The following is a 144,179-nucleotide window of genomic DNA, read 5'->3' as shown; positions in this document are numbered from 1 at the left end:
TTTTCTTTTTCTGCTCTCTCTCTCTCTGCCTTTCAAATATCTTTATAAATATCTTGCACACAGATTGGTACTGCCAAATACTAATCCCAGTTCACATGATAGAAATTGAGCACATGTATCACCGGGAAGTCATGTACAGAATCTTTTTTAAATATTTTATTTATTTGACAGAGAGAGAGAGAGAGCACAAGCAGGTAGAGTGGCAGGCAGAGGGAGAGGGAGAAGCAGGCTCTCCACCAAACAGGAAGCTTGATCCAGGGCTTGATTCCAGGACTCTGGGATCATGACTTGAGCTGAAGGCAGACCCTTAACCAACTAAGCCACCCCTGCCTCATATATAGAATTTGGGAAAGTCTTGTTGAGATGTGTAATTTAGCTCACTATTTTTTAAGACTTTATTTATTTATTAGAGACAAAAAGAGCAAAGGAGAACACGAGCAGGGGAAAGAGGGAGAAGTAGGCTCTCCACTGAGCAGGGAGCCTAACGCGGGGCTCAATCCCAGGACCCTGGGTTCACAATGTGAGCCAAAGGAAGACTTAGCTTACTATTACATTGAGAGTTAATTCATTTCTATTGAATATTACATGGAAGCTCCTCAATTGTACAGAATTTTGGAAAATGGCAAGTTCATTCTCATTGGCCTCAAGTTCCAACAGACTATATATTCCCTGCAAATTTATTGGAGAATAAGATATCACTTCCTTCTTTAACTTTTGAGAATTGGCAAATGTGACTAGCAGCTAGATGGAAATGCCCATGTCCCTGTCTTCTCCTTAAGGTACTTTCCACATTTTAGAACCTGGTGTCTGAGAGTCAATGCACCTTTACATTATAAGAGTAGTTATAGTCAATACTAATGTGAAAGAGAATAACTGTATCTACACATAAGGCCCTGAATTTGAATTTTATCTACTTTTCTTGTGTCACGTAATATTAATCTGCTTTTCACTCTTCTCAGCCATTTAAATGAAAAATCAATTTTTAGCATAGAAGTCCCTCAAAAGCGGGCAGTGGGCCTGATGGAGTCCATAAACCATAGTTTGCCAATGCCTGATTTTGCTTTTCTAGCCAGGCTGAATTCAGTGTATCAGCTATGAGACTTCTTCTTACAATCAGATTCAGAACAAACACAATACTAAGACTGGCTTCCTATATGATATGCTGTATGTGACTCTCCAGCTAGAATTCAGATGTCCTGCTTCTAAATGTTGAGTTTCCTGTCACTGTGATAAAACCATGAAGTGCTTCGTTCTGTTTTAAAGACAGAGCTTGAAGATGAGAAGACTTCTTTCTGTCCCATTGTCCCCCTCAAATTTCATATGGAGTTGTACAAGCCTGAGGGGAGATTGGTGCTAAGCTGTAGTGAATATCCTATCACAAAAGAATGAGTCAGTGCTTTGAGGATGACATCTGTCCAATTCCAGAGGCTCACCAAGAGAAGATCTGTCCATGTACTAATGAACCATATGGATGCACATCCTACTAACAAAATTCTGTTCACCTGGCTCAGCAAACAAATATGCAAAGCTACCTTTCAGCCCTATTAATTCCCTTTAGCTGGGCACATTAATTCCCGTTAGCAGTGCACAAACTGTGCTATCCTACAGAGCACTCCTGAATTCCCAGCCTCTGATTCTTAACAAATATCTCTTGATTTCATCCCGAATGCTCAGAGCCCTCAAATAGGAGCTCTGCTCATGATCTCCATTGAAGAATAGCTTCAAAGAAAAAAAGGGAGGAAGAAATATGGAATCTCCTAATCATGAGCAAGAAGATACTCTATATTTAGATTTTCCATGCAACTCTGTAAAGAGGTGCCATGGCAACAAGGACAGAACAATGACAACTGTAATGCCCTGCTGTCATTGAGAAAAACACAGCTATTACGTGTTTGTTAACAGGAGGCTGCTACCAATGGTAGTCCCAGATGCACCTACCCTCCTGTTATTCTCCTTGACAAACAATATTGACTTTGTTCGATACAAAAGAATAAAGGAAACCTCATCTAAGCTGGGAAGTTTTCTTGCACATACCATTCCATGGTTAGAGTCTGGGTAACCAACAAGAAGAAGAAATGTAAGAATTCTCTCGACAATGGAGGACATTTTTCACGTAGGAATTCACTTCCTGCTTTTAAGAAAAAGAAGGATGATCTCACCGGGCAGGCAACAACCATTGTTTGCAGCCAAAGAGAAACCACCACAACCTCAAACCTTCCTTCTCCAGTGAGCATTTGTTCAAAACAATCCTCCCCAATCTACTCCTAATGCATGATAAATGCCAACCTTCCTTTTGCCTCTTCAGACTCAGCGGTGGTTTGCCATAATTTGCTTTGACCCAAATTGCAATTCTTCTCCTTTTCTCAAGTAAGCTTCTTTAGCTAATAAAATAACTGGCTATTTTTTGTTTAAGTTTGACAAGTGCACTAGTAGAATTATTAATTCAGAATAATTATAAAATTAAAAATTCTTTGTAGGGGACCAGGAAGAAGGGCAGAGGGAGAGGGGAGGAGAGAATCTTAAGCCATCTCCACACTCCATACAGAGCCCCATGCAGAGCTTGAAGTCAGGTCCCTGAGATTTTGACCTGAGCTGAAATCAAGAGTCTGACGCTGAACAGACTGAGCCACCCAGGCGCCACATCACTGCTGATTTTTAATGTCAACACGTCAGTAAAGCCCTGGTCAGGGATATGAATCCACCATTATATGACATCTATAAGGACCCTGGTCAGGGATATGAATCCACCATTATATGACATCTATAAGGACCCTGGTCAGGGATATGAATCCACCATTATATGACATCTATAAGGAAGGAGCCCTGATTTAGTTCTTTGGTTCCAAAAGTCCTATACAATTCCATAGGTTTTCAGTATCATAGAAACAAAGAGAAAGACAATACACTGTCTTTGATGGAGGCATAATTTGGTCATTCATTTTTTTAATTTTCTTAACCTATTAGGAACAAGTTGATTTTAAAACTTTTTTGGAAGTTTAATGGACAAATAAACGTAAAGGCAGCATTTAAGAACAAAATTGTAGAACTAAAACAGCCAAAGAAATCTAAAAAGCAAAAATCTATTACCTATTTTATTTATTTATTATTTATTTATGGCTAACATACAACATTAGTTTCAAGTATACAACGTAGTGATTGAACAATTCTATACCTTATGAAATGCTCACCACGATAACCACCATGTGTCACCATACAAAGTTATTAAATATCATTGGCTATATTCTCTATGCTGTACCTTACATTCCCGTGACTTATTTTACAACTGGAAATATTACCTACTCTTTGATCAGCTCTTTCCCCTTAAGTGCATCACAGTATGAATAAAATGTTTTGTGTGGTATACATTTGCTTCACAAATATGTTTGAATCCCATGAACTATTTCTTTTAGATTAGATAATATGGAGAATAATCTTTCATGGATGCTAAGATTCTCAACAAGATCCTAGCAAACAGGATCCAACAGCACATTAAAAAGATTATCCACCATGACCAGGTGGGATTCATCCCTGGGCTACGAGGATGGTTCAACATTCACAAATCAATCAATGTGATAGAACAAATTAATATAAGAAGAGAGAAAAACCACATGGTCCTCTCAATTGATGCAGAAAAAGCATTTGACAATATCCAGCATCCATTCCTGATTAAAACGCTTCAAAGTATAGGGATAGAGGGAACATTCCTAAACCTCATCAAATCTATCTATGAAAGACCCACAGCAAATATCACCCTCAATGGGAAAAAGCTTGCAGCCTTCCCGTTGAGATCAGGAACATGACAAGGATGCCCACTCTCACTACTCTTGTTCAACATAGTATTAGAAGTCCTAGCAACAGCAATCAGACAACAAAGAGAAATAAAATGTATCCAAGTTGGTTGGGGCGCCTGGGTGGCTCTGGGTTAAGCCACTGCCTTCGGCTCAGGTCATGATCTCGGGGTCCTGGGATCGAGTCCCGCATCGGGCTCTCTGCTCAGCAGGGAGCCTGCTTCCTCCTCTCTCTCTCCGCCTGCCTCTCTGCCTGCTTGTGATCTCTGTCTGTCAAATAAATAAATAAAATCTTTTTAAAAAAAATGTATCCAAGTTGGTAATGAAGAAGTCAAACTCTCTCTCATCATAGATGACATGATTCTTTATATGGAAAACCCAAAAGACTCCACCCCCAAACTACTAGAACTCATACAACAATTCAGCAATGTGGCAGGAAACAAAGTCAATGTACAGAAATCAGTGGCTTTGTTATACACTAATAATGAAAATACAGAAAGGGAAATTAGAGAATTAATTCCATTTACTCTAGCACCAAGAACCGTAAGATATCTGGGAATAAACCTAACCAAAGAAGTAAAGGATCTTTCAACATTTTTTATAACAAGTTAATGTTGATATGAAGATATTAAAAGATAACATGGAAAAGAATAAATAGATCAATGTCACCTATAAACATAAATGCATAAATGTAGGTAAAATTTTAATATTTTATTCCTCTTACATAATAAATATGTGGTCACAAGATATAGTAAATTTCAAGAATATTAAGAATTAGCAAGAAGGTAAAAATAACTTCAACATTAGGTAGTTTATATGAACAAAATTGTGGTTTTCTTTTTGCCTGATTTTAAATCATGTGGACATAATTAACAGAGCCTGGCATTTGTGCAGGGAATTCTTGGGAAGGTTGAACACAATACAGCCTCTGACTCATGAGTGAAATGCAGTGACAGAACACAGAGCACTGGTCCTCTCAGCCCTAGAACCGCTGAGAGGGAGGACAGATTTCCCTGACATTCTGAGGTCGGAGTGTAAGGTCCCCCAGTGCTGGTTGTGCGCTATGATGGAAATTCACCTTCAGGGCTGTCTGGACACAGGGACATTTATAACCACCCTCTGAGCAACCGTATGGGAGCAACTGTGGTTCCTGAGAGGCTGCCAGTGGCAGAGGGGACATCTGAGGTGCTGTGGAATTTGACCTAAAAAAAAATTAGACAAACAGACCCGTCTCACTCCAAATAATCCCACAGGCTTACAATGTACAGCTCCAATAAAAAATCACAAGGTATTCAGCATTGAAGGTGATTTACAATAACCCACTTCCCACCTGGACAACCCTGTAGATGTCTTCTGGGAAAAGCAGCTCTGGGGCATTCTATGTTGAACCAAGTGGGTGATGATGCTGGGAGCCCCGGTTAGACCAGATGATGTATTATTGTAATGGTAATATAAGGGGTTCCAAATAAAACCTTTCAATCACAAAAGCAGATGAAATAAATATATGTAACACACTTTTAAACACATTTCTAATTTTCAGGTAAGAATAGTTCATAGACTAAGAATAGAGTCATAGTCTAGGATCTGCCAGATACATTTTACCAAAACTTAGGGTCATTTATGAGAATAAAAAAAGGAATGGGACTAAGGATAACTCTGGATCTGTATGGTGTTGGGGGGTTTGCTTCCCCAAGTATCAACTCTTCCCCTCTTCTCCCCTGGATCTCACAGCATCGATCTGAGGTAAGGAGGTATGGAGTCTCCCTGGACTTTCTAGAGCATGAAGTCCTGGGTAACCCAGAGTCAAAAATGTGTACTCATAGGAAAGTTTAGGTCGTGGAGAGTCATCTACTTTTCTCTCCTCATTCTTAAAAGGAAGACCCCCTGTTCTAATCACAAACTCTTGGACTCTGAGGACAAACAAGGATCACAAAATACAGAGACCGTCTTTTTCTGACAAACAGCCCAGAGAAGTTCCTCGAGGTCAGGACATGAAACCTGCATCTGTGTGATCCCCCAAGAGGCACTGGTTCTGCACGTGCCTAGGACCTGCCCAACTCCTCAGTGATTTGCATGTTTCCCCCAGGGCCCATTTCTGCTCCTCGGCATCCTCACGAAGAGGCTACTCAGACATTCAGGGCAAAAAAGAGCCATAGGCTGGGCCTTGGATTGAACATGGGAGTCCTGACCCAACTCCTCTGTGTTCTGCTGGCCTGCATCCCAGGTGAGGACGGGAGTGCAGGGAACATCCCCAAGATGGTGGGAGTCCTGTCCTCCAGATGGTGGGATCTCCCCAGGGATCCTCCCTGTGGATCCCAGACCCAGGATCTCCCCTCCACTCAGATACCCAGGTGCTCTCAGATTAGGGGACCAAGGCCACCAGAATCTTCCTGGAGGAACATGGGGTGGGACCTGGTAAACAATGGTGACTTTGTGTTTTGCTTCCAAACAGCTGTCCGCAGGCACACGGGGCTGACCCAGTCTCCGGCCTTCCTCTCGGTGTCCCTCAGAGAGGGAGTGTCCATCACCTGCAGGGCTAAAGAGAGTGTCAGCGATTACTTGAGCTGGTATCAGCAGAAACCAGGCCAGGATCCTCAGCTTCTCATCTATGATGCTGATAACCTCAAGTCTGGAGTCCCAGACCGGTTCTCTGTGATTCAGTTGGACAGAGAATTCATCCTCAATATCAGCTCAGTAGAGGCTGAGGATGCTGCCAGTTATTACTGCCAGCAGGATTATACCCTACCTCCCACCGTGCCATAGCCCTGCGCAGAAACTGTCCCCAGCATGGGTGGTGATGGTGAGGGGAGCAGTGGGCTGTGCTCACTGCGGTTACAGCAGCCATGTTCTGCTCTGGGTCTGATCATCCCGGCAGGACCTGCTTTGGGGAAGGGCTTGCAGGTCTCAATGATCAAGGGACTTTGTCCTTTGAAAGCTTCCTTTTCTGATGAAACAAATCCCAAACCTCAGGAATTCTAAAAATGAAATTTCTCTTGTAGGCCTGCAACGGAATTCATCCATGGGATGGACCTTGAATCCTATCTCTGATAAACACTCTGTGAAGTAGGCAAAAAAAGGGAACCCACATCCAAGCAAACCCTACTAATATTACTAATACTGCTATGACTAATTCTAGTATTGCAAATACTAGTACTATGAACATTAGTACTAATACTTCAGGCACTACTACTGTCATGCTACTACCACTAATAAAACTAATAAACATCAACAACTACACTGTCAGCTGCCATTGAGAGAAATCTTGAGGATTTACTATGTATCAAATACTGTACAAAGAACTCATTCATCCACTGCAATGCATCTCACAATAATCCTCTAGAGATGATAAATCACTGGTTCTCAGAGTTCACATTACTCAACATGCCAGTGGTTCTAAAGGAAGTAGACAGAAGAAGAATCTGTTATTTTGACTCCATAATTTCTACTTATTATTTAACTACATTCATTAAAAAAAAATTAGTACAACTAAAAACAGGTCAAGACAGAAACTGTCTCTAGCATCCCAAAATCTCCCTCGGTCTCCTTCCCTGTCAATTCCATGCCCACCCCCCATGCACATACCAGTACTCAGTACTTTTTTACTCGGATATGTCCAACAGAATTGAGAGTGTACGTGCTCAAGGAATGACATGACAGCGTTACTTATGACACCTCCAAACTGGAAACAACCAGTTACTGATCTAGAATGGAATGGATGCTTCAATTATGGTATTTGCAAACATCTTTATCTTCTTTCTGCTTTATCTGAGTGGTAGTTTTGAAACCTGTGATAATTTTGATGCTACCCAAATTACCAATCTTTCATATAGAGTACCCCTCATGTCTTATCTGAAAAGCCATTTCATACCTCAAATTGATGAATACATTACTACTTACTATTTTTCTAAGCTTTATAAACTAGCTGGATTGGGTTCTTGGACATGATAAGAGTAGGGGATCATATTTCATTTCTCTTTCAGTATGAATGTCCGCTTGAACCATCCCACTATATTAGAAAGAAAGTTCCTTTGTAAATTGTCCTAGGAGTCCTGTGTCACAAATTAAGTGTCCCCATAGATATATGTCTGTTCCTGGACTATGTTCCATTCCCCTGGTCTCTCTTCTATCTTTGTTGCATACTCCAGTTCCCTAATCACTGTGACTATAAATACCTCTTTTCAAAAAGAGATTTCATTTGTTTATTTGAGAGTGAGTGAACATGAGCTGGCAGGGGAGGGGCAGAGGAAGAAGCAGACTCCCCACTGAGCAGGGAGCCAGGCCCAGTTCTCCTTCCCAGGACCTGAGCAAAAAAGCAGATGCTTAACCAGCTAAGCCAACCAGGAGCCCCATGTGTATTTAAATAAGTCTTATTAGTCAATAGAGTATTCTCTCAACGTTGTTATTTTTCAGAATTGTTTTCGTTCTTTTTACCTCAGAATTCCCTATACGTTTTATAATGTGCAAAAAAAGTAACTGGGTGTTTATTGGAAGTACACTGAAACTAAGGATCAATTTCTTGAGACAGACATATTGAGTCTTTGGGTGCATGAAAATGTAATATTTCTCCGTTTATTCACGTCTCCTTTACTTTCTCTTACCAAAGTTTTATTATCTTTGGGTCTGTATGGTGTGTGGACCCTGGTAGGTAACAATACATGTCCTTTCATATGCACATTCAGCTTACAAATTATTTCTAATTGCCAATGCGGTAAATTATCCTTTAAAAATGTTTGCTCTATGTCTGTCTCCATTACTAAAATTCAATTTCCCATTTGGACAATCTGCGATTGCATTAGCTATGCAAAACTCAACTCAAATACAGAACTTAATCTAATCCACCGAAGGTGTATGTATATTTGGATTTTCAGAGGAGGTACTTTGGGATGAAGAATCAGTTTCTTGGAGAAAGATTCTCTCAGGCACATGTTAATGTCATGAGACCCTCTGTGAATCTCAATCCCAGCTTCCATGGCAAGGACATTCAGAGTATCATTTCCTTCCACCTTCCTCTTCTCAGGTGGGTCACAGAGCAGCAGAAAGCACAACAGCAGAGACAGAGATCTGAGATCCGACCTGCCCCACCTCACAAGTCTGCTCTGGCCGGGACACATAAAGAGCCTCTCAGCAAGTTGAGGACCAAAGCAGATTCACTTAGAGCAGAAACTGCACGGTCCGGACACAGGCATGCTCTTCCTCCTTCTTCCATGTCAGCCATAGGATTGCATGTGCTGAAGACACATGTAGTCTTTTCCTCCACAGTGACAACCTCGGCCAAGCTGACCAGGACACGGATAGGATGGTCCCCCCCTGCACCATTCTAGTGGCTGCAAATGAAGCTGGAACCATCCTAGAAGCATGGCTGGAAAAATCCTAGATGCATGAGAATACTGCAAACCAGAAATGTACTTAAAGGGGTGCCAAAATATAAGATTTCAATCTCCTGCCATTATTCCTTATCACAAAGAAATTAGAGTGTAAAGCCCTGAATGAAGAACTGTGAAGGTCATTATTTGAAAATGAACAAAGCCTACTTCTTTCGTTGGCACAGGCTCCCTAAGATCTCAATAGAGCAGGGTTCAGAGAGCTCCCAGAGAGCTGGTTCACACATCTGGTTCAGAGAGCTGGTAAACACATCCACACAGGGAGGGTGACACATCCCAGCTCCATGGGGACAGAAGCTGCTGCATTCAGGATCCTCCCAGTCCCCGCTGTGTATCTCTCCATCAAGCTCTTCATCTGAGTCTTTATCATATTTTTTAATAATCTGGTAAACATAACTAAGAATATCTCGAAGTGATGTGAGCTGCTCTAGCAAACTAATCACATCTGAGGAGGGAATCATGGAACCCCATGTCTACAGCTGGTCAGAGACAGAGGTCCCTTCTTCACTCCCATTAGATGATGACACTCCCAATGGGCTAGTCCCTCTCAGTTGGGGGTCTCCATGCCATCCTGCAGAGCCACAAGCAGCTGCTCTGGAGGATGAAGTGTGGACACGAAGCCACTGAGAGCAGACCCAGAGCCAGGAGGCTGTGCCCTGAGGAAAGTCCCCTTGAAAGTGTTAGGTGTCCTCCACACAGCTGGTCAGGAACTGCCACCTGGATTCTGTACACTGGAGCTTGTCCACCCCCACATGGCTCCTTGTGCCCAGTGTCTGTGACAGTGGTGACACCTTCTCCACAATGTGCGGGGACATCAGTCTCCTCCCAAAACATATACATGGGATGGATATAGACCTAGATTTGAGGTCTTCCCTGAACAAAGCTAAAGTCATTCTTCTTTCCTGTCACAAACTTTAAAAATTCCTTCATTAAAAATAGAAAGTCCCAGAGTGATGACAAAAATAATGTGATAGACTCCTCATACATTCCATAAAAATCAAAAATAAAGGTCAAAGTGAGTGAATCTGAGGAGAAAGGAGTAACCACTATGAAAAGGCCTGCACCTCTGGCAGGTGCATCACGCTTGCATGAAGGTACAGGAAGAGAGGAAGCGATGATATCCTGGGTAAGGATCTTACCCTTGTGTCCCCAGTCAGATCCACTGTGGAGGGCGACCACAGGGCTGAATCCCCCCGGGGGGCTGGCTTAGGCTTTTGTTCTACGGCATCCTAGCCCTACTCCCCCTCTGCCCAATCCTGCATTCTCTATCCATAGGTGGTGACATCAAGAACATTCCCCAGCCAGTGTCACACTTGCTATAGTGAGTCTGATTTCCAGGAAACAATGCCTGTGACCCCTGACATTGAAGAGTAGCACAGACCAGCTGTTCAGAATAACCCCCATAGGCAGAAGCTGTCCATTTTCCAAAATGCACAGGGACAGAATGATGTCAGAAAGAGAGAATGTGGCAGTAGAATTGAGCACATGTTGTGAGAAATTAATTCAATGTGCTGACCCTAAGAGTATTTTATCTCTCTAATTGGAAAACTCTAGCTCAGGGTTCCTCAAGCCCAAAGTCACAGCTTCTGACTCAGTTCCTGGACCTAAGTCAGTTCCTATTCTCAAGCACATTGACTCAGGGGAAGGCCATATGTCAAAGGAAAGACATTAAGGTTTTGCCATAGCTTTATTGAGAAAATCTGGCTTCCTTATTTTCCCTAAGGAACTCTGGGCTTAAGGCTTGAGCTCTGAATGTGACCTCTCTGCCCTGATGAGAGAGCTCTCTGTTAGAAGGACACTTGGGTGAAGGCCGTGTTTTAGTGGAGGAGACAAGGAACAAGATGTCCACAGAGAAAAAGCAAACACACAAGCAAAGAAACAATCCATCTCAAATTAAAGCCGTGGAAGAATATTTGTTAACTGACAAGAAAGCTGTAGGAGTCCATGAGAACTCCTCAGGACAGAAGTACCATCCCTCACAGGAGACACTTTGGAGTTGGGGATGCAAATTGCTACAAAGGGTTAAGAGTTTATTAAAATGAGGGATTATGAGGGGGCCTGTGTTCAGAGGGAACTTCTGAACCTCTGTCTCTTCTTCCCTGATTAGAGTGTGGTGTCTGGGGACCCTGCCAAAGGATTAGTATTGATACAGCAATACCCTTTGCAGCCAAAATAACATTGCTCCCATTTCTTCACAGGACTCACATGAATATCAGCTCTAGAAAATTTTTTACTTATTTATTTATTTTAAAAAGTGCAAAGAAAAGAAATGACAATATTGGGAAGGAATTCAGATTACGTATACAGAGATCAGGGCTTTCAAGTAACTTATAAAGTCAGAAGATCAACACATTCACATATACATGGGAGTCACCTGGAGCCAAAACTATTCTCTGTGAGTTCATCCTCTAGTGGGTGAATATTTGCAGTTCTTTAGAAAAGGTGACCCATTTCAGTCACAGGTCCCAAGAATCTACCCAACACCTCCTGTTGGGGACACTCCCTCTGCTGGGTGGCAGAGAGAACCTCTGTTTGGATTCAGTCCAGACACAACTCAGTTGTTCATCAGCTTGACCAAAGCAATATAAGTTTGTGCTGTTTGGCTGAGAAAATGTATAGATCAAGTCCTACAAAATGTATAATAGCATCACACTTCTCATGTACACACCCTGACCCCAGAATAATGGACTCATATAACCAAAGCAGCAAGAGAACTGCCCCAAGGGACACAAATCACACACTGGCTTCCAGTTTTATAGATTCAAAAGGGATGTCCCCTGGCAAAGAGACAAAAGTACAACAAAACCCATCTGCATAAGTCCTTGCTCATTGAGGTGACAGTGGTCTAGATTAGAGACTCCTAGAGTCCTCTTCCCCACCTGGACCTCATGGAGGTTCTTCTTACATCCCTTACAGATGCCGATGATTTCTGTGTGGTGTGCAGTGACCAACGGTGATGAAGTCACTTTTATTGTCCAGGATACAAGGTCCCTACATACATAGGAGATAAAGACTCCTGTTTGGAATTAGGAACAGTCTTTCTTCAGTCTACAGGTAGCAGAGGAAAATTTCAAAACCTTTACTGTCAAGAAAGAACTTTTAGAAAGTTTTGCATTTTTTAGGTATTTCAAGGTAAGAAATTATGAGATAAACAACCAAACACAAAAGGAGACTTTTAAAGTTTTCATGTTAAGCTTTGTAGGAAATAATAATATTTTGAAGTTCAAGCATTCTTAGGAATACATTATACAAAAAATAGTTTCAAAACTGATACACAGTAAATAAACATGATGCATGAATAATTTTCAGCCAAATTTCTATGCATTAAGGTTTCACACATGATAATAGCTAATATGATTGTGACTTTTTTATTATATTTGACACATAGTGTTACATACTGTGATTCTTAATTTAACATGTGTAATGAATAGTTTTTCAAACTCATCTTACGATTTAGAATATTATCTTATATTTTATTTTTTTGTTTTTTCCAGATTTTTTTTCATTTCCAGTGGTTTAACTTTCTGAATCATTCACCAGCAGGATTCATTAGGTGGGCTGGCATGTTCAAGAGTAAGACTCAGGACTGCATGGCTAGCAATCTAATGAAGATCAAGGGAGAAAACACATGAAAGAGTAAATAAAATGACAACTAGTAACATACAGGACATGGGCTATTAGTCCTAATTCTATCACAACTTGTCATCAGCACCCAAGTCCCTCCATAGAGTTCAGGGTTTACTTTCTGTATCATTTTAACATAATAATTCTTCCAACTATGGTACAAAACCGCACTCTAGGAGGATTTCCTAGGAGATACTCAGACTGAGATTTTTGTGTAACCTTGCCTGGAGTTGCATGTATTCAGTAACTCTTCAATTCAGTGTGACCTTGGATTTGATTTACCTGAGATCTAACAGAATTACAAATTCTATTCCTTCAGTTTCTCCAGGATTTTGTTTGCCCAACAGTGACTTGAGTTGTAAGGTAATTTGAGGTTGACACAATTTGCACCAACACCTGACTAATACCTACATCAGGCTGACACACACACAAGCATCAGGTTATGTCCCTACTTTAATGAAGGATGGTTGGTAAACTGATGCCCTGGGCAGCTCTGACCCCGCACCCTGTTCCACAGTGACTATGTTTCACCGAAGACCTCAGGAAATGTCCATCATAAGTGTGGGTGATGCCAAATTATTAGAAGTTTTATTCCAGTCCTTCCATTCTCACCTACAGAATCTCATTTTAAACTACAGACTCAGAGCTGCAGACGCCAAGTGAGAGACAACAACTTCTCACATAGAGCTAACAAGGAACCAGACCCCCTGACAGAAACTGCTTACACATGATGAGGAAGCCTCTGTATGGGAAGAGGAAACATTGTTTTCTGTGAAATGGGAAACATTATTCATTCTGTCCTTCCTCTTAGAACATGTTGACTTAAGAAATCTCTTTGAAAAAAAAAAAAAAGAAATCTCTTTGTTAGATATGGATGTGTGTGTGTGTGAACCTTATCTAATATGCACCATATGGTATGTATGTGTCTATCATCTGTCTGTCTTGTCTGTCTTGTCTATATATCCATCTATCTGTCTCTCTGGGAAGAGAGAGAGAATTATGACAGGATACACACCAGGTTGTAAGAAATGGTTACCACAAACTTCATACTCACTGTCTCAAGCATATATAATTCTGTCTTCTCTCCTATTCTCTTCTGGAGGACTATGAGCTCTCCTCCTGTAAGTAAGAGATTCTTCTCTACCTGTCACATTCTTCTCACATTCACTTTCTTAAAGATTAGATAATTCATGAGGTCTCAGGGTGAGTTTAATTCATTAATAAATCATTAATAAATTGCCTAAACCATTAACCTGGAAACAGCATATCCCAGAGACTCTAGTTCATCCTGGGATTTGGAGATTGATGGCCTTTCAGCAGGAGTGGGAATGGGACCTGTTTCCTCCTGGACATTAGCTGACAGGAATCGAAGCAGGATGGCCATTCACCTGCCAGAAATGGACTCTGGACATGCCTGCCTGTATCATCAGGGTCTCTGGAGCTTTCTCAGAAGGCAGAGCTATGAGCACTGTGTTCTGCCAGAGATCCTGATTATCACAGGGAGATCCTGCTTCCTGTGCAGGCAGTAGGGAATTTGTCTGTTAGGTTTCCTCCAAACACAGAAGATATTTTAAGTTACTGCTCTCCCAGGAGAGGGACCTGCACCCTGCCTTTGGCTCTTTCCACTCTGCCACACCCACCATGGGATTTGCATATTGTCCCCTGGGGAGGACATTGCCTTGGAAGTCTGACATGAAGGTCAGCTCCTAGCTTGCTTATTTACTAGGACTCATCAGCTTAGCTTCTCAAAATGAGGTTCCCTTCTCAGCTCCTGGGGCTGCTAATGCTCTGGGTCCCAGGTAAAAGCAGAAGGAGAATGAGATGGGAGATTGGGGTGGGGAGGGTGAGCTGTCTGGGTGCTATTATTCCCTATGTGTGCTCTGTCCAGAATTGAGATTGCCCTCCAACAAGTGGTATTAAATATTGAGATCTGTTAAGATTACGAAGATGCTACAGGAACAAAGAACAGGGTTTTAGTGAGATGCTGAAGGAAAAAAATGGGGCCACTCTGTGCCCTGCAATTCCTGGGTTATCCATGGAAATTAGCCCTAGACTAGGAATCCAATCACAAAATTAGCCTAATATAAATGATATTTAAAATAATTAAAATGGCTTATAATGTGTCTCCATAATCTGTACTTATTTCTCATTATTGTAGGATCCAGTGGGGAGGTTGTGATGACACAGACCCCACTCTCACTGACTGTCACACCCAGAGAGCCGGCCTCCATCTCCTACAGGGCCAGTCAGAGCCTTGTACACAGTGATGGAAACACCTATTTGCATTGGTACCTGCAGAAGCCAGGCCAGTCCCCACAGCTCCTGATCTATAGTCATTTCACTGGGGTCCCAGACAGGTTCAGTGGTAGCGGGTCAGGGACAGATTTTACCCTGACAATCAACAGGGTGGAGGCTGATGATGTGGGAGTGTATTACTGTCAGCAAGGTACACAGTATCCTCTCACAATGGTTCAGTCGCAAACACAAACCTCTCTGTTTGGTGGTCCCCACTGGGCATGTGTGATGCCTGAGCAGGGAGCGGGCGCAGAGAGGCTCTGAGCTGGCATCAGAGGCAGGTGCTGGGGAAGTCAGGACAGTAACGTGCAGCTGAGTGCTCTGAACAGAATCCCGACTCCAGGGCGCCAACAGGCTCAGCGGGGCACAACCAGCTGTGGAAGGGACATGATCATCCTGTGGGCTGAGCAGTGAGCTGGCAGGCGCAGCAACCCTGAACCTCACCCTGACCCTCCTGGCTTGTGTGCATGAGTCAGGGACAATTACTCAGCCTGAGCATCAGAAACATGAGGCATATTTGTGGCAACACAATTACATACATTTTTGAGCTAACAAAGTTTGTGATATTTTCAGTAGGATGATATTTGATATCATTCACAATTTATTATTGCTTATTTTCCCACTTTCTGAATTTCTTCTTTCCCAGTTATACTAACGGTTTTTGTGCTATATTCTCTAAATAATATTCTGTACACACTACCCCCACAGGAAATATGGCTGAGAGCTTTTTTTTCAAGCTCCCAAAAAGACTTGTAAAACCATAGCAGATATAAGCTCCTAATCCTGTAACGACAATGTCCATATATTCCAGAATGGAATTTTACTCAGCCATAAGAAGAATGAAATCTAGCCATTTGGGACAACATCGATGAACCAGTAGGGTATTATGTAAGGTGAAGTAGGTTGAGAGAAAGGCAAACATCATATGATTTCAGTTATATGTAGAATCTAAAACAGAAAGCAAAACAAACAAACAAACAAGGCAGAAAGACCCGTGAATACAAAGACCAAACTGGTGGTTGTCTGAGGGGAAGGGAACAGGCAGGACGGGAAGAATGTGTGAAGGGGATTGGGAGGAACCGGCTTCCAGTTATGGAATGAGCAGGTCACAGGGATGAAGGTACAAGAAAGGAATGTAGTTTATGATTTTCGAACAGTGTTGTGCGGAGAGAGACGGTAGGTACACTTGCAATAAGCAGAGCATAGCATACCGATGTGTCAAAAAAGAATTCTGAGAATGCCTCAGGGAATTTAGGATCTCGGTTTTGGAAACTGCTATGGCAATGTAAACTAAGTAGCCACAGTCCTAGAGTAAATGCTAAATTTAAATATTGTCAGATTTGATGAAGCTTCATACTGAACAATCTTTAATAGGACAATTTTAGGATTAGTTGTAATTGAAGGGATAGAGGTGGAATGTAAAAAAACAGGTGTTTTGAAGTGCATTCAAATTATGGAGCTACTTTCAGTTTCATGTTTTATATCTATATATGGCAAGAAATGTCCGAAGAAACATTAAGATATCATTGTATACATCTGTATCAAATATTAAATCAGATTTACACAAAACTAATTTGTGTGAAGAGTTGTCATTTTTTTAGAAATGGTTCATCATGTCTAGACATAGTAAAATTTATACTTCAAATAATTAATTAGAAAGGCATCGTAATGTCACCACAGACTTTAAAATATTCCAAACAACTCAGGGTTTTTTTTTTTCTTTTACATCAGAAAAAACCTTTTCAAAATTAAAAATTATTGAGGGCGCCTGGGTGGCTCAGTGGGTTAAGCTGCTGCCTTCGGCTCGGGTCATGATCTCAGGGTCCTGGGATCAAGTCCCGCATTGGGCTCTCTGCTCAGCAGGGAGCCTGCTTCCTCCTCTCTCTCTCTCTCTGCCTGCCTCTCTGCCTACTTGTGATCTCTCTCTGTTGAATAAATAAATGGAATCTTTAAAAAAAAAATTAAAAATTATTGAAAAATATTTCAGGTCTTGTATTTGACAAAAGACAGTGTTATTTGCAATTATATATGGAAAGAGAGTTTGCTAAAAGTACAAATTTTGATACCATAATAAATGAAATTGCAGAAAAGCAATCCAGAAAGATCTTACACTCAGTTAAAATATCAAATTAATAAAGTTTTACCATCTATTATACATATTTGTTGTATTATTTAAAATTATAATACACAAATATTATTCTTGCAAGTTCATCTGTCTGGAACTTTATCACAAGCTTATGGTAATATTTGCAACTTTATTGCCAGTATTATTTGCAATTCTAACACGCAAGTATTATTTCTGCAAATATTTATTTGTCTCTATTTGCTCTAGCCCTGTGGGTCTGAGAACTTCAACCCTGCTGGCCTACAGAACCAGGTGGTCAAGGGCTGCCGGGGCACCAGACAAGTGCACAAGCTCTTTCCAGGGAGACACCAGGGACCTGGAGCTGGACAGAGAGAGAATGCAGAGTGGAAACACAGGCTTCCTCGATTTCCAGGGAGGAATGCAGTCAGCCCACAGATGTGGAAGCCTGTCGGGCAGCAGCCTTTAAGATCTGAAAATAGGCTTCTTTGAGGGAAAGACTGGGAGGTGAGTGGTTCCGTCTGCTCCCTGTTTCTTTGTTTACTGTTTTCTTGGGGAGTCTCCATGCACTGCCCCACTGGCTTCCAGATCGAGGTGTTTGGGCGCCGGTTCCTCAAGTGGAAGTTTTGCAAGTTGGGGCACTAGAAGTTGGGTCCAAATCCTTTGTTCTTCAGGGAGAAGCTGGGAGTTACAAGTTTCCTTCCAATGGTACACTATTCTGTTGGTGGTGGATTTCATGGCAAGAATGTGTCCCAGCATTGTGCACGTGTTTCAATGTGGGTATGACTTCTTTAACCCAATGTGTAGGAGTCCCTCAGCTAGTTTCTGGATATCTCACAGTGGGAGTTGTCCCATGTGTAGCTGTAGGTTCCACGTATCCATGGGAGGAGGTGAATTCAGAAGCTTCCTGGAACACCGATCCTGAACCAGAACTTCTTTTTCGTTGGATTCCTGTGGAAGATGTTTGCATCAAGGATTCTAAAATTTCCTCCTTTCTTGTTTTAGCATCATTAATACATAGGGCTAACCTTTTTCAGCAGTACAACTTAGTGATTCAACAGGTATATACATTATTCTATGGCCATATCTGTCACCATACATTATTATTACAGTACCATTGACTCCATTCCTTATGCTATAAAAAATATTAAATAAATAAATAAATATTTCTTGTTTCTGAACTTTCATTTCTCTGGAGAGCTGGTTGTCCAATATTGACTAGACAATAATGGTGCAATGTAGGCTATCCCTGTTTTTTCATGGTTCCCTTTTTCCTGTTTCTACCACTACTTTATTTCTACCAGAAAGATTTTTAATCCCAATGATGTCCCAATAGTTCACTGTTTGCCTCTGTTTCCCTGGCCTTTGGAGAAACATTCAGCAAGAAGTTGCTGTGCCTGAGGTCACAGAGGTTGCTGCCTGTGTTCTCCTCTAGGATTTTGATGGATTCCTGTCTCACACTGAGGTCTTTCATCAATTTTGAGTCTATTTTTGCGTACAGTCTAAGAAACTGGTCCAGTCTCATTCTTCTGCATGTGGCTGTCCAATTTTCCCAACATCTTTCATTAAAGAGATTTTCATTTTTTCCAATGGGTATTCTTTCATGCTTCATCGAAGATTACTTGACCATAGAGTAAAGGGTCCATTTCTGTTTCCTGTATTCTGTTCCATGGATCTATATGTCTGTTTTTGTGCCAGCACCATACTGTCTTGATGATGACAACTTCATAATAGAGCTTAGAGTCTGGAATTGTGATGCCGCCAGCTTTGCTTTTCTTTTACAACATCCCTTTGGCTATTAGGGGTCTCTTTTGGTTCCATATAAATTTTTGGATTAGTTGTTCCAGAGGAAGATACAAATCAGCAGGGTGTGAGTGAGGAGGTTTTGGCTTATAAGTCTCTGCGGTCCTTCCATTTGTGTAAGTTAGGAGGGCATAATAGAGGGAAGGTTCTCAGTGCTTTTATGAGGTGTGTGTACATCTGGTCCAGGGTGTTATTTATCAGCTCCTGTCCAAACAGGTTTAATTCAATCCCTTTAGCAAAGAAAGCCTTACAGGGCAGTGCAGAAAGTAACTTTGTTTTAAGAATGATCTCAGTGGGGGGTGGGCACCTGGGTAGTTCAGTCAGTTCAGTGTTCACTTTCAACTCAGGTCATGATCCTAGGGTCCTAGGATCGAGCCCCATGTCTGGCTCTCTGCTCAGCAGGGAGGCTGCTTCTTCCTCTGCCTGCCCCTCTGCCTACTTATGCTCTCTCTTTCTCTCTGACAGATAAATAAATAAAAACCTTAAATAAAAAAACAAAAACAAAGCCAGAGTAATGCTCTGGAGGAATGACATCACACCTGCACCTTTCCATTCACGACCCAGGCTGCCACCAATACGGAGCCCATTGAGAACTGACTCATTCTCCAGACCCTGTTCCTCCTCTTCCCTCTGAAAGCCAAGCATCTTCTACAGTCAGTCAAGCCCAGGCACCACAGAGGGCCCCAGTGAGGTCTTCCAGACTCAGAAGCAGAGCCCATGATCTTCAGGGTATCTGATGGAGCACAGCTGGGCCCACGGCTGGAGTTTTCCTTGCTGTCCCTAACACTGTGGGTGGGTAGCTACCCACTGCTGGTAACAGTAATGGGCTGCACCTTAGGCCTCCAGGGTCTCTGATGGTGAGACAGTTAAGAACTCCCACCCAGATCCAATTCTGAGGGTTTTGAGGTTGCAGAGGAAGAAGCAATTCAGCAGCGGGTGGGTGAGAAGGTCCTGGCTGAGAAGTCCCTGTGGTCCTTCCACCTGTAGAAGCTAGGCAGGCAGAGGAGGGGGAATGTTCTTAGGGCCCGTAGGAGGCGGGTGGACCTCTGGACCAGGGCATCACTTACACGTTCCTGTCCAGACAGCTTAATTCAACCCCATTACCAAAGAAAGGGGCAGTGTGGGAGTGAGTTTCCTCTGTGGTAAGAATCTGCTGTACATAATTTCCATCGGCAAATCCCAAACCCCACAGGTGCACCTCCTCTTTCCCTGGCCGCTGCTGAACTGAGCCCTTGTCCATACATTAAGGTCTCTCTAAAGACCTCTGACTCCCAAAGCATAGGAAAACTAGAATCTCATTGTGTGATCTGGAGCCTAGATATATGCAAGGATGTTCCACGAATGACAGGCACTGGTTCCCTCTACAGAAGAGAACCTGCCTCCACCCACTTATAAGGCAGAGCTTAAACATTTACCTTTCCCTCTGAAACTGAATGATACACAGCCCTTGGCTCATTAGCACGACAATACATTGAGCTCTCTACACCATGCTGGTTTTAAAAGGATCCTAAGTTTTGAGGGGCTAGAATATATATTCCATTGATTTCCACTTTAATTTTTATATTTCCTTCATTCTACCTGCTTGGATTTTGTTTGCTCTTTATTTTCTAGGTTCTTAGGGTAGGAGCTTAGGTCATTCATATGAGATGGTTCTTTCTTTCCTAATTCAGGCATTTTTCAAATTACATGTCTAATATTATTTGTTTATCCATTTATTACAAATTTCACACGAAGCCGAGGAAAACATTGGCTATTTCTTCAGTTGGAAAGCAACAGGAGAAATATGAGAAGCTAGAAGGGAAACATGGCCCTGAGGGGTGGGTTTGATGCTATTCATGATCCATTACCTGGGGAGAATTTGTACTTGATGTCCTAGGCACCAGAGACTCTTGGGAGAAAGAGAATGGAAATAAGCAAACAAAAAAATCTTCTGTAAGTGGGACAGTTGTAGCAGACAGAGCTTTTGGTGGGGGGGGGGGGGCTGACACCTACAGCCCAGGGTTCATGCCCTCCCATTCAGTGTGGGAAGAGCCTGGGGCCTCCTTCGAGCCCATGCAATCTTGCAGAGGGGAAGGGATTTGGCAGCTGTAACTACCATCCCAAATCAGCTGATTCTGAGTTAATTAAAATGGAGATTATGCTGGTGGGACCTCACTAAATCAGAATGAAGCCCTTAAGGGAGGAAGTAAGCTCTCTCTCTTCTGGATGGATTTCCCATTGCTGGTATGATTCGTTATTATCTTACATGTCAGGAACTTTGAGTGGCCTCTAGGACACTGAGGTGACCTCTGGCCTGCAGCCACCAAAGGTCAGGACCTTTAGTCACATAACACAAAGAAAAGAATTTTTCCCACAACCTGAAATGACCTTGGAAACAGATTCTTCAAACCTTTGGATGAGAAGGGAGTCTGGCCAACACCTTGGTTTCATCCTAGAACACCCCAAAAAGAGAACCCAGCTAAACCCTGCCCAGAAACCTGACTTTTAGAAACTATGTGATGATCAACAGATGTTTTAGCCACTAAGTTTGTGCTTTTTGTGGGGCAATAAAAAAGAATACAATAAAATTTCTATGTGGTGACACACCTTTACAATCATAGAAACTAATGGGAATCTGAGGACACTGAAATGTTACAGGGCACTATTTGTCACTTTCCCAGCTCCCCTTCGGGAGGATACAGAAGCCCAAGGGAGGCCAAGGTAGAGGTGGTGTTAGAGGTGAAAACTGACCCTTTCTTCCTTGTCACTGTGCACATTAAGGCTTCTTCTGGAGTTCACTCTACCCCTAATGTTCAATAAAACAGAAAAAGAAGACAAGAAAAGACCTTGGCCAGATACATAATGGGTATCATAGAAAAGGGACATCAAAATTGGACAAGGAGAAAAGGACAAGTAAATATATCTAGGACAGAAGAAGTCATTTTTGAGAAAGACACAGAGATGGAGAAACCTGATTCAAAGGAGCACAGATAACTACATCCAGCTCTTAGTTTCTGAAAAACATGGAGAGTGACTATGTGAGCCCCATAGTCACATGATCATTAAATTATAAAACAGTTTATGTGGAAAACACACACAGACATATGTCAGTTGGAGATCCTCTTCTCTCATAGTCTGACCCTCTTACCCAAACCACCCAGAGACCCTGAGTCATGAGGAGGAACAGGTGAGGGAGTTGAGACTCACTGAGCAGCCACCTGGGAGGCTTTTGTTTACACCCAGAGCACTGTGGGAGGAGTCTCCTTGCTCTGCTGGCAGTAATAACTGGCAGCATTGCCATCCTCCATGGGATCAATCGTGAAACTGAATTCAGTCCCAGATCCACCGCTGCTAACCCTAACCCTAACCCTGCTTCCTGTGCCTCCTGCTCCCCGTGCTTGTGTTCTCTCTCTATCTCTGTCAAATTAATAAAATCTTTATTTTAAAAAGGGGTGGGGGATGCAGAAAAAGTCTGATCTCTTCTTTTTCTGCTGGGCCTTACAAGCACTCCAAGGAGTAAGTAAGGAGACGTGACTTCTCAGGCAGATAGGGGAACGCACACGCTCAGGGCTGAGTGGGGAGGAAACAGCTGGTGCAGCAAAGCCTCCCTGACCCTCGGCCGCAGGGAGCAGGTTTGTGTTCGAGGCTGAAGCATTGTGGTTGGAAAGGTATAATGCTGCATGCAGTAATAGTTTCCCACATCTTCGGCCTGGAGGTTGCTGATGGTGAGGATGTAGTCCGTCCCAGACCCGCTGCCGCTGAACCGGTCTGGGATGCCCGTGGCCCTGCTGGATGCAGCATAGATGAAGATCTGGGGAGCCTGCCCAGGTTTCTGCTGAAACCAGGCTACAGAGGTTAACACTCTGACTGGCTCTGCAGTTCATGGTGACCTGTTGACCTGGAGACACAGCCAGGGAGCCTGGAGACTGAGTCATCGTGATGTCCCCATGGGCACCTGCAATCAAAAAATGGTGATACAGACACACTTTATCCCAGTCAAACTGAAATATGTCAATGCAAATGTGCTTCTTAATGATACCACGAAAACCCTAAATCTAACCGTGACCCTGACCCTAACACAGACCCTGACCCTAAAGCTAATCCTAACTCTAACCCTAACGCTAATCCATACCCTTACCCTAACCTAAACTCTAACCCCATCTAACCCTACCCTAACCCCAAACCTAAAACTAACCCAAACCCTGACCCCAAAACCTAATTCTGACCCTAACCCTGACCCTGACGCTAACCCTAACCCAGACCCTGACCCTAACTAGAACCTAAACTGTACCCTGACCCTGACCCTGAACCTAAACCTAACCCTGGCCCTACCCTGACCCTGACTCTGCCATAACCCTAACTATAACCCTCCCACTAAACCAAACCACTCAATCAAACCCTAAACTTCCCTGTCCTCCTTCCCACCCACTGACTCAAGCCAGGGCTATATTCAAGGACAGGCTGGACCTCTGTCCCAGGGAGCAACCATGAAGACCTAGCAGAGGGAGAGAGAAGTTGAAGGGGCCGACTGACCTCCCTGCCCTGATTTGGCCTCCACTGATGTCTCCAAGTCCTCTAGATCAACCCCGCCTTGAGCGGGACCCTGGGAGGGATTCTGAATAACAGGCCAGCTGGGTGGGGGGTACTCGATGACCTTTGCATCCCCAGATGTCCAAACCGCCTGGCCTGGCACCCTGAGCCTTGCTTCCCAGGAGAGGCACGGTTCCGGTGCTCAGCAGACTTTGGTGCCATGGATCACTTGGCAGTGGTGAGGGAACATGGGGGACCAGTCAGGGAAAGCGCCATGGTCGCGTACACATCCACCACAAGGCTGGATCACAGTACAGGTGCTGTGTGCAGGTCTCCTGTGCACACCTGGCCCTCTCGGAATGGAGGTCTGTGTGCCTGGTGCACCTTTCCTCCACCTCCACCTACCCCTGGAGGAACGGCCAGGTTCAAGGCATTTCCATGTCCAACCCTCAGGGACTGGGCTCAAGGGAGGCAGAGACTGGCCCAGGACAAAAGACGGCTACAGAGTCCAAGGAGCAGAGCTTCCCTCCAGTCCTAGGCAATCCCTGACCCTCCCATGAGGTTTGCTTTGAGGGTGAGAGCTCCACAGTTCCTTGGGGAGAGCTACCCACCCCGTCCCATGTGGGGACATGACCTCAGGCATCCCCAGACACCGAGAGGCATATGTGTTTGAGCGTTCATGTGCAGACATACACCCTCACTCACACACACACACACACACACACACACCCATTCTTCCCAGCTAGGGGTCAGAGGAGGAGACACCCTGGGAAATTGGTGGGTAACCAGGGGGAAAGAAAAAAGAGGTTGGAGACAGCTGGGCCATGGGGTCAGGGGCATTAGGACTCCTGACAAGGATGGAGATCCAAAGCATTGGGAGGGGATACAGGACAGGCTGATGGTCGAGGGGTCCCCAAGGGTCCAGGGGCTTTGCCAGGGCACTGTGTGGGGACAGGGTCTAGGGCCTGTTGTCCATCACCACCCTGGACTACAGGAAGTACAAAGAGGTACCCCTCAGTGTGGACAGGGCTACAACACTGAAGGCCTCCCCTTACTCTTCTGTCAGTGGGGCCACAGAGACAGGGTGTCCCTAGTCTCCCACAGGCTTGTAGAAGAGCCTGTTGGCCTTGAATCGCTATCCCTGACCCACTGTGCTCCCAGTCTTGGGAAAATGCTTTCTACTCCCTCGAGGTCCTTCTGAGCAGAAGATAGCCTGGGGGCTCTGGGGGCTGACATTGTGGGCTTGCAGAATGTGGCACAGCACTAGACCCCTGGCCTGGGGACCAAGGTCAGGACCCTCCTTGGTGCAGTCTCAGGGTCCCCATTGGGAAGAGGTTCCAGAGTCAGTGCTCTGCTCAGGGTGAGAAGGCCTTACTTAGCAAGGAATCAAGCACCAGCACAGGAGAGGGAAACAGGGACAAGGGAGACTTCGGAGGTTTCTCCCATCACCCCTGGAGCCCACAGATCCTGCTCCTGTGAGACACACACACACAGAGACAGATGCAGACACACAGACAAAGACAAAGACAGAGACAGACACTGAACACAGGAGAGATGGAACCAGGAGAAGTCCCAGACTTTCCTCAATCAGCTGAGAAATGACAGCCAAACATTTTGTTCCCTTCTCTGTCCCATGGGCCATCTACCCTGTGGATGGTTTTGGGAATGCCCGTGGACCCGTGTGGGGGCTGGCCAGCACATGGGTGCAGACGAGGCCCTTGGACCTCAACCTAATGGGAGCCTGGGAAGTCTGTGTCACCAAGGTCAGAAGCCATGCACTGGAACCTTGCCACGGGGCATGGGACACAGGCAGGAGGAGGGTGGCTTTGCCTGGATGCCAGAGCAGATCCAGACCCCTCTGGGCTGAGTTCCATGACCCCGTCTCACCCCTGGCTCAGCCTTGCCTGGCCAAGTGTGTGCACCAGCCTCCTGCGAGAGCGGGGATAGAATGTATGCAGAGGACCTACCCCTGATGGCATCCCTAGAAGGAGAAGCCAGAACACCCCCAGTGTGCAGACGGGAAGACTGGGGAGGCGCTGAGAGGCACAGGGTGTGTGCGGGCTCACAGGCCTGGGCAGGAGCAGGAGCCGGGTCTGAACCCAGCTCTGTGCCCTCCCAGCGGGGACAACAGCTGCACCCTGGCCTCCCAGGGGCCGTGGGGAGGCTGTGTGGGGGTCACTGGATGGACAGGGCATGGGGTGGAGGGTGAGCCTTGAGCAGCTGGGGGAGGGGCGCCCTCAGGGAGCCCTGTGGGAGCAGGAAGTCAGGTAAGGAGCCCCCAGGCAGTGGTGACCTCACTTCCCTGACGACAGAGCCCAATGGAATTGGAACCCACGTATCCAGGCACCCACATTCCAGAGTAAACACCCCTGCCCAGCTCATTTCTGGGCAGATCCTGAAGGAAGCGACATGTTCTGGTGCTGCCTACCGAAGCCCACAGGATGCAGGCAGAGGAGAGCTCGCCCACCAAACACGTCCCCTCACTGGGCAGGTCGTGTCAGGCTTCCCCGACGCCTCTGGCCCTTTGGCAAAAAGAATCCAAAGGTGACACCGGAAGGCTCAGAGTCAGACAGCCCCACACCTTCTGATCGTCAGGTGTAGGCCTAGGTCTCCTCCCCTGTGTGTGTGTGTGAGTGTGTGTGTGTGTGTGTGAAAGGAGAGCTCATCGAAATGGAGACGCCCCGAGCAGGAGCAGGTTGATGAGGGGTCAGATGCCTGGTGGGCAGGTCATGTTCACACCCCAGGTTAAGGTTGACTAGGTGGGACGGGGTATGGGGGCTGCACCCTTCTGCCCAGGGTTTATCCTGAGACCCTGCAGGGACGGGCCACTGAACCAGCTGCGGGGCTGTGCACACACAGGTCTGCGTGGGATCTGGGAGAAGCAGGGGCACTGGGCAGGAGGACGGTGGTTATGGCCGGGCAGGGCTGTGAGGCCTCTTGCACACTCCCTGTCTCTGCCGTGGCAGGCCACGGATGAACGAGGAAGGAGGCAGGAAGACACGCACTCCTCCCAGACCCCGGAGTCCCCGGTCCTGGGAAGGTCTCCGCCACCTCCCAGACCACTACCCGTGCTACTCCATTGGACTGCGGTCCTGGACACGGAGCCCACGGAAGCCAAGTCCGAGGGTGAGAAGGCTGGGATGGGGTGCCCGTGGCTGTGTGGGGATGGGTCGGTGCTGGGCCCCACCAGGAGAAGCCCCCACAGGCTGGTGTGGGGCCAGGAGCCACGACTTGGCTCAGAGCACCCAGGGGGTGGGCTGAAGTCGGGGACACGTCCCGGGGAGGGTTCCTTGGTGGCTGCGGCTTCTCCGGGAGGCCCTAGGCTGTGCTCCTTCTCTGCAAAGCCACAGGGAGACGCAGGCCTGCGGGCGACCTTGTCTCCTCTCACAGCTACTCCAGCAGAGGAGCTAGACCCACTCCCAACTTCAGCAACTCCGGAGGGGGAGATGGTGTCTGGCGTCCTTTCAGCAGGAGACCGGGAGCCTACAGGTGCCCGGGCGCCTGCCCACGGAGATGCTGATGCTGTCCAGGGAGAGCTGGCTCCTGCTCCTGCCCCCACCCCTGCTCCCGCGATCCCACTTGCCCTGCCCCTGCCTGTGCTCCTGTTCTGGCCCTTGACCCAGATCCTCCCTTGGCCCCACCCCTTCCCCGACCCCTCCCTGTGCCCCTGTGCCTGCCCCAGACCCAGCTCCTGCCCTTGACCTCGCACCGGCCATCACCCCTACACTTGCCCCAGCTTCTGCCCCTGCCCTTGCCACTGCCCCTGCCCCTATCCCTTCTGCTTTCTCTGCCAGGGCCACTGCCCCTGCACCTGCCCCAGACCCAGGTCCTACACCTCTTCTGGCCCCTGCCCCTGCCCCTGCCTCTGCCCCAGCCAGGAAGGCCTCCACTTTCCCTGCCTGTGCCCCTGTTCCTGCCCCAGACCCAGCTCCTGCCCTTGACCCTGAACCAGTCATCACCAATGCACTTGCCTCAGTTCCTGCTACTGCCCCTGCCCCTGCCCCTGTCCTTTTTCTTTTCCCTGCCAGGGCCACTGTCCCTGCACCTGCCCCAGACCCAGGTCCTACCCCTCTCCTTGCCCCTGCCCCTGCCCCTGCCAGGAAGGCCTCCATTTTCCCTGCCTGCGCCGCTGTTCCTGCCCCAGACCCACCCCCTGCCCCAGACCCAGCCCCTGCCCCTGCGTCTTCCCCTTCAACTGCCACCATCCCATCCCCTGGCCCTGCCAGGACCACTGCCCCTTCCCCTGCCCCTGCCTAGGCCCCTGTTCCCGCCCCAGACCCAGTCCCTATCATTGGCTCCTGCTCCTTTCCCTGCCCTTGCCTGTGCTCCTGTTCCTGTCTCTGACCCAGCTCCTGCTCTGGATCCTGCACTGGCCACTACTGCTGACCCTCTCCCCACCCCTAGCCAACCCCTGCCCCTACACCTTCTCCTGCGGGGATCGCAGACCCGCATCTAGAGCCCACCACTCTGCGGGGAGATCTCCCCATAAAAATGCCGTCAGTTCCATCCCCTGACCCCGACATCCCCCCAAAATGTTTCAGACCCTCCCCTTCTGTTCTTCCGCTCCTGTAAGTAGTCCCCATTCTAGTCGCTATCCATCTCCTGTATGCTATGTATTATTTATTTTAAATAAAAGTTCTTGTTTTCCCTTGAACATGTCATGAGCATGAAGTGCCTTCCCAACGCTGTGCCACCACGCCACAGAACATGGTTGCAGGATATCTCCTTCCCCAAAGGAGACCCTGAGCCCAAGCCCTCCTGCCCATTGTTCCCCCAGCCTGGCCCCTCGCAACCCCAAGCTGCTTTCTCTTTCTGTTCCTGCATGTGTTCTGGAGGTTTCTGGAAGTGGAATTCCTCAATAGGTGCCTTTGTGTCTGCACCTATTTTAAAAGGTTTGGGGTTTGGTTTGGTTTTGTTTTTCTTTCTTCTGTCTGTTTGACATAGAATTTCACTTATTGGATGTTGACACGCCCAAAGGATTGCAGAGGAGGTGTCATCCTAGGGACCCCTTTAGGAATTCTGGGCACAGTCCTAGGGCCAAGGCCCCTGTTCCTGCTGGGACACCACAGTTGGTCCCCAGGCAAGATACGCCTATTTCCTCCTGGGGCCCACACAGGAACCAGGGAAATGCAGAAAGCTGGAAGACACACCACAGAGGGCAAAAGCATCGCTCACAACCCTACGCCAGAGAAAGGTCTCCCATGGATCTGCTCCAATCCATGCTCCAAGTCACTGGGTCCCACAGGGACAGAGACAGGGACAGAGACTAAGCACGTGCAAGTTCAAGGGGGAGGAGAGGCACACAGGGAGTATGTGTCAGGAGATGCAGGAGCTCCCAGGGAAGGACACAGGCAAAGGAAACCCTGGAGAGGCAGTGCTGGTCACCCTCAGACTGGCAGGTGTCTGGTCTGGGGACCAGCAGCCCTGGGCAGGACGTGAGGAAGCAGAGGTCCAACGCAGGCCCCTGGAGAGAAGCGGGACAGGCACCCCTGTCTGGGACAACAGTGAGTGGCACCGATCCCAGGCCACTGGGGCATCTATCACCTAGCAGGGCTCAGCCTGGGACTCACCCCCTGAAACTCTAGCTCGGTGGGTCACAGATGTGTTTTCAGTAGGAGTTGGCACAGCAGTGGTGGAGACAGCAGGGAATGGAACAGTGTTCGTGCCCAAGGAGATGGAGGGGATCCTCATCCCCGTCCTCCGGACACAATGTCCTGGGGCTACTTTCTCAGTGTTGCCTGGGGCACAGGATCCTGGCAGGCCCTCCTGAACCCCACTCCTGCCACCCTACTCCTGGGACATTCATAATAGTTTCAGGAGGAGGTGGAGAGGATCCAGGATGACAGACGGCCAAGGAGAAGGAAGGTCAGCACTGGGAGGACAGATGGACCAGCCCCGGGCCACCTTTCAGTGCCTAATCCTAACCCGAACCAGAACCCTAATATGAAGCCGAATCTGAACCGGAGTCGGAACCCTAACCCATAATGCTAACCCTGAACCCGAATGCGAATCCGAACCCTAACCTCAAATCCTAACCTTGAACCCTAACCTGAAACCTCACCCTAACCCTAAAACTACCCCTAAGGCTCACCCTAACCCTAACCCTAACACTGATGCCTAGCCCTGACCCGGACCCTGACTGTGACCCTACTCGAACCCTAAACCTACCCTGACCCTGACCCTAACCCTGACCCTACACGGACCCTAACACTGACCCTGACCCGAACTCTGACCCTGACCCTTAACCTAACCATGACCCTGACCGTGAGCATGACTCTAACCCTAATCCTAACCCTAACCCTAGCCCTAACCCTGACCGTGAGCCTGACCCTAACCCTAGCACTGACCCTGACCCTGACACTAACACTGACACTGACCCGATCCCTGACCCTGACCCTAAACCTAACTTTGACCTTGACTGTGAGCCTGACCCTAACCCTAACCCTAAACGTAATTCTAACCCTGAACCTCAACCTAACCTGACCGTGACCCTGACCCTACCCGTGACCCTGACCCTGACCCTAACAGTAACCCTGACCCTGTCCGTAACACTGACCAGGACCCTGACCGTAAACCTAACCCTGACCCTGACTGTGAGGCTGACCCTCACAGGAAATAACCACTGTTTCCCATTATGTATCTTAAAAAGTTCTTTAAGCTGACACTACTCCAGAAGGATTATGGCTCTGTTCAACCTCTCACCTGAGACCCACAGCAACAAGCAGAGGAGGACCTGCCTCTCTGATGCCATCTTGCTGCCCTTGCCTGCCCTATGCAGCTCAGCTCACATAATAAAGTCCCCTTTTATACAGCCTGAGCCTCTGGTCTGGGCCTGGAGGGGCTTATGCAAAGCAGTCAGGGAGAACAGAAGCAAACCTCATAAGCAGTGGTTTGTGAAAGTGCCCAACAGAAATCTAAGGAGTCAAAAATAACTCCAAAATAGAGTTTACAACAGAAACACACAAAAGTCAACGAAAAAGCTCTGAGAGCAACTAAGAAGTTCTAAAATGACAAATTGCTACAAGATCGAATGAAGAGCATCTATTTTCAATTTAAAAATGTTTTTAAACAGGTTCAGTTTTGAGAAAGGATGAACATGGCTCTTCATATCAATAACCCTGGTAAAATAACAAAATATTCTGGGAAACAAATAATGGGAGGCAGGGAGGGGCAAAAGAATTGGAAGGTACAAAACAAAAAAAAGTGGAGAACTTGGGCCCAAATTTTTATAAAACCTCTGACTGGAAAATATTGATTTCTGGGCCATTTTTCTCCTGTAGATGGGTAAGGATGTGACAAACACTTGAGCTTGGGTCCTGGAGCTGTGCACTGTCCAGAGAGATGAGAGATGGAAGACAGACCCAGAATTTCCTCCCTTGGGGAGACATGTGGGACCCTCATTGGACCTAAGGGAAGACTGAATCCTGATTTTCAGTTAGTCTATCTTTTCAGTTCAATATTTCTGTTTTGTGTTGAATTAACCAATGAATGAAATCTAGGTGCCTTCAAGAAAATTCAGTTCCCTCCCGTGGTTTGAGAAGTCAGCGCAGGGTTGCTTGGGCACCATATAAACGTCCCGCACCTGTTCGTCCTCCTGTTGTTCCATCTTAAGCAGAGGGAAGGAGGAAGGTGTGGGATTCCCTTAAGACGCCAGACACGCAGTCTCGGTGAGGAGGGCAGAGGCTGTGGAAGCTTCGGGCGCACTGCAAGTCCAACCACAATTCTTTTGCCATCTTTCCTCTGAGTGGGGCAGATGCCTGAGGCTTCCTCTGTCAGGTGGCACCCTGGCTGTTCTGTGGCTCCCCGTGCCTGGTGCACCACTTCGTGACATGAGCCTTTTCCTAAACCCAGGTAGAGCCTGTATCAAGTAAACCATCCCTGGGGATACACACCTCACCCTCACAAAGAGTCGGTTTGCCCATCACTCGGCCCCTCAATTTGTCTCTGATGGTGGTTAGCTTTATGTGTCAACTTAAGTTAGCTAGGGTGCCAAGTGGAGTGGTCAGTGCCCATTTAGATGTTCCTGCCAAGGTATTTTTTAGTGTGATGAGCATCTGCATCAGTAGCCCTTGTGATAACACAGAGTCTCCTCCTGTGCTGCACAAAAGATTCACCACAGCCCTGTTTCAGCTTCAAAAAGGAAAGAAAACTTTATTATCAATATAGAAAAACCAATAGAAACAGAAGAGGAAAGGAATCTACACATACAGGAAGGGAATAGTAGGAGTATACTATTAGTATAAGCATACAAATGAGTATACGAATGAGTATAAGGTCACTTTACCTCGTAGCGGGTACTTACAACACCCCACCTCAGCAGCTGGGGAAGCCCCGTGGAGACAGACATGCCCGAGTCCTGACTGAGAGGCCTGGGCAGAGCGTCCTCCTCTCAGGGAACACTTCCAGTGGACCATCCCCACAAGGGCCATATTTATAGGGCAAATAATAGGGTTTGAAATTAAACATTTATTCACCTAGGTACAGTTTGGAGCAAGCTGCATGTCCACATTATCATGTTTCCGTAATTTCAAGGAGCCCGAGTTATGTGCACCTGCCTCCGCTCCCAGATCCCATTCTGGGGGCCAGCCCAGCCTGGACAAGAAGGGGATGGGAGGTGAGGCTGTTGCTCTTGGCGTCCAGAACAGAAGGGCCATATCCTTGATGAACATAGATGCAAAAATCCTCTACAAAATATTAGCAAACCAAATTCAGCAATACATTAAAAGGATCATACAGCGTGATCAAGAAGGATTTATTCCAGAGATGCAAGGGTCATTCAATATCCATAAATCAATCAGCATGATAGATCACATTAACAAAATTAAGGGTAAAATTCATAAGATTGTCTCAGCAGATGCAAAATTCAGTACCTATTAACACAAAAAAAGAAAAAAAAAAGAAACACAAGAAATACCAAGGGTTATAGAACATACGAGAAGGAGGTTATGGAGAGGATAAGGAGAAACGCACTCACGTGTTGTTGCTGGGGATGAAAATTGGTGCAGTCACCATGGAAAACAGTATGGAGTTTCCTCAAAAACTTAACAATAGAACCACCCTATGATTCAGCTATTCCACTACTGGGTATTTTAAAATATATATGCACCACTGAGCCCATTGCAGCATTATTAAAACAGCCACGATATGGAAACAACCTAAGTGTCCAATGACGGATAAATGGATAAAGAAGATGTGCTATACATGTGTACGCACGCAATGAAATACTACTCAGCCATGAAAGGGAAGGGAACCTTGCCATTTGAGACAACATGGATAAAACGTGAAAGTTATATGCTAAGTGAAATGACGAAGACAGAGAAAGCCATTATGTATAGTATCACTTCCATGTGGAATCTAAAACAGCCAAATACATAGAAACAGAGACTAGATTGGTGGTTGCCAGGGGCTGGGTGGTGAGATAGGTAGGGGAGATTTGATCACAGGGTACAAACTTCTGCATATGAAATAATTTCTGCTGATCTCATGTACAGCATGGTGACTGTAGTTAACAGTATTATATTGTACTGGAACGTTACTAAGAGACTAGACCATCAATGTTCTCACCACAAAAAAGTAAATAAGTAAAACAAAAAGGATAATTATATGAAGTGACGGTTGCTCTAACTCTCCTTATGTTGGTAACCATTTCACAATATAAACGTAGATCAAATTATCACATTGTGTAAAACTTAAACTTACACAATGTTATATGTCAATTTTATCTAGAAAAAAAAAAAAACAACAAAAAACGTTGACATCATTTCCTTCCTTCCCATGGTTTCTGAGTAGAAATCCTCTGTCATTCGAGGTGTTTTCCTCTCTGAGATGTGATTTTTCTCTTTCATCCTGTGCTATTCTTCCTTTTTCTTTAGTGCTCAGAAATGATAATTCGATGTGTCTTGACATATATTTCTTCAGGTTTATGCTGTTGGGCGTCTGGTAAATGTGAAAATTTTCAGCAATTACTTGTTCAAAATATTTTTCATCTCCAGCCTCTCTCCCCACTCTTTCTAGGATTCCAGTGGCACAAATGTTGGATCTTTTGTTTGGTCCCATGTATCCCAGATACTGTGGGGTTTTGTTATTGTTGATTTTGAATTGGGGGTTTTGTTTTGTTTTGTTTTTAGCTTAGTTTCTCTTTTCGGTTTAGACTGGGTTATTTCTTGTGACTGATCTTTCCTCCTTTATCCTTCCACTCTCCTCCGTCCAGACCCTTCCTAGCCAGCCACCCCGTAGGGCATCCATATTATTACTTCAGGCCACTTCCCCAGCCACATTAAGTCAATGACCATTTCTGCTCTTTGAGCATCTACCTAAAAAACATCTTATTTCATTGCGGGATGGTATGGGAGCTGTCCAGTTTAACTTACATCAACATATGATGCCAACCTGGGCAGAACCTGGAGTCCTTTCTCTGCTGTTAGCTGGTTGGCAGGCCCTGTGTCTTTAATCAGATGTCTTAGGAAAGAAAGACAAGAAAGCTATTACAATGCAGTAAAAAGGTTTTGTTATACACATATTCCCCTGGAAACAGAACACACAGCATGCCAAGCGACCACGCAGGTAGTACTGAGGTGAAAAGAGCAGACAGAGGGCAGTAATGCTGGCCTATATTTTTTACTGCATATTTCATGAGAAGTAATGGAGAAGCAAAGTCAACAAGCTACTTAGACATAAGATTGGAGAGGTTGAAAATTTCAGCAGGCTGCAGACTATAACTGTGCCCCTTGTCCTCTGGTACCCAGAGGGATGAGTGGTACATGTGTCACAGATTGCTGCTCTCATTGACAGGAAGAGAGTAAGGATTAGGGCTCAGGATTGTTTGGCTTGCATATCAAGCATATGCCCTTCGGCAAGTCTTTTACTGCCTCTGCCTCTGGGAATTAGCGAATTTTGGAAGAGGCAGTCCCTTCCTGGCTGAAGCAATAAGAATGCAAAAATAAGAAAATAAGAAATAAGAAAATGCATTAGATATAAAATCTCATGAGGCTGAAAAAAGGAGCTTGTGCAGGGGTGTTTGGGCAAAAGTGGTGAATATGGTGGTGATCTGAAACTTTTGTCCCATAAATTAAGTGTGCCTGCTGAATCTGCTTGGGTCCAATACTAAAGAAAATACTTTCTCCTTTCTGAGGTTAACTGCTGCTGGGCTACACCAATTCTTACAATCTGGTGTGACACTTCTGGTTTAGGACAAACAGCTCTGTCACACAGTTAATTGATGAGCTGTGGACAGGTCTACTAGGGCCTAAGCTATGCTGGGAACTACTTGGTGAACAGTGATAGGTTGCTTTTGAGAAGGGCCAAGTCTTGCCAAAGAGCCCGGGAGGTTATGCTATGAGTCTTCATCTGGTCTTGCCAGAGTGTCCACAACATCCTTCCTGGACACAGATGCACATAAAACCAACAATAGGAGGGGTCATAGGGCCCACGTGATAGGGCCACTTCCATCGTGATCTAAACCTGATACAGAGTCCCTCCTGGCTCTGCACCCACTCTATACTAGTGACTTCAAAACTAGCTGAAAAACAGAATGGTGTGGCTTATCCAAGTTTGTATTGTGTTGTCTCAACACTCAACAAGGTGCTGTGTTTCACCCTCGGTGTTCAGAGGTACAAGATACAAGTACATGTCCTTTACCAACAAGGTGCTGTGTTTTAACCTCAGTAGTCAGAGGTACAAGTTACAAGTACTTGTCCTTTACCTCGGAGAGGATGTGCCCACATTCTTCAGATATCTGGACCCCCGACATAGCCACCAGGGAAGGGGGCCAGATGAATTTTTGTAGGGTTTGCATCCCACTGTTGGAGCACATGTATTTTTGCAAGTTAGAGAAGTCCTCACCATTTCTCACTCATGGTTTACAATTAACAGGATGTAATTGATAGAGTATGGCCTGGCGGTTTGCTCTGGGGGATGTTTATACAACACAAAGTAGCAGAGAGCCGGGAGCTAACATAGTGCTGGGCCAAGACAGAGGATGTGACCCCCTCTTCAATGCCTGTGAAAGGGAATTCTACCAGAGGACTGCATTACATCACATGCCATGCCCCCTGCTGGTAGACATTGTAGTTAGCCCAGCATGGGGTAAGTGCATTCAAAACCTCCACTTGGCCAGAAGAGGGAGACTTAACACACCCAGAGAAGAATGGGGCCCAGTGCGGAGATTCTTTGGACAAACTTAATTTTTGAGTACTTAGGCAATACGAATGCCCCATAATTTGCATATCTTCATCCTCTTAGATCTGAAGTGTTTCTGCCTCTCAGAAACTTATACCAGAGTCTCTGGGTGTGTGGCATGAACACACTGGACCCATCAAAAGCAGCAAGATGGTAATTCCGACACATTTCTTGGCCTTCTGCTCCTCTGGGTTCCAGTGAGAATATTTGGACAAAGCAGGTTAAAGTGGGGGTATGATTTTCCATCCCCAATTTTCTTTCTTCATTGGGAATCTTTCCACAGATGAATTTGGCTTATTTTAAAAATAAGTAGTATCCTCTGTCTTACCTAACTAGATACTGGTGACTTCCATGTACATATTTTGAAAATCTGCTGATGTTTCCTGTGTGGTTTCAGCCTCCTATGGTGAGATTGTGCTGACCCAGTCTCCTGACGTCTTGTCCATGGCTTTAAAAGAAGGGGTCGCCATCACCGGGCGGGCCATTCAGAACATTAACAAGTAGTTAGCCTGGTATCAGCAGGTGCCAGGGAGAACTCCTAAGCTCCTGATCTATGCAGCATCCAAGTTGGAAACTGGGGACCCATCGTGGTTCAGCAGCAGTGGGTCTGGGGCAGAATCACTCTCACCATCAGCAGCCTGGAGCCTGAAGATACTGGGACCTTCTACTGCCTGCAGTCTAATAGCTACCTGCCCACAGCGTTATAGGTCAGAGCATAAACCACCAGGACAGCAGATGTGAGGGGCTGGGCTGCCCCTGCTGCTCCCCTGATGCCTGCACCTGCTCAGTTTCTCAGAGGCAGCCCCACTTTGGAGGTCACTGGGGCTTTGGGAGAAGGGCAAGGAGGCTCCTAGGCCTCCTGACTGACTCCCTTTCCCCCGGATGACTACACCCAATGAGTGTGGGTCAAGGCATCAGTTGGGGTTTATGCAGCAAAAGAGAAGCCACTCTAGATATTCCAAGCAGGAATTGCTTCCTATAAGGATGCAATGCTTAAACATCACTCTTTCAAAGGCCTGGGGATATAATAAGAGAGAGAGAGACTAGAAACATTGATTCCTCAGTGATCCCCCATAAGTTAGAGAATTTATACCATTGGAGATACAGGCTGCCTAACCATGTGGTCCTCAGGCCTGTCTAGGAAGGCCAGGGATGGAGCAGCTGATGCTCTAGCCACCGCAGCCCCTCCCCAGGTGATTCTCTGGTCCCTCACTTATCACTCACCTGCCTGCAGGTGCTGACAGAAGGCATTGAATCCTCCTCTTCTGACCTCCAGATCTAGGGTAAGGTGCCTCCTGAGCAACTCCCTAGGGAACCATAGAGGAAAGGGGGCTCTGGGAAATGTGCTTCCAGAAGTGATGGTGGTGACGGGGAGCTGACAGAAGACAGCCTGGAATGGTCACTGTTTTTGTATCTCTCAGAAGTTGGCCAGTTAGGGGAAGGCCACAGAATATGTTTGCATATGCTTCTAGCTACCACCATTAGTCTGAATTCATAATAAGGAGATTTTCTTAAGTGGCTGAGGGCACAGAAGAATGAGGAAATTGTGTCATGTACATAGAAATAACTTGACAATGAATGACTTCCATGATTAAAAAAAACTTAATGTGGATGAAGCATTGTTCTTTCTTAGTCTAAGAATACCTTGCTGCTTAAAATTCTCAATTAATGAGAGCATGATCAACAACGCTGAAGTCTTGTGACAATGCAAAATAGCCGTCTCCACCTGACCCTGCTCACATGGCTCTCCATTTTAACAAGATGGCAGGGAGCTGTTTAAGCTTTAAGATGCTCTGTTGTACAGCATTTTTACTTATCCTAAAGTAGGCTCTTTTTAATTTTCTATTTTCGTGTAAGGAATTTCTATTGAAAGCTACCTGTTCAATTAAAGCCACACGTTGAAAACCCCTCCAATTTAACTTTCTAATTCATACAAAATTAAATTACAAACTTCTTTGTAGACTGAAAATATTGAAAAACATAACTATTTGGAAACAACATGACCATGTATCTGAAAAATTAAATAGAATAGTGATTTGTAGAAATTCAAGAATTACAAAGACCACAGTAAGAATAAATCAACATTATATGCAGATCTGGCAGGATAACTGGACTTAGACTTGCTTGTTTTCTGGCTTCTGTACCCTCCTACAGCTTGCCATGAGAAGGATGTGCCATGGGAGTCACCACCCTTTATCCTGGCCCCAGATCAACCACTGTCCTTGGCTGGAGAACTGTTCCTCTCCCTGCACAAGAACCTCAGAGCTAGCCCTGTGTGCATTATCCAAATTACTGTCAACATGAACATCAATGACTACAGACACAAATGTATAGAATGACAAGCCACTGAGATTTTACTGGTTTGTTAAAATAGTGTGTAAAATCACACTAGTACAGTTTTTACACATCTTCACATAGAAATTGACAGCTTTTATTAAACACAATGGCATAAAAAGGAATACTTGGAAATCCATAAGAAGGTACAAAACAATGAAATGTTTTTAAAAATATTTGAATTAAAGGTGTAAAATACACCCCATTGTAGAAACATCTAACTGAGATTACTTTGAGTAATAGTGACAAATTGTGTAGATCATTCAGACTTATCAAATGTGATTAAATCTAAAGTTCATTCATATATATTCATTCATATATATGTGAATGTATGTCCATATGTATATATATGTACAATATACATACATGTAGATACAATTCTCACAATCAACTGACTAACACCTCCATCAGGCTGACACACACAGAATTGTCAGGTTATGTCCCTGCACTTTGTAAACTGATGCCCCAAGCAGCTGTGACCCTGCACCCTACTCCACAGTGACTGTGATTCACCAAAGACCCCAGGAAATGTCTGTCATAGGTATAGGTGACCTCTAGACATTCAAACGGTTACCCAGTTCTTGCTATTCTCACCTACAGAATGTCTTCTTGAACTGCAGAGTCATGGCTGTGGATGCCAAGCATAAAACCCAAGGGAGAGACACAACTTCTCACACAGAGCTAACAAGGAACCAGAACCCCTGATAGCAACTGTTTACACATCATGAGGAAACCTCTATATGGGAAGGGGTCTTCTGCAGATCATAGGAAAAACATAATGTGGAGGAAACATTACAAAATGAAACATTCTTCTGTCCCATCCTCTTTGAAGTGCTTCTCTAAGAAATTTCTTTATTGTTATGGAGTATGTGTGTGTATCTACTCATCTGACTGTCTGTCTGTGTGTCTTTGTGGGGAGAGAGAGAGAAGTATGATCAATACTCACCAGATTGTAACAAATGGCTACCACAAAGGGCATCCTCACTGCCAAAAGCATAAATTCTGTCTTTGTCCCTATTCTCTTCCCCAGGACTATGAGATCCCTACTTGCAAGTGAGAGATTCCTTCCTACCCCTGTAGGTTTTTTACATTCATCTTCACGTAGAGTATAATACAGGAGGTCCGGGATGAGTTTAATTCATTTTAAATCATAACTGAATTCTTTTAAACCATTAACCTGAAAGCACCAAATCCCAGAGACTCCTGAACCATCTCCAATTCATCCTGGGATCTGGAGATTACCGGTCAATCAGCTGGAGAAGGGCTGGGACCTGATTCCTCCTAGCTGACAGGAATCCAAGCAGGATGGCCATTCACCTCCCAGAATGGACTCTGGACATACCTGCCTGTATAGTCAGGGTCTCTGGAGCTTTCTAAGAAGGAAGGGGTATGAGCACTGTGTCCTGCCACAGATCCCAATTATCGCAGGGAGATCCTGATTCCCATGAAGGCAGTGGGAATTTGTCTCTGTTATGCTTCCTCCAAACACAGAAGTTACTGCTCTCCCAGGAGAGGGACCTGCACCCTGCCTTTGGCTCTTTCCTCTCTGCCACACCCACCACGGGATTTGCATATTGTATCCAGGGGAGGACCTTACCTTGGAAGTCTGACATAAAGGTCAGCTCTGAGCTTGTGTTTACTTACTAGGACTCATCAGTTCAGCTTCTCAAAATGAGGTTGCCTTCTCAGCTCCTGGGGCTGTTAATGCTCTGGGTCCCAGGTAAGAGCAGAAGGAGGATGAGGAAAAAGATTGGGGTGGGGAGAGTGAGCTGTCTGGGTGCTGGTAGTCCCTATGTGTGCTCTGTCCAGGGGTGAGATTGTCCCCAAATAGGGGAATTTAGTTTTGAGATACTGAAAGCAATGAGGAACTACAGGGAATGAAGAACAGTGCTTTAGTGAGATACTGAAGGAAAAATGTGGCCACTCTATGCCCTGCAATTCTTGGGTTATCCATGGAATTTGGATGTATGAATGTATAAAGTATGAATCAAATCACAAAATATGATTTAGCCTAATATAAATGAAATTTAAATTCTTAATAATGGCTCATAATGTTTCTCCATAACCTTTACTTATCTCCCATTATTTTATGATCCAGCGGGAAGGTTGTACTGACTCAGACCCCACTCTCACTGTCCGTCACCCCCAGAGAGCCAGCCTCCATCTCCTTCAGGGCCAGTCAGAGGCTTGTACACAGTAATGGAAAAACCTATTTGAGTTGGTACCTGCAAAAGCCAGACCAGTCACCACAGCTCCTCATCTATGAGGTTTCCAACCCCTTCACTGGGGTCCCAGACAGGTTCAAGGGCAGTGGATCAGGAACAGATTTCACCCTGACAATCAGCAGGGTAGAAGCTGATAATGTGGGAGTTTATTACTGTGGGCAATTTACACATGATCCTCCCACAGTGGTTCAGCCCCCAGCACAAACCTCTCTGTTTGGTGATCCCCACTGGGCAAGTGTGTTGCCTGAGCAGGGAGCTGGCCTAGCAGAGGTTCTGAGCTGTCATCAGAGGCAGGTGCTGGGGAACTCAGGGCAGTAACATGCACTGAGTGCTCTGGACGAAGTACTGGCCCCTTAGCAGCAACAGCCTCAGTGGGGCACAACCAGCTCTGGAAGGGACATGATCAGCCTTGGGCTGAGGGGTGAGCTGCCAGGGAGAGCTGCCCTGAACCTCACCCTGCTCCTCCCGACCTTTGTGCGTGTGTCAGGGACAGTTACCCAGCGTGAGCATCGGAAACCTGAGCCATTCATGGCACAACGAGAAGTTCCATACATTTTTGAGCTAACAAATTTTGTGACATTTTCAACAGAATAATATTTGGTATCATTCAGAAATTAGTATGTTTTCCATTTCCACTCTCTCACCTTCTTCCTTTCCCAGTTACACTAACTGCTCATGTACAGTGTTCCCTATGGACAAAGGATATCCATTTTCATGCAACATACATAAAAAACATCATTCAAATAGGCTCCACTTTTAAACATAAAACCCCAAATCTTTAACCCTATACAAGAAAATACATTGCAGAATGTATTGAGATAGGAGTACAGAGTAGGAAGATCAGATCCAGGAAAACATATCTGGTTTCCATTTCCAATTCTTCTGATCTCGGAAAGGGTCCTGAAAGCAGTAACTTCCAATCACATCAATTATAGAGCTATTCGGGCACCATAAAACGAAACCAAAACCCACCATCTTGAGCCCCCACACTAGGACCTTACTAGCACCTTACTAGAGTAACCCCAGGGAAGGAGGTTCAGCAGCACTGGGTGCATGCCAACCCCACACACAGCAACTTGGCCTTTCAGGGCTGACCCCAGTGTTCTTGTCTCAACACAAGGAGGGTCTCAATGCTCATGATAGACTCTTTGTCCTTTAAGGTAGGTCAACTGTACAAATATTGTAGCATTCAAACCAATGTGACAAGATATTCTATGGCCTTGGGGTGGGAGGGGTAAGAAGGAAATAAATCTCAACCACAGATAATTCCTTTAAAAAATAGAGGAGAATTTGGGGATTGGGAAACAGTACTTAACTACAGTCCTTCAGTTACTTAAAGTTGCTGTCCCTGGAAATCCTTCCCATTGGGGGCTCAAAGGGATCCTAAAAACTACCAAACTCCTTCTCACCATGTCTCAGGATCCTCCCAGTCCTCGCCCTGTGTATCCCTTCATCTACCTCTTCAACTGGATCCTTTCTCATATCCCTTAGTAAACTGGTAAACACAAGTAGGTGATTCTCTGAGTTCTGTGAGCTGCTTTAGGAACCTAATCACACCTGAGGAGGGAATCATGGAACCCCGTGTCTGCAGCTGGTTGAGGACAGAGGCTCCTTCTCAGTGCCCTCCCTCCCATTAGATGATGACACTCCTGACGGGCTAGTCCTTCTCAAGCTAGGGTCTCCATGCCGTCCTGTAGAGCCACAGGCAGCGGCTCTGGGGGATGAAGTGTGGACAAAAGCCACTGAGAGCAGACCCAGAGACAGGAGGCTGTGTCCCTGAGGAAACTCCCTCTTGAAAGTGCTTGGTGTCCTCCACACAGCCGGTCAGGGACCGCCACTTGGCTACTGTGCACTGGAGCTTCTCCATCCCCAGGTAGTTTCTTGTGCCCAGTGTCTGGGACAGTGGGGACACCCCCTCCACAATGTGCAAGGACAGCAGTCTCCTCCCGAAACATACACATGGGATGGATATAGACCCAGATTGAAGGTCTTTCCTTAACAAAGCTAAAGTAATTTTTCTTTCCCGTCAGACACTTTTAAAATTCCTTCAATAAAAATAAAAATAAATCAAAAAATCAAATAAATAAATTAAATAAATAAATCAAAAATAAAATAAATATATTTATTATATGTAATATAAATATATATTTATTATAATAAAAATAAAAATTAAAAATTAAATTTCTTCAATAAAAATCAAAAGTCCCAGAGTGATGACAAAAATAATGTGATAGACTCTATACATCCCATAAAGAATGCATGTGAAAATAAAAATAAAATAAAAATGAAAGTGAGGGAATCTAAGGAGAAAGGAGGAACCACTATGAAAAGGCTTGTGCCTCTGGCAGGTGCATCACATGTGCAGGATGGTACAGCAGGAGAGGAAGCAATGATACCCTCAGGAAGGATCTAACCCATGTGTCCCCAGGCAGGTCCACTCTGGAGGACAACTGCAGGGCTGCATCCCACAGGGAGCTAGCTTAGCCTTTTATTCTAATGCATCCAAGTTCCACTCCACCTCTGCCCAATCCTGCATTGTCTTTCCAGAGGTGGTGATGTCAAGAACATTCCCCAGCCAGTGCTGCACATGCTGTATTCGATGTGAGTCTGCTTTCCGGGGAACAATGAGTATGACCAGTCACGTCAGAGAGTAGCACAGACCACATGGTCAGAATAACCTGCACAGGCAGAAGCTGTCCATTTTCCAAAATGCACAGGGACAGAATGATGTCAGAAAGAGAGAATGTGGCAGTAGATAATTGAGCACATCTATTAGAAATTAAGTCAATATGCTGACCCTCAGAGTATTTTGTCTCTCTAACTGGCAAACTCTAGTTCAGGGTTGCTGAAGCCTAAAGTCACAGCTTCTGACTCAATTCTTAGACCAAAGTCAGTTCCTACTCTCAAGCCCATTGACTCAGGGGAAGGCCAGTTCTCAAAGGAAAGACCTTAAGGTTTCACCATAGATGTATTGAGAAAATCTTGCTTCCTTATTTTCCCTAAGGAACTTGTGGCTCAGAATGTGTCCTCTCTGCCCTGAAGAGAGAGCTCTCTGTAAGAAGGACACATGGGGGAAAGCAGTGCTCTGGTGTAGGAGACTAGGGAGCAAACTTTCTGCAGAGAAAAAGAAAATACAAAAACAAAGAAACAATCCATCTCAAATTAAAGCAGTGGAAGAGTCTTTGTTAACTGACAAGAAAGCTGTAGGAGTCCATGAGAATTCCTCAGGACAGAAGATCCATCCCTCACAGGAGACACTATAGGGTTGGGGATGCAAATTGCTACACAGAGTTAAAAGTTTATTAAATAGAGGGATTTGAAGTGGCCTGTGCTCAAAGGGAACTTCTGTCTCACCTTCTCCGATTAGAGTGTGGTGACTGGGGGCCCTGACCAAGGATTACCATCGATACAAGAATAACCTTCACATACGACATAAGATATTGCTCTCATTTCATCAAAGGACTCACATGAATTTTGGTCCTACAAAAGTCATTTAGTTATTTACTTCTTCAAAAAGAACAAAGAAGAGAAATGACAGTATTGGGAAGGAATTCAGATGATGTATATGGAGACCAGGCCTTTGAAATATCTTGATCATTGACTCTCATAAGTGACCTGCTTCACCATGTTCAAAAATAACTAAAAAAGTCAGAAGATCAACACGTTCACATATATATGTGAGCTGCCTGGAGCCAAAATTACTCTCTGTGAGTTCACCCTCTAGTAGGTGAGTATTTGCAGTTCTTTAGAAACGACCCATTTCAGTCACAGGTCCCAAGAATCTACCCAACAGACCTCCTGTTGGAGACCCTCCCTCTGTTGTATGGCAGAGAGAACTTCCATTTGGACTCAGTCCAGACACAGGTATGTTGTCTCTCAACTTTAACAAAGCATTACAAGTTTCTGCTGTTTGGCTCAGAAAATGTATAGATCGAGTCCTACAGAATGTATAATAGCATCACACTATGACCCCAGAATAATGGACTCACATAAACAAAGTAGCAAGAGAATCATCCCAAGGGACACAAATGACACATTGGCTTCCAGTTTTATGAATTCCAAAGGGACTTCCCCTGGCAAAGAGACAAAAGTGCAACAAACCCCCTGTGTATAAGTCACTGCTCCTTAAGATGATGTTGGTCAAGATTAGAGACTCCTAGAGTCCTGGACCTCATGGAGGTTCTTCTTACATCCTTTACAGATGCTGATCATTTCTGTGTGGTGTGCAGTGACCAACATTGATGAAGTCACTTTTATTGTCCAGGGTACAACAAAGTTCCTACATACACAGGAGATAAAGACTCCTCTTAGGAATTAGGAACAGTCTTTCATCAGTCTACAGGTAGTAGAGGAAAATTTCAAAGCCTTCTGTGTCAAGAAAGAAGCTGTAGAAGGTTTTTGCATTTTTTAGGTATTTCAGGGCAAGAAATTATGAGATAAACAACCAAACACAGAAGGAGACTTTTAAAGTTTTCATGTTAAGTTTTGTAGGAAATATTTTTGAAGTTCAACATTTGTAGGAATACGTTGTACAAAAAAATAGTTTCAAAACTGATACACAGTAAATAAACAAGATGGATGAATAATTTTCAACCAAATTTCCACACACTGAGGTTTCACATATGGTGATGGGTAATGTGATTCTGATTTCCTTAGTATATTTAACACACAGTGTTAGATATTGTGATTCTTAATTTAACATGTGTAATGAATAGTTTCCAAACTCATCTTAAGATTTATGATATTATCTTTTATTGTCCATTTTGGTTTTTTCCTGATTTTATTCATTTCCACTGGTTTAACTTTCTGAATCATTCACCAGCTGGATTCATTAGGTGGGCTGGCATGTTCAAGAGTAAGATTCAGGATTGCGTGACTAGCACTCTAAGAAAAGATCAAGGGATAAAACACATGAAAGAGTAAACGAAATGACAACCAGTAACATACAGGACAGGGGCTATTAGTCCTAGTTCTTTCACAACCTGTCATCAGCACCCAAATCCCTCCATTGAGTTCAGGGTTTACTAACACTACCATTGTTACATAGTAATTCTTCTAACTATGGTACAAAATCACACTCTAGGAGGATTTTCTAGAAGATATTCAGATGGAGATTTGTTGTGTAATCTTACCTGGACTGCATGTATTCAGTAACTCTTCAATTCAGTGTGACCTTGGATTTGATTTACCTGGGATCTAACAGAACTACAAATGCTATTCTTGCAGTTTCTCCAGGATTTTGTGTGCCTGACAGTGACTTGAGTTGTTGGGTAATTTGAGGTTGACACAACACTCACCAACACCTGACTAACAACTACATCAGGCTGACACACACAGAAGCATCAGGTTATATCCCAGCCTTAAATGAAGGATGGTTGGTAAACTGATGCCTGGGGCAGCTTAGACCGTGCATCCTGTTCCACAGTGACTGTGGTTCACCAAAGACCTCAGAAAATTTCCATCATGGGTAAGGGTGACGCCAAATTATTAGAAGTTTTATCCCAATACTTGCTATTCTCACCTACAGAATCTCATTTTCAACTATAGACTCAGAACTGTGGGGCTGAACATAAAATCCAGTGAGAGACAACAGCTTCTCACACAGAACTAACAAGGAACGAGACCCCCTAACAGAAATTGGTTACACATGATGAGGAAGCCTCTTTATGGGAAGGGGAAACATTATTCATTCTGTCCATCCACTTAGACAGTGTTGACTTAAGAAATCACTCTGTTTGATATGGTGTGTGTGTGAGTGTGTCCACCTTATCTAATATGTACCATATGGTATGTATGTTCTATCATCTGTGTCTTGCCTACTATCAGTCTCTCTGGGGAGGGAGACAGAACTATGACAGGGTACACAATGCACTGTAACTATCAGTTACCACAAACTTCATACACTGCCTGCCGCATATAGTTCTATCTTCTTTCCTATTCTCTTCTGCAGGACTATGAGTTCTCCTTGTGTAAGTGAGAGATTCTTTTCTACCTGTCAGTTCCTATCACTTTCATCTTCTCATAAAGTAGATAATTGACGAGATCCCAGGGTGAGTTTAATTCATTAATAACTCATTAATACATTGCCTAAGCCATTAACCTGGAAACAGCAGATCCCAGAGACTCCTGATCTCTCTCCAGTTTATCCTGGGATCTGGAGATTGCGGGCTAATCAGCTGGAGTGGGATCTATTTCCTCCTGGACATTAACTGACAGGAATCCAGGCAGGATGGCCATTCACCTGCCAGAAATGGCCTCTGGACATGCATGCCTATATAGTCAGGGTCTCTGGAGCTTTCTCAGAAGGCAGGGCTATGACCACTGTGTCCTGCCACAGATCCTGATTATCACAGAGAGATCCTGTTTCCCACACAGGCAGTAGGGAATTTGTCTCTGTTAGTTTCCCTGCAAACACAGAAGCCATTTTAAGTTAATGCTCTCCCAGGAGAGGGACTTCTTTCCTCTCTGCCAAACACACCACAAGATTTGCATATTGTCCTCTGGGGAGGACCTTACCTTGGAAGTCTGACATAAAGGTCAGCTCTGAACTTGTGTTTACTAACTAGGACTCATCAGTTCAGCATCTCAAAATGAGGTTCCCTTCTCAGCTCCTGGGGCTGCTGATGCTCTGGGTCCCAGGTAAAAGCAGAGGCGGGAGGAGATGGGAGATTGGGGTGGGGAGGGTGAGATGTCTGGGTGCTGTTACTCCCTATCTGTGCCCTGTCCAGGGGTGAGATTGCCCTCTAAGAGGGGAATTTAACTTTGAAATCTATGAAAATTAAGAGAAATTAAAGGGAACAAAGAACAGTGTTTAATGAGATGCTGAAAAATAATTGTGGCCACTTGGTGCCCTGCAATTCTCGGGTAATCCATGGAAACTGGATATATTTACAGTAGGAATCCAATCACAAAATATGATTTAGCCTAATATAAATGAAATCTTAATTCATAATAATGGCTCATAATGTTTCTCCATAACCTGTACTTATCTCTCATTGTTGTAGGATCCAGCGGGGAGGTCGTGCTGACACAGACTCCACTCTCACTGTCAGTCACCCCCGGAGAGCCGGCCTCCATCTCCTGCAGGGCCAGTCAGAGCCTCGTACACAGTAATGGAAACACGTACTTGAGTTGGTACCTGCAGAAGCCAGGCCAGTCCCCACAGGGCCTAATCTACAAGGTTTCCAACCGTTTCACTGGGGTCCCAGACAGGTTCAGTGGCAGCGGATCAGGGACAGATTTCACCCTGAGAATCAGCAGGGTGGAGGCTGACGATGTGGGAGTTTATTACTGTTTTCAAGGTACACATTTTCCTCCCACAGTGGTTCAGCCCCAAACACAAACCACTCTGTTTGGCGGTCCCCACTGGGCACGTGTGTTGTCTGAGTGGGGAGTGGGCACAGCAGAGGCACTGAGCTGTCGTCAGAAGCAGGTGCTGGGGAACTCAGGGCAGTAACATGCAGCTGAGTGCTCTGGACCGGGACTTGGCCCCTGGGTGCCAACAGCCTCAGCGGGGCACAACCAGCTGGGGAAGGAACATGATCAGCCTGTGGACTGAGAAGTGAGCTGGCATGCAGAGCTGCCATTAACCTCAACCTGACACTCCTGGCTTGTGTGTGGGGGTCAGGAACAGGTAGTCAGCATGAGGGTCAGAAACCTGAGGCATATTTGTGGCAACAAATATGATTACATACATTTTGATCTAACTAAGTTTGTGATATTTTCAGTAGGATAATATTTGATATTGTTCATAACTTATTATTGCTTATTTTCACTCTCTGAATTTCTTCTTTCCCAGTTACACTAACTGTCTTTGTGCTGTATTCTTTTGATAACATTCTATACACATTAACCTCAAAGGAAATATGGCTGAGAAGGATTAGTAAACTTTTTCTTCAAGCTCCCAGACTTGTAAACCCATAGCAGGAATAAGCTCCTAATCCTGTAAAGACGATGTCCGTATATAAAGTGAAATGTTACTCTGCCATAAAAAGAATTAAATCTAGCCATTTGGCACAGCATGGATGGACCAATAGGGTATTATGAGGTGAAGTAAGTCCAGAGAAAGGCGAACATCATATGATTGCATTTATATGTAGAAATATGTAGAAATCTGTCTTCCAGATCAAGGTGCTGACTTTGCCATTCAAATTTTAATCCATAGAAAAAAATCTCATGAAGGAGTAAACACTAGATCTCAGTCTATCCTTGTGCTGGAAACAATGCGCATCATTTTTTCCCCAACATATTTTTAACATTAAAAAAAAAAAAAAAAGAAAAGACTTCTAGTGCAAAACCAGGAGCAAAAAGCAGGCAGCTTTAGTCACTAGAAAACATTTTAAATTTGGAAAGAACAGAAAAACAGATTATAAGAGAGAGGCAAACAAAAAATATGAAACACAGGAGAGATAAAACTCACCATATGGACACCTTCTCCCTCAATACTCGCCCTCCAAAGCACTGAGATGCGTAGTAGCCCATGTCTCTTCTAAAAGTGCGCTGAGCTTCTGTGTTTCCCTGTCAGCCTGCTCACCAAGCTTCTGTCGCCCCCTTCTACCTTTTTAGATTTCTAGGCCTGCCTATAAAGTGGAATAACAGTGTCTGAAATCAAGATAGGTAGACTACGTCACTATAGGATCACCCTTTATGGCAGACAAACACCAGCCACAAAGTCTCTCCTGGTTTCTGGAATATTTTAGCTCCCGCCTCCTAGAGCCTCTCACAGCCTGTCACAATTCCTGGTGGTTTCAGTATATGACCTTCCATTACCTGCTCTCTCAGTTGTTTGGCTGATTCTCCTTCAATTGTCTCTTCCCCACCCAGTCTTGATCAGTCACTCTCATGGCCATGCCTTAGGTGCGCCATCAGAAAATCATGACAAGGCGGGGAGGAGTCAAGATGGCGGAGAAGTAGCAGGCTGAGACTAATTCAGCTAGCCGGAGATCAGCTAGATAGCTTATCTAAAGATTGCAAACACCTGAAAATCCATCGGCAGATCGAAGAAAAGAAGAACAGCAATTCTGGAAACAGAAAAACAACCACTTTCTGAAAGGTAGGACTGGCGGAGAAGTGAATCCAAAGCGACGGGAAGATAGACCCCGGGGGGAGGGGCCGGCTCCCGGCAAGCGGCGGAGCAACCGCGCACAAAATCAGGACTTTTAAAAGTCTGTTCCGCTGAGGGACATCGCTCCAGAGGCTAAACCGGGGCGAAGCCCACGCGGGGTCAGCGTGGCCTCAGGTCCTGCAGGGTCACAGAAGGATTGGGGGTGTCTGAGTGTCACAGAGCTTGCGGGTATTGGAACGGGAAAGCCGGCTACAGAGACAGAGCCGACAGTAAGCTCACAGCTCGGGGTGACCTTGAACCGGTCGCAGGCTCGGTGAGCTCGGAGCGCGGCCGGAGGTCAGGCAGACGGGAGTAACTGGGCGCTGTTCTCTGAGGGCGCACTGAGGAGTGGGGCCCTGGGCTCTCGGCTCCTCCGGGCCGGAGACCAGGAGGCCGCCATTTGTATTCCCGTCCTCTGGAACTCTACGGAAAGCGCTCAGGGAACAAAAGCTCCTGAAAGCAAACCCGAGCGGATTACTCACCCCGGCCCCTGATAAGGGCGGTGCAATTCCGCCTGGGGCAAAGACACTTGAGAATCACTACAACAGGCCCCTCCCCCAGATGATCAACAAGAAATCCAGCCGAGATGAAATTCACCTACCAAGGAGTGCGGTTTCAATACCAAGGAGAGCAGCAGAATTCCAGAGGAGGAGATAGCAAAGCACGGAACTCATGCTTTTTCCCTGTGATTTTTTTAGTGTTGCAGTTAATTTAATTTTTTTCTTTTTCATTTTTTGGTTTTTCTCTCGCCTTCTGGTTAAATTCTTTTTTAACTTTTACCTTTTTCTTTTTTAACGTTTTTTAACTAGTATATCTTATATATATTTTTTCTTTTTTATATTCTTATTTGTTTTTTTTTAATTCTTTTCTTTTCTTTTCATTTTTTTTTCTTTCTTCCTTTTTGAACCTCTTTTTATCCCCTTTCTCCCCCCTCACGATTTGGGATCTCTTCTAATTTGGTTAAAGCATATTTTCCTGGGGTTGTTGCCACCCTTTTAGTATTTTACTTGCTCCTTCATATACTCTTATCTGGAAAAATGACAAGACGGAAAAATTCAACACAAAAAAAAGAACAAGAGGCAGTACCGAAGGCTAGGGACCTAATCAATACAGACATTGGTAATATGTCAGATCTAGAGTTCAGAATGACAATTCTCAAGGTTCTAGCCGGGCTCGAAAAAGGCATGGAAGATATTAGAGAAACCATCTCGAGAGATATAAAAGCCCTTTCTGGAGAAATAAAAGAACTAAAATCTAACCAAGTGGAAATCAAAAAAGCTATTAATGAGGTGCAATCAAAAATGGAGGCTCTCGCTGCTAGGATAAATGAGGCAGAAGAAAAAATTAGTGACATAGAAGACCAAATGACAGAGAATAAAGAAGCTGAGCAAAAGAGGGACAAACAAATACTGGACCACGAGGGGAGAATTCGAGAGATAAGTGACACCATAAGATGAAACAACATTAGAATAATTGGGATTCCAGAAGAAGAAGAAAGAGAGAGGGGAGCAGAAGGTATACTGGAGAGAATTATTGGGGAGAATTTCCCCAATATGGCAAAGGGAACGAGCATCATAATTCAGGAGGTTCAGAGAACACCCCTCAAACTCAATAAGAATAGGCCCACACCCCGTCACTGAATAGTAAAATTTACAAGTATCAGTGACAAAGAGAAAATCCTGAAAGCAGCCCGGGAAAAGAAGTCTGTAACATACAATGGTAAAAATATTAGATTGGCAGCTGACTTATCCACAGAGACCTGGCAGGCCAGAAAGAGCTGGCATGATATTTTAAGAGCACTAAACGAGAAAAACATGCAGCCAAGAATACTATATCCAGCTAGGCTATCATTGAAAATAGAAGGAGAGATTAAAAGCTTCCAGGACAAACAAAAACTGAAAGAATTTGCAAACACCAAACCAGCTCTACAGGAAATATTGAAAGGGGTCCTCTAAGCAAAGAGAGAGCCTACAAGTGGTAGATCAGAAAGGAACAGAGACCATATACAGTAACAGTCACCTTACAGGCAATACAATGGCACTAAATTCATATCTCTCAATAGTTACCCTGAATGTTAATGGGCTAAATGCCCCTGTCAAAAGACACACGGTATCAGAGTGGATAAAAAAAAACAAAACCCATCTATATGTTGCTCCCAAGAAGCTCATTTTAAGCCCGAAGACACCTCCAGATTTAAAGTGAGGGGGTGGAAAAGAATTTACCATGCTAATGGACATCAGAAGAAAGCAGGAGTGGCAATCCTTATATCAGATCAATTAGATTTTAAGCCAAAGACTATAATAAGAGATGAGGAAGGACACTATATCATACTCAAAGGGTCTGTCCAACAAGAGATCTAACAATTATAAATATCTATGCCCCCAACGTGGGAGCAGCCAACTATATAAACCAATTAATAACAAAATCAAAGAAACACATCAACAATAATACAATAATAGTAGGGGACTTTAACACTCCCCTCACTGAAATGGACAGATCATCCAAGCAAAAGATCAGCAAGGAAATAAAGGCCTTAAACGACACACTGGACCAGATGGACATCACAGATATATTCAGAACATTTCATCCCAAAGCAGCAGAATACACATTCTTCTCTAGTGCACATGGAACATTCTCCAGAATAGATCACATCCTCGGTCCTAAATCAGGACTCAACCGGTATCAAAAGATTGGGATCATTCCCTGCATATTTTCAGACCACAATGCTCTAAAGCTAGAACTCAACCACAAAAGGAAGTTTGAAAAGAACCCAAATACATGGAGACTAAACAGCATCCTTCTAAAGAATGAATGGGTCAACCAGGAAATTAAAGAATAATTGAAAAAAATCATGGAAACAAATGATAATGAAAATACAACGGTTCAAAATCTGTGGGACACAACAAAGGCAGTCCTGAGAGGAAAATATATAGCGGTACAAGCCTTTCTCAAGAAACAAGAAAGGTCTCAGGTACACAACCTAACCCTACACCTAAAGGAGCTGGAGAAAGAACAAGAAAGAAACCCTAAGCCCAGCAGGAGAAGAGAAATCATAAAGATCAGAGCAGAAATCAATGAAATAGAAACCAAAAAAACAATAGAACAAATCAACGAAAGTAGGAGCTGGTTCTTTGAAAGAATTAATAAAATTGATAAACCCCTGGCCCGACCTATCAAAAAGAAAAGAGAAAGGACCCAAATAAATAAAATCATGAATGAAAGAGGAGAGATCACAACTAACACCAAAGAAATACAAACTATTATAAGAACATACTATGAGCAACTCTACGCCAAAAATTTTGGCAATCTGGAAGAAATGGATGCATTCCTAGAAACATATAAACTGACAACTGAACCAGGAAGAAATAGAAAGCATGAACAGACCCATTAAAAATCTCCAAACAAACAAAAGCCCAGGGCCAGACAGCTTCCCGGGGGAATTCTACCAGACATTTAAAGAACTAATTCCTATTCTCCTGAAACTGTTCCAAAAAATACAAATGGAAGGAAAACTTCCAAACTCATTTTATGAGGCCAGCATCACCTTGATCCCAAAACCAGACAAGGATCACATCGAAAAAGAGAGCTATAGACCAATATCCTTGATGAACACAGACGCGAAAATACTCAACAAAATACTAGCCAATAGGATTCAACAGTACATTAAAAGGATTATTCACCACGACCAAGTGGGATTTATTCCAGGGCTGCAAGGATGGTTCAACATCTGCAAATCAGTCAATGTGATACAACACATCAATAAAAGAAAGAACAAGAACCATATGATACTCTCAATAGATGCTGAAAAAGCATTTGACAAAGTACAGCATCCCTTCCTGATGTAGGGATAGAGGGCACATACCTCAATATCATAAAAGCCATCTATGAAAAGCCCACCACAAATATCATTCTCCATGGAGAAAAACTGAAAGCTTTTCCACTAAGGTCAGGAACACGGCAGGGATGTCCATTATCACCACTGCTATTCAACATAGTACTAGAGGTCCTAGCCTCAGCAATAAGACAACAAAAGGAAATTAAAGGCATCCAAACCGGCAAAGAAGAAGTCAAATTATCACTCTTCACAGATGATATGATACTATATGTGGAAAACCCAAAAGACTCCACTCCAAAACTTCTAGAACTTATACAGGAATTCAGGAAAGTGTCAGGATATAAAATCAATGCACAGAAATCAGTTGCATTTCTCTACACCAACAGCAAGACAGAAGAAAGAGAAATTAAGGAGTCAATCCCATTTACAACTGCACCCCAAACCATAAGATACCTAGGAATAAACCTAACCAAAGAGGCACAGAATCTATACTCATAAAACTATAAAGTACTCATGAAAGAAATGGAGGAAGACACAAAGAAATGGAAAAATGTTCCATGCTCCTGGATTGGAAGAATAAATATTGTGAAAATGTCTATGCTACCTAAAGCAATCTACACATTTAATGCAATTCCTATCAAAGTACCATCCATCTTTATCAAAGAAATGGAACAAATAATTCTAAAATTTATATGGAACCAGAAAAGACCTCGAATAGCCAAAGGGACATTGAAAAAGAAAGCCAAAGTTGGTGGCATCACAATTCCGGACTTCAAGCTCTATTACAAAGCTGTCATCATCAAGACAGCAGGGTACTGGCACAAAAACAGACACATAGATCAATGGAACAGAATAGAGAGCCCAGAAATAGACCCTCAACTCTATGGTCAACTAATCTTCGACAAAGCAGGAAAGAATGTCCAATGGAAAAAAGACAGCCTCTTGAATAAATGGTGTTGGGAAAATTGGACAGCCACGTGCAGAAAAATGAAATTGGACCATTTCCTTACACCACACACAAAAATAGACTCAAAATGGATGAAGGACCTCAATGTGCGAAAGGAATCCATCAAAATCCTTGAGGAGAACACAGGCAGCAACCTCTTCGACCTCAGCCACAGCAACATCTTCCTAGGAACAACGCCAAAGGCAAGGGAAGCAAGGGCAAAAATGAACTATTGGGATTTCATCAAGATCAAAAGCTTTTGCACAGCAAAGGAAACAGTTAACAAAATCAAAGACAACTGACAGAATGGGAGAAGATATTTGCAAACGACATATCAGATAAAGGACTAGTGTCCAGAATCTATAAAGAACTTAGCAAACTCAACACCCAAAGAACACATAATCCAATCAAGAAATGGGCAGAGGACATGAACAGACATTTCTGCAAAGAAGACATCCAGATGGCCAACAGACACATGAAAAAGTGCTCCATATCACTCGGCATCAGGGAAATACAAATCAAAACCACAATGAGATATCACCTCTCACCAGTCAGAATGGCTAAAATCAACAAGTCAGGAAATGACAGATGCTGGCGAGGATGCAGAGAAAGGGGAACCCTCCTACACTGTTGGTGGGAATGCAGGCTGGTGCAGCCACTCTGGAAAACAGCATGGAGGTTCCTCAAAATGTTGAAAATAGAACTGCCCTATGTCCCAGCAATTGCACTATTGGGTATTTACCCTAAAGATACAAACGTAGTGATCCAAAGGGGCACGTGCACCTGAATGTTTATAGCAGCAATGTCCACAATAGCCAAACTATGGAAAGAACCTAGATGTCCATCAACAGATGACTGGATAAAGAAGATGTGGTATATATACACAATGGAATACTATGCAGCCATCAAAAGAAATGAAATTATGCCATTTGCGACAACATGGATGGAACTAGAGCATATCATGCTTAGCGAAATAAGTCAAGCAGAAAAAGACAACTATCATATGATCTCCCTGATATGAGGAAGTGGTGATGCAACATGGGGGCTTAAGTGGGTAGGAGAAGAATCAATGAAACAAGATGGGATGGGGAGGGAGACAAACCATAAGTGACTCTTAATCTCACAAAACAAACTTAGGGTTGCTGGGGGGAGGGGGTTTGGGAGAAGGGGGTGGGATTATGGACATTGGGGAGGGTATGTGCTTTGGTGAGTGCTGTGAAGTGTGTAAACCTGGTGATTCACAGACCTGTAACCCTGGGGATAAAAATATATGTTTATAAAAAATAAAAAATTTAAAAAAAAAAAGCCAAAGTTATTTTTCTTTCCTGTCAGAAACTTTAAAAATTCCTTCAATAAAAATTAAAATAAATCAAAAAATCAAATAATAAATCAAAAAAATAAATTTATTTATTATAACAAAATATATAATATAATATAATATATATTTATTATAATAAAATAAAAATTAAAAATTAAAAATTAAATTTCTTCAATAAAAATCCAAAGTCCAGAGTGATGACAAAAATAATGTGATAGACTCTATACATTCCATAAAGAATGTATGTGAAAATAAAAATTAAAATAAAATAAAAATGAAAGTGAGGGAATCTGAGGAGAAAGGCGGAACGACTATGGAAATACCTGTGCCTCTACAGGTGCATCACGCGTGCATGATGGTACAGCAGGAGAGGAAGCGATGATACCCTCAGGAAGGATCTAACCCATGTGTCCCCAGGCAGGTTCACTCTGGAGGACAACTGCAGGGCTGCATCCCACAGGGAGCTAGCTTAGCCTTTTATTCTAATGCATCCAAGTTCCACTCCACCTCTGCCCAATCCTGCATTGTCTTTCCAGAGGTGGTGATGTCAAGAACATTCCCCAGCCAGTGCTGCACATGCTATATTCGATGTGAGTCTGCTTTCCGGGGAACAATGAGTGTGACCAGTCACGTCAGAGAGTAGCACAGACCACATGGTCAGAATAACCTGCACAGGCAGAAGCTGTCCATTTTCCAAAATGCACAGGGACAGAATGATGTCAGAAAGAGAGAATGTGGCAGTAGGTAATTGAGCACATCTATTAGAAATTAAGTCAATATGCTGACCCTCAGAGTATTTTGTCTCTCTAACTGGCAAACTCTAGTTCAGGGTTGCTGAAGCCTAAAGTCACAGCTTCTGACTCAGTTCTTAAACCCAAGTCAGTTCCTACTCTCAAGCACATTGACTCAGGGAAAGGCCAGTTCTCAAAGGAAAGACCTTAAGGTTTCACCATAGATGTACTGAGAAAATCTTGCTTCCTTATTTTCCCTAAGGAACTTGGGGCTCAGAATGTGTCCTCTCTACCCTGATGAGAGAACTCTCTGTTAGAAGGACACATGGGGGAAAGCAGTGCTCTGGTGTGGGAGACAAGGGAGCAAACTTTCTGCAGAGAAAAAGAAAATACAAAAACAAAGAATCAGTCCATCTCAAATTAAAGCAGTGGAAGAGTATTTGTGAACTGACAAGAAAGCTGTAGGAGTCCATGAGAACTCCTCGGGACAGATGTTCCATCCCTCACAGGAGACACTATGGGGTTGGGGATGCAAATTGCTACACAGAGTTAAAAGTTTATTAAATAGAGGGATTTGAAGTGGCCTGTGCTCAAAGGGAACTTCTGTCTCACTTTCTCCGATTAGAGTGTGGTGACTGGGGGCCCTGACCAAGGATTAGCATCGATACAAGAATAACCTTCACAGGATGTGAGGGCGATCTGGCTGCGACATCTGTCACCCCATTGATCGCCAGGGTTGATTCGGCTGATCTGGCTGGCTAGGCGGGTGTCCCCTTCCTCCCTCACCGCTCCATGTGCGTCCCTCCCGAAGCTGCGCGCTCGGTCGAAGAGGACGACCTTCCCCGATAGAGGAGAGGACCGTTCTTCGGTCAAGGGTATACGAGTAGCTGCGCTCCCCTGCTAGAACCTCCAAACAAGCTCTCAAGAATAACCTTCACATACGACATAAGACATTGCTCTCATGTCTTCAAAGGACTCACATGAATTTCGGTCCTACAAAAGTCATTTAGTTATTTACTTCTTCAAAAAGAACGAAGAAGAGAAATGACAATATTGGGAAGGAATTCAGATGACGTATATGGAGACCAGGCCTTTGAAATATCTTGATCATTGACTCTCATAAGTGACCTGCTTCACAAGGTTCAAAAATAACTAAAAAAGTCAGAAGATCAACACATTCACATATATATGTGAGCTGCCTGGAGCCAAAATTACTCTCTGTGAGGTCATCCTCTAGTGGGTGAGTATTTGCAGTTATTTAGAAACGGTGACCCATTTCAGTCACAGGTCCCAAGAATCTACACAACAGACCTCCTGTTGGAGACCCTCCCTCTGTTGTATGGCAGAGAGAACTTCCATTTGGACTCAGTCCGGACACAGGTATGTTGTCTCTCAACTTCAACAAAGCATTATTAAGTTTCTGCTGTTTGGCTGAGAAAATGTATAGATCGAGTCCTACAGAATGTATAATAGCATCACACTCCCCACCCACACACCCTGACCCCAGAATAATGGACTCACATAAACAAAGTAGCAAGAGAATCATCCCAAGGGACACAAATGACACATTGGCTTCCAGTTTTATGAATTCCAAAGGGACTTCCCCTGGCAAAGAGACAAAAGTGCAACAAACCCTCCCTGTGTAAGTCCTTGCTCCTCGAGGTGATGTTGGTCAAGATTAGAGAATACTAGAGTCCTGGACCCCACCTGGACCTCATGGAGGTTCTTCTTACATCCTTTACAGATGCTGATCATTTCTGTGTGGTGTGCAGTGACCAACATTGATGAAGTCACTTTTATTGTCCAGGGTACAACAAAGTTCCTACATACACAGGAGATAAAGACTCCTCTTAGGAATTAGGAACAGTCTTTCATCAGTCTACAGGTAGTAGAGGAAAATTTCAAAGCCTTCTGTGTCAAGAAAGAAGCTGTGGAAGGTTTTTGCATTTTTTAGGTATTTCAGGGCAAGAAATTATGAGATAAACAACCAAACACAGAAGGAGACTTTTAAAGTTTTCATGTTAAGTTTTGTAGGAAATATTTTTGAAGTTCAACATTTGTAGGAATACATTGTACAAAAAATAGTTTCAAAACTGATACACAGTAAATAAACAAGATGGATGAATAATTTTCAACCAAATTTCCACACACTGAGGTTTCACATATGGTGATGGGTAATGTGATTCTGATTTCCTTAGTATATTTAACACACAGTGTTAGATATTGTGATTCTTAATTTAACATGTGTAATGAATAGTTTCCAAACTCAAGATTTATGATATTATCTTTTATTGTCCATTTTGGTTTTTTCCTGATTTTATTCATTTCCACTGGTTTAACTTTCTGAATCATTCACCAGCTGGATTCATTAGGTGGGCTGGCTGAATCATTCACCAGCTGGATTCATTAGGTGGGCTGGCATGTTCAAGAGTAAGATTCAGGATTGTGTGGCTAGCACTCTAAGAAAAGATCAAGGGATAAAACCGATGAAAGAGTAAACAAAATGACAACCAGTAACATACAGGACAGGGGCTATTAGTCCTAGTTCTTTCACAACCTGTCATCAGCACCCAAATCCCTCCATTGAGTTCAGGGCTTACTAACACTACCATTGTTAAATAGTAATTCTTCTAACTATGGTACAAAATCACACTCTAGGAGGATTTTCTAGAAGATATTCAGATGGAGATTTGTTGTATAATCTTGCCTGGACTTGCATGTATTCAGTAACTCTTCAATTCAGTGTGACCTTGGATTTGATTTACCTGAGATCTAACAGAACTACAAATGCTATTCCTGCAGTTTCTCCAGGATTTTGTATGCCCGCAGTGACTTGAGTTGTTGGGTAATTTGAGGTTGACACAACACTCACCAACACCTGACTAACAACTACATCAGGCTGACACACACAGAAGCATCAGGTTATATCCCAGCCTTAAATGAAGGATGGTTGGTAAACTGATGCCTGGGGCAGCTTAGACCGTGCATCCTGTTCCACAGTGACTGTGGTTCACCAAAGACCTCAGAAAATTTCCATCATGGGTAAGGGTGACGCCAAATTATTAGAAGTTTTATCCCAATACTTGCTATTCTCACCTACAGAATCTCATTTTCAACTATAGACTCAGAACTGTGGGGCTGAACATAAAATCCAGTGAGAGACAACAGCTTCTCACACAGAACTAACAAGGAACGAGACCCCCTAACAGAAATTGGTTACACATGATGAGGAAGCCTCTGTATGGGAAGGGGAAACATTATTCATTCTGTCCATCCACTTAGACAGTGTTGACTTAAGAAATCACTCTGTTTGATATGGTGTGTGTGTGAGTGTGTCCACCTTATCTAATATGTACCATATGGTATGTATGTTCTATCATCTGTGTCTTGCCTACTATCAGTCTCTCTGGGGACACAATGCACTGTAACAATCAGTTACCACATACTTCATACATTGCCTGAAGCTTATAATTCTGTCTTCTTTCCTATTTTCTTCTGCAGGATTATGAGTTCTCCTTGTGTAAGTGAGAGATTCTTTTCTACCTGTCAAGCTCCTCTCACTTTCATGTTCTCAAAGAGTAGATAATTCATGAGGTCCCAAGGTGAGTTTAATTCATTAATAACTCATTAATAAATTGCCTAAGCCATTAACCTGGAAACAGCAGATCCCAGAGACTCCTGATCTCTCTCCAGTTTATCCTGGGATCTGGAGATTGCGGGCTAATCAGCTGGAGTGGGATCTGTTTCCTCCTGGACATTAACTGACAGGAATCCAGGCAGGATGGCCATTCACCTGCCAGAAATGGCCTTTGGACATGCATGCCTATATAGTCAGGGTCTCTGGAGCTTTCTCAGAAGGCAGGGCTATGACCACTGTGTCCTGCCACAGATCCTGATTATCACAGAGATCCTGTTTCCCACACAGGCAGTAGGGAATTTGTCTTTGTTAGTTTCCCTGCAAACACAGAAGCCATTTTAAGTTAATGCTCTCCCAGGAGAGGGACCTCTTTCCTCTCTGCCACACACACCACAAGATTTGCATATTGTCCTCTGGGGAGGACCTTACCTTGGAAGTCTGACATAAAGGTCAGCTCTGAGCTTGTGTTTACTTACTAGGACTCATCAGTTCAGCATCTCAAAATGAGGTTCCCTTCTCAGCTCCTGGGGCTGCTGATGCTCTGGGTCCCAGGTAAAAGCAGAGGAGGGAGGAGATGGGAGATTGGGGTGGGGAGGGTGAGCTGTCTGGGTGCTGTTACTCCCTTTCTGTACTCTGTCCAGCGGTGAGATTGCCCTCTATGAGGGGAATTTAACTTTGAAATCCATGAAAATTATGAGACATTAAAGGGAACAAAGAACAGTGTTTTAGTGAGATGCTGAAAAAAAAAAAAATCGTGGCCACTCGGTGCCCTGCAATTCTCGGGTTATCCATGGAACTGGGTAAGGGTGATGCCAAATTATTAGAGTTTATTTCTATTTACAGTAGGAATCCAATCACAAAATATTATTTAGCCTAATATAAATGAAATTGTAATTCATAATAATGGCTCATAATGTTTCTCCATAACCTGTACTTATCTCTCATTGTTGTAGGATCCAGCGGAGAGGTCGTGCTGACACAGACCCCACTCTCACTGTCAGTCACCCCCGGGGAGCCAGTCTCCATCTCCTGCAGGGCCAGTCAGAGCCTCGTACACAGTAATGGAAACACGTACTTGAGTTGGTTCCGGCAAAAGCCAGGCCAGTCCCCACAGCTCCTGATCTACAAGGTTTCCAACCGTTTCACTGGGGTCCCAGACAGGTTCAGTGGCAGCGGATCAGGAACAGATTTCACCCTGAGAATCAGCAAGGTGGAGGCTGATGATGTGGGAGTTTATTACTGTTATCAAGGTACACATGATCCTCCCACAGTGGTTCAGCCCCGAACACAAACCTCTCTGTTTGGCGGTCCCCACTGGGCACGTGTGTTGCCTGAGCAGGGAGCCGGCACAGCAGAGGCTCCGAGCTGGTGTCAGAGGCAGGTGCTGGGGAACTCAAGGGCAGTAACGTGCAGCTGAGTGCTCTGGACCAGGTCCTGGCCCCTTGGCAGCAATAGTCTCAGCGGGGCACAACCAGCTGTGGAAGGGACATGATCAGCCTGTGGGCTGAGCAGTGAGCTGGCAGGCAGAGCTGCCATGAACCTCAACCTGACACTCCTGGCTTGTGTGTGGGGGTCAGGAACAGGTAGCCTGAGGGTCAGAAACCGGAGGCATATTTGTGGCAACACAATTACATACAGTTTTGATCTAACAAAGCTTGTGATATTTTCAGTAGGATAATATTTTATGTTGTTCATAACTTATTATTGCTTATTTTCCCAATCTCTGAATTTCTTCTTTCCCAGTTACACTAACTGTCTTTGTGCTGTATTCTTTTGATAACATTCTATGCACATTAACCTCAAAGGAAATATGGCTGAGAATGATTAGTAAACTTTTTCTTCAAGCTCCCAGACTTGTAAACCCATAGCAGGAATAAACTCCTAATCCTGTAAAGATGATGTCCATATATACAATGAAATGTTACTATGCATAAAAATAATGAAATCTAGCCATTTGGCACAGCATGGATAGACCAATAGGGTATTATGAGGTGAAGTAAGTCCAGAAAAAGTCAAATATCATATGATTGCGTTTATATGTAGAAAGATGTAGAAATATGTAGATCCATCCAGATCAAGGTCCTGACTTTGCCATTCAAATTTTAATCCATAAAAAAAAATCTCATGAAGGAGTAAACACTAGATCTCAGTCTATCCTTGTGCTGGAAACAATGCGCATCATTTTTCCCCAACATATTTTTAACATTAAAAAAAAAAAAAAAGACTTCTAGTGCAAAACCAGGAACAAAAAGCAGGCTGCTTTAGTCACTAGAAAACATTTTAAATTTGGAAAGAACAGAAAAACAGATTATAAGAAAGAGGGAAACAAAAAATATGAAACACAGGAGAGAGAAAACTCACCACCTGGACACCTGCTCCCTCAATACTCGCCCTCCAAACCACTGAGATGCGCAGTAGCCCATGTCTCTTCTAAAAGTGCCCTGAGCTTCTGTGTTTCCCTGGCAGCCTGCTCACTGAGCTTCTGTCGCCCCCTTCTGCCTCTTCTAGACTTCTAGGCCTGCCTATAAAGTGGAATAACAGTGTTTGAAATCAAGATAGGTAGACTACACCACTCTAGGATCACCCCTTATGGCAGACAAACACCAGCCACAAAGTCTCTCCTGGTTTCTGGAATATTTTAGCTCCCGCCTCCTAGAGCCTCTCACAGCCTGGTGGTTTCAGTATATGACCTTCCATTACCTGCTCTCTCAGTTGTTTGGCTGATTCTCCTCCAATTGTATCTTCCCCACCCAGTCTTGATCATCACTCTCATGGCCATGCCTTAGGTGCGCCATCAGAAAATCATGACAAGTTCTCCACCATTACAATGCTGAGCATATCAGGGGCGCCTGGGTAGCTCAGTCAGTTGAGCCTCTGCGTTAAGCTCAGGCCATGATCCTGGGGTCCTGGGATGGAGCCCTGCTCAGCGGGGAGTCTGCTTCTCTCTCTCCCTTTGCCGCTCCCCCTGCTCATGAGCTCCGGTATGCTTGCTCTCTCTCTCTCTCTCTCTCTCTCTCAAATAAATAAATAAATAAATAATGGGTTTTTTTTTAAATGTTGAGTATCTCATCCTTGACCCATTCTAAGAACTCTGCAGCACAATCCACTGGGTATGCCACTGCCAATAATTTCTGGCTTTCATTACAGTAAGACCTGAAATCTATAGGAAAAATATATGATGTGTTTCCATAGAATATTTGACATCTCTGTAGTGTACCTTTCCAGGTTATCAGGGTCCAACCCTGGTCATTATCTTTGAGCTATCTTGCAACTTTATATAAACTGTTGGTAACTGATAGATGGATGATTCTGTACTGCCTGGTAGTGACTTAGTTGACACCTTACTTCACCTTGGAGAACCAGCTTGCCTTTCTCTGCACTTCGTTCCTTTACTCCATATATATCTGTGTCTTAGACTTTTCCTATGAACCAGTTACATCTTCCTAGTTCCCTCATAGCATATGAGTAAAATAATTCAACATGTGTTCATCATTACTATCTCTCAATGAGAGTCATAATTTTACTGTTTTCTGAAAATTAACTTTTAGTGAATCTATTGGCCTTCCTATATTTTCTTGTCTTTAAGCCCTTCATGTCTCATTTCCCTCCTTCCTCAGCTGAAATCCATGATCCTTCTTTATAACAACCCCCTATACGCAAGATCTTCCTCAGCCTTCCATTGTTTCATTTCATGTAGCAAAATCCCAAACCTCCACATGCCTCCTGGATAAAAACACACAGCAATCCCGACGGCTCCAACTTTGATTCATGACTGCTCACCTCCTGAGGCCCTTCACCCTGCCCCACAATCATACTTCACTTCCCTGGTCTCATCAGTCTTCACATTTTCTCTTTCCTTTCTCAGGTTCTAACAGCTCCTCCTCCATCCTCACTTAAAGCCAAGTATGCCATTTCCTATTTCCTAGGTCAAGATGGTCAGCCCCACCCCCCCACACACACACACACAGAAATGCCAAAGAGGAAGGAAATCTGAGCCTTTCTACATCAGGAGCACCAGCCCGCCAACTTTAAGTACACAAGCAAGCCAGCCAAGATCAATCAAGATCAATCAAATCTGGGCCCATATTAACAGAACAGGGCAGTCAACCAATAAACATGAGAGCTACAAATATGCTACCATTTTAAGTCATTTAAGTATTTTGTGGGTGCTTTATCAAATGATGATAGCTAACTAATACATCATCTGATTTTAAGCTTCTGCTCACTCTTACTCACTTATTCCCTTACTCTTCTATTCCCTTTCTTCCTTCACTTTTCTTTATAGCCCCTCCAACAGAACACAGTAAATGTTTACTGATGTCGTTGATTTTCGCCTGGCTCTCCCAGCTGGGGCAAAAGCAGATGTCTTTGCTCTGGACTCAGAGGAAGCCCTCAGAAAACATACCTTGAATGAGAGAAATGGATCCTTTAACAGTGATCCTTGAAGTAGATTTCTAATTATTAAGAGAAGCTGTTTTGTAGGTAAAGGCATTTAGAGCACATTGACCAGGTTTACTGCTATCTTTCCCAAAGCTAAAGTGCATCAACCCATATATTTCAGAAGGAGGTGAGGAAATAATACTAAGATGCTCAGAATGTCTCCATATTCACAAAGACTGGGACATGCTCATTTACATGGGACTCAAGTTATGGCACACTTAGAGCCCTGATTTCCTTCAGTCACAAGATTACACCTGAATGCCCAAGGGAAGACTTTAAAGAAAAAGGTGACAAGTGGTGAAAAAAGGTGCTGAGGCACAGCATCCCGTGTTCCTAAAGTGACAGGGTTGAAGAGTGAGGGAATCAGAGCACCTGGGTGGCTCAGTCTGTTGATCGTCTGACTCTTGGTTTTGGCTCAGGTCATGATCTCAGGCATGTGAGACAGAGCAGGCATCAAGTCCCCGTCATTTTCTGCTGGGCCTTACAAGCCTTGCAAGCAGTAAGTCAGGAGAAGTGACTTCTCAAGCAGATAGGGGAACAGACAGTTTCAGGGTTGAGCGGGAAATAAGCAGCTGGTGCAGCAGAGCCTCCCTGACCCGTGGCCCCAGGGAGCAGTTTGTGTTCAAGGCTGAAGCACTGTGGGTGGATAGTTTTTATACTGCTGGCAATAATAGCTTCCCACATCTTCGGCCTGGAGGTTGCTGATGGTGAGGGTGAAGTCTGTCCCAGACCCACTGCCGCTGAACCAGTCTGGGATGCCCGTGGCCCTGCTGGATGCATCATAGATGAGGAGCCTGGGAGCCTTCCCAGGTTTCTGCTGGTACCAGGCTACATATTTGCTAACACTCTGACTGGCTCTGCAGTTCATGGTGACCCGCTGACCTGGAGACACAGCCAGGGAGCCTGGAGACTGAGTCATCGTGATGTCTCCATGGGCACCTGCAATCAGAAAAATGGTGATACAGACACACTTTATCCCAGTCACGCTGAAATATATCATTGCAAACGTGCTTCCTAATGGTACCACATGGCAGTACATCATTGGGTCTATTTTAGAAATAACCAGTGTTTCTCATTATATATCTTTAAAAGTTGATTAAAATGACACTATTCCAGAAGGATTTTGGCACTTTTCAGCTTCTCACCTGAGACCCACAGCAACAAGGACAGGAGGACCTGCCTCTGTGACGCCATCTTGCTGCCCCTGCCTGCCTGACGCAGCTCAGCTCACATAGCAAAGGCTCTTTTTATACAGCCTGAGCCCATGGTCTGGGCCTGCAGGGGCTTATGCAAAGCAGTCAGGGAGAACAGAAGCAAATCTCACAAGCAGTGGGTTGTGAAAGTGCCCAGCTGAAATGTAAGGAGCCAAAACTAACTCCAAAATAGAGTTGTATGACAGGAACACACAAAAGTCAACTTAGAAGCTCTGAGAACAACTTAGTTCTAAAAATGACAAACTGCTACAAGATCGAATGAAGAGCTTCCATTTTCAATTTAAAAATGTCTTTAAATGGGTTCAGTTTCCAGAAATGATGACATTGGCTCTTCATATCAAAAACTGTGGTAAGGAGCACCTGGGTGGCCAGTGGGTTAAACCTCTGCCTTTCGCTCAGATCATGATCTCAGGGTCCTGGGATCAAGCCCTGCATCAGACTCTCTGCTCAGTGGAAAGCCTGCTTCCCTTGCTCTCTCTGCCTGCCTCTCTGCCTACTTGTGATCTCTGTCAAATAAATAAATAAATTTTTTTAAAATGTGGTAAAATAACAAAATATGCTGGGAAACAAATAATGGGAGACAGGGAGGGGCAAAAGAATTGGAAGACACAAAAAGAAAGTGGAGAACTTTGGGTCCAACTTTTTATAAAAACTCTGACTGGAAAACATCGAGCTCTGAAGCCATTTTTCCCCTGCAGATGGGTAAGGATGAGGTAAAAACTTGACCTTGGGTCCTGGAGCTGTGCAAGGGCCAGAGAGGTGGGATAGATGGGAGACAGGCCCAGAATTTCCTCACTCGAGGAGACATGTGGGACCTTCATTGGACCTAGGGGAAGTCTGAACCCTGATTTTCAGTTATTCTATCTTTTCAGTTCAATATTTCTGTTTTGTGTTGAATTAACTAATGAATGAAATCTAGTTGCCTTCAAGAAATTTCAGTTCCCTCCAGTGAATTGAGAAGTCAGCACAGGGTTGCTTGGGTACCATATAAACTTCCCTGCACCTGTTCCTCGTCCTGCTGTTTCTTCTTAAACAGAGGGAAGGGGCAGGGGTGCATTCCCTTAAGACGCAGAGCATGTAGTTCCCATGAGGAGGGCAGAGGCTGTGGAGGCTTCGGGCGCACTGCAAGTCCAGCTACAAAACTTCCGCCATCTTTCCTCTGAGGCTTCCTCTGTCACATGGCAGGCACCCTGGCTGTTCCGAATTTCGCTGTGGCTGCTGCACGGCTTCGTGACATGAGCCATTTCCTAAGACCCAGGTAGAGCCTGAATCATGTAGATCCTACCTGGGGAGCCACATGTCACCCTCACAAAGGGTCGATTCTCCCAAAACTCCACCCCTCAATTTGCCCCTGTTGATGGTTAATTTTATGTGTCAACGGAAGTAGGCCAGGGCAACCAGTGGAGTGGTCAATGTCCATTTAGATGTTGCTGCCAAGGTATTTTTTAGTGTGATGAACATCTACACAGTAGCCCTTATCACAACACAGAGTCCCCATCTGTGCTGAACAAAAGATTGACCACAGGTCTGTTTCGGCTTCAAAAAGGAAAGAAAACTTTATTATTATAGAAAAACCAATAGAAACAGAAGGGAAAAGGAATCTACACATATAGGAAGGGAATAGTAGGCAACAAATGAGAATAAGGCCACTTGACCTCATATGAGGTACTTACAACACCCCACCTCACCAGCTGGGGAAGTCCCGTGGAGACACATAGGCAGGAGTCCAGACTGAGAGGCCTGGGCGGAGGTCCTTCCCTCAGGGGACACTTCCAATGGACCATCCCCACAAGAGCCATAAATTAATGGGGCAAATAATAGGGTTTGAAATTAAACATTTTTTCACCTATGTGCAGTTTGGAGCAAGCTGCATGTCCACATTATCATGTTTCTGTATTTTCAGGGAGCCTAAGCTATGTGCATCTTCCTCCCCTCCTGGATCCCATTCCGGGAGCCAGCTCTGCCTGGAGCAGGAGGGGATTGGAGACAAGGCTGTAGCTCTTGGCATCCAGAACAGAAGGGCTGTACCTAGAGGACGATATCCCTTATGAACACAGAGGCAAAAATTTTCCACAAAATATTAGCAAACCAAATTCAACAATACATTAAAAGGATTATATACCATGATCAAGAAGGATTTAGTCAAGAGATACAAGGATGGTTCAATATCTATAAGTCAACATGCATAATATGTCACATTAACAAAATTAAGGGTAAAAATCTTGAGATTGTCTCAACAGATGCAGAAAAAGTATTTGATAACATTCAGTATCTATTTATTAAAAAAAAAAAAAAAAGAAATACCAAAGGTTATAGAGGATATGGAGAAAGAAGATATGGAAAGGATAAGGAGAAACACTCTCAGGTGTTGTTGGGGATGTAAACTGGGGCAGCCACTATGGAAAACAGTATGGAGTTTCCTCAGAAACATATAAATAGAAATGCCCTATGATCCAGCTATTCCACTTCTGGGTCTTTGAAAAAATACATGCACCACTGCGTCCATTGCAGCATTATTTAAAACAGCCACGATACAGAAACAACCTAAGTGTCCATTGATGGATAAATGGATAAAGAAGCCGTGTTATACATGTGTACGCGCACAATGAAATACTACTCATCCATGAAAGGGAAGGGAATCGTGCCATTTGGGACAACATGGATGAAACTTGAAAGTAATATCCTAAGTGAAATAAGGAAGACAGAGAAAGACATTATGTATAATATCACTTCCATGTGGAATCTAACAAACCCAAATACATAGAAACAGAGAATGGATTGTTGGTTGCCAGGGTTAAATGGTGAGATAAATAGGGGAGATGTTGATCACAGGGTACAAACTTTCATATATAAAATAATTTCTGATGGTCTCTTGTACAGCATGGAGACTGTAGTTAACAAGATTATATTGTACTGGAAGGTTACTAAGAGACTAGACTTTCAATATTCTCACCACAAAAAGTAAATAAGTAAAACAAGAAGGAAAATTATGTGAAGCAAAGGTGGCATTAACTATCTTAATGTTGGAAACCACTTCACAATATAGACATAGATCAACTTATCACACTGTAAAACTTAAACTTATACAATGTTAGATGTCAATTATATCTAGGAAAAAAAATGGTGACATCATTGCCTTCTGGCCCCCATGGTTTCTGAATAAAAATCCTCTGTCATTCAAGGTGTTTTCCTCTCTGGGTAAGTGTGATTTTTCTCTTTCAGCCTATGATATTTTTTTCCTTTTTCCTTACTGCTCAGAAGTTTTCAGATGCTGTCTTGACATGTATTTCTTCAGGTTTATGCTGTTGGGGGTCTGCTGAATGTGAAAATTTTTCAGCAATTACTTATTCAAAATATTTTTCATCTTCATCCTCTCTCCTCACTCTTTCTAGGATTCCAGTGGCACAAATGTTAGATCTTTTGTTTGGTCCCATGTATCCCAGATACTGTAGGATTTTGTTGGTGGTGGTTTTGATTTGGTGGTTTTCTTGTTTTTGGTTTTTAGCTTAGTTTCTCTTTTTTGTTTAGACCGGGTAATTTCTGGCCTCTGATCTTTCCTCCTTTATCCTTTCACTCTCCTCCTTCAGACCCTTCCTAGCCAGACCCCCATACGGCATCCGTGTGCCTACGTCAGGCCACTTCCCCAGCCACATTAAGTCAATGACCACTTGTGCTCCTTGAGTGTCTACTAACTAACCATCTTATTTCAATAAGGTATGGTATGGGAGCTTTCCAGTTTAACTTACAGCAACATATCATGTGAACCTGGGCAGAACCTGGAGTCCTTTCTCTATTAGTGCTTGGCAGGCCTGTGTCTTTAATCACATGTGGTAAGAAACAAAGACAGGAACGCTATTACAATGCAGTAAGAAGTTTTTATTATACGCATAGTCCCCGGGAAACAGAACATATAGCATGCCACACGGCGACACAGGCAGTATCAAGGTGAGAAGAGCAGACAGAGAGAAATACTGCTGGCCTGTATTTTTTACTGTGTATTTCATGAGAAGTATGGAGAAGCAAATTAAACAAACTACTTAGACATAAGATTGGAGAGTTTGAAAATTTCAGCAGGGTGCACACTATAGGTGTGCCCCTTGTCCTCTGGTACCCAGGAGGATCTGGATAGAGAGAATTATCACAAATTGTGCCTCTCATTGAAAGGAAGAGAGTAGGATTGGGGCTCAGGATTCTCTGGCTTGCATATCAAATGTATGCTCTTGGGCAAGTCTTTTACTGCCTCTGGGAATTAGCTAATTTGGGGAGTGGTAGACCCTTTGCCCCTGGAGCAGCAAGAATGCAGAAATAAGAAAATGCATTAAATATAAAGCCTCATGAGGCTGAAAATAGGAGTTCGTGCAGGGGTGTCTGGGCAAGAGTGGTGAGTATTGTCGAGATCTGAAACTCTTGTCCCATAAATTAAGTGTGCCTGCTGAATCTGCTTGGCTCCAATGCTAAAGAAAATACTTTCTCCTTCCTGAGTTGACCGATGCTGGGCTCCACCCAATCTTACAATCTGGTGTGTCTGACATGCCTGGTTTAGGACGAACAATTCTGCACACAGTTAATTGATATGGGGTACACAAGTCTATCGGGGTCTGTGCTACACTAGAAACTACTTGCTGAACAGTGAATAGGTTGTATTTGAGAAGGGCCAAGTCTTACCAAAGAACCCGGAAGTCTATGCTATGAGTCTTCACCAGGGCTTGCCATAGTGTCACCCTCCTTCCTGCACACAGATGCACATGCCACCCAATGACACAAGAGGTCATAGGGCCCACATGATAGGGCCACTTGCATTGTGACCTAAACCTGATACAGAGTCCCTCCTGGCTCTGCACCCCCTCTAAACTAGGGACTTCAAAATTAGCTGATAAACTAATTTATCAGGAATGGTATATCTTATCCAAGTGTGGAATGTGTTGTCTCAACATTCAACACTCAAAAAGATACTGGCTTCAACCTCAGTGTTCAGAGGAACGAGATGCAAGTACTTGTCCTTTACCAACAAGGTGCTGTGTTTCAACCTCAGAGGTCAGAGGTACAAGTTACAAGTACTTGTCCTTTACCTCAGAGAGGATGTGCCCACATTCCTCAGATGTCCGGACCCCTGAAATAGCCACCAGGAAGGGGGGGCCTCATGAATTTTTGTAGGGTTTGCATCCCACTGTTGGAGCACATGTGTTTTTGCAAGTTAGCGAAGTCCTCACCATTTCTCACTCATCGTAATTAACAGGATGTAATTGATAGAATATGGCCTGTTGGGATGCTCAGGGGGATGTTTATACAATGCACTGTAGCTGAGAGCAGGGAGTTAACATAGCCCCGGGCTGAGACTGAGGATGTGACCCACTCTTCACTGCCAGTGAAAGCAAAGTCCACCAGAGGACTGCATTACATCATATGCCATGCCCCCTGCTGGTAAACCTTGTAGTTGGCCCAGCATGGGGTAAGCACTTTCAAAACCTCCACATGGCCAGAAGAGGGAGACTTAACACACCCAGAGAAGTATGGGGCCCAATGAGGGATTCTTCTGACAAACTTAATTTTTAAGTACTTAAGCAAAACAAATGCCTCATAATGTGCATATTTTCATCCTCTTAGATCTGAAGTGTTTCTGCCTCCCAGAGTCTTATAACAGAGTCTCTGGGTGTGTGGCATGAACATACTGGACCCATCAAAAGCAGCAAGATGGTTACTCCATCACAGCTTCTTGACCCTCTCTGCTCCTCTGGGTTCCAGGTAAGAATATTTGGACAAAGTAGGTTAAAACGGGGGTATGGTTTTCCTTCCCTGATTTTCTTTCTTCATTGGGAATCCTTCCACAGATGTATTGGGCTTTTTTAAAAAATAAATAGTATTCTCTGTCCTACCTAACTAGATACTGGTGACTTCCACGTACACATCCTGACATGTTGCTGATGTTTGCTGTGTGGTTTCAGCCTCCCATGGTGAGAGTGTGCTGAGCCAGTCTCCTGCTGTCCTGTCCATGGCTCTACAAGAAAGAGTCACCATCACCTGCCGGGCCAGTCAGAACATTAACAAGTAGTTAGCCTGGTATCAACAGGAGCCAGGGAGAGCTCCTAAGCTCCTGATCTATGCAGCATCCAAGTTGGAAACTGGGGTCCCATTGCGGTTCAGCAGCAGTGGATCTCGGACAGACATCACTCTCACCATCAGCAGCCTGGACCCTGAAGAGGCTGGGACCTACTACTGCCTGCAGTCTAACAGCTAGCCGCCCAAAGTGTTACAAGTCAGAACATAAACCACCAGGGAAGCAGATGTGAGGGGCTGGGCTGCCCCACCCCACCTCCCCCGCTCCTCTGATGCCTGCAACTGCTCAGTTTCTCAGAGGCAGCCCCTCTAATGAGGTCAGTGGGGGGCTTTGGAGAAGGGCAAGGAGGCTCCTCAGCCCCCTGACTGACTCACTTTCCCCCAGATCATTACACCTTAGGAGTGTGGTGATGGCATCTGTCGGGGTTTGTACAGCAAAAGAGAAGCCACTCTAGATATTCTAAGCAGGAATTGCTTCCTATAAGGACATAATGTCTGAACGTCACTCTTTCAAAGGTCTGGGGATATAATAAGGGAAATAGACACTAGAAACTGTGATTCCTTAATGATCCCCCATAAGTCAGAAAATTTAAGCAGCCATGTGGCTGCTTAACCACATGGTCCTCAGACCTGTCTAGGAAGGCCAGTGATGGAGACGCTGATACTCTAGCCCCCGCAGACCCTCCCCAGGTGATTCTCTGGTCCCTCACTTATCACTCACCTGCCTGCAGGTGCTGATGGAAGGCACTGAATCCTCCTCTTCTGACCTCCAGATCTAGGATAAGGTGCCTTGTGAGCAACTCCAAAGGGAACCATAGAGGAAAGGGGGCTTTGGGAAATGTGCTTCCAGAAGTGACGGTGGTGACGGGGAGTTGACAGAAGACAGCCTGGGATGGTCACTGTTTTCACATCTCTCAGAAGTTGGCCAGTTAGGGGAAGGCCCTGAATATGTTTGAATATGCTTCTAGCTACCATCATTAGGTCATAACAAGAAGATTTTGTTAAGTGACTGAGGGAACAGAAGAGTGAGGAAATTGTGTCATGTATATAGAAATAACTTGACAATGAAGAACTTTTGTGATTAAAAAAAAAGAAACTAAATGTGGATGAAGCATTGTTTTTTCTTAATATAAGAATACCTTGTTGCTGGGGTGCCTGGATGGCTCAGTGGGTTAAAGCCTCTGCCTTCGGTTCAGGTCATGACCTCAGGGTCCTGGGATTGAGCCCCACATTGGGCTCTCTGCTTGGTGGGAGCCTGCTTCCTCCTCTCTCTGGGCCTGCCTCTCTGACTACTTGTAATCTCTGTCTATCAAATAAATAAATAAAATCTTTTTAAAAAATAATAAAAGAATACCTTGTTGCTTTAAATTCCTTATAAACGAGAGCATCAACAGAACCCTGAAAGCTTGTGACACATGCGAAATAGCTGTTTGCAACTGATACCTACTCACATGGCTCTCTATTTTAACAAGATGGCAGGAGAGCTGTGTAAGGTTTAAAATGCTCTGTTGTACAGCATTTTTACTTCCCCTAAACTAGTATTTCTTTAATTTCCTATTTTCATTTAAGACATTTCTATTGACAGCTACCTGTTGAATTAAGGCCACAAGTCAAAAAACCCTCCAAATTTATTTTCTATTTTTTTTAAGATTTTATTTTATTTGTTTGACAGACAGAGACCACAAGTGGGCAAAGAGGTAGGCAGAGAGAGAGGAGGAGGCAGGCTCCCTGCTGAGCAGAGAGCCCGATGCAGGCTTGATCCCAGGACCATGGGATCATGACCTGAGCCACAGGCAGAGGCTTTAACACATTGAGCACCCAGGAGCCCCTTACTTTCTCAATTCATACAAATATGATTACAAACTTCTTTTTAGACTACAAATATGGAAAAATATAATTATTTGGAAACAACATGACCACATAACCTAAAAAATAAATAGAATAATGATTTGTACAAATTTAAAGAATTACAAAGGCCACAGTAAGAATAAATCAAAATTGTATGCAATTCTGTCAGAATAACTGGACTTGGATTTGTTTCATGGCTTCTATCACCCTCCTACAGCTTGCCGTAAGAATGATGTGCCATGGGTATTCTCCACACTCTCACTGGCCCCAGATCAACCACAGTCCATAGACTGGAGAACCATTCATCTCCCTGCAGAAGAACCACACAACTGAGCCCTGTGTGCATTAACCTAATTATTGTCAACATGAACATCCATGACTATAGGAACAAATGCTTAGTATGGCAAGCCACTGAGTTCTTGACTGGTTTGTTAAAGCAGTTTGTAAAATCTGACTAATGCAGTTTTTACACATCTTTGCATAGAAATTGACAGGTTTTATTAAACACAATGGCATATAAAGGAATACTTGGAAATCCATTCATAAGAAGATACAAAACAAAGAAATGTTTTCTTGAAATATTTGAAATAAAAGTGTAAAATTCATGCCATTGTAGAAACATCTAACTAAGATTACTTAGAGTAATGGTGACAAATTTTGTAGATAATTCAGACTTATTAAATTTCATTAAATCTAAAGTAAATAAATTATATATGTGAATGTATGTCCATATGCATATATATGTATATATGTATAATATGAATACATGTAGATACATTTTTTGATGTGTTTATGCAATTATCTTATGAATTAAATGGATTAATATGACTCCAGTAACTCCACATAAAAAACTAGTGTCCGGGATCAGATACAGTACTAACCTGGCTTGAGCAATTTTCCTTACAATCTTTGTTTCTATATCATACACCAATTGGTATACTTATCTGAATATATGTTTTCTCACTCAGTGGAGGTTTGAATGGAGTTATTTTTTCCTATAAGCCATTACATCCCATGAAAGCCCCATTATCTCTATGTCCACATTCCTGTCATGAATTTCAGTTATAAGACATTATCCAAACTTTTTTTTATTTTGTGGTGAAATCTATTAATACTATCATAACATAGGTCACAGCTCTTGTAATTTACAGAGAAAATAACAACTAAATGAAACTACTAATCAACAAACATAAAACAGACTGACTGAAAAATCAATTCATGGGTAATATCACTTGTCCTCAAGTGAGACATAAAGGACAATACTCAGCCTTCTGAGAGGAAACATATCATTTCAGCCCTATTAATTTCATCAGCTGGGCACATTTGTGCAGTACACAAACCCAGCTACTGTACAGAGCACTCCTGAGTCCCCAGCCTCTGCTTCTTAACAAATATCTCTTGATTTCATCCCTATTGCTCAGAGCCCTCAAATAGGAACTCTGATCATGACCTTCATTGAAGAATAGCTTCAAACAAAAAAAGGGAGGGGGAAATATGATATCTCCTAATCATGACAAAGATGATATTCTATATTCAGGTTTCCATGTGACTCTTTAAAGAACTGACATGGCAACAAGCACATGGCAATAAGAACGGTAATGCCCTGCTGCCATGGAGAAGAACACAGCTATTACATGCTTGTTAACAGAAGGGTGCTACCAATGGTAGTCATAGACGCACCTGCCCTGTCGTTATTATCCTTGACAAACAATATTGACTTTGTTGGATAAAAAAGAGTAAAGGAAACCTCATCTAAGCTGGGAAGTTCTCCTACACATACCATTCCATGGTTAGAGTCTGCATAACCAATGGGAAGAAGAAATGTAAGAATTATCTCGACAAGGGAGGACATTTTTCACATAGGAATTCACTTCCTGCTTTTAAGAAAAAGAAGGATAATCTCTCCCCGAAAGCAACAACCACTGCTTGCAACCAATGAGAAACTACCACAACCTCAAACTGTTTTTATCCAGTGAACATTTTTTTCAAAACAATCCTCCCCAATCTCCTATTAATGCATAATAAAAGCAGACCTTCCTTTTGCCTCTTCAGACTAGGCAGCAGTTTGCCATAGTTTGGTTTGTCTGGAATTGCAATGCTTCTCCTTTTCTCAAGTAAGCTTATTTTGCTAGTAAAATAACTGGTTGTTCTTTGTTTAAGGTTGACAAGTGCACTAATAGAATTATTAATTCAGATTAGTGATAAAATTAAAAATTCTGGTGGTGGGCCAGGGAGAAGGGCAGAGGGAGTGGAGGAGAGAGAATCTTAAGCAGTCTCCACACTCCATGCAGAGCCCAATGCAGAGCTTGATATCACGTCCCTGAGATCATGACCTGAGCTGAAATCAAGAGTCTGACACTTAACTGAACGAGCCACTGAGGTAACCCATCACTGCTGATTTTTAATGTCAACACATCAGTAAAACAACCTACCAAGGGCCCTGATCAGGGATATGGATCTAGCATTGTATGACATCTATAAGGAAGGGGCCCTGATTTATTTCCTTGGTTCCTAAAGCCCTGTACAATTCCATAGGTTTTCAGTATCATAGAAAACAAAGAGAAAGACAAAATACTGTCTTTGATGGAGACATAATTTAGTCATTCATTTTTTTAATTTTCTTAACCTATTAGGAGCAAGTTGATTTTAAAACTTCTATGGAAGCTTAATAGACAAATAAAAGTAAAAGCAACATTTAAGAACAGGGTTGTAGAACTGCAACAGCCACAGAAAGAGCAGAAATCTATTACCTATTTCATATATTTATTATTTATTTATGGTTAATATGCAACATTAGTTTCAGGTATACAATGTAGTGATTGAACATTTCTATACCTTATGCTATGTTCACCATGTTAAGAATTACCATTTGTTGGCAAGGCTTAAAAGACTATGCAACCACCAAGCTGACACTGTAGGAAATATTAAGGAGGGTTTCATAAAAGAGGAAAAATCCTATTAATAGCATTGAACAAAAATATAGAGACAATCTACAGAAAGAAAGACTTCAAAGGTAACATGATGCCAATAAAAACGTATCTATCAATAATCACTCTCAATGTGAATGGCCTAAATGCACCCATAAAATGGCACAGGGTTGCAGATTGGATAAAATGACAGGACCCATCCATATGTTGTCTACAAGAAACCCATTTTGAACCTAAAGATACACCCAGACTGAAAGTGAAGGGATGGAGAAGCATCTTTCATGCAAATGGGCCTCAAAAGAAGGCCGGGGTAGCGATTCCCATATGAGACAAATTAGATTTTAAACTAAAGACTGTAGTCAGAGATACAGAAGGACACTACAGAATTCTTAAAGGGACTATCCACCAAGATGATCTAACAATTGTAAATATCCAAGCCCCCAATATGGGAGCAGCCAATTACATAAGAGAACTGCTAATCAAGATAAAGAATTATATTGATATGAATACATTAATAATAGGAGACCTTAACACGCCTCTCTCAGTAACAGATCATCCAAGCAGAAAATCAATAAAGAAACAAGAGCATTGAATGACACATTGGGCCAGATAGACCTCATAGATATATACAGAACATTCCACCCTAAAACAACAGAATACTCATTCTTCTCAAGTGCACATGGAGCCTTCTCAAGTGCACATGGAATAGACCACATACTGCATCACAAATCAGGACTCAACTGATACCAAAAGATTGAGATTGTTCCCTGCACTTTCTCAGATCACAATGCTTTGAAACTGGAGCTCAATCACAAGGAAAAGTTCAGAAGGAACTCAAACACCTGGAAGCTAAAGACCACCTTGTTTAAGAATGCTTGGATCAACCAGGAAATCAAAGAAGAACTTAAACAATTCATGAAAATCAATGAGAATGAAGACACTTCGGTCCAAAACCTATGGAATACAGCAAAGGCGGTCCTAAGGGGGAAATACATAGCCATCCAAGCATCCCTCAAAAAAATTGAAAAATCCAGAACACACCAGCTGTCTCTACACCTTAAAGAATTGGAGAATCAACAACAAATCAAACCAACCCCACACATAAGAAGGGAAATAATCAAGATTAGAGCTGAGATCAATGAGGTAGAAACCAAAGATACAGTAGAATGTATAATGAAACTAGAAGATTAGAGCTGAGATCAATGAGGTAGAAACCAGAGATACAGTAGAATGTATAATGAAACTAGAAGCTGGATTTTTGAAAGAATCAATAAGATCAATAAACCGTTGGCCACACTACTCCAAAAGAAAAGAGAGAAAGCCCAAGTTCATAAAATTATGAATGAAAAGGGAGAGATCACAACAAATGCCAAGGAAGTAGAAACAATTATCAGAAGTTATTATCAACAGTTATATGCCAATAAGTTAAGCAACCTAGATGAAATGGATTCATTCCTGGAAAACTATAAACTCCCAAAATTGAACCAGGAAGAAATTGACAACCTGAATAGACCGATATCTAGTAACGAGATTGAAGCAGTGATCAAAAACCCACAAGAGCCCAGGACCTGATTTATTCCCTGGGGAATTCTAACAAACTTTCAAAGAAGAAATAACACCTATTCTCTTGAAGCTGTTTCAAAAAATTGAAGCAGAAGGAAAATTTCCAGACTCTTTCTATGAATCCAGCATTACCTTGATCCCCAAACCAGGCAAAGACCCTACCAAAAAGGAGAATTTCAGACCAATATCCCTATTGAATATGGATGCTAAGATTCTCAACAAGATCCTAGCAAACAGGATCCAACAGCACATTCAAAAGATTATCCACCATGACCAGATGGGATTCATACCTGGGTTACAAGGATGGTTCAACATTCGCAAATCAATCAAATTAATAAGAGAAGAGAGAAGAACCACATGATCCTCTCTATTGATGCAGAAAAAGCATTTGACAAAATCCAACATCCGTTCCTGATTAAAACGCTTCAAAGTATAGGGATAGAGGGAACATTCCTGAACTTCATAAAATCTATCTATGAAAGACCCACAGCAAATATCATCCTCAATGATATTTGAGAATGGGAATGGGAAGCTTGCAGCCTTCCCATTGAGATCAGGAAAACGACAAGGATGCCCACTCTCACCACTCTTGTTCAACATAGTTTTAGAAGTCCTAGCAACAGCAATCAGACAACAAAGAGAAATAAAAGGTTATCTCTAAGGAAATGTTGAAAAACAAAAATAAAACTGGTGGCATCACGTTACCTGATTTCAAGATTTATTACAAAGCTGTGATCACCAAGACAGCATGGTACTGGCATAAAAACAGACACATAGACCAGTAAAACAAAATAGAGGGCACAGATATGGACCCTCAACTCTATGGTCAATTAATCTTCGACAAAACAGGAAAAAATATACAGTGGAAAAAAGATAGTCTCTTCAATAAATGGTGCTGGAAAAACTGGACAGCTATATGTACAAGAATGAAACTCAACCATTCTCTTATACCATACACAAAGATAAACTCAAACTTATTAAATGGATAAAAGACTTCAACGTGAGACAGGAATCCATCAGAACCTTAGAGGAGAACATAGGCAGTAATCTCTTCGATATCAGCCACAGCAAATTTTTTCAAGATATGTCTCCAAAGGCAAAGGAAACAAAAGCGAAGATGAACTTTTGGGACTTCATCAAAATCAAAAGCTTCTGCACAGCAAAGCAAACAGTCAAGAAAACAAAGAGGCAACCCACGGAATGGGAGAAGATATTTGCAAATGACAGTACAGACAAAAGGTTGATATCCAGGATCTATAATGAACTCCTCAAACTCAACGCACACAAAACAGACAATCATATCAAAAAATGGGCAGAAGATATGGACAGACACTTCTCCAATAAAGACATACAAATGACTATCAGACACATGAAAAAATGTTCATCATCACTAGCCATCTGGGAGATTTAAATTAAAACCACATTGAGATACCACCTTACACCAGATAGAATGGCCAAAATTAACAAGACAGGAAACAACATGTGTTGGAGAGGATGTGGAGAAAGGGGAACCCTCTTACACTGTTGGTGGGAATGCAAGTTGGTGCAACCACTTTGGAGAACAGTGTGGAGATTCCTCAAGAAATTAAAAATAGAACTTCCCTATGACCCTGCAATTGCACTACTAGGTATTTACCCAAAGATACAGATGTAGTGAAAAGAAGCGCCATCTGTACCCCAGTGTTTATAGCAGCAATGGCCACGGTCGTCAAACTGTGGAAAGAACCAAGATGCCGTTCAACGGACCAATGGATCAGGAAGATGTGGTCCATATACACTATGGAGTATTATGCCTCCATCAGAAAGGATGAATACCCAACTTTTGTAGCAACATGGGTGGGACTGGAAGAAATTATGCTGAGTGAAATAAGTCAAGCAGAGAGAGTCAATTATCACATGGATTCACTTATTTGTGGAGCATAATAAATAGCATGGAGGACATGGGGAGATGGAGAGGAGAAGGGAGTTGAGGGAAATTGGAAGGGGATTTGAACCATGAGAGACTATGAACTCTGAAAAACAATCTGAGGGTTTTGAATGGGTGGGGAGTGGGAGGTTGGGGGAACCAGGTGGTGGGTATTAGAGAGGGCATGGATTGCACGGAGCACTGGGTGCGGTGCAAAAACAATGAATACTGTTACACTGAAAAAAATAAATAAATTTTTAAAAAATTAAAAAATAAAAAATAAAGAATTACCATTTGTCACCATACAAACTTATTAAATATCATTGGCTATATTTTCTATGCTGTACCTTACATCCCTATGATTTAGACTTATTTATTTTAGAACTGAAAGTATTACCTATTCTTAGATACCGTTTTTTCCCCTTAAGTGCATCACAGGATGAATAAGAATGGTTCTGTATGGTATACATTGGCTTTACAAATATGTTTGAATCCCATGAACTATTTCTTTTAGATTAGATCATATGGAGAATAACCTTTCAACATTTTTTATAAAAAGTTAATGTTGATATGAAGATATGAAAAGATAACATGAAAAAGAATAAATAGATCAATGTCACCTATACACATAAATGCATAAATGTAAATAACATTTTAATATTTTCTTCCCCTTATATTATAAGAATATGGTGACCAGATATAGTACATTTCAAGAATATTAGGAATTACCAAGAAGGTAAAAATACTTCAACATTAGGTAGTTTATATGAATAAAATGGTGGTTTGCTTTTTGCCTGATTTTAAATCACATGGAGATAGTTAAGAGAGCTCCGCATTTGTGCAGGGAATTCTTGGGAAGGTTGAGCACGATACAACCTCTGACTCATGTGCGAAAGGCAGAACACAGAGCACTGGTCCTCTTGGCCCCAGAACCGCTGAGAGACAGGACAGATTTCCCCAACGTTCTGAGTCTGGAATGTAAAGTTTAATCCCCCAGTGCTGGTTGTGTACTATGATGGGAATTCACCTTAAGGGCTGTGTCTGGACCCAGAGACATGGACATTCACCATCTGAGAAACTGTACGGGAGCAACTGTGGGTCCTGAGAGGCTGCCAGTGGGAAAGGAGACATCTGAGGTGCTGTGGATTTTGACCTAAGAAAAAATCAGACAAACAAATCCCTCTCACTCCAAGGACTCCCACAAGCTTACAATGTAAAGCTCAAATAAAAAATCACAAGGTACTTGGGATTGAAGGTGATTCACAATAACCCACTTCCCACCTGGGCAACTCTGTAGATGTCTTCTGGGAAGAACAGTTCTGGGACATTTTATCTTGAACCAAGCGGGTGATGATCCTGGGAGCCCATGTGAGCCCAGATGACCTACTGATGTAATCGTAATATGATGGGTTCTGAATAAAACCTTTTCAATCACAAAGGTAGATGAGATAAAGATATGTAATACACTTTTACACACATTTCTAATTTTCAAGTAAGAACAGTTCATAGACTAAGGATGGAGGCAGAATTTAGGCTCCACCACATACATTTCACACAACTTAGGGTCATTTATGAGAATAAAAAAGTAATAGTATTAAGGATAACACTGGATCTGTATGGGGGTAGGGGGTTTGCTTCCCAGACATCAGATCTTTCACTCTTCTCCCCCAGGGCTCACGGCATCTATTTAAGGTAAGATATGAAGATGGAGCCTTCCAGGCCTTTCTACAGCATGATGTCCTGGGTAACCCACAGTCAAAAGTGTGTAATCATAGGAAAGGTTAGGTCTTAGAGAATCAACGTCTTTTCTTTCCTCATTCTTAGGGGGAAGACCCCATGTTATAGTCACAAACTCTTAGACTCTGAGGACAAACAAGGATCACAAAATATAGAGACGATTTTTTTTCTGACAAACAGCGTGGAGAAGCTCCTCTGGGACAAGACGTCAACCCTGCATCTGTGTGATCTCCCAAGAGCCTTTGGTTCTGCACATGCCGCGGACCTGCCCAACCCCTCAGTGATTTGCATGTTTCCCCCAGAGCCCATCTCTGCTCTTCAGCATCTTCATGAAGAGGCTGCTCAGACATTCGGGGCAAAAAAGAGCCTCAGACTAGGCTTCAGATCAAACATGGGAGTCCTGACCCAAGCCTCTGCCTTCTGCTGGCCTGCTTCCCAGGTGAGAAGGGGAGTATAGCGACATCCCCAAGATGATGGGAGTCCTGCCCTCCTGACTGTGGGATCTCCCCAGGGATCCTCCCTGTGGATCCCTGACCCGGGGTCTCCCCTCCCCTCAGAATCCCAGGAGTTCTCAGATTAGGGGACCAGGGCTTCCAGAATCTTCTGGGATTCAACATGTAGTTGAACCTGGTAAACAATGGTGACTTTGTGTTTTGCTTCCAACCCAGCTGTCCAAGGGCACATGGGGCTGACCCAGTCTCCGGCCTTCCGCTCTATGTCCCTGAGACAGGACGTGTCCATCACATGCAGGACCAATGAGAGTGTCAGCAATATCTGAGCTGGTATCAGCAGAAACCAGACCAGGCTCCTAAGCATCTCACCTATGATGCTGAAACCTCAAGTCTGGTGTCCCAGACCGGTTCTCTGTGATTCAGCTGGACAGAGAATTCATCCTCAAAATCAGTGCAGTAGAGGCTGAGGATGCTGCCAGTTATTACTGCTAGCAGATTCATATCCTTCCTCCCACCATATTACAGCACAGAGCAGAAACCGTCCCCGGGCTGGGTGGGGATGGTGAGGAGAGCAGTGGCCAGTGCTCCCGGTAGTTACAGCAGCTGCGTTCTGTTCCGGGTCTGATCACCCCGGCAGAAGCTGCTTTGGGGAAGGGCTTGCAGGGCTCAAGGATCAAGGGACTTTGTCCTTTGAAAGCTTCCTTTCTTGATGACACAAATCCCAAACCTCAGGAATTCTAAAATGAAATCTCTCTTGCAGACCTGCAACGGAATTTATCCACGGAATAGACCTTGATCCTATCTCTGATAAACACTCTGAGAAGTAGGCAAAAAAAAGGGAGAAGCATCCAAGCAAACACTACTATTACTAATACTACTACTAATAATAATAAGACTGCTATGACTAATACTAGTATTGCAAATACTAGTACTACGAACGTTAGTACTAATACTTTGGACACTACTACTGTCATGCTGCTACCACTAATAAAACTAATAAACATCAACAACTACTCTGTCAACTGCCATCGAGTGAAATCTTGAGGACTTACTGTGTATCGAATACTGTACGCAGGACTCATTCATCTAGCGCAATTCATCTCACAATAATCCTCTAGAGATGAGAGATCAGGAGTTCTCGGAGTTTATGTTATTTGACATGCCAGTGGTTATAAAGGAAGAAGATGGAAAAAGAATCTGTTATTTTGACTCCATAATTTCTACCCATTATTTAACTATATTCATTAAAAAAAATTAGTACAACTAAAAGCAGGTCAAGACAGAGACTGTCTCTAGCATCCCAAAACCTCCCTCAGTCACCTTCCCTGTCAATTCCATGCCCATTCCCCACACACATACCACGAGAGGCCACCCATCTTCTGTTTTCTATCCACATTGAGCAGATACTCTCTGTTTTTGAACTTCATATAGTGGAATTATACAGTATATACTTTTTTGATGTCTTGCTTCTTTGGATCAATGTGTTCTTTGAACTTCATCTCTGTTGTTGGTGTGGCCATAATTCATTCTTTTCCTGCTGAATAGTGCACTATTACATAAATACATTACAATTAATTTTTTCACTCATAGGAATAGTATGGAAGTCTTGTGACATAATAGTAGTGATAATAATAAAATAAAAACTAATATATGTTATATGTTTGATACAGTGCCAAATACCTTACTTTTGTTTCCACTGCAAACAGAACCATTGTTGTCACAGTTTCAAAGACATGGAAACTGAGACAAGGGGAAGTTAAGTGAACAGGATCAATTTCACACTTCCAAAGGTAATGTAGCTTTGTCCCCAGCCCTAATGGGGTGACTCAGGGACTTCTCTGATAATATCAGGACCTTTGGGTGGATAATGTCTGACTGTCAGTAAGCTCTAACTCCTGATGTGATGACCATTTATGTGGAAGTTGGAGTAGCAGTGATAAAACTGCTTCCTTGAAATGTACATAAAGGTTGGAAAAGCAAGAGTTGAATGGCTTCTGTTTTCTTCTCAATGGGCTTGTGCCAAACACCATATGGAGGAGTTTAAGTGATAGGTAAGGCAGGAGGACACAGGAGAGAAATTCTTCCCTTAGACTAAGCCTTCAGCATCCTCTGCCATCACCATCTGGAAATGGGTTGTCAAGGGCAGAGAAGAGGAAGCAAATGGTCTCAGGCGCTGAAAGCCCAGATGGTCCTTTGCAGCCCACCCTGCTGTCCAGAGCCCATGTCAGTGCCTGGGTCAGTGCTCTGGAGGGAGATCTGCCTCAGTTAGGACACAGATCTAACCAGGGAAGCCCCAGATATCTGCAACATATATAATCATCAAATAGCTTCTAATAAGCCTAGAGAAATGACTAGTACAATTAAGGGGGGGAAGCCACAATATGGAATTATTTGTGCAAAGATGGTAAGTAATTGCATACAAATGGGGTAAATTTGATCAGTAATGCAGGAACTGCCCATGAAAATCTCACTGTGTTGTTGCTATGGCACAACCACATGAGCTAAAGTTGAGCTAACCACCAAGGTTAAGTTGTGGTGAGGCTGAAAAGCTAGTGGACATTTCACGTTTCATGCTGCTGAACTGTGTATTGGCACATTCATGTCAGAAAGCTGTTTGTGGTCATCTACAAATGAGGAATATACGTACACCCTGGGACTCAGTACTTTTTAACTCTGATATACCCAACAGAATTGAGAGTGTGTGTGCTCAAGGAATGACATGACAGCGTTGCTTATGACAACTCCAAACTGGAAACAACCAGTTATTGATCTAGAATGGAATGGCTGCTTCAATTATGGGTTTTGCAAACATCTTTATCCTCTCTGTGCTTTATCTGAGTAGTAGTTTTGAAACCTGTGATAATTTCGATGCTGCCCAAATTACCAATCTTTCATATGGAGTACTCTTCATGTCTTATCTGAAAAGCCATTTCATACCTCAAATTGATGAATACATTACTACTTTCTATTTTTCTAAGTTTATCACTGTACTTTAGTTCTATAATCTAGCTGGATTGGGTTCTTGGACATGATACAGAGTAGGGGATCAGATTTCATTTCCCTTTTGGTATGAATGTCCACTTGAACCATCCCACTACATTAGAAAGAACATTCCTTTGTTAATTGTCCTAGGAGTCATGCGTCACAAATTAAGTGTCCCCAGAGATATATGTCTGTTCATGGACTATGTTTCATTCCCCTGGTCTCTCTTATATCTTTGTTGCATACTACTGTGACCATAAATATATCTTTTCAAAAAGAGATTTCATTTATTTATTTGAGAGTGAGTGAACATGAGCTGGCAGGGGAGGGGCAGAGGAAGAAGCAGACTCCCCACTGAGCAGGGAGCCAGACCCAGTTCTCCTTCCCAGGACCTGAGTAAAAAGGCAGATGCTTAACCAACTGAGCCATCCAGGAGCCCCATGTGTATTTAAATAAGTCTTATTAGTCAATAGGGTATTCTCTCAACATTGTTCTTTTTCAGAATTGTCTTGGTTCTTTTTAGCTTAGAATTCCCTATACGTTTTATAATGTGCAAAAAGAGTAACTGGGTATTTATTGGAAGTACATTGAAACTAAGGATCAATTTCTTGAGACAGACATATTGAGTCTTTGGATGCATGAAAGCATAATATTTCTCTATTTATTCGGGTCTCCTTGTTTTCTCTTAGCAAAGTTTTACTATCATTGGGTCTGTATGGTGCATGGACCCTGGTAGGTAACAATACATGTCCTCTCATACCCACATTCAGCTTACCATTTATTTCTAATTGCCAACGCAATAAATTTTCCTTAAAAAATGTTTGCTCTATGTTTGTCTCCATTACTAAAATTCAATTTCCCATTTGGACAATCTGTGATTTCATTAGCAATGCAAAAGTGAACACAAATACAGGACTTAATATAATCCACACGAATGTGTGTATCTATTTGGATTTTCAGGGGAGGCACTTTGGGATAAAGGATCAGTTTCTTGGAGAAAGAGTCTCTCAGGCACATGTCTATCATCATGAGACCCTCTGTGACTCCCAATCCCAGCTTCCATGGCAAGGACACTGGGAGAATCATTTCCCTTCCACCTTCCTCTTCTCAGGTGGAGCACAGAGCAGCAGAAAGCACAGCAGCAGAGACAGAGATCCCAACTTGCTCTGAAATCCGACCTGCCCCACCTCACCAGTCCACTCTGGCTGGGATACATGAAGAGCCGCTCAGCAAGGTGAGGACCAAAGCAGATTCACTTAGAGCAGAAACTGCATGGTCCGGACACAGATGTGTTCTTCCTTCTTCCATGTCAGCCACAGGATTGGATATGCTTGAAGACACATGTAGTCATTTCCTGTACAGGGAAACCTTGGCCAAGATGACTGGGACACAGACAGGATAGTCCCTTCCCCACACCATTCTAGCAGCTGTGAATGAAGCTGGCACCGTCCTAGAAGCAAGGCTTGGAAAATCCTAGAGGCACAAGAACATTTCCGCAAACCAGAAATGTATTTAAAGAGGTGCCCAAATATAAGATTTCAATCTCCTGCCGTTATTCCTCATCACAAAGAAATTAGACTGTAAAGCCTGAATGATGAAGTGTGAAGGTAATTATTTGAATATAAACAAAGCCTATTTCTTTCTTTGGCACAGCCTCCATAAGATCTAAATAGAGCAGGGTTCAGAGAGCTCCCAGGTTGGTGAACACATCAACAAGCAGAGGGTGACACATCCCAATGCCATGGGGACAGAAGCTACTACACTCAGGATCCTCCCAATCCCTGCTGTGTATCTCTCCATCTAACTCTTCATCTGAGTCTTTATCATATTTTTTAATAACCTGGAAAACATAAGTAGGTGTATATCTAAGTGATGTGAGCTGCTCTAGCAAACTAATGACACCTGAGGAGGGAATCATGGAACCCCATGTCTACAGCTGGTCAGAGACAGAGGTCCTGTCTTCACTCCCATTAGATGATGACACTCCTGATGGGCTAGTCCTTATCAAGCAGGGGTCTCCATGCCACCCTGCAGAGTCATAGGCAGTTGCTCTGGAGGATGACGTGTGGACACAAGCCACTGAGAGCAGACCCAGAGCCAGGAGGCTGTGCCCCTGAGGAAACTCCATCTTGAAAGTGCTTGGTGTCCTCCACACAGCTGGTCAGGGACCGCCACCTGGCTTCTGTGCACTGGAGCTTCTCCATCTCCAGGTGGCTCCTTGTGCTCAGGGTCTGCGACACTGGGGACACATTCTCCACAATGTGCGGAGACATCAGTCTCCTCCCTAAACATACACATGGAATGGATATAGACCCAGATTTGAGGTCTTCCCTGAACAAAGCTAAAGTCCTTTTTCTTTCCTGTCACAAACTTTAAAAACTCCTCTAATAAAAAACCAGAGTCCCAGAGTGATGACAAAAATAGTCTGATAGACTCTCCATACATTCCATAAAGAACAAAAATAAAGGTGAAAGTGAGGGAATCTGAGGAGAAAGGAGGAACCATGATGAAAAGGCCTGTGCCTCTGCAGGTGCATCATGCCTGCATGAAGGTACAGCAGGAGAGGAAGCGATGATATCCCAGGTAAGGATCTGACCCATGTGTCCCCAGTCAGGTCCACTCTAGAGGGCAACCACAGGGCTTCACCCCCTGGGGGGCTGGCTTAGCCTTTTGTCCTACTGTATCCGAGCTCCACTCCCCCTCTGCACAATCCTGCATTCTCCTTCCACAGATGGTGATGTCAAGAACATTCCCCAGCCAGTGTCACACATGCTATACTCGATGTGAGTCTGCTTTCCTGGGAACAATGCCTGTGACCAGTGACGTTAGAGAATAGCACATACCACATGGTCAGAATAACCTGCATAGGCAGAAGCTGTCCATTTTCCAAAATGCACAGGGACAAAAATGATGTCAGAAAAGGAGAATGTGGCAGTAGATAATTGAACACATTTTATGAGAATTTAAATCAACGTGCTGACCCTCAGATATTTTGTCTCTCTAACTGGAAAACTCTAGCTCAGGGTTGCTGAAGCTTAAAGTCACAGCTTCTGACTCAGTTCCTAGACCCAAGTCAGTTCCTACTCTCAAACACATTGACTCAGGGGAAGGCCAGTTCTCAAAGGAAAGACCTTAAGGTTTTCCCATAGATGTATGGAGAAAATCTTGCTTCTTATTTTCCCTAAGGAACTCGGGGCTTAAGGCTTGAGCTCTGAATGTGATCTCTCTGCCCTGATGAGAGAGCTCTCTGTTAGAAGGACACATAGGGAAAGACAGTGCTCTGGTGGAAGAGACAAGGGAACAAGCTGTCCACAGAGAAAAAGCAAACACACAAACAAACAATCTATATCAAATTAAAGCAGTGGAAGAATATTTTTTAACTGACAAGAAAGCTATAGGACTCCTTGAGAATCCTCAGGACAGAAGTTTCATCCCTCACAGGAGACACTTTTGGTGGGGGATGCAAACTGCTACACAGAGTTAAGAGTTTATTAAAATGAGGGATTATGAGGAGGCCTGTGGTCAAAGGGAACTTCTGTCTCACTTCCCCAATTAGAGTGTAGTGACTGGGCCCTGTCCAAGGATTAGCATCGATACAGGAATAACCTTCACAGCCGACATAAGACATTGCTCCCATTTCTTCACAGGACTGATGTGAATCTCAGCTCTAGAAAATTTAGTTCTCTATTAGTTATTCCAAAAAGTGCAAAGAAAAGAAATGACAATATTGGGAAGGAATTCAGATTATGTATATGGGTATCAGGGCTTTCAAATAACTTATAAGTCAGAAGATCAACAGATTCACATATATATGGGAGTCGCCTGGAGCCAAAACTATTCTCTGTGAGTTCATCCTCTAGTGGGTGAATATTTGCAGATTCTTTAAAAAAGGTTATCCATTTCAGTCACAGGTCCCAAAAATCTACCCAACACTTCCTGTTGGGGACACTCCTTCTGCTGTGGCACTGAGGACTTGCGTTTTGGCTCAGTCAGGACACAGGTCTCTTGTCTCTCAACTTCACCAAAGCATTGTAAGTTTGTGCTGTCTGGCTTGAGAAAATGTATAGATCAAGTTCTACAGAATGGATAACAGCATTGCACTCCCCACCCACACACCCTATCCCCAGAATAAATGGACTCACATAAACAAATCAGCAAGAGAACTGACCCAAGGGACACAAATGATGCACTGGCTTCCACTTTTATGGATTCCAAAGGGACGTTCCCTGGCCAAGAGACAAAATCCACCTGCATAAGTCCTTGCTCAATGAGGTGATGGTGGTCAGGATTAGAGAGACTCTCAGAGTCCTATTCCCCACCTGGACCTCATAGGGGTTCTTCTTATATCCCTTACAGATGCCAATGATTTCTGTGTGGTGTGCAGTGACCAACACTGACGAAGTCATTTTATTGTCCAGGGTACAACAAAGTTCCTCCATACACAGGAGATATAGACTCCTCTTAGAAAATATGAACAGTCTTTCTTCAGTCTACAGGTAGCAGAGGAAAATTCCAAAGCCTTCTCTGTTAAAAAAAGAACTTTTAGATTCAAATTAAAACTACATTGAGATATCAATTTATACCAGCTAGAATGGCCAAAATTAGCAAGACAGGAAACAACATGTGTTGGAGAGGATGTGGAGAAAGGGGAACCCTCTTACACTGTTGGTGGGAATGCAAGTTGGTGCAACCACTTTGGAGAACAGTGTGGAGATTCCTCAAGAAATTAAAAATAGAACTTCCCTATGACCCTGCAATTGCACCCCCTGGGTATTTACCCCAAAGATACAGATGTAGTGAAAAGAAGGGCCATCTGTACCCCCAATGTTTATAGCAGCAATGGCCATGGTCGCCAAACTGTGGAAAGAACCAAGATGCCCTTCAACAGACGAATGGATAAGGAAGATGTGGTCCATATACAGTATGGAGTATTATGCCTCCATCAGGAAGGACGAATATCCAACTTTTGTAGCAACATGGACGGGACTGGAAGAGATTATGCTGAGTGAAATAAGTCAAGCAGAGAGAGTCAATTATCACATGGATTCACTTATTTGTGGAGCATAACAAAAAGCATGGAGGACATGGGGAGTTAGAGAGAAGGGGATTGGGGTAAATTGGAAGGGGAGGTGAATCATGAGAGACTATGGACTCTGAAAACAATCTGAGGGGTTTGAAGTGGCAGGGTGGGGTGGGAGGCCAGGGTAGCAGGTGGTGGGTATTATAGAGGGCACAGATTACATGGAGCACTGGGTGTAGTGAAAAAATAATGATACTGTTATGTTGAAAATAAATAAATGAAAAAAAATAAAAATAAATAAAAAATAAAAAATACAGAACTTTTAGAAGGTTTTGCATTTTTTCAGTATTTCGGGGCAAGAAATTATGAGATAAACAACCAAACACAAAAGGAGACTTTTAAAGTTTTCATGTTAAGTTTTGTAGGAAATAGTAATGTTTGTTTTTTTTTTTTAATTTTTTATTTTTGATAAACATATATTTTATCCCCAGGGGTACAGGTCTGTGAATCACCAGGTTTACACACTTCACAGCACTCACCAAAGCACATACCCTCCCCAATGTCCATAATCCCACCCCCTTCTCCCAAACCCCCTCCCCCCGGCAACCCTCAGTTTGTTTTGTGAGATTAAGAGTCACTTATGGTTTGTCTCCCTCCCAATCCCATCTTGTTTCATTTATTCTTCTTCTACCCACTTAAGCCTCCATGTTGTATCACCACTTCCTCATATCAGGGAGATCATATGATAGTTGTCTTTCTCTGCTTGACTTATTTCGCTAAGCATGATACGCTCTAGTTCCATCCACGTTGTTGCAAATGGCAAGATTTCATTTCTTTTGATGGCTGCATAGTATTCCATTGTGTATATATACCACATCTTCTTGATCCATTCATCTGTTGATGGACATCTAGGTTCTTTCCATAGTTTGGCTATTGTGGACATTGCTGCTATAAACATTCGGGTGCATGTGCCCCTTTGGATCACTACATTTGTATCTTTAGGGTAAATACCCAATAGTGCAATTGCTGGGTCATAGGGCAGTTCTATTTTCAACATTTTGAGGAACCTCCATGCTGTTTTCCAGAGTGGCTGCACCAGCTTGCATTCCCACCAACAGTGTAGGAGGGTTCCCCTTTCTCCGCATCCTCGCCAGCATCTGTCATTTCCTGACTTGTTGATTTTAGCCATTCTGACTGGTGTGAGGTGATATCTCATTGTGGTTTTGATTTGTATTTCCCTGATGCCGAGTGATATGGAGCACTTTTTCATGTGTCTGTTCGCCATCTGGATGTTTTTGAAGTTCAAGCACTCTTAGGAATACATTATACAAAAAATAGTTTCAAAACTGATACACAGTAAATAAACATGATGGATGAATAATTTTCAGCCAAATTTCCACACAATTGAGGTTTCACACATGAAAATGGGTAATGTGATTCTGATTTTTTTATTACATTTGACACAGTGTTAGATACTATGATTCTTAATTTAACATGTGTAATTAATAGTTTTCAAACTCATCTTAAGATTTATAATATTATCTTATATTTTCCTTTTTGTTTTTTCCTGATTTTTCTCATATTAGTAGGTAAGCTTTCTGAATCACTCACTAGGAGGATTCATGAGTTGGGCCGGCATGTTCAAGAGTAAGATTCAGGATTGCATTGGCTAACACTCTAAGAAAAGATCAAGGGAGAAAACACATGGAAGAGTAAATAAAATGACACTTAGTTACATACAGGACATGGGCTATCGATCCTAGTTCTATCACAACTTTTCATCAGCACCCAAATCCCTCCATAGAGTTCAGGGTTTACTTTCAGTATCATTTTTACATAATAATTCTTCCAACTATGGTACAAAATCTCACTCTACGGGGATTTCCTAGGAGATACTCAGACCGAGATTTGTTGTGTAACCTTGCCTGGAGTTGCATGTATTCTGTAACTCTTCAATTCAGTATGACCTTGGATTTGAATTACCTGAGATCTAACAGAACTACAAATTCTATTCCTTCAGGTTCTCCAGGATTCTTTTTCCTGACAGTGACTTGAGTTGTGAAGTACTTTGAGGTTGACACAAATCTCACCAACGATTGACTAACACCTACATCAGGCTGACACAGGCAGAATCATCATCCTTTAATGAAGGATGGTTGGTAAACTGATGCCTGGGGCAGCTCTGACCCCGCACTGTGTTTCACAGTGTCTGTGGTTCACCAAAGACCTCAGAAAATATCCATGATAGGTATGGGTGATGCTAAATTATTAGAAATTTTATCCCAGTCCTTGTTATTCTCACCTACAGAATCTCATTTTCAACTATAGACTCAGAGCTGTGGATGCTGAACATAAAAGCCAAGTGAGAGACAACAACTTCTCACATAGAGCTAACAAGGAACCAGACCCCCTGACAGAAACTGAATACACATGATGAGGAAGCCTCTGTGTGGGAAATGGGAAACATTACTCATTCTGTCCATCCTCTTAGGCAATGTTGACTTAAGAAATCTCTTTGTTTGATATGGTATGTGTATGAGTGTGTCTACCTTATCTAATATGCATCATATGGTGAGTATGTGTCTATCATCTGTTTGTCTTGCCTACTATCCACCTATCCATCTATCAGTTTCTCTGGGGAGGGAGACAGAAGTATGACAGGATACACAATACATTGTAACAAACGGTTACCACAAATTTCAAACTCACTGCCTGAAGCATAAAATTCTGTCTTATCTCCTATTCTCTTCTGCAGGACTATGAGTTCTCCTCCTGTAAGTGAGAGATTCCTTTCTACCTGTCAAGTCCCTCTCACTTTCATCTTCTCAAAGAGTAAATAATTCACCTGGTCCTGGGTTACTTTAATTCACTTAAAATCATTATTAAATTGTCTAAAGCCATTAACCTGGAAAGAGCACATCCCAGAGGCTATAGTTCATCCTGGGGTCTGGAGATCACTGGCCAGTCAGCTGGAGTGGGAGTGCGACCTGTTTCCTTCTGGACATTAGCTCACAGGAATGGCCATTCACCTGCCAGACATGGACTCTGACATGTATACCTGTATCATCAAAGTCTCTGGAGCTTTCTCAGAAGGCAGGGCTATGAGCACTGTGTCCTGCCACAGATCCTGATTATTGCAGGGAGATGCTGTTTCCCACACAAGCAGTAAGGAATTTGTCTCTGTTAGGTTTCTTCCAAACACAGAAGACATTTTAAGTTACTGCTCTCCCAGGAGAGGGACCAGTACCCTGACTTTGGCGCTTTCCACTCTGCCACAGGCACCACAGAATTTGCATATTGTCCCCTGGGGAGGACCTTGCCTTAGAAGTCTGAGATAAAAGTCAGTTCAGAGCTTGTGTTTACTTATGAGGACTCACCAGTTCAGCTTCTCAAAATGAGGTTCCCTTCTCAGCTCCTGGGGCTGCTGATGCTATGGGTCCCAGGTAAGATCACAGGGAGGATGAGGAAGGAGATTGGGGTGGGGAGGGTGAGCTGTCTGGGTGCTGTTAGTCCCTATGTGTGCTCTGTCCAGAGGTGAGATTGCCCTCCAGCAAGGGTTATTTAATTTTAAGATCCGTGAAAAAATGAGAAATTAAAGGGAACATAGAACAGTGCTTTAGTGAGATGCTGAAAAAAAAAAAAAAAAACTTGTGGCCATTCTGTGCCCTGAAACTCTTCGGTTATCCATGGAGATTGGATATATTTAGGGTAGGAATCAAATTACAAAATATGATTTAGCCTCATATAAATGAAATTTAAAATCATAAAAATGGCTTATAATGTTGCTCTATAATCTGTATTTGTCTCTCATTATTTTAGGATCTGGTGGGGAGGTCGTGCTGACTCAAACCCCACTCTTGCTGCCCGTAACCCCCGGAGAGCCAGCCTCCATCTCCTGCAAGGCCAGTCAGAGCCTCGTACACAGTGATGGAAATACCTATTTGCATTGGTACCTGCAGAAGCCAGGCCAGTCCCCACAGGGCCTAATCTACAAGGTTTCCAACCGTTTCACTGGGGTCCCAGACAGGTTCAGTGGCAGCGGATCAGGGACAGATTTCACCCTGAGAATCAGCAGGGTGGAGGCTGATGATGTGGGAGTTTATTACTGTTATCAAAATACACATGCTCCTCCCACAGTGGTTCAGGCCCGGACACAAACCTCTCTGTCTGGGCACGTATGTAGCCAGAGCAGGGAGCAGCCCCAGCAGAGGCTCTGAGCTGTTGTCAGAGGCAGGTGCAAGGGAACTCAGGGCAGTAATGCACAGCAACGTGCAGCTGAGTGCTCTGGACTGAGTCCCGTCCTGTGCCAACAGCCTCAGTGGGGCACAACCAGCTCCAGAAGGAATGTGATCATCCTGTGGATGAGTGGTGAGCTGCCAGGACAACCATCCTGAACCTCACCCTGACCCTCCCGGCTTGTGTGCATGGGTCAGGGACAACTACTCAGCCTGAGGGTCAGAAACCTGAGGCATATTTGTGTCAACACAAGTACATACATTTTTGAGCTAAGATCTTCTGTGATATTTTCAGTAGGATACTATTTGATATCCTTCAGAATTTATTATTGTTTATTTTCCCACTTTCTGAATTTCTTCTTTCCCAGTTACACTAACTGTTCTTGTACGATGTTCACTAGATAACATTCTATACACACTAACCCCACAGGAAATATGGCTGAGAGCAATTAGTATGACTTTTTCTTCAAGATCCCAAACAGACTTGGAATACCATAGCAGATATAAGCTCCTAATCCTGTAAAGACAATGTCCATATATACAATGAAATTTTACTCAGCCATAAGAAGAATGAAGTCGAGCCATTTGGGACAACATGGATGGACCAGTAGGGTATTATGTGAGGTGAAGTAAGTCCAGAGAAAGACAAATATCATATGATTTCATTTATGTGTAGAATCTAAAACAGAAAGCAAAAAAAAAAAAGAAAAAGCAGAAAGACCCATGAATAGGGAGACCATACTGGGGGTTACCTGAGGAGAAGGAAACAGGCAGGAGGGGAAGAATGTGTGAAGGAGATTGGGACGAACGGGCTTCCAGTTATGGAATGAGTGGGTCACAGGGATGAAGGTACAAGGAAGGGAATATAATCTATGAGATTGCAACAGTGTTGTGTGGAGCAGAGCATAGCATATTGATATTTCATAAAAGAATTATGAGGGATTTTAGGATCTCGGTTTTGAAAACTGCTACAGCAATGTAAACTAAGTAGCAACAGTCCTAGAAGTAAATGTTAAATTTAAATATTGTCACATTTGATGAAGAGCACTATTTTATATGAAGCTCCATACTAACCAATCTTTAATAAGACAGTTTTCAGATTAGTTGTAATTGAAGGAACAGAGATAGAATTATGAAACAGGTGTTTTGAAGTGTATGCAAATTATGGAGCTACTGTCAGTTTCATGTTTTATACCTACATATTGCAAGAAATGTCAGAAGAAACATTAAGTATTGTATACATTTGTATCTAATATTAAATCAGATTCACACAAAACTAATTTGTGTGAACAGTTAAGTCATTTTTTTAGAAATGGTTCATCATGTCTAGACATCAAAATTTATAGTTCAAAATAATCAGAAAGGCATTATAATGTCATCACAGACAATAAAATATTCCAAACTCAGGGTTTTTTCTTCTTTTGCATCAGAAAAAAAACTTTTCAAAATTAAAAATTATTGAATATTGCAAAAAGGCTATGTGTTTTGCTTTTATATATATATATACATATATAATATATACATATATATTTATATATGATATATAATAATATTTTATATATTATATATGTGTATATATATACATATATATTTTTTTTCCTCTCTCTTGTCATCTACTTTCATCAGTCTTTTTGTTTGCCTGTTTTTGTTTGTATACTTTGTAAATCTTACCTTGGGGCCCATTTGGGCTGGGCCTTCTCTTTTATTTTATCTTTCTTTTTTTTTCTGTCTCTCTCTCTCTCTCCCCCTCTTTTTCTTTTTTCTCTCTTTCTTTTGTCTTTCATTTGTGGGGGGACTCTTGATTGCTCAGAAGTGTTCCAGGGTGCATCACAGTCTGATACATTCAGCTACATCCATTCAGCCATCTCTCACCAAAATAACTAGGAGGAGGAATGCCCAACAGAAGAAAAATTCAGAGGCTGTGCCTTCTGCAACAGAGCTAATGGCTATGGACATAGACAATATGTCAGAAAGGGAATACAGACTAACAATTATTCTGGCAATAGCTAAGTTGGAGAAAGCCATGGATGACAAAATGGAATTGATCAGGGCATAACTGAAAGCCACCAGAGATGATGTTCATAATGTTCTCAATGAGTTCCATTCTAATCTAAATTCTCTAAAAGCTAGGGTAACTGAGACAGAAGAGAGAATTAGTCATCTGGAGGAAAAACAGAGAGAAAGGATCAAGAGGAAGCCTGGAAAAAACAGCTTAGAAGCCATGAAAACAGAATTAGGGAAATAAATGACACCATGAAATGTTCCAATGTCCGAATTATTGGAATCCCTGAAGGGGAGGAGAAGGAAAGAAGTCTAGAAGATATAGTGGAACAAATTCTTCATGAAATTTTTCCCAATCTCACGAATGGAACTAGTGTTCATGTACTAGAGGCAGAATGGTCTCCCCCCCAAGATTATAGAATTTTGAAAGTCCTCAAGACACCTGATAGTAAGAATGAGGAATCGTAATTGTAGACAGGATCTCTTAAAAGCAGCTAGGACAATGAAGCTCCTAACATACATAGGAAAGCCCATCAGAATAATGTCAGACCTGTCCACAGAAACCTGGCAAGCCAGAAAGGGCTGGGAAGATGTGTTCAGGGTACTAAATGAGAAGAACATGCATCCAAGAATACTTTATCCAGCAAGACTGACATTCAAAATGGATGGAGAGATGAAGAGTTTCCAAGACCGGCAAGGCTTAAAAGAGTATGTGACCACCAAGCCGACATGGCAGGAAATATTAAGGGGGGTTCTATAAAAGAGAAAAATCCTAAGAATATTGTTGAACAGAAATATGGAGACAATCTACAGAAAGAAAGACTTCAAAGGTAACACGATGTCAATAAAAACATATCTATCAATAATCACTCTCAATGTGAATGGCCTAAATGCTCCCATAAAATGACACAGGGTTGCATATTGGATAAAATGACAGGATCCATCCATATGTTGTCTACAAGAGACCAATTTTGAACCTAAAGATACACCCAGACTGAAAGTGAAGGGATGGAGAAGCATCTTTCATGCCAATGGGCCTCAAAAGAAGTCTGGGATAGCGATTCTCATATCAGATAAATTAGATTTTAAACTAAAGACTCTAGTCAGAGATACAGAAGGACACTACAGAATTCTTAAAGGGACTATCCACCAAGATGATCTAACAATTGTAAATATCCATGCCCCCAATATGAGAGCAGCCAATTACATAAGAGAACTGTTAATCAAGATAAAGAGTCATATTGATATGGATACATTAATAATAGGAGACCTTAACATGCCTCTCTCAGTAACAGATCATCCAAGCAGAAAATCAATAAAGAAACAAGAGCATTGAATGACACATTGGACCAGATGGACCTCATAGATATATACAGAACACTCCACCCTAAAACAACAGAATACTCATTCTTCTCAAGTGCACATGGAGCCTTCTCAAGTGCACATGGAATAGACCACATACTGCATCACAAATCAGGACTCAACTGATACCAAAAGATTGAGATTGTTCCCTGCACTTTCTCAGATCACAATGCTTTGAAACTGGAGCTCAATCACAAGGAAAAGTTCAGAAGGAACTCAAACACCTGGAAGCTAAAGACCACCTTGCTTAAGAATGCTTGGCTCAACCAGGAGATCAAAGAAGAACTGAAACAATTCATGGAAAACAATGAGAATGAATACACTTCAGCCCAAAACCTATGGGATACAGCAAAGGCAGTCCTAAGGGGGAAATACATAGCCATCCAAGCCTTCCACAAAAATATCTGAAAAATCCAGAACACACCAGCTGTCTCTACACCTTAAAGAACTGGAGAATAAACAACAAATTAAGCCAACTCCACACACAAGAAGTGAAATAATCAATATTAGAGCAGAGATCAATGAGATAGAAACCAGAGATACAGTAGAATGTATCAATGAAACTAGAAGCAGTTTTTTTGAAAGAATCAATAAGATTGATAAACCATTGGCCAAACTAATCCAAAAGAGATGAGAGAAAGCTCAAATCAATAAAATTATAAATGAAAGGGCGAGATCACAACTAACACCAAGGAAATAGAAACAATCATCAGAAGTTATTATCAACAGTTATATGCCAATAAGTTAAGCAACCTAGATGAAATGGATGCATTCCTGGAAAACTATAAACTCCCAAAATTGAACCAGGAAGAAATTGACAACCTGAATAGACCGATATCTAGTAATGAGATTGAAGCAGTGATCAAAAAACTCCCAAAAAACAAGAGCCCAAGACCTGACAGATTTCCTGGAGAATTCTAACTTTCAAAGAAGAAATAACACCTATTCTCTTGAAGCTGTTTCAAAAAATTGAAGCAGAAAGAAAACTTCCTGACTCTTTTTATGAAGCCAGCATTACACTGATCCCCAAACCAGGCAAAGACCACACCAAAAAGGAGAATGTCAGACCAATATCACTGATGAAGATGGATGCTAAGATTCTCAACAAGATCCTAGCAAATAGGATCCAACAGCACATTAAAAAGATTATCCACCATGACCAGATGGGATTCATACCTGCGTTACAAGGATGGTTCAACATTCGCAAATCAATCAAAGTGATAGAACAAATCAACAAAAGAGAAGAGAAGAACCACATGATCCTCTTAATTAATGCAGAAAAAGCATTTGACAAAATCCAACATCCGTTCCTGATTAAAACACTTCAAAGTATAGGGATAGAGCGAACATTCCTGAACTTCATAAAATCTATCTATGAAAGACCCACAACAAATATCACCCTCAATGGGAAAAAGCTCGCAGCCTTCCCATTGAGATCAGGAACACGACAAGGATGCCCATTCTCACCAATCTTGTTCAACATAGTATTAGAAGTCCTAGCAATAGCAATCAGAAAACAAAGAAAAATAAAAGCTATTCAAATTGGCAATGAAGAAGTCAAACTCTCTCTCTTTGCAGATGACATGATTCTTCATATGGAAAACCCAAAAGACTCCACCTCCAAACTACTAGAACCCATACAACAATTCAGCAACATGGCAGGATATAAAGCCAATGTGCAGAAATCAGTGGCTTTCTTATGCACTAACAATGAAAATACAGAAAGGGAAATTAGAGAATCGATTCCATTTACTATAGCACAAAGAATCATAAGATACATGGGAATAAACCTAACCAAAGAGGTAAAGGATCTGTACTTGAGGAACTACAGAGCACTTATGAAAGAAATTGAAGAAGACACAAAAAGATGGAAGGCCATTCCATGCTCTTGGATCAGAAGAATAAACATTGTTAAAATGTCTATACTTCCTAGAGCAATCTACACTTTTAATGCCATTCTGATCAAAATTCCACCAGTATTTTTCAAAGAGCTGGAGCAAATAATCCTAAAGTTTGTATGGAATCAGAAGAGACCCCAAATTGCTAAGGAAATGTTGAAAAAGAAAAGCAATACTGGGGTCATCATGTTACCTGATTTCAAGCTTTACTACAAAGCTTTACTACAAGCTTTACTTGAAGTAAAGTAAGGTAAAGTAACTTTACTACAAGCTTTACTACACCAAACAGCATGGTACTGGCCTAAAAACAGACACATAGATCAGTGGAACAGAGTAGAGAGCCTAGGTATGGACCTTCAACTCTATAGTCAAATAATCTTTGACAGGAAAAAATATACAGTGGAAATATACAGTGGAAAAAAAGGCAGTCTCTTCAACAAATGGTGCTGGGAAAATTGGACAGCTATATGTAGAAGAATGAAATTCGACCATTCTCTTACACTGTACACAAAGATACATTCAAAAATGATTAAAAAAAAAAAAACCTCAACGTGAGACAGGAATCCATCAGAATCCTAGAGAACATAGGCAGTAACCTCTTCGATATTAGCCACAACAACTTCTTTCAAGATATGTCTCCAAAGGCAAAGGAAACAAAAGTGAAAATGAACTTTTGGGACTTCACCAAGATCAAAAGCTTCTGCACAGCAAAGGAAACAGTCAACAAAACCAAGAGGCAGCCCACGGAATGGGAGAAGATATTTGCAAAATGTTGATATCCGGGATCTATAAAGAACTCAAACTCAACACACACAAAACAGATAATCATGTCAAAAAATGGGCAGAAGACATGAACAGACACTTCTCCAATGAAGACATACAAATGGCTATCAGACACATGAAAAAATGTTCATCATCACTAGCCATCTGGGAGATTCAAATTAAAACCACATTGAGATACCACCTTACACCAGTTAGAATGGACAAAATTAGCAAGACAGTAAACAATGTGTGTTGGAGAGGATGTGGAGAAAGGGGAACCCTCTTACACTGTTGGTGGGAATGCAAGTTGGTGTAGCCACTTTGGAGAACAGTGTGGTGATTCCTTAAGAAATTAAAAATAGAGCTTCCCTATGACCCTGCAATTGCACTCCTGGGTATTTACCCCAAAGATACAGATGTAATGAAAAGAAGGGCCATCTGTACCCCAAGTTTATAGCAGCAATGGCCATGGTTGCCAAACAGTGGAAAGAACCAAGATGCCCTTCAACAGATGAATGGATAAGAAAGATGTGGTCCATACACACTATGGAGTATTATTCCTCCATCGGAAAGGATGAATACCCAACTTCTGTAGCAACATGACAGGACTGAAAGAGATTATGCTGAGTGAAATAAGTCAAGCAGAGGGAGTCAATTATCATATGGTTTCACTTATTTGTGGAGCATAACAAAAAGCATGGAGGACAGGGAGATGGAGAGGAGAAGGGAGTTGGGGTAAATTGGAAGGGGAGGTGAACCATGAGAGACTATGGACTCTGAAAAACAAACTGAGGGTTTTGAAGAGGAGGGGGGTCGGAGGTTGGGGGAGCCAGGTGGTGGGTATTATGGAGGGCACGTGTTGCGTGGAACACTGGGTGTGGTGCATAAACAGTGAATTCTGTTATGCTGAAAAAAAATAAATAAAAACAATTATCAAATATTATTTGAGGTCTTGTATTTGCCAAAAGACAGTGTTATTTTCAAATACATAAGGAAATTGATTTTGCTAAAAGTACAAATTTTGATGCCATAATAAATGAAATTGCAGAAAATCAATCCAGAAAAATCTTATACTCAGTCAAGATATCAAATTAATAAAGTCTTACCATTTATTATACAAATTTATTGTATTATTTAAAATTATAATACACAAATATTATTTTTGCAAGCTCATCTTTTTGGAAGTTTATCATGAGCTTATTGTAATATTTGCAAGTGTACTGCCAGTATTACTTTGCCAGTTCTAACACGCAAGTGTTATTTCTGCAAATACTTATTTGTCTCTATTTGCTCTAGACCTATAGGTCTGAGAACTTGAGCCCTGCTAGCCAACAGAGCCAGGTGGTCAAGGATTGCTGGGGCACCAGACAAGTGCACAAGCTCTTTCCAGGGAGACACCAGGGACCTGGAGCTGGGCAGAGAGAGAATGCAGATTGCAAACATAGGCTTCCCTGATTTCCAGGGAGGAATGCAGTCAGCCCATAGATGTGTTCTGAATTGGAAGCCTAACTGTTAGGCAGGAGTCTTTAAGATCTGAAAATAGGCTTCTTGGAGGGTAAGACTGGGAGATGGGCTGTTCTGTCTGCTCCCTGTTACTTTGTTTACTAGTGTCTTGGGGGCGTCTTTGTGCACGTCCTGCTGGCTTCCAGATAGAGGTGTTTGGGGGCCAGTTCCTCAGGTGGAAGTTTTGCCAAGTTGGGGCACTAGAAGTTGGGTCCAAACCCTTTGCTCTTCAGGGAGAAACCGGGGTTTACAAGTTTCCTTCCAATGGTATACTGTTCTGTTGGAGGTGGACTTTATGGCAAGAATGTGTCCCAGCATTGTGCACGTGTTTCAATGTGGGTATGACCACTTTAACCCAATGTGTAGGAGTCCCTTAGCTAGTTTCTGGATGTCTCACAGTAGGAATTGTCCCATGTGCAGCTGTAGGTTCCATGTGTCCAAAGGAGGAGGTGAATTCAGAAACCTCCTGGAACACCGACCATGAACCAGAACTTATTTTTCTTTGGATTCCTATGGAAGATGTTTGGATCACAGATTTTAAGTGTTTCCTCATTTTTTGTTTTAGCCTCATTGGCACACAGGGCTATATTATTTTATCTATACAACATAGTGATTCAACAAGTTTATACATTATTCTATGGCCACACCTGTCACTATACAGTACTATTACAATATCACTGACTCAACTCCTTACACTTTAAAAAATATTAAATAAATAAATAAATAAATATTTCTTCTTTCTGAACTTTTATTTTTCTGGATAGCTGGTTGTCCAACCTTGACTAGCACAATAATGGTGCAATGTAGGCTATAACTGTTTTCTCATGGTTCTCTATTTTGTACTTCTACCACCACTTTTTTCTGCCATAAATCTTTTTAATCCCAATGAAGTCCCAATACTTCATTTCTTGTCTTTGTTTCCCTGGCCTTTGGAGAAACATTCAGCAAGAAGTTGCTGTGGCCTAGGTCACAGAGGTGGCTGCCTGTGTTCTCCTCTAGGATTTTGATGGATTCCTGTCTCACACTGAGGTCTTTCACCCACTTTGAGTCTATTTTAGTGTACGGTCTAAGCAACTGGCCCAGATTCATTCTTCTGCATCAAGCTCTCCAATTTTCCCAACATCATTTGTTGAAGAGATTTACATTTTTTCCATTGGGTATTCTTTCATACTTTGTCAAAGATTAGTTAACCATAGAGTTGAGAGTCTACTTCTGCTTTCTCTATTCTGTTCCATGGGTCTTTGGGTCTGTTTTTGTGCCAGTACCATACTGTCTTGATTAAGACAGCTTTGTAATAGAGCTTGAAGTCTGGAATTGTGATGCCTTTTAGCTTTGCTCTTCTTTTACAACATTCCTTTGGTGATTGGGGCTCTTCTCTGGTTCCATATAAATTTTTGGATTATTTGTTCCAGAGTAAGATATAAATCAGCAGGGTGTGAGTGAGGAGGTCCTGGCTTATAAGTCCCTGCGGTCCTTCCATTTGTCTAAGTTAGGCAAGCATAGTAGAGGGAAGGTTCTCAGTGCTTTTGTGGTGTGTGTACATCTGGTCCAGGGCATTATTTATAGGTACCTGTCCAGACAGGTTTAACCCAATCCCGTTAGCAAATAAAGCCTTATGGGGTAGTGCAGAATGTAATTTTGTTATAAGAATGACCTAAGTGGGTGGTGGGCACCTGGGTGGTTCAGTCAGTTAAGTGTTCACTTTCAACTCAGGTCATGATCCCAGGGTCCTAGGATCAAACCCCATGTCTGGCTCTCTGCTCAGCGGGGAGACCGCTTCTCCCTCTGCCTACTTGTGCTCTCTCTCTGGCAGATAAATAAATAAAAATCTTAAACAGACAAACAAAAACAAAACAAGAGTAATGCTCTGGAGGAATGGCATCACACCTGCACCTTTCCCTTCATGACCCAGGCTGCCGCCAAAATAGAGCCCACTGAGAACTGACTCATTCTCCAGATGCTGTTCCTCCTCTTCCCTCTGAAAGTCAAGCATCTTCTACAGTCAGCCATGCCCAGGCACCACAGAGGGCCACAGTGAGGTCTCCCAGACTAAGAAGCAGAGACCATGACTTTCAGGGTATGCAAGGGAGCACAGCAGGGCACACAGCTGTAATTTTTGTTGCTGTCTCCAACACTGTGGGTGGGTAGCTGCCCCCTGCTGGCAACAGTAATAGGCTGCACCTTAGGCCTCCAGGGCGTCTGATGGTAAGACAGTTAAGAGTTCCCACCCACATCCAATTCAGAGGGTTTTGTGGTTGCTAAGGAAGAAGCAATGCAGCAGCTCGTGGGTGAGGGAGTCCTGGCTTAGAAGTCCCTGTGATCCTTCCACCTGGAGAAGTTAGGCTGGCAGAGGAGAGGGAAGGTTCTCAAGGGCTTTTGGGAGGCATGTGGACCTCTGGACCAGGGCATCACTTACACATTCCTATCCAGACAGCTTAATTCAACCCTATTACCAAAGAAAGGGGCAGTGTCGGAGGTGAATTTCTTCTGTGGTAAGAATCTGGTGAGCATAATTTCCATCAGCAAATCCCAACCCCCACAGGAGTGCCCTCTCTTCCCCTGGCCGCTGCTGAACTGAGCCCTTGTCCATACATTAAGGTCTTTGTAAAGACCTCTGAACCCCCAAAGCGAGGGAAACTAGAACCCCAGTGTGTGATCTGGAGCCTAGATATATGCAAGGATGTTCAGCGGATGACAGACCCTGGCTCCCTCTAGAGAAGAGAACCACCCTCCACCCACCTATAAGGCTGAGCTAAAACATTTACCTTTCCCTCTGAAACTGAATGATACACAGCCCTTGGCTCATTAGCACGACAATACATTTAGCTCTCTACACCATGCTGGTTTTAAAATGATCCTAAGTTTTGAGGGGCTAAAATATATATTCCATTGATTTCCACTCTAGTTTTTATATTTCCTTCATTCTACCTGCTTGGATTTTATTTGCTCTTTATTTTCTAGATTCTTAGGGTAGGAGCATAGGCCATTCCTATGAGATGGTTCTTTCTTTCCTAATTCAGGCATTTTTCAAATTACATGTCTAATATTATTTGTTTATCCATTTATTACAAATTAAACACAAAACTGAGAGAAATATTGGCTATTTCTTCAGTTGGGAAGCAACAGGAGAAATATGAGAAGCTAGAATGGAAACATGGTCCTGAGGTGTGGGTCCGATGCTCTTCATGATCCATTACCTGGGGAGAATTTTTATTTGATTTCCTCAGCACTAGGGACTCTTGGGAGAAATAAAATGGAAATAAGCAAACAAAAAAGCCTTAAGTAAGTGTGACAGCTGTAGCAGACAGAACTTGGGTGGGGGGGCCCATGACACCTACAGCCCAGGGTTCATGCCCTCCCATTCAGTGTGGGCAGAGCTCAACTTCCTTCGAGCCCATATGATTTGCAGAGCGGAAGGGATTTGACAGATGCAACTACCATCCCAAATCAGTTGAATCTCAGTTAATTAAAATGGAGATTATGCTGGCTGGACCTCACTAAATCAGGACGAAGCCCTTAAGGGAGGAACTAAGATCTCTCCCTTGCGGATGAATTTCCCCTTGCTGCTATGATTAGTAAGGATCTCACATGTCAGGAACTTTGAGTGGCCTCTAGAACATTGAGGTGACCTCCGGCCTACAGCACCAAACGTCAGGACCTTTAGTCACATAGTCACAAAGAAAAGAATTCTTCCCACAACCTGAAAAGATCTTGGAAACAAATTCTTCAAGACTCTGGATGAGAAAGGAGTCGGGCCAACACCTTGGTTTCATCCTGGAAGACCCCAAGAAGAGAACCCAGCTAAACCCTGCCTAGAAGACTGACACCTAGACACTATGTGATGATCAATGTGTGTTTTAGCCACTAAGTTAGTGCTAACTTTTCATGGGGCAGTAAAAAAGGAATAGGACAGTAAAATTCCTATGTGGTGATACAGTGTTACAAGCTTAGAAACTAATGGGAATCTCAGGACCCTGACATGTTACAGGACACTATTTGTCAGTTTTCCCAGCTCCCCCTGGGGAGGATACAGAAGCCCAAGGGAGGCCAAGGTAGGGATGGAATTGGATGTGAAAACTGTCCCTTTCATCCTTGTCACTGTGCATACTTAGGCTTCTGGAGTTCAGCCTACCTGTAATGTTCTAGAAAACAGAAAAGGAAGACAAGAAAAAAGACCTTGGCCAGATACATGATGGGTTTCATAGAAAAAGGACATGATAATTGGACAAGGTGAAAAAGACAAGTAAATAATCTAGGACAGAAGAAGTCATTTTGAGAAATATGCAGAGATAGAGAAACCTGAATCAAAGGAGCACAGATAACTACATTCAGTTCTTGGTTTCTGAACAACATGGAGGGTGACTATGTGAGCCCTGTAGTCATATGATCATTAAATTATAAAACAGGTTCTGTGGAAAACACAAACACACAGACACATGTCAGTCCGAGATCCTCCTCTCTCATAGTCTGACCCTTTTACCCAAACCACCCAGAGACCCTGGGTCATGAGGAGAAACACCTGAAGAATGGAGCCTAACTGAGCAGCCACCTGTGGAGGGTTTTGTTTACACCCAGAGCACCGTGAGAGGAGTCTCCTTACTCTTCTGGCAGTAATAACTGGCAGCATCCCCATCCTCCACCAGACCAGTCGTGAGACTGAATTCCATCCCAGACCTACCACCATTGAACCGGACCGGGACCCCACACACTCCACTAGATGCTTTATAAATCAGGATTCTCGGACACTGTCCTGATTTTTGTTGATACCATGTAATACAGTGTGTAATGCCCAAAATGTCACTGACTTCCTGACTGGTCTTGCAAGAGATGGTGGTCCTCTGCCCTGGAGACATAGTCAAAGAGGCTGGAGACTGGGTCAGCACAATGTCCCCAGTGCAGCCTAGAATGAGAAACTCAACAAATTTGACAGAGGTGCTGAGAGCATCCCAGTGGAGACCCACAGCACTGATGACCTTGTAGTCAGGGTCATGGACAACATTCTGAGGAACCAAAAAATGGAAGGGAAGTGGGCAACTGGAACCCCATGCCAAATGCTTGAATTCCAGCCACCAAGAACCCAGAGATACCAAAAGTATCGAAGTCACAGTGAGTTTGCCCACCATTTCTCTGTGTGCCCCCCTCTCACCAGAGCCCAGAGCAAAGGATCCACAGCAGGGGAGCCCCAGACCCCATCTTGGAGAACTGGACTGGAGGCTGCTCCTCGGAGGCCCTGACTGCTGCCTTTAAGGATGTTGAGAGCAGCCTGGGGTTTTTTCTAATGACACAACATGCAAATCAGCTCAGAAGAGCTTAAGGTTTTGCCCAAAGTGGCATGTGCTCTCAGAACACCCTGTGGGACTTGGAGTCAAAAGAAATTTCCATGTATAGCACAAGCATGTCCCAAGGGATTGGGGGACCAGTTTCTTAAAACTTTGCCTTCTAGTCTGATGACACATTGGGGAGTACCCTGGGCTATCCTACTGTGAGGATATACGTTATTTCAGGAACACTCTTAATCCCTAGAATTAACACAGAATTTATTTCAAATTGTGATTATGGTCAGGAAGAGAAAGCTGTGGGATTATAAAAGAGTGAACTAGGGTGGCCTGGCTCCAATGGGGAGAGGAAGCCAGCCCCACTGAGTAAAAGGCCTTCAAATGAAGTCCTGACATGTCCTCAGGACCTGGAAATGGTGAGAGGGCTGAGCATGGAACCTTGGTGAAGGCTGGGAACAGACACTAATCAAGGAACTTGCCTGAGTGTGGATAAGCACACTGCTCAGTCCTGGAAACCAATGTCCTGTCTTCCTGAAGCCCAGGCAGAGCAGTCACTCCCGCTCAGAGTTGAGAAGCCCCTGTGCCCAACTCACATTCACCCTGCCTCTAACATTGACGTGTGGTGTGAAGGCACCATGACAAAGCCCAGAAGACAGACCTGTGTGAATCCCAGCTCGCAAGGTAGAGCACATCCTCTATCACCTCAACAATTTCTCATGAACTAATTCTTCATCTTCTACAAAATGCATTCCCAAGTGGCTCCCAGTGACTTTTCCCAGACAGGAGCAGGCTGAGCCACATGTGACTTACCATCGCCTAACGGGTCATTCTAGCTGTTTGTCATCTGTCAGGGCGAGGGCCAGGCAATGGTAGGGGGTCCAAGGGAGTGGCAGGCAGACAGCACCACCAGGTACCACCACGACCTTGGACTCTGTCAGCTCTGCCTTCGTCCTCCATGGGGATTTGCATCAACCTCCCACCCCTATTGCCTCCACCACAGGCCTGATGCTGCTCACTGGGTCTTTTCCACGGAGAAGGTATGAGCAGCCTTGGGAGGGCAAGAGGCAGCCTGATGGTGCCAGTTCCGCAGGCTCCTGCTCTTATGATGCAGGCGAGAAAATGTCCCCAGGGGGACCCTCATGCTCCCTGAGAAGAGTGGTATTGGGAGGGGACAGGAAATGAATGCCACCAACCGCACAGGCTTGTTTAGGGCCTGGCCTCACCTTGGGAAACCCACTCTGGCTCTAACAGAAACACAGCATCTCTGCATCAGCCCAGTGTGCTTCTGATGGCAGCTTCAGGTGAGCACATGACACTCTCCCAAGCTGCCAGGTCCCTGGCGGTTCCCCAGGAGAGAGTCTCCATCAGCTGCAGGACCAGTGAGAGCCCGGCCAGGAAGCACTGCTTGGCCTGCACCAGCAGGGGTTAAAGGCCCTCATTTACCTCCCTTCCACGTGAGTTAGTGGGGTGCCCGCCCATTCAGAGGCAGCAGCTCTAGGACAGACTTGACTCCTACCATCCGCAGCCGGCAAGATGAAGACAATATGGCTGACTTCGGTCTTACAACATCAGGATGTACTGTCACAATGACAGGACCCCACATCAGACTTCAGCCCTCATGCTAGTCATGACAGCCCCAGTCTGGCCTTCTCCACTCAGGTTCCTACTTTGCTTCCCATTGACTCCAACAGCCGTCCCCATGCAGAACCTCCTCTCTACCAGATGTTTGTAGTCTCCATCTGCTGAGCATTCCTATTTCCTGACTTTGCCATTCAAATTTTATCCAGAAAAAAACAGCTCAGGAAGGAGACAACACTATATCTCAGTCTATTCTTGTGCTGGAACCAATGCACATTATTCTCTTCCCAACATATTTTTAATATCAAAAAACAAATCTTCTAGTGCAAAACCAGGAGCAAAGAGCAGCCTCCTTTTGTCACTAGAAAACATTTTAAATTTGGAAAGAACAGCAAAGCAGGTTTAAGAGTGAGGCAAACAAAAAATATAGAAGATGGGAAAGATAAAGGACTCACCACCTGGACACCTTCTCCCCCGACGCTTACCCACCAAACCACTGACATTCACAGTAGCCCCCACCCTGTCTTCTGTGTTTCCCCAGCAGCCTGCTCACCGAGCTTCTGTCGCCCCTTTCAGCCACTTTTAGACTTCTTGGCCTGCCCATAAAGTGGAAGAACAGTGTTTGAAATCAAGATAGGTAGACTACACCACTCTAGTATCATTCCTTCCTAGTATCATTCCTTATTGCAGACAAACATCAGCCCCAAAGTCTCTCCCGGTTTCTGGAATATTTCAGTTCCCACCTCCTACAGCCTCTCACAGCCTGTCACAATTCGCAGTGGTTTCAGTGTACTCAGTATATGACCTTCCATTACCTGCTCTCTCAGTTGTTTGGCTGATTCTCCTCCAATTGTCTCTCCCCACCCAATATTGATCAGTCACTCTCCTGGCCATGCCTTGGGTGCACCATCAGAAAATCATGACCATTGAGATATCACCTTACACCAGTTAGAATGGCCAAAATTAACAAAACAGGAAACAACATGTGTTGGAGAGGATATGGAGAAAGGGGAACCCTCTTACACTGTTGGTGGGAATGCACGTTGGTGCAGCCTCTTTGGAGAACAGTGTGGAGATTCCTCAAGAAATTAAAAATAGAGCTTCCCTATGACCCTGCAATTGCACTCCTGGGTATTTACCCCAAGGATACAGAAGTCGTGAAAAGAAGGGCCATCCGTACTCCAATGTTTATAGCAGCAATGGCCACGGTCGCCAAACTATGGAAAGAACCAAGATGCCCTTCAACGGATGAATGGATAAGGAAGATGTGGTCCATATACACTATGGAGTATTATGCCTCCATCAGAAAGGATGGATACCCAACTTTTGTAGCAACATGGACGGGACTGGAAGAGATTATGCTGAGTGAAATAAGTCAAGCAGAGAGAGTCAATTATCATATGGTTTCACTTATTTGTGGAGCATAACAAATATCATGGAGGACATGGGGAGTTAGAGAGGAGAAGGGAGTTAGGGTAAATTGGAAGGGGAGGTGAATCACGAGAGACTATGGACTCTGAAAAACAATCTGAGGGGTTTGAAGTGGCGGGGGGATGGGAGGTTGGGGTACCAGGTTGTGGGTATTATAGAGGGCACGGATTGCATGGTGCACTGGGTGTGGTGAAAAAATAATGAATACCGTTTTCCTAAAAATAAATAAATTGAAAAAATAAAAAAAATAGAAAATCATGACCAGCTCTCCACCATTACAATGCTGAGCATCTCGGGATCTCAGGGATGCCTGGGTGGCTCAGTCTGTTGAGTCTCTGCCTTCAGCTCAGGCCATGGTCCTGGGGTCCTGGACCCGAATGCCCAAGGGACGACTTTAAAGGAAAAGATGACAAGTGGTGAAAAATGTGTTGAGGCATAGTATCCTGTGTTCCTAAAGTGACAGGGTTGAAGAGTGAGGGAATCAGAGCGCCTGGGTGGCTCAGTCTGTTGAGCGTCTGACTCTTGGTTTCAACTCAGGTCATGATCTCAGGCGTGTGAGACACAGCGGGCGTCAGGTCTGACTCAACAGGGTGTCTACCTGAAAGTCTTGCCATCTCTCTCAGCCCCTCCTCATCAGCAATAAATAAATAGATAAAATCAAAAAGAAAAAAATAATGCGAGAATTGCCTTTGTGAGAATGAGTACACCTGGGAGAGAGAGAAGGGAGGTAGGAAAGGAGCCGGAGCAGAAATGAATGTCCAGGACTCTGCCCAGGAAGGCTGGGAAACAGGGCCTATGGGAGGAAAAAGCGAGAGGGACACTACCTTCCATAGGGGGGATTCTGAATAGGAGAGTTCAAAGCATCCTGGGATGGATTCTCGCATTGGGCCCCCTGCTCAGAAGGGAGCCTGCTTCTCACCTCTGCCTCCTGTTCCCCCTGCTTGTGCTCCCTCCTTCTCTTTAGCAAATGAATAAATAAAATCTTTAAAAAAAAAAAAAAAGTGGTATGGGGAGATGCAGGAGAAGTCCACTCCCTTCATTTTCTGCTGGGATCTTACAAGCCCTGCAAGGAGTATGTCAGGAGAAGTGACTTCTCTGGCAAATAGGGGAACGCACATGTTCAGGGCTGAGCAGGGAGGAAGCAGCTGGTGCAGCAAAGCCTCACTGACCCATGGCCCCGAGCAGCAGGTTTGTGTTCAGGGCTGAAGCACTGTGGGTGGATAGCTATAATGATGCTGGCAGTAATAGTCCCCCACATCTTCGGCCTGGAGGTTGCTGATGCTGAGGGTGAAGTCTGTCCCAGACCCACTGCCGCTGAACCGGTCTGGGATGCCTGTGGCCCTGCTGGATGCATAATAGATGAGGAGCCTGGGAGACTGCCCAGGTTTCTGCTGGTACCAGGCTACATAGTTGCTAACACTCTGACTGGCTCTGCAGTTTATGGTGACCCGCTGACCTGGAGACACAGCCAGGGAGCCTGGAGACTGAGTCATCGTGATATCCCCATGGACACCTGCAATCAGAAAAATGGTGATACAGACACAGTTTATCCCCCTCATGCTGAAATATGTCATTGCAAACGTGCTTCCTAATGGTACCACATGGCAGTACATCATTGGGTCTATTTTGGAAATAACCAGTGTTTCTCATTATATATCTTAAAAAATTATTTAAAATGACACTAGTCCAGAAGGACTGTGGCACTTCTCAGTTTCTCACCTGAGACCCACAGCAACAAGCAGAGGAGGACCTGCCTCTGTGACGTCATCTTGCTCCCCCTGCCTGCCTGACACACCTCAGCTCAAGTAACAAAGGCTCCTTTTATATAGCTTGAGCCTCTGGTCTGGGCCTGGAGGGGCTTATGCAAAGCAGTCAGGGGGAACAGAAGCAAATCTCACAAGCAGTGGGTTGTGAAAGTGCCCAGTGGAAATGTAAGGAGCCAAAAATAACTCCAAAATAGAGTTGTATGACAGGAACACATGAAAGTCAACTCAGAAGCTATGAGAACAACTTAGTTCTAAAGTGACAAACTGCTACAAGATCGAGTGAAGAGCTTCCATTGTCAATTTAAAAATATCTTTAAATGGGTTCAGTGTCCAGAAATGATGAGCTTGGCTCTTCATATCAATAACCCTGGTAAAATAAAAAAACATGCTAGGAAACAAAAAATGGGAGGCAGGGAGGGGCAAAAGAATTGGAAGTCACAAAAAGAAAGGGGAGAGCTTTGGGCCCAGCTTTTTATAAAACCGCTGACTGGGGAACATGGAGCTCTGAAACCATTTTCTCCTGCAGATGGGTAAGGACGTGGCAAACACTTAAGCTTGGGTCCTGGAGCTGTGTAATGTCCAGAGAGATGAGAGATGGAAGACAGACCCAGAATTTCCTCCCTTGGGGAGACATATGGGACCCTCATTGGACCTAGGGGAACTCTGAGCTTTGATTTTCAGTTATTCTATCTTTTCAGTTCAGTATTTCTGTTTTGTGTTGAATTAACCAATGAGTGAAATCTAGGTGCCTTCAAGAAAATTCAGTTCCCTCCAGTGGTTTGAGAAGTCAGCACAGGGTTGCTTGGGCACCATATAAACTTCCCTGCATCTGTTCTTCCTCCTACTGTTTCATCTTAAGCAGAGGGAAGGGGACAGGGGTGGGATTCCCTTAAGACACGCAGTCCCGGTGAGGAGGGCAGAGGCTGTGGAGGCTTCAGGCGCACTGCAAGTCCAGCTACAAAACTTCTGCCATCTTTCCTCTGAGTGGGGCAGATGCCTGAGGCTTCCTCTGTCAGGTGGCACCCTGGCTGTTCCATGGGTCCCTATAGCTGCTGCACTGCTTCATGACATGAGCCATTTCCTAGACCCAGACGGAGCCTGTATCAAGTAGACTCTGCCTGGGGATCCACACCTCACCCTCACAAAGGGTCGATTCTCCCATCACTCCACCCCTCCATTTACCTCTGATAATGGTTAATTTTATGTGTCCACGCCCAGTGGAGTGGTCAATGCCCATTTAAATGTTGCTGCCAAGTTATTTTTTAATGTGATGAACATCTACATCTACATCAGTAGCCCTTATCACAACACAGAGTCTCCCATGCTGCAGAAAAGATTCACCACAGACCTGTTTTGCTTCAAAAAGGAAAGAAAACTTTATTATTATTATTACAGAAAAAAAAATAGAAACAGAGGAGAAAAGGAATCTACACATACAGGAAGAGAATAGTAGGCAAAAATGAGAATAAGGCCACTTTACCTCATACTGGATACTTACAACACCCCACCTCAGCTGCTGGGAAGCCTGGTGGAGACACACAGGCCGCAGTCCTGACTGAGAGGCCTGGGCGGAGCGTCCTCTCCTCAGGGGACACTTCCAATGGACCATTCCCACAAGAGCCATATTTATAGGGCAAATAATAGGGTTTGAAATTAAACATTTGTTCATCTACGTGCAGTTTGGAGCAAGCAGCATGTCCAGTTTGTCCCATGGCGGGGCGGGGGGCAGCCCTGCCTGGCGCAGGAGGGGATGGGAGACAAGGCTGTAGCTCTTGACGTCCACAACAGAGGGGCTGTTCCTGGAGGCCAGACAATATATTTTAAACAGTTGGCTCCCAAGGTCATTCACACAGCGCCAGTGTCACAAATAACATTCCTTAGCCCACCTGTGTATATGCAGGCCCAGGTGGTCAGTGATGCGGGACAAATCACAAAAACATTTATCTATACCGAACACCTCCACAATGTGTGTGTGTGGGGGGGGGTCTCATCCAATCAGTTGAAGGCTTTAAGAACCAAGATTGAGGCTTCCCAAAGGAGAAGCAATTCCTCCTCAAGAGGCAACATAGAAATTGGGCCCGAGCTGTCAACATACAGATTTCGACCTCCAGATTGCAATATCAACCCTACCCTGAATTTCCAGCCTGCCCGCCAATTTTGGATTTGCCAGTCCCCACACACCCAATTCTCAAAATTTCTCTCTCCGTGCGTACTTACTAGTTCTGTTTCTCTGGAGGACACGGACTGATAACACTCTTCATGCAACTCATGTCCCACCACTGAAGACTGTAAAAATTCCAAACATGACACTCATTTCTATCTCCCCCCCATGTCCTCTCAATGGACCATTCTTACTATTTCTCTTCCTTTCTCAAAGCTCTCTATGGGTCACAGAGAACTGATTGTCTTCACTTCCGTCTCTTTCTCCTTCCCGGAACCTCGGCCTCCCCCACAAGAGCACAGAGTCGTACAAAGACCAAGTGTCCCGGTTTTCACAGAACTTTCTCGAATTTAATACTGAAATCCCAGCCCCTGAGAAACCCTCATTCTTAGGAAAACCGGAATAGTTAACCCCAGGGGACAAGGAATCATGCCAGCCCATCAAATTGGCTCTTTTTAATATTGCTTGAAATTCTCTCCCCTATTGCCTCTCCACGAGGCTTTTCATCTCTGAAGTCAATAATCGGGCAGATTTGGGTCCCCGATGACTCCCCCACCCAATGGAGACGCCATGCCTCCCTTCTGCATTGGCGGGGGGCGGGAGGCGGATGCAGAAGAAGTTTACCTACTACACGATGTCCCAGCATATTAATTGGTCACCAATCAATTTTATACGGTGAAGCTGTGAGTATTCTTTGATAATCTTCTTTTGTAATTCAGGCCAGGCCCATTGCTTCTGAGCTCTTGCTTCTGAGCAATGGGCCTGGCCTGAATTACAAAAGAAGGCATAGACTCAAACTATGACTAGAACTAGCACAGTGGCTCTTCTAGAACGAGCGAATGTATTTTAGTGCAGATTTTAAATCAAAATTTCTATACGTGTAATACAAATGTTTTACTTCGAAGATCTTAGAGTCTAGGACACTCACTATTATCTTCATTGATTTGGTAAAAAACAAGAAGTGGGGAAAATCGTACCAGCAGTCCGCAAAATTCCACAGTCACACCCAGGGCATATGGGCACATAGATCGAGCTTGCCAAGGGGAGAAGCATGAGACCCCAGATAAACAGGGCCTTTCAGTAGCCACCTCAGTATGCCTGAAGTAGCAAGGTCAGGGAAAGAAGGTGAGAACAGCAGAAGCAGTTGGATTCCATGGGTACATGAAGCAATTCAGAGTCAGGGAATGTAAGAAACTCACCCACTTGATACTTACCTTATTATAGACGTCTAGGGCATCTTACAAAGCAAATGCCAAAAAAGTTGAATTTTAACATCCTTTTTTACTTGCATCCAGCCCAGGACATGTCCACTTTCTTGGTAATCTAGTCAGGAGACCCTGGCATGGCCGTAGGAAGAGTGGTTAGATTCTGCTCGTATTGTAACTGTCGAACAAATACATTTTGATGACATACAGGATGTGACAAGTGACAGAAAAATGAAAGACCTGAGCAAGAAGAAATATGAAATGTCATTTACTGAGGTTGGGAAAGGTGAGGAAAAGCAACTTTGGGGGAGGAGACAGGTATCAGGACTTTGATTTGGACATACTGGATTTTGTGCTGTTAGCACTCCAGATGGCGATGTGCCTTGGGCAAATGGATATGAGAGTCTGGAGCTCAGGGAACCAGTCGGGGATATGGATGTGAATTCAGACCCAGTGTGAGGTCACAAGGCCATGAGTGTAAGTAGAGGAACAGGGACCAGGCCCTGTCAGATAATGTGGAGAGGTGAGGGAGATAAGCAGGAACTGACAAGAGACAGAGAAAGAGTGGCCAGTGAGACAGGAGCCAAACCAAGAGAGAGTGAAATCCCGGAGCCAAGAAAATGTCTTAAAAATGTCTTTACTTTGCAGATGTAAAAACAAAACAAAACTTAAAAAAAGAAAAGGAGAATCTCTTTCAGGACTGGCTCTTTTTTTTTTTTCCCAAATATTTTATTTATTTATTTGACAGACAGAGATCACAAGTAGGCAGAGAGGCAGGCAGAGAGAGTTGGGGAGGCAGGCTCCCCGCTGAGCAGAGAGCCCAGTGTGGGGCTCCATCCCGGGATCCCAAGACCATGAACTGAGCTGAAGGCAGAGGCTTTAACCCACTGAGCCACCCAGGTGCTGAACTGAACACAGTGTCCCTTATAGGACCACAACTCCTCCCTGGGCGGGTGGAAAGTTTGGAAGATTACAACTTTAGAAAAACTAGACAGGGCAGAGGGTGGTGGAGAGTTGCGGGCACTTGCTGCCTTCTGCTGGTCATATTCATGCATTACATATTAGAGGAAGATTGCTCAGGAGCCTTTGTCTTTCAAAATATCTCGGAATTTTTTTTTTTTTTTAATAGGGAGAGAGAGAAAGAGAGATCATGAGTGGCGAAGGAGGGGCAGAGACAGGGAGAAGGAGAGAGAATCCCAAGCAGGCTTCTCACTGAGTGGGAAGTCCAACACAAGGCTTGATCTCCAGACCCTAAGATTATGACCTGAGCCGAAATCAGAGTCAGACGATTAACCGACTGAGCCACCCAGGTGCCCCTGAAATATCTCAGAATATTAAACCTAGAAATAACCTTACACTTCCTCTGTCCCGGCATTTTCATTTTTACTAGGGAATAGGTGCTTGGCCAAGAAAGTTTTGCGTAAAGTCATATACGAAGTTCATCAGACTTTAGGCTCTTTCCATTATTTCAAGTCCCCCTCCCATTTGCAGCCAAGTACAGTCACAAGCTAATCTGCACGTTATTCCAATTCAAATGTCTTGTACTCTTAAACGTTCTTTAATGACAAGCTCTACGACCACATCACGTCACCCCACTCACTGACCCCACCTAGTGGCAGAATAAATAAAATGAGGATCTTCCAGGATTCTGAGGACTCACCCTAAAACTTTCCGAGGGAACATTTCCTCAGCTTTCAGTCTGACTTCTTTTAATCTTTCATAGAAATTTTGCACCCCTTCCCACAAGTGGTCCATTTGCATTTTACTGCAAAACATTTTCTTCACAAATTCTACCCTTCTGGAAATCCCTATCACCCTAGTTTAAGAAACACAACCCAAGAAAGCACGCAGAATTAACTTCTCTCGAGTACAGTATAGCCACAAAATAAAACAGTCCCCATCGATATTTCTTTATTCACAAGATAGATCCAGTCTTTCCTCTCAATTCTTTTTCATCGTGGATTTTTTGCATAAATTTTTACTTTTAAACATTGCATTAAAATGTTATTTATCTGAATTACTGAAGGGTTTTTTTTTTTTTTTGGTACCTCCTTAAATTTTGTGCCTGAAGCTGGTGCCTCACCTGCCTTACTCTGGTTCCAATCCTGCATAAAGGGCTCCAAAGAGCTAGATGAATTTTGAATACCACGGACTTACACATCCTCACTGCGAAGACCAGATTAGCCCTGTGACTATTATGATTGATACCTACTGACGCACAAGTTTCCAAGTACAACCAGGGACAGAAGATCCTAACTGTTCAACTCCCAGCCCTCCAAAGTTCCAGATTCCTGATATAAAAGAGGACACCATGTTCTGACCTAACAGATGGAATCTGGGGTTGGCATGGAAGGGCTGGTAGCATCTGGCTCAGTGAGGAAGCACTAGGTCTTCCTAAGGGAGAAAGAACTCAACACACAGATCAGAAAGGAAACCTGGTGGTTGGAGAGGAAGGGGGAGGAGGCGCGGGAAGACAGGCAGTTAGACAGTAGAGAGAGGTCAGGTCATACTGCACTGGAATCACCTAGAGAGTTCAAGAAAGTCCTAATGCCCAGTCACCACCCAGACCAATTTCATCAGCATCTCTCAGGGTGAAAAACAGTCATCAGTAGTTTTTAAAGTTCCGCAGGAGATTCTGACCCTGGTGGCCAAAAATGAGAACACCGGTATAGGCCTAGGAGAACATGCAGTTAGAAACCACAATGTGAAATCTTTGAAGAGTTTTAAATGGGAATAATTACATCTAGCTACCCCCCCTCATTTTTAAAGATTACTCTGGTGACAAAGGAGAATAATGCAGAAGACCTATTGTTCAACCACCTATCTGCAAATTTGCTGGAAGTGAGGCTAAGCAGTGAAAATCAGTATGTGCAGGGCACCTGGGTGGCTCAGTGGGTTGAGGCCTCTGCCTTCGGCTCGGGTCATGGTCCCAGGGTCCTGGAATCGAGCCCCGTGTTGGGCCCTCTGCTTGGCAGAGGGCCTGCTTCCCCCTCTCTCTGTCAAATAAATAAATAAATAAATTTAAAAATTTTTTTAAAGAATCAGTATGTGCTAAGAACTTATTACATGCCCAGGCACTATGCTAAGTAATTCATATATACTATTTTATTTACTCCTCACAGCACCTTTTAAACAAGAGGTATTATTCCTACGTCTCAGAAGTCTAAGGCTTACCCAGGATCACACTCAGCTCAGAAAATACAGTGTTCTCATCAAATCTCTGTGTTGATATGCCAATTCACGATGCCTCCTCCTGCTGGGAATGACCAGCAGGCCATTGTTGGCCAGAGAATGTCACCATCGGGGTTACTGGAAGGTTAGGGTTTTGGTCATAAATGAATAAATTAGCCTTTGGGCTGGCATGAATCCATCCTGGGCTGAAACAACAGCAGGAGATTATAAGCAAGTAAGGCTAAGGGGTGGTCCCTTGGCTCTGGGGCATTCACCAAGGAAAAATCCCTCTAAGGTCCCTGGGTGGATAGTGCACCGGATTCCCAGGCCACACACCAACCTTACCACCTCATGCCCTCTATATACAGTGAACAGCTGTACAGGAAATAGTCATATGCATTCCACATTTGTAATTCCTATGAAGTTATTTATTTATTTATTTTTCTATGGAGTTATTTAGAATATTATACATTGTGCAACTCCTATGCTATGTCACCAAGAGAGAAATTGTCTTCAACTTTGATACTAGGAACACCTTGAGTCACACTGAGAACGGGAAATTTGTCTTGTAGATAGAAGCATGTAAGTTGGACCATTTCCTTCTTTTTTATTGGCTTCCAAGAAGCTCAGCATCAGCTTTTATGCACAATCATGCATATTTTAATGGCATTTACCGACATATAGTTTACATACAGTAGAACTAGACACCTTTTTTAGTGCATGGTTCTATGAATTTTGGCAAGCGCACAGCTATGTAACCACAACCATGTTCAAGACAGAGAACAGACCGATCACCCTTAAAAGTTCCTCTGAGTCCCTCTGTAGTCAACCCTCCCTCTCCCCAGCCCCAGTCAACTGCTGATCTGTTTTCTGGTCATCTAGTTTACCGCTTCCAGAATGTCACAGAAGCAGAACCATATGGGGTGTAGGTTTTCAAGTCTGGTTTCTTTCACTTAGTAGAATGCACTGAGATTCCCCCAGCTTTTCATGTGTCATCAATAGGATATTCTCTTTAGTGCTGCGTTCAGTTTGCCTATCTAGCTACCAATTTAGAGATATTGAGCTGTTTCCTTGTTTACTCCTACGAATGAAGTTGCTGTAGATATTTGGGTCCAGGTTTCCGTGTGAACCTAGGATTGCATTTTGCTTAGAGAGCCAGTAACGGACTGCAGTCACAAGGTGGGTATAGACTTAAGCTTATAGGAAACTGCCCAGAATTTTTGGTCCAGCTTTTGTTGGCGTGTTTGTTTTCTTCCTGTTGACCATGAGAGTTCTTTGTACATTCTGCATACAATTTCTCTCTCACATTTATGGTTAATGACTGGTTTCTCAGCGGGCAGCTTCTCTTCTCATTTCCATACCTGTGACTTTAGAAGAGCAGAACTGTACTTTTAATGAAATCCAATCTTTTTTTCTTGTCTTTTTGGATCATTAAACACCTGTTTTATCTTTATGGTTATCTCAATGTGGTTTCTGCCCTTTTTGTTCTTATTTTTCTAACTTCATTACAAATTTTTAATTAAACCCAAATATTTTGGGAAGAAGGAGCAAGGTATAAATAGAGTAACTTGTGCACAGATTCTAGAGTCATCTTGATCTGCTGAGAAAGGAAACTAGCTTTTTTACATTGACGGTCTTATTTTAGATTTTATTACTTCACAAAAATGCTCATATTACAAGAATGTTTAAAATAACAAAATTGGAGCTCACAAAAAAAGAAAAAGGAGTATGTCCATAATCACGTAAGAAAGGATTCTAACCCAAGTTGGCCTAGTGACAGGGACTGTGTTATTTCTATACATCATATTCTACAGCATCTCCTTAAAACAATTTTAGATAACTTAAGTCAATTTAAGTTAAAATACAATGATATTGGTTGAGGAACACAGCTTATTGTTAGAGTCAAAAAAATCTCTTAATCTTTCTATAGATAGAACTATACTAACTATAATGATGGTCTTTATGATATACTTTTCTAAAATCAAGGTCCAAAGGGGGCACCTGGGTCATACAGTTGGTAAAGCATCTGACTCTTGGTTTTGACTCAGGTCATGATCTCAGGGTCTTGAGATAGAGCTCACTGTCAGGCTCTGTGTTGAGCACAGAGCCTGCTTGAGATTCTCTCCCTCTCCCTCTGCCCCTTCTGCTTGTACTCTCTCTCTCCCTCTCTCTAAAATAAATAAATATAACTTAAAAATATCAAACCCAAAAATGCATTGGTAAAAGTGCATATATAAAAATGTTTATATATTTTTATATATAATACATATAATACAATTATGCTAAATAAAAAATACGTATGTTAAAAATACAGATAGGTAGATGAGATGGAGAAATAGAGGTGGAAATAGAAAGAAGGAAAGAGAGAGAGAGAGACAATGAGACCAAATTTTTATATAGGGGTAATATATTTAGAGGGGGATTTATTTTATTGTTCTACCTAAATTCTCTGTAAGAGTTCTAAATACTTATAAATCACGTATTTTAAAAATCATTTATGATTGTTCTATACCTGATTTTTTTGCTTTTCTACTATTTCCATGACTTTTTGTCTAAAAGCAATAAAATCTGGCCTGGCTTTTAATACTAGAAATACTTCCTACTTAGAAACAGTGATCCCTGAAAGACCCATTAGATGAATGTAGGCGTGTTGGCTTACACAACACTGCCATCTACGGGCAGAACTTCACCACTGCACTCTGGCTTTGGTGAGTCAGTCGACAAGGTGACACAGTTCCTTTCTATTTAGTTTCATTTTTAATGTCTATTGAAATGGCCAACCATATAAAAAGATAGATCACATACACCCCCGCATGCACACACACCCGTGCACGAGGGTGCATACACACACACAAACACACACACACAGAAGAGTATTTCAAAGTCAAGAATTTTAGTACATTGCTAACTGATAAAGACTTTTTTAAATAACTACTATGCTACTATGGTACAAAACTAAAAGTAAATCTAATATTACCTGATTGCCAGTTTTTATTCAAACTTCCTTGGCTGTCTCTAAACACTTCCATCACAGTAACTCTGCTTAAATCAACGTCCAGATCCAGATAAATGTATGGTTAATTAAGTTTTGCCAAAACCTAAAACAAACAAACCCTCTGTATTTTAAAAAACATACCCAGGAAATAGTAAAAGAGGGCAAACCACCATTATTTAGAAATATAAAGCATGTCATGAGACTAGGATAATCTTGAAACTAAAATCAAAGACTCAACATAAAGAAAGGTAGAGATGAAACTCACTTACAATCCTCGATGCAAGGAAAATATTAGAAAGTTAATTAAAAGTAGAGCTACCCTATGGCCCAGCAATTGCCCTGCTGGGTATTTACCCCAAAGATACAGATGTAGTGAAAAGAAGGGCCATCTGTACCCCAATGTACATATGGAGTATGTACATAGCAGCAATGTCCACAGTAGCCAAACTGTGGAAAAAGCCAAGATGCCCTTCAACAGACAAATGGATAAAGCAGATGTGGTCCTTATATACAATGGAGTATTTTGCCTCCATCCGAAAGGATGAATACCCAACTTTTGTATCAACATGGATAGAACTGGAGGAGATTATGGTAAGTGAGATAAGTCAAGCAGAGAAAGTCAATTATCATTATGGTTTCACTTACTTGTGGAGCATAAGGAATAACACGGAGGACATTAGGAGAAGGAAAGGAAAAATGAAGGGGGCGAAATCGGAGGGGAAGGAGAACCATGAGAGACTGTGGACTCCAAGAAACAAACTGAGGGTTTTAGAGGGGAGGGGGTGGGGGATGGGTGAGCCTAGTGGTGGGTATTAAGGAGGGCACCTATTGCATGGAGCACTGGGTGTGGTACATAAACAATGAATCTTGGAACACTGCATCAAAAACTAATTTTTATGGTGACTATGTATTTTATGGTGGCTAACATAACACAATTTTAAAAAAAAAAGAAAATTAAACCTCTAAAAAAAAAATGGAAAGTTGTAACAGCTGAAATTTCATCTGACCACCCATGGTTGGAATCTAACCAGAGAAGCCTGATGACATGATGGAGTGTTTTTTTTTTTTCCACACAGAACCCGGAGCAGGGGTTCAGGGATGGAACTGCTGCCCCAGGACTCAGGTTCCTCTCCATCCCCTTCCTCGACCCACAAATTCTTATGTTGAAAACCTAATGCCCAAGGTGACTGTATTTGGAGGGAGGCCTTTGGGTGTGATTATGTCATAAGGGCAGAGCCCCCAAAAATGGGATTAGTGCCCTTATAAAAGAAGAATCAGAGAGCCCCCATCCCTTTTCTACCACATGAGGGCACAGCGAAACCACAGCCATGGAAGAAGTAGGACCTCATCAGACACTGAATCTGCCAGGACCTTGATCTCAGACTTCCAAGCCTCCAGAACTGTGAGACCTACATTTCCGTTATTTATAAACTGTCCACCTTGGGACGCCTGGATGGCTCAGCCAATTAGGTGTCTGCCTTCAGCTCAGGTCATGATCCCAGGCTGGGGATCCAGTCCTGGATCAGGCTCCCTGCTCAGTGGGGAGCCTGCTGCTCTCTCTCCCTCTGCATGCTGTTCCCCCTGCTTGTGCTCGCTCTCGCTCTCGCTCTCGCTCTCTCTCTCTCTCTCTCTCTGACAAATAAATAAATAAAATTTTTGAAAAAAAGAAAAATAAAATAAACCGCCCACCCCATCTATGGTATTGTGTTAGAGCAGCCCAAGGAAGAATGGACTAACACAAAGGGAGAGGAGTGCCTTGTTGAGGCTCCAGAGCCCTCCACCCCCCATGTGCTTTCTGCTTACACTGGGGCATGGACATCCTTGCCGCCTCACCACATAGGAGGGAGGAAAGTCTTGGCTCCCCACTAAGACCTCTCAGACACCACCCCCACAGGCGATCGGGCACCCCCTTTTGGCCTGGTAAGAGTAGCCAGCTAGGCTCCCCACTGGCCTTTACTGGCACAGGCAAAGGTGGCACTACAGTCCTTTCTGTGACATTTGACTGACTCTGCAGTCATTGCCTAACTGTCTTCTGTTTCTAAGTTGCCCTTCTCCTCGCTCTTCTGTCAGGAGAGTTGGCAGCCATCTATCTCCATTTGTGTTTCTGGTTTGCAAACTGCTCCAGCGCCTGGTCTGTGGTTTACAAGACAAAAAGAAGAGCCAGGCATTTTTCTGTCATTCTTCAGGTCCCACGGTCCCCTCATGGTCTCGCCACCAGGATGAGTGTCCCAGGGCTTTCATAACAAGCACCACATTCCGGTTGACTCAAACACCAGAAAGGTATCCTCTCATAGTTCTGGATTTTATTGATTCGTCTTGATGCGACTATAAATGAGACCATTCTCTCAATTTCTCTTTCTGATAGATCATTATGAATGTATAGAAACACAACTGAAAAAAAAAAAAAAAGAAAGAAAGAAACACAACTGACTTTTGTATATTGACTTTGTTTCCAGCAACTTTACCGAATTCGTTTATTAGCTCTAAGAGTATTTTGGTGGAGTCTTCAGGGTTTTCTTGTCTAAGACCATGTCATCTGCAAACAGAGACAATTTTACTCTTTCTTTTCCAAGCAAGAAGCTGGAATAAATCCCATGTGACCTTGGTGCATGATGCTTTTCATATATTGTGAAATTCAGTTTACTAATAGGTTGTTGAGGATTTCCCTATCTGTATTCATTCATCAAGGATACTGGCCTGTAATTTCCTTTTCTTGCAGTGTTTGTCTGGTTTTTGTATTATGGCATTGCTGGCCTCAAAATGAGTTTGAAAATAGTCTCTCCTATTTTTTGAAAGAGTCGGGAAAGGCTGGATATCAATTCTTCTTTAATTGTGTGGTCAAACTCACCAGTAAATCCATCTGATCCTGGACATTTCTTCATCAGTTCCATTTGGTTTCTGATTTAAGGAGTAAATGCACTTTTCTTCCTAGTCTATGCATCCAAGAGCCTATTGCCATTTCCATATAGATTATCCTTTGTGTTGATCTCCAGAGGAAAGTGCTGGATTGAAAGTGTTGATCTCCAGCACTTTCCTCCCTCTGCTTGAGCAGGGATAACCTCACTGGAGCATGTGGCTCATACAGCCACATGCAACACCTGCACAACAGCTGGACAACCCCCTTTACTCCGATCAACTGTCCCGAAGCCAACATTATGAGGAGTCAAGTCCAAGTTGTGTGGGAAGACTTATAATACTCAGCAGTAATCTCTCAGGCTAGAATAGAAAAGATCCATCTAGAAGGAAGGACTTTCTGTATTTATCATCTTTCTGTGTGATTATTCCATGTAAGTCTCAATACTACAACTTGTCTCCCACCTTAGTCACTCTCTTACTGCTCTGGGATATATAAATGGGCTGTGGCACCTTTTGGAATGAAGTTCATAGGACACTGAGCAGGAGAGACTCCAAATCCATCTGGAAAATATTTCACCAGATATCTGATTCTCCACCTTCTTCAGGGATTGACACATATCGTCATAACTTTTGTCATATCTCATGAGCTCATACTATGTTACTGCCATTGGCATAACACCGAACAGCTGATACCAGCCTGGAGTTGTTTTTTTTTTTTTTTTTAAAGAAAGAGAGGGAGGGAGGGAGGAAAAGAGAGAAAAAAGAGAGAGAGAGAGAGAAGAGAAAAAGAGAGAAAAGAGAAAAAAGGAGGGCTGAAGAAAGGAAGGAAAAGACATTTGTTGATAAATCCATTAAAAATTCTCATTTTTTCCTAATTAAATTCTTCAATGTGATATATTCTCAAATACACACATTTATCAAATTCAATTCAAAGAGCAATCATTGAATACTCAGTATCAAGGCACAATGGAGATACCAAACCACCTGGCTGAGGTCACTTGCCTGAAGAGGTCACTTACCTGAAGTTGTTCATTCCCTAGCAGACAGATTAGAATCTGATCACGAAATCCCATGAAATAACGCAGGATGTGGGAAGTATGGTAAATACCACATTAGCAAAGTAATTGCGTAACCCACTCAGAAAGTTTGTGGTCACTCAATTTTCACCCTCTCCTTAAATGGCCATCAACTCCTTTGGTGGCAACAGAGAACTTTATTATGTATAAAGCTCCTCATCCCCCAAGCTTCCACATCAGTCTGGATCCAGCCCAATTCAATGACAGTGACTCTGAGATTGATTTTTTCTTTTGTAATCTGTAGTCTTGCAACTCACAGTGGAAACCTTAGGCTGAAGATGGTCTTTGTCAGCCTGAGTCTCTAAGGGACAGCATGAAAGTGAACCCTACCTTCTGCTGTCAGAACTTTATGCAAGAGAAAAATAAATTTCTAATACATTAAATTGCTCAAGCTTGTGACCATATCCATTAGAGTAGCTATTATTGCCCTTAATTAATACACTTACCATCCTAATGATTATTCTCGTACCAACTGGAAGCATTCTGCAGACTGGCTGAATCAGCCACATTTAGCCAGAATCACTGAACTGGTTCTTGGAAGGCAAAGGTTTAGACCTTGACTGTATGCCTGCAACTTTGGTATCATTAAGGGCACCTTGGTTTCCTTAGTTATAAAAGTCAAATAGTTAAGAGCTCTTTCCAGCTTTAAAAATGATGTTTGGTATCCTGACTGACCCCTAGAGCAGCTGTCATGCTGAAAAAAGAAACCTACATCCGTGTTGCATGAGGTCATTTTTCATTCTTTCACTGGATTTCAGAAAATGGATTAAAAAGTCCCCACCTACTTGGACCAGATGGCAACCATGCAGAGAATTTTCCTGGTCTGCAAATATTTTGTCAAGCACCTCAGGAAATATAATGGGGGAGTGCTTTAAATGCGAGGCAAGATGTCTGGTTCTTCCCCCATCCCAGTCCTTCCCTACCTATGTAAGCCCTGAGTGAATCACTTCCTCTCTTAAAGACCCACTTTTCTCCCATTTGTTATGAATGGAGCTAGATGTAGTTTCTCTCTTCCAGTTCCAACAGTCCATGACCTACAAAACCCCTCCAAGGAAGCACCAAGTCTATTTTCTATTCATTCTTTTTTTTATTTTTATTTATTTTTTAAATTTCTTTTCAGTGCTCCAGAATTCATTGTTTATGCACCACACCCAGTGCTCCATGCCATATGTGCCCTCCACAATACCCACCACCAGGCTCACCCAACCTCCCATCCCTTACCCCTTCAAAACCCTCAGTTTGTTTTTCAGAGTCCACAGTCTCTCATGACTCATCTCCCCCTCCAACTTCCCTCAACACCCTTCTCCTCTCCATCTCCCCATGTCTTCTGTGTTCTTCCTTATGCTCCACAAATAAGCGAAACCACATGATAATTGACTCTCTCTCCTTGACTTATTTCACTCAGCATAATCTCCTCCAGTCCCGCCCATGTTGATACAAAAGTTGGGTATTCATCCTTTCTGATGGAGGCATAATATTCCATTCTAACAGGGTTTCGGGGTCAGCTGTCATGAAGACAATCCCAGTTTGAGGCACCACCATCAGTTTCCAAGGTTTCAGAAACTACCAAGGGCTAGACGGTGCCAAAGCAAAGAGAAAACTCCCCTGACTGAATCTCCCCTAACAATCTTGTTCATTTCATTCATTTATTCCATAGGTATGTAAGTGTGTCTGGATGCCAGACATATTTGTTAGTCACTGAAAGCACAATGGTGAGTAAGAACTCATCTATAATAAAAATAATGTAATTCACAAGCTTTAGGTTCCTTCAAAATAGAAGGAACAAAGAACAATGAACATTCCCTTTCCTAACTGCATTTCCACCTTTTCTAAGAGCGCATGGACCTCCCCTCTTGAGGAATTTCTCCATTCTGACTGGATACAGTCAGGTGAGAATGTCATGATGCCTCCCTTTCCTAGCCCAGGTGTGAGACCCTCACCCAAGCTAGGCTCAACAAACTTCCCTCTTTGCTGAATCTTGAGGAAATGGACACAGACTGAAAGCATTTCATTCCCTTTAATAACAGCAACCTGACCAGACTGTTCCTACTAGATGAACACTTATAAGTGAGTGTGAGCATAATTAGAAGTTTGGAGGCACAGCCCTTCCAGTGACATCCACCCTCCCCACCTCTCCAACTACCACCACCACCAGAGCCTCTCTCTCAGCCCCTACGGATCCCTGAGTCCCCAGGGACAGGCCCTCCTTGAGTCCCAAGACCCACCCATCTCCTCTGCTTAGGCAAACTGGCAGTCACCATACCCACCTCCTTGATCCCATGACTCCCAGAAGATATTCACAAAAACAAATCAATCTGATGCAAATACATTTCCACAGTCTGGGATCTTTGGTTGTATCATTGATCATTTTTTAAGTATCACTTACCAAGTTTAATTTAGCCCCTGAAAGTGCTCTTTCCTCTAATTCAGTGTTTCTTTCTTTTTTTTTTTTTTTAAGATTTTATTTATTTATTTAACACAGAGAGAGAGATCACAAGTAGGCATAGGGAGGCAGAGGGAGAGGGGAAAGCAGAACTATAAAGTCTAGTTTTTAATCAGTTGTAATCAATCAGTTGTATTTAGAAAAGTAAAAAACTTTATTTCCCTAGCAAGTCAAATAACCCTGAAAGGATACATAGTGTTAAAGAACAATTACTCAAAACATGAGTTGAGGAAAAGGCAGACCTAGTAGGATCAGAGGATAAAGTGGGAGGACCCACGCAATGAGGTTCTGCAGTGGAAGGGAGAGATTGGACCTCCCTCCAACACAAGGAGAAGTGGGAAGTCATAGCCAGGGAGCAATATGGGGTCAGTGGATAGAAAATGACTAAGAGAAAACACCCCTTTTAAGGGAGGATCTGGTTAAACTGACCTAACAGGATTCTTGCTGAAAGAAAGCCAGGGTGATCAGGTGATCAGACATCACCTGGGGACAGGGAAGGCTGAGGAAGCCGGTCAGATGTAGACTGCGATCAGATATCAACAAGGGGGATTCTAGTTAAACTAACTTAGCAGGATTCTTGCTAAAATTGGACCATGCAAAGATGAACACAAAATTCTGAGTCCACTTGAGAAGAGAGCTCAGAGGAGCCCAAGCAGAGTCTGGTCAAGGAGAGAATCTTTGTCAATAGTCATCTTTTCGCCTCATTTACAAATTCTGCATAACTTAGCATTTATTATAGTCTGTGACTGTTCTATTTGGACTTAGTCTTTCCATCTTGGTTTTTTTTTTTAAGATTTTATTTATTTATTTGACAGAGATCACAAGTAGGCAGAGAGGCAGGTAGGGAGAGAGGGGGAAGCAGGCTCCCTGCCGAGCAGAGAGCCCAATGCAGGGCTCAATCCCAGGACCCTGAGATCATGACCTGAGCCGAAGGCAGAGGCTTTTACCCACTGAGCCACCCAGCCACCCCACCATCTTATTTTATATTTCTATTTATCGAATACTTTCTTCTTGATTTTTTTATTTGCTTTTCCTGATGTCCATTTCTCTTTTTCCTCTAGTGACCTGGAAGATTTCTTTTATCCCATTGCTTTGGATTTTTCCATCACTATCCCCATGGCCTGAAAGGTGAATGCAAGCAAGCTCAGTGGAGGCAGCCCAGGTGTTAACCCCCCTTGGGAGGCATACCCATCCCACCCCCAGACCCAGGCTCTGATAACTCAGAAGTATGCGTTTTCCGGGGCTTTGTGAGGAAGACTAGTACTGGCTGTGTCAAGGACCCCTCCTATTTTTGCAATGGGATGGAAGATACTAGATTTCAGTTTCTGCATCAATTCAATCTCAAAATTTAAATCTTTTAAAAAAATTTAAATCTTTGTGATTTTTCCACAAATGTCTTTTTTTCTAATAGCCCCCTTCATGATTCTGCAACCACAAAATAAATTTATTCTCATTTTTGTATTTCTTCTGTCATTACAAGGGGGATTTTGAGTGAGTGGTGGACAGATGCATTATATTTAGTTTAAAGCCCAATTATTGGGGCACCTGGGCGGCTCAGTTGGTTAAACGACTGCTCAGGTCATGATCCTGGCGTCCCAGGACCGAGTCGCACATTGGTCCTTGCTGAGCAGGGAGCCTGTAAATAAATAAATAAATAAATAAATAAATAAAAATAAAAAATAAAAGTCCAATTATTCCTTGTTACAGTCAGTTGGGTTTCCATGTTGATATTTGTGTGTATTTGTTTTGCTCTGGGCCTGCCCTCTTCCCATCCTTCTGTCTTGTTTGGAGCTCTAGGTATCAGCCAGGATAATCAGGACACTGGGGTCAGTAGGGAGAGGGAGGACAATGGAGAAGGGAATGATCTGTGCTTCCTCTTTTGCCAGCACCAGACTAATATCCCTTAAATGTAGATGCTGATTAGGATGGGAGGGAGAGTCAAGAGCCAGCCTAGTTTAATCCCATTTATTTTTTTTATTTTTTGTTTAAATTCAATTTAACTAACATATATTGTATTATTAGTTTCAGAGGTAGAACTGAGTGATTCATCAGTTGCATACCACACCACATCCTGAGCCACGAGGGAGAAGAACAGACTGCCCATGAGGAACCTGAAGATTTGACAACAGAGAAGAAAAAAAAAAGTATGAAGCACCTAATGAATTCAAGCCTGAATCCATCAATTTCACAACTGCATCCAGAGCTAGCCCATTCACAGTAGTTTGCCAGGATGCATTTCTCAGTGGCAGGATGAGAGAGGACATGGGGCTAGGGTCAAGGGGACAAACAAAGAGGGACAGGGAACTCTAGAGCAGAGTTCAAGGACTCATCACTTGTGCATAATCAACCAGAAACCACAACACTCGATATGTAAATCTGGGTGGCTGAGCCTCTCCAAGGGTAATACACCCAAGCACTGTTATTGATGTTTTCTCTTTCACTCTAGGAAGTCAGAGAATATCTGTAGCCTGAATGTCTTCTTGAAAACACGAGCACCTACATTTTCCAGAGGAGGTCCAAAATCTTGGGTCATGTTTATGGCACAAACACGTGCACATGTTTGGGCAAAGGACTTTGCTTCTCTCAGCTCCTCTTTCTTCAGAGATGAGTGGAAACAGACACAGCTCCAAAGCTGCATGGAAGCAGCAATTTCTCAAGTGACCTCCTCTGCCTCTCTCCCTCTTGGCTATGGGGACAGCTTTACCCCTTAGGAATTCAGGACAGATGTCTGTCTGTCGCACTCTTGCTGGAAGACTGGCAATCGATCAAGATCTAGGCACCACTGAATGTGGACTCCGGAATTTTGTCTTCATCTTGTGGGATATCAGCATAAATCAAGTACAAATGACAGCCATTACAACCTACAGAGGAGTCAAGCTGAAGTAAAAAGAATCACCTGCCTTGGACTCTACTGTGACTGATGAGCTAGAAAAAAATATTGAACCACAGACTTCAAGATGGATTATCAGACACAAATATTCCAGAGCCAGGTAAGGAAGCCACCATCCCTTAATTAAGTCTTGCAAAGAGCAAATTATGCCATGTGTCCCTGACAAGCTAGTTGACTTACTATATGTTGCTGCTTCAAGTAAGGTAGACCACTCCAAATAGGCTGGCTAATTATGCCAAATGAAAAGCAAAAATGGTGCTTCTTGAAATGTCAGATGTGAAGAACACTGATAAGATAGTTTACCAATAGTTTTCAGGATGACTTACAGGTGGGCATTTGGTGTCTCTCTCATTCTCACTCTCTATCCCCTTCTCTCTCTCTCTTCCACAAGCAGTTTAGAATTTATTCTAAGAATCTAACTTTCTTGGGAACCAAATGGGGAATAGCTTCATTGATGAGTTTGTTGGAATACTGCCCCCAAATTTCTATTTCTATCACTCTTATATACAAACCCAAGAACCTCTCAGATTAGCTTATTGGCACTTTGCCTTTCCTCAGTAAAATCAGTATTGTCAAGGTCCATCACGGACATTTTGTAGAACTGTAGATCCTGACAGAAAGTCACAGATGCTTCAAAGACAAGCTTTGCCTTCAAATAATGAACCATACACATACCCAGGATCTCAACCATTTCTCAGTGATCCCCGTTATGCTCTAACATCACAACAGCCATTCTTATCAATCACTACTGTATGTGATTAATAAAATAGTTTTTGCCACAATGGTTCTTATAAGCACTTTCGATTAGTAGCAAATACTCTCTTAGTACAATCATTCAGTTGTACTCTTCACACTGAATCCCAATTTCACATTCGATACCAATTTCACATTATTCATTGAGGAACATAATCCCTTATAGAGTCATGTCATCTTTATCATTCCCATTTTCCAGCCCCTATGTCACCCATATGTCTCCTATGTTTATAAGAATGTCTCCTACACAGAACCAGGAAAACAACCTTTTTTGCATTCTCAATCTAAATATTATAGGAAAAAGTGTAATTGACCATTAGCAATTAGGTTCTACAGTGGAATATCATTTAATGTGTGTATATCACTTAAAATCATATTTATACATTGTACAAGAATACTGAGAATTCTATTAGGCAAAGTCAATTTATTCTTTATCAAAATTTATACAGTCTTTCTGCATCAAAAAACCTGAAAAACCACAAAATTTAATTAAAATCATCTGCATCCTGAAAAACCACAAAATTAATGTATTCACCTAATTACTAAAAACAAGATAATCTGCAATATTCAAAAGGGGAGAAAGTGTCACTGCTCTCCTCTTCCCAAACAACACACCTATGTAAGCCCAGCAGATAACTACTGAGTATGGCTCATTGTATTTCCTTCAGGAATTACCCTGTTTTTCTATCCATATATATATATATAACCATTAAAACAGAATCAGAATATCATACAAAATAAACCATTCCATGGCCCATATTTTCATGAACACCTTTCTTGTGACCCTATAGAAACCTACTTCATCCTCTTTGGTTGTTTAGTGTCCCATCACAAAGCTCTAACATAATTAGTTTAATTAAATTCTCATTAATGAAGATTTCAGTTATTTTCCATTTCTTCAATTTTTAACCAACATTTCTATGAGCAGTCTTGTATACACATTTGAGCACACTCATCTACTCATTTCCAACCTAGGACAGGCTATGGAGTTTCTTTTTCCTTCCCCCACTCCAAGGTTTTCTGCCATCCATGCTGCTTGCATTGAATGTTTCTACTCCCAGGGTCAATGAAGTGCATGAGCTCTGATATCAAAGCCCAGCTCTGCCACTCACTGCTATGGTGAAGTGACTTAAAGTCTCTGCACTCAACTTTCTTCATCTACAGAATAGGAAAAATATCAGTTTTGAATTCCTAGATTTGGGGGGATAATTAAACGTGATGATTTATGTACAAAGTCGGACACTTTCTAAACACTCCATAAATGTCAAGTACAATGACTGGTATTGCTTGTATATCTGCAGAGAGTATCACTCTATCTTTTTTAGGATCTATGTTGACTATGTCCTCAGTCAACTATTCTGCACATTAAATGTCCACTTGCCAGTTACTCTCCTCTCTACCTCCAAGAGTCCTCTCTTTCCTCATCATCTGGGGAAATCTGCTGCTAATTTTGCTATTAAAGACAATAGCAAAGCTCTCAGTGGCAGAATCATGGAAACCTACCTAGGATTTCTCTTGTAAAACTCACTGTTATAATCTATTATAATTTATTAGCTCTGGTCCATTATTGATTTTCAACTATTCATTGTTAGGTGTTTTTTTCCTCCTTCATTCTGCAGATGTTTGTTGAACATTTGCCAAGTAAAGATACAGACTGAGTCTTCCTAATACAAGAAAATGAAACATCAATTTACAAATCCAGTAAGGTAGAAAGAATCTGAGAGCAGACAAGAACAATTAGGTCTTCTAGATCTGCCTCTGTGCTCTGCTAGGAGATGATTATCTCCTAGCAGAAGAGAAGGTCTCTTGAGTTGAGTTTTGAAGGAATTCATTGTTCACAAGCTAATGCAGATGAGCAAAGGTGTTTCCAAGCAGAGAGAGAGTTTTATAAGAGCTGGAAGCCACAGAAGAACGGTGAGGAATTGAAGATGGTAAGAGACATGTATGCTGAGGTGGGGATGAAAGGTTAAGAGGGAAACAAGACTATAACAAGTAGCGCTGCACTTCAAACAAAATGAGATCTTCAGTGTCTTTGATGGGGTTACTATGGAAACACCATGGCATTGCATGATTCCCTGGAAGCTCCAAAGACAGTAGGCTCTTGGTTCAGCTCATTGAACATGGTGAACAACAGATGACCAACTAAGTAAAGTTCACTTTCTACTCTACTGATCTTTGTTTTAGGGGCACCCAGGTGGCTCAGTCAGTTGGGTGTCTGACTCTTGATTTCAGCTCAGGGCTTGGTCTCAGGGTCTCGAGGTCACTGGATCAAGCCCCGCACCGGGCTCCACACACCAAGCTCAGCAAGAAGTCTTCCGTCTCCCGGCACCTCTGCCCTTCTCCCCTCTCCCCTCCCCCAGCTCGCACTCTTACCCTAAAATAAATAAAATCTCTATTAATCTTTGTTTTAGTTTCATGGGTCATCTCTAGCTTAATACCAAAATACCTCTAAATCATGGGCCTTCATATGATATACATTTAGTCTGCCTTTTTTGAAACAACTTCATGGCAAAGGAGAGGTTCAAATAGGAAAACATTCTTTAATTATTCTTAACCGAGAGAAATTAGAATCCCTTAATTACATTGTATGAAGTTTATCATCTGCAACAGCTCCCTCACCCTTAGGAGAAGGCATAAAAGAGTTCAATTTTTAAAACTTGCTTTTTTTCTTTGTAATTTCCATTCAGCCTACTTTCCGATAGATAGATAGATAGATAGATAGATGATAGATAGATAAGAAACAGTCCAGATATGGTATATTGCTAAAGAAAGGGACCATCAGATCACAGACATAAGTAAATATATCCTTTTCTAGGATTTTAGATCTCACCTAAGGAAACACTCTCTGTCAGGGAAGCCCTAGGCTTTCCACAACTGCTGGGAAAAGCGTGAAGCTTCAGCAGCTGACCGAGGGCTCGGTTCCCCTTCAGTGAGAAGGGTTTTTGTACAGTGACACCATGGGGAGCTATCACTGTGGTGGACGTTCGGCGCAGGGACCAAGGTGGAAATCAAACGTGAGTAAAATCCAAACCTTCCTTCCTCAGTTGTCTGTATCTTGTGGTTCTCATGCCTGGGGAAGGGATCTATAGAAGCTGACTCTTTGAAACCAGGCCCTGACATCCTCTGGGGCAAAGATAAAATCTGTAAACAAAAATTTGGTTTTGCGTTTTTGAAATTGGTTGAAAAATTGGTTGAAAAATTGAAGTTGGTTGAAAAATTGGTTGCAAAAAATTGGTTGTATGTTTTTCTATGAAGAACAAAATTCAGTGAGTGAGTGAGAATAATTCATCTAAGTGATAGTTTCAGAAATCTATTGGCAAGCACAATTACATATTCTAAAGAGAGCCTTGCATGATTGTCAGAAAACGAAACTCAGTTTTTGTATAGGAGGGAAGTTAGGAGGAATTATTGTGTGTACACGTTCAGCCAGGGGACCAAGCTGGAGATAAAACGTAAGTATTTTTTTCAACTGGTTCTTCACTGTCTCTAATTGGTTTGTTGCTTTTTTTTTTTTTTTCCTTTTCATGTGTTTTAATTAGTTACAAGTCAGGGATAAAACAAATTTCATTCCCAGATTAGGTACAGGGGAGCCTGGCTCTGTAGCGCAATGGATAGCGCATTGGACTTCTAGGTACAGGGGAGGGAAAATTGTTCTACTGGAGGCTAGCTGAGAACTCATTTTTAAGATTTCCAAATCAAAATAGGGTAACAGGGGAGAGAGGCTTGCTACCGTTTCACGGCGGGTTTTTGTACAGAGGGAGGTTAAGGGAAATCACTGTGGTTCACTTTCGGCCAAGGGACCAGACTAGACATCAAACGTAAGTACATTTTTCCCCAATTCTTTGTGAGGTTTTTGTCCTGTTGCATCATTTGTTCAAGTTTGTGAATTTTGGTAAAATGAGCTGTTCCTGGTGACCCAAAAGTAAAATAGCAGAAAACTAGAAAATAGCCAACTTTTCAGCCAAGCAAACTGTTGAGATTGTGATGAAAATTGGTTTTGCGGGGGAGAATGGGAGAGAAAGAGTTAGATTTTTCTCTGCATTGGCCTTTCTTCTATGATGGGTGTCAGAAGGAGGTTTTTGATAAGGGGTAAGCGTCAGAGCCCTCACTGTGGCTCACGTTCGGCCAGGGGACCAAGGTGGAGCTCAAACGTAAGTACACTTTTCTAGTCCTTTTCCTTGTTGAGTTGTGAAATCTGGGGGTTTTCATGTGTGGGGTGTGAGTTGAGGCCAATTCCAAAGAGAGTGGGATTCTTCCGAAAATCAGATGAGGAAGGTACTGAAAATCAATTTGTCTCAACGAAGAGCGAGGAGCTAGTTAGTTGACATGGCATCTAAATTGCCAGATTTTTGCTCTATCCATCAACCTAATGAGCTTAGAAGCAAATAGAGGTTTTTGCTCAGGGGAAGGTAATTAAACGAATACAGTGGGACAGCTTTGGCCCAGGGACACGTCTGGAGATTAAACGTAAGTAATTTTTCTCTATTGCTTTTTGAAATTTAGGTCTAAATGCCAGTACTGACTTTTAGAGGCTTAAGGTTGAAATTTGTGCAGATGAGTACATGAGACCATTTCAAATTTATCATCAATTTCCAAAGTTAAACTCAGCTGCAGAAATGGATTTGTAGACAAAAAGATTAATTTAATCTAAATTGCAAGATTCAAAAGGGAAAAAAATAGCATAGTAAGAAAAAGAATCTTTGGCACCCAAGAGAAAAAGCAAACTAATTTTTGTTGAGTTTTGCCAAATGTTATGTTGATTTTTGCTCGTTATGTGTAATACAGAAGAGGAATTTCTTAGTCTATTTTCTCTCCTCTGATAAGTTATTTTATAAGATAACAATTAAATCAATAGAATGCATGAAAAGTCAGTAAGAAGTTAGAAAAGTACATTTGTTTGCTGTGTAGAAGATACATACAGTTTGAGAACTAGCAGCAGTGTCCTCTTTAGAGTCTAAAATGAGTGATAAACTGTCAATATTCAGAAATTCTACAGAGATTCTATATCTTGAGAGATACCGCCTTTTTAAAAATCCAATTTCTACCTTAGACTAACGGTGAAATGATTTCTTATCATATATGGTGAAAAGATGGTGGTCGCCAAATTCGGTTTTTAAGAAATTCGTTTAAATGAAGGAAAATAAAATAATTGCATGTTTTAAATGTCCATGGACTTGTAAAAAAATACTAAATAGTTTTTAGTATTTTTTTTATTATCTTTTATTTCCCTCGTTACTACCTGGCCATCTTTTAATACCACCGAAGAGGCCACGGCATGGCATGACTTGCGTGGTCTGTAAGCATCGTGGTGGTCTTCTGTCATGACTGAATGACTTTTGTGACCTGGCCACAGAGCCCACGTGGCAGTGCGCCTACAGTAGGCTAAGTGCCACGGCCTCTTCCACTACACTGTGGCGGCTTTTCGGACACAGTGATACAAGTCAAGGCGCTAACAGAAGAGAATAGAAACGTCGTGGGCTCTGAGTTCACATAGAAAAAATAGGGAGAAATCTGATTTATCAGAGATTTCAGAACCAAAATTCACATTCATTACTATATCATTCATAATGAAAATTTTTTGTAAAAAACTTAAAGCTACTATTTTTTTCAACGACATGTAACCATTTCAATCTCCTCTCATCAAATGTATTTAAATAATAAAAGTGCAATCTAAAAGAAAGAAATATATGTAACTCCTTCAGAGCAAAATCCCTACCAGCAAAAATGTAATTTAAGGGCATCTGGCCACTCTGGATTTGACCTATCAACTTTTTACTGAGGTCACATTAAACCACCATTAGAGAAAAGATAAATTTGTGACATGTTTTTAATTTTCAAAAGTGTAATAGCTTAGGAAGGATTATATTTTCATTGTACAAAATATCTAATCATACGCAAATGCCATTAATAAAAACTTAATATAAACATATTTCCTAATACCGTCCTTCTGTGATAGAAAATTAATCTGGGTATTTTTAATCCCATATCTTCTAAAAAGTTTAGTTATTGTTGTTTAGTAATTTAGTAATTGTTGTTTACTTCAGCTGATTTCAGAAGTGATGCATAAGAAAGATTATTTTTGGTCTGCTACAATTAAATAGGACATTTTAGGGCTGTTTTAAAACTCTGAAAACTCCTTTAGAACTATTTAAACTAAGTAAGTATTTGAAACTGTTTTAAAACTGTCTTAGAGCCTTTTAAAAACTCTTACAAATTTTAAATTCCATGGAAATCAAATAAAATGTCTTATTAGAATTTCCATGTCAAATGTACTAATTGTTTAATATTTAAATGCAGGGTGGATATTTTCAAGGTGTCAAGGATTCACCCAGATAGGAGTATTTTCATAGAATATGTCCCTCCTTTTTTTCTAGAATGCATATTATTTTGCTGCCAATGCTATTTTATAAAATTCTCTGAAAAAAAATCAGTAATGAAGGTTAAAAGAGAAAAAAAAATCAAAATATAAAAAGTTTATAGCATCTTATGTTGAAGTGCTTGGTTAATGAAGGTTAACTTTACACAAAGCTGCTCACACTTATCGGCAGAGTTCTTCCACCAAAGCTTCTGGCTGTGTTACGGTAGCTCTTGCTCTCCAACTAGAGGGCCTGAGCGCCCACAGCGGGGATTTCCAGGAGGCCATCTGGCAGCTGCTCACGGTCAGAACTGAAGCTAGCCGGTTCCTTGTAGGCAGGTGGCCAAAGTTACCGTTGACCCCCCTGGTCTGGTCTGTAATCTCCCCACATGATGACAGCCTTCAGCCCAGGGCTCTGCCTTCCTTCAAGGCCTCTATGAGAGCCAGGAGAGTTGCCGGCCTCACCACAGACGGCGACGGGGCTGCACCCCGACCCAGTCACAGACTCAGGGCTTGGAGTCACTCTATAGGGTGGGTCTGGCCCTAACACCCTCAAAGAAAACCCAAGGAGGAACGTGGCAGCTTGCTCTTGCTGCACACTTCTGGGAGAGGCATGGGGGAAATGATCTGTGTCAGGGGGTGTCCAAGACCTGTTCTCACTTCTCAACTCTGAGGGGCTCAGATGAAATGGCCTTTGTGTCTCTACCTGAACCATTCGTGTTTACTGCAGGAGGCAATAAGGGGAAGTCAGAAAGGTGAGGTCAGAAAAGCAAAAAGCCCTCAAAATGGCTGCAAAGATTCAAACAAAACAATTTAAAACTTTCTTAAGAGGCAGCAGCTAGAGAAAAACTGAAGATGGTGGAGATGATATGTCTGCTTCCTGGCGTCCGTCATGGCTACCCTTCCAGGCTCTGGGACTGCCCGCTAACAACAGACACAAATGGATAACTTCCCTGTTACTCAGAGACCATTCTCTGTGCTTCCTTCATTAGGGAATGATGCCCAGCCATCCGTCTTTCTGTTCCAACCATCTCCGGACCAGTTACATACCGGCAGTGCCTCTGTCGTGTGCATGCTGAATGACTTCTACCCCAGAGAAGTCAATGTCAAATGGAAGGTTGATGGTGTTACCAAAAACACAGGCATCCTGGAAAGTGTCACAGAACAAGACAGCAAGGACAGCACCTACAGCCTCAGCAGCACCTTGACGATGCCCAGTACGGAGTACCTAAGTCATGAGAAGTACTCCTGTGAGGTCACTCACAAGAGCCTGTCCTCCCCTCTTGTCAAGAGCTTCCAAAGGAGCGAGTGCCAGTGAGTGGCCTAGCAGCCCCCACCACCTATCCCTCAGTCCCAGCCTCCGTGCCCTCCCCGTCAGGCCTCTGGTCCTCTCCATCAGAGACCCACCCCTGTTGCAGACCCCTCTCCCTACCTTACTACCTCCCCCTTTGGCTTTAACCATGCTAATAATATTTGGGGGAAACGAATAAATAAAGTGAATCTTTGCACCTGTGATTTCCCTGTTCTTCCTGATTTAATGGTTGTTATACATTGGTGGGGTTTTTTTTTCCCAATTACCCAGTTCATCTTCTAAGAAACTAAATATTGAGTTGCTGTAAAATACGGCGTCATTTATAAAAGTCCTCATCCCCCATTCTACCCTACCCTACAGCCTTCGACAAGACACTCCTCTGCGAAAGCTATAAGCCACCTGTCTTCACATCCTACTCCCCTGGGCCATGGTATAAATGGCCTGCTTTCTCATTTTACCCGTCTCCAGAGGCTCTCTGCAGCCTTTGAAGGCTGACAGTCCTTACAGTAACATATTTTTTGATCCAGCTGAACTTACCAGGAGAATTTACCAAAAGCAAATTTTTCAAAAGAAAGAAACATGTCTCAGGAGTCATTCACTGTCACATTACATAAAATCACAAGACCATGAAAATGGTCTAAATGAACAAGCAATAAGGAAAAGTTAAATTCCACTATGGCCCTTCAACTTAATAGAATATGTCTCTATCAGCCAAAGACCACACTGAGCACTTTATACAAACTTAAGTTAAGTCTCACTACACTGTAAAGTTAAAAATGTTCATTAAAAATGTTGGGCAAGTTCTAGAAGGCTGAGAGAGTTCCATACAGTATAACTAGCCATCCCACTCCTAGGTGACTGTGTCTCTGTCCACCAAAAAAACCCATGTAAAAACTTCCAGAGCAGCCTCATTTATAAAAGAAATAATCCACATGCTGACCAATAATAGAATGGGTCACTAAGCTGTAGTGTGTTTACACACTGAAATACTATTACAGAGATAGATTTTTTAAATTATAATTATACCCACTGGCATAGATGAGTCCCACAAACATGACAATAAGCATAGAATAGAGCAGAGGACTACAGGGAAGGGAGGTAAACCTGAATGGGAAGAAATCAGAGAGGAAGACAAACCATGAGAGACTCTGGACTCCAGGAAACAAACTGAGGGTTACAGAGGGAGGGGGTGGGGGGTTGGTGTAACCAGGTGATGGGTATTAAGGAGGGCAAGTGTTGGGATGAGCACTGGGTATTACATGCAACTAATGAATCACTGAACACTACATCAAAACCTTATTATGTTGGTGAAAAAATAATAAATACTGTTTTTCTGAAAATAAATAAATTGAAAAAAACCTTATGATGTATTATATAATGTCTAACTGAACATAATAAAAAAATAATAATAAATAAATAAATAAGCAAAAGAAACCTAACACAGAAGATATATTCTACATATTTTCATTTATATAAAGTTCAAAACCACTTAAATATACAATTAGAAATTGGGATGGGGATTACGTTTGAGCGTGGGTTGAGGTAATGCCTAGCAGGAGACTGGACTAGAAGGGGCGGCTGGAACTTGGTTAAGTAAGAGCCGAAGTGTGCCACTTTGTGGAAATTTGTCAGGCTATACAATTATATAACAATCTGTGCACTGTTCTGTACATATATATTCTGTATATTTTATATACTATATGTTATACTTCAAAATAAGTTTACATCAAGAAATATCTTATACCCAATATACAGAGAAGAGAGGCTAAGGGCAAGTCCCACAGTGGGTCAGTGGTGGGCCTGGGAACAAATCCCCACCTCCCTAACTCTGCTCTCTGGAAAACTATACAATTCTGCCTTCCAGTCTTCATGGTGCTGCACAGAACAAAGGGTCAAACACGCCATCTTCCTGGGTCTCTTCTCTTTTCATCTTCCCAGAAGGTGCCATTCAGCCTAGGAAACTGTGCTGCGGTGGGTAGGGAGGAGGAGGAGGGTTGTTATAAAAGTGAACAAGGTGGGACCTAATGTTCTAGTGAACTAAATGGGTGGTCAGAGTGGCCACTGGAGGACCTGAAGGCATCTCAAGGACAGAAGCCAGCGGCTCCACGCTCTGTCCTCATGGGGCAAGCACAGGTGAGTTAGCACTAGGGCCCAAGTCAGCCATCACCACGAGCCCGGCCAGATGCAATGGACAAATTATTATTCTATTTTCCCACAGCATTGTTCATCTATAATCTCCTGGGAAAACATGCTCACAAGTCATAACAGAAAGTTACTTGACTTTTGTGCCTCAGTTTTCTCATCTGAAGGTCTTAGTTGTAAGACCTGTAAAAATTAAATGAAATTCAAATGAAGCGCTAAACACCCAGGCTAGTCTATACCAAGGGCAGTGCAAGCATTAGTCACCATCATAAGAATACCTCCATTTGGCTACCATTCGATTTCTTTCAAGGGGCTCCTTCAACTTAGTCTCCAGTCATAATTATTTTAACCCCAAAGACTTCCCTTCCCCCAGTTGGAGTGCTTTGCTATCTTTGTTGAAAATCAATTGACCACAAAGTTGGGTCTATTTCTAAGATTTCAACTCCATTCCATGACCTACTGTCCATCCATCCTTATACCAATAGACACTGGCTTGACTACAGAAGCTTTGGAAGCTCCATTTTGGAGGGGCTAAGTCTGAGATGCATATCAGACAACCAAAAAGAGATGACAGGTGGACAACTGGATATAAGACCATGTAACATGGGGGTGCCTGAGTGGCTCAGTGGGTTAAGCTGCTGCCTTCAGCTCAGGTCATGATCTCAGGGTCCTGGGATCAAATCCCTCATCCGGCTATCTGCTCAGCAGGGAGCCTGCTTCTCCTTTTGTCTCTGCCTGCCTCTCTGCCTACTTGTGATCTTTGTCTGTCTAATTAATTATTTTTTTTAAAAGACCCTGTAATGCAGGAGAGAGAAGTCAGTACTTGAGGCATAAATGTAGGATCATTACCATACAGATGGTGTTAAAGGCCATCAGACTGTGAAAGAATACCTGGCAAGCAAGGGGTTAGAGAAATCCAAGCACTGAGCTGGGAGGCTCTCTAACATTAAGAACTTGGTGAGATTAGGAAGAACCAAGACAGAACACTGAAAAGGACTGGCCAGAGAAGGAGGAAAATCAGGAGAGCAGTGTTGTCCTGGAATCCAAGAGAGGTTAACATTACATGGAGGAGAAACTGATCAGTTGTCAACTATGTCAACTGGAACAAAAATGGACCTTTGGATTTAGAGATGTGGGGGTCATTAGCAAACTCAATAAAAGCAATGTCTATAGAATGGGAAAGGCAAAAGTCACATCAGAATGGATTCAAAGGAAAATGGGAGGGAAGAAATCGGAAACAGTGTGCATGGCTAATTATTTGGAGGAAAGAGTTGGGAAAAGGCAGTGTCTGGAAGGGGAAGAGAAATGACAGCCTGTTTGAATCCTAATGAGCAGAGAGGAAAAATCCCGTGCTGCTAGAGAGACAAGAGAAAAACGCTGGAGCAATGTCCTTGAGTAGGTGAGATGGGGTGGATGGAGCACAGGCGGAGGTGCTGCTCCTTGCTGGGAACAGGGATGGTTCACCAGGGACAGAAGAGAAGGGCATGTCCATGCACACTAACCAGAGAGGTTCTCAATTATGCTGAGAATTGTTCATGACTTCTCCAATAAATGTGTAGAATTTAGATTGTGGAGGTTTAGCAATTCAGGAAGACTTTGTGGACCAAAGTACACAAGTAAAGGCTCTGGGCAGAGGAAGCTAAGAGAAGATGGAGAAGAGTGAAGTTCACAAGGGAGTCTGCTTACCATCTGCCACTTCCTCTCCCCTAGGCTCCACATGCCAACCCCTTGCCCGAATTCTTAGTCACGTTGGCATGGGAAAGACCCCCACAGACCCGTCCTGTCTCTCCTCTTAGCTCCTCTCAGCCTTTTTATCCTTCCATTTACCAATCTCTTCTCAGGATTTGAATAGCTCTTACTATCCCTACTATGTGGTTACTTGTCTCTTAAGAGAAGGTTCTGCCTCCTAACTCTGGAACCTTCTGTATCCCTGAAGCCAGCAACATTCTCTGCAGAGAGGAAGAAAAGGGATGATGGTGTGGAGAGGGGCAATGGAGCAGAGGAAGCAGAGGAGAGGAGGATACTGCCATTTGCTAGGGTACTGTCATCTATATGATTACCTTGATTCTCACCCCATGCACTAAGGTATTTTTTTAACCTTGCCTCATGGATAAGGAAAGAGCCTAAGAAAGATTATGTAGCATGCTTAAAATTACAGAGCTCATAAGAGGTAGAACCGTAACTTAAACCAGGGTTATCATGCCCAAGCCACCACATCTTTTTCATAGTTTACACATGGCAGGTTCTGTCTAGGTTTTCAATAATACCGATTTGTCACAGTAATAGGCCTCAATCCACTCTAAAACTAACAGAAAGATTGGACTGGATGGTGAACAAAGGTCTTCGGTCTCTGTGAGTCTTTCTCAAGAAAATATACAAGCTTTTATTTTTCCCATGGGCTCAAAAGAACAGATAAGGAACAGCCTCCAACCTACAACACCATAATAAAATATGGATGGTCAAGATGGGAAACAGTAACTACAAAGAGAAGACCTTCTGGAATACTCCTTTGGCTCAACACATGCCAGCTTGTATCTTGCTTTTACTCTATAATAATAGCAATGCATACAATGTGTCTACACTTACAGATTTCATGTCACTAAATCCTCCAACAACCCCGCAGCTAGTCTACAGTATAAGGAAACTAAGACTAAATGTAAATACTGTGTCCAAGGTCACACAATCAGTAAATACCAAAAATCAGGACTTAAACTCAGGCAGCCTGATCAAAAGCCCTGTAAAAACAGTGTGGTCCCTTCATAACTGCTATTCTCAGGGGCGAAGAGTCTCTAAGTGAGGAAAGAACTCAGAAGTCAGGTCAGGAGACTGAAGAGCAGAGGTTGGATGGCATGACATGGTCACCTGAAGACAGACTGAGATTCAAGGCCAGAGTTCTTTCCATCTGTTATCAGATGCAACAATGAGCTAATATGGACATTTCAGGAGACAAATCCATGGTGCTCAGTAAAAATGGAGAGTCTACCAAGCCTAAGACAACTGGGAGTATTGGTCTAGTTTGGAAAAATAACTCATTAACCAAAGGTCCTTCTTAGTACTCCAGCATCTTCGACCATCA

At 43.0% G+C, this 144,179-nt stretch overlaps 2 long non-coding RNA genes and 3 gene segments (V, D, J or C); 1 reads left to right on the top strand and 4 right to left on the bottom strand.

Annotated features, from left to right (window-relative positions):
- Positions 1-31,699: 31,699 nt before the first annotated feature.
- Positions 31,700-37,053, bottom strand: LOC131807798 (uncharacterized). Its single transcript, XR_009344600.1, has 3 exons — positions 36,885-37,053; positions 33,854-33,941; positions 31,700-33,419 (listed from the first exon to the last, which is right to left on the bottom strand). It is a non-coding gene; the product is annotated as an uncharacterized LOC131807798 (long non-coding RNA).
- A 9,726-nt stretch (positions 37,054-46,779) lies between these two features.
- On the top strand, positions 46,780-139,164 carry LOC131807768 (immunoglobulin kappa variable 2-29-like). The segment is given in 4 exon segments: positions 46,780-46,858; positions 47,224-47,535; positions 134,273-134,308; positions 138,642-139,164. Coding segments are annotated over 4 exon segments (723 nt in total).
- On the bottom strand, positions 64,843-65,459 carry LOC131807791 (immunoglobulin kappa variable 3-15-like). The segment is given in 2 exon segments: positions 64,843-65,168; positions 65,375-65,459. Coding segments are annotated over 2 exon segments (366 nt in total).
- On the bottom strand, positions 93,937-134,506 carry LOC131807797 (uncharacterized). The gene is made up of 2 exons (XR_009344599.1): positions 134,267-134,506; positions 93,937-94,057 (listed from the first exon to the last, which is right to left on the bottom strand). It is a non-coding gene; the product is annotated as an uncharacterized LOC131807797 (long non-coding RNA).
- Positions 111,160-111,761, bottom strand: LOC131807792 (immunoglobulin kappa variable 4-1-like). The segment is given in 2 exon segments: positions 111,160-111,491; positions 111,698-111,761. Coding segments are annotated over 2 exon segments (366 nt in total).
- Positions 139,165-144,179: the final 5,015 nt, after the last annotated feature.

The sequence above is a fragment of the Mustela lutreola genome, chromosome 9 (assembly GCF_030435805.1).
Source record: "Mustela lutreola isolate mMusLut2 chromosome 9, mMusLut2.pri, whole genome shotgun sequence".
Taxonomy (NCBI): domain Eukaryota; kingdom Metazoa; phylum Chordata; class Mammalia; order Carnivora; family Mustelidae; genus Mustela; species Mustela lutreola.
The sequence above is the reverse complement of the archived record's forward strand: the minus strand, read 5'-3'. Positions and strand labels throughout refer to the sequence as shown.